The following is a 134,213-nucleotide window of genomic DNA, read 5'->3' on the forward strand; positions in this document are numbered from 1 at the left end:
CGTGTGCTTTTTTTTTTTTTCTTTTTTTAAATTCATATCAGACTATTTTTGGACGCCAGAAGCTGGTGCTTTTGAGGTAAGCACAGTTAAGGCACAACACACACACCACACAATGTGGTGGTGATTTATTATAAAATAGAATAGTACAAATGATCTCTTTCTAGATGAGAGAGAATAATAGTATACATTTAATGATTGGTTAAAATGGATTTATTTATTTCTCGTCTAATTTCATTTAGAGACTATAGCATCTCTACAGCTCATTGTCACTTTATTTGTCTGCAGCGGGACAACCTTGCTCGACCTTCCGACTCCAAATCCTTACAGACGACCTACTGCTGCACCACAGATGAGCTATTGCCACACTGGTAAATCTAAAATATAGCAGCCTATAAATGTGAATAAAGTATATTAAACAATCGATCCATCCATCCATCCATAGTGTCCAGCAAGTAGCCTCACAGTGGAGACGATCTGGTTTCGAATGCCCAACCTTCTGTGTGGACTGACTCTGACCACAGTACTGCCAGAGGGTACGGCTGCACAGTAGAATGAAATTAATAGTGCCCACAAGATGGCACCGTTAGTTATATTCAATACAGAGTAGTGATTCAAGTTATTTTTGGAGCACAGTGTTCCCTCCTCATCTTGCTCTTGAGTCAGTAAATTGCGGATTTTTGTTTTTTCATTTTCATATCACACATTCGCCATATTGTGGGATTTTGAGTGCATGTTTTATTTTTTATTTTTAAATCCTAAATGCCTCCTAGCCTAAAACATTTAAACTGTCAATAAAGCAAAAAATAAAATAAAAATAAAACCCCTTGCAAGGAGTGAAGTACACATGCATTACTGTATGTTTAAGAGTTTAAAAGGTGTATTACAGTTAAAGGTTAAAAGGAGTGTGAGGAAGATTACCAAGTGTCTGGGGAGGTTCATAAAGCTTTAAAATATGTATAAACAAAAATATATGTGGCCGATACATCATGGATTGCATCTATTGCGGGGGCGGTCCGGAACCTAAACCGCGGTGAAAAACAAAAAGATTACTGTAATTTCCTTGGTGTTTGTACGACTTACTGGTCCTGCTTGCAGGGGCCACAGTAGTGTCAATAGTAAGTCACCGGTGAAGTGAGAGTGACTGGCATATTTCAACCTTAAAATGCTGGCTTATGGTGCAATTTTGTGTCAAAGAAATTCTGGAAAACAAGAGGCTGTTTAAGTCTGAATTGTATTTTAGTTTTATAATGAAACTCAAATAGTTTCGGTCTGTATGACTCCATAATATTACTGGTGGTGATGAAGGTAAAGAAACTCAAATTACAGACAGCACCTCAAACAGTAAAAATATTTTTTTTAAACATAAAAATAAGTGATTTTGGTTTCCTGTTTGGCTTCACAATAACCTGTCAGTATGACAATCGAAAGTGAGACGTACTTGCTTAAATTCAGATTTTGGGTGTGAACGCATCCAAAATCTCAGGTTAGTTAATGGAAGAATTGAAATGAATTTTTGCTCTTGCTTTGAAATGCTAGTCGTTGTGTGGTCAAGGCATTTGACATTCTAACCATTGGCAGGAGGTAGCCTACACAGCAGGTCGGTGAGTGACATACCCCTGCAAAATTCATTTCTGATAATCCTCCAACTATAACTGTTCATGTTTTAGATACACTCACCGGCCACTCCATTAGGTTAACTATACAACACGCTACAATAAGAGTTGAATTTAAAAAACCAAACAAACAAAAACATGTTTTTACAAGTAATGCTCAGACACCTAAAGATCATTATTAATTTAACATTTAGTTTATTAATACTACATTAATATACTAAGTGTTGTAATATTTGGTCTCTTAACTACATAAAGGGTAGACTAATCACCAGTAGCAACAAACCACAATAATAAACACGGTTACAGGACCAACTCTGAACGTGCCAATCAAAAATAAGCATTATTAAATTTGTAAAGGCAGATGGCTGTTAAAGTGCTGCTATGCTGCACAGTGTGTTTGGAAAAGCAATCCTATTTGTAGGTGGGATATAATCAAAGAAACGGGGAAGTTAATCAATATTTAAGAATGTTTACTGAATGAATAAATAAATGAACAAACAAATGAATTCAGTAAATCCTGAAGGTATGCCAGTAGAGGGAAAAATATCACTCATGAAAAAACAAATGTTGGTTCACCGACAATTTTATTAGTTCCATATTAACAAGCTGTTCAATGTAAATGGGGGCAATTTTACAGCAGGAGGGATTGGTCAGCAAGATATCAAAACTAATGAGCTGACTCTGCAAAAAGAGAGAAATATTCATGACAAATCGATTAAGTAGACGAAAACAGAATAGAGTATACCAAAGTAACTTGATTAGCTTTTGTGACAATGACATCTAGAGGAGAACCCAGATAACAGCATAATATTTGACAGACTGCTAGGAAAAGATTCCACAGTGCTTGCTTATCTAATCAACAACTGCAAAATAAAATATTTTTAAAGTACAGATAGCAGCACTCACCAAAATAAACCAGTCTTTTTAAAAAAAAAAAAAAAAAATTTACAAATAAATTACATTTACATAGTGCCTTACAAATGTGGAATCAGAATCATCTTTATTTTGTCAAAAACACAAGGAATGTCTCCGGTAGCTGGAGCCGCTCTAGTACGACAATAGACAGCCATTGTGACAAAATATAATTTTACATAGCATATACTTATAAATAAGGATACTTACTGTCCTTCACTGCTTTCTTGCCTAAAATGGTATAAAATAAAACATGTCACTAAATCACACCACTAATACACGTTTCATCACAGTGATCTACAGTTCTCAAATAGTCTTTTTCCTCAATAGCAAAACCTTGACTCACCTCCATAGGAGATTTTGTAGTAGAGGTACGTCATGATGCCAACACCCACCCACATCTCTTGATACGCCTTGGTGTAGTATGGGCTCATCTTGGCCCACCAATTTGCAAACATGCGCCCAGCCATCTGTGGGGGGAAGCAACGTCAGAAACATAACATTTTCACTGGCTTTTATACCATATTTTTTCATTTTCTGGTGAGCGAGATTAAATAACTGAGGGCAAACATTTAAAATGTTCAGTTAAAATGCAATAAGGGTTGCGTTTCAAGGGCCACTTTCTCAAAGTTGTGAATGTCATTGTTATATGCATTTTCTTTTATTGAAGTGGGACGAGGGAGGGATTTTATTTGAAGGCCATATCCCCCAGCCCTAATGCCAAGTTATCAAAATAGGTATTATACATAATTAACAGTAACAAATAATTTTTACTAAGACTCAAGAGTGTGATTACTTGTCAACGCAGGACAACTTGATAGCTGCACATTGTGTCATCACTGTCAGCTCTTACTAACAACTTGGGATATGACGGGACACATGGGTAAAACAATTACTAAAAGGTAGCAAAGCTTTTTCATTTCACTGAACACGATTTCTGTCATTTGTAAGTTGCCGAGTTTTCTGTGCAAGATTCTGAATGTGCTTCGTCGGCAAACAATTCCAATTGTTCATCTATCCAGCTTCCATACCGCTTAGCCACGCATTATTTTTTAAACGTAGCACACCTTGTTACAAAAAAACGTTTGACTTATTAGATTTATATCTGTTCTGTGAGCCGTCGCTAAAGCTAAATGAGCCTTACTATCTTTAGCCTAGCAAGACGAGCTAACTAAGCACGCTCATTAATGTCGCACGCACTATATTTACAGGTATTTCATTTTATAATGACTGCTAAGCACTAACTAAGTGCATGATGACACGGGCTACAGCATTCAGGTAGTACCTTTCTGTTTGTCACGTAGCAGAAGGAAGGTCAAGAGAGAACACCAGTCGCCCGACGTCAAAGTCGTGGTGGTAAAGCTTCTTCTACTCAAATTTACGCAGTTTACCTCATGGGTTTGTATACAGCGCGCCTCCCAATGGCGAGCTACGCACTAACATTTAAACTCTGACTAAACTCTACAAAATTATTATTTTTTAAATGTCTGGCTTGGCTGTGTCTATTTTCTGTTCTACCCAGCCTTTCCAGAACAAGTTTATTCATGATATCTATTATTATTATTATTATTATTATTATTATTTTCTAAATTATTTGTTGTTATTAGTGATAAAAAAAAGAAATAGTTTGTTCTCCAATATCCACCGTGAAGACTGAATTATGAGTGCCGCACTTATTAACCAATTAATTGAAAAGTAAATTTTGCAATGAAAAAAAAATGAAACCATGGAAAACATTTAACCATGCCTGGTGTCATATCAAGTTATACTGTATTTAACTCAATAACAACCCTATAGAAGACTCCCTCCAATTTGCTAGGAATTATTTAGTGGCTCAATATCACTATAAAGTGCCTTCGGCATACTCATCAGAATGACTCATTATGAAACTCATTACATTATGAAACAGTATAATGAAACTCTCATCTGCTGCTCTGCTAACTACGACACGTGTAGTAAGTGGTTAAATGACACTAAATCAATGCTTACAAGGTTTTACTGTGCACAACATGTTTTTTTTGATAAAACGAGTCAGTTTCAGCATGTATATATATAATTTATATTCATCATCATATTGAATATTTAGCATGTGTCTCTGAATTTGCTGTCCACCTTGTCATTATAGGATAACTGATATTTTTTTTTTTTTCTACAACCAGAATTTTCTTCAGAGGCTGGAGTGGATAGCTGCAGAATAGATATTTACACTTGTTTTCTAATTTTTAAATGATGTGTGTCATTGGATGTTTTGAAGCTTAATTGCCCACTCTTTCAGAAATGTGAAATACATTTGGCAAACAGCACACAGTCAGCTTGCTAAAATAATCATGTTGCTAAGTGAAGGACCACCACGTGCTCATTAAGTGGTAACATTAGCCAAAAATGTCCTCCCTGTCAGCAAGCTCACATATTTTGCTGTTTGCATGTACATTGTTTGATTGCAGTTATTTAGTGAAAGAAGTGTAGGATCTTAACCAATATGCATTTCTAACAGCATAACATCCACTTTGCATAATTAATATGAAGTTTAATGAAAAATCTCAGCTTTTTGGGTGAAATGAGACACCTAATGGCGATATTGTCTGTAGTCAGTGCTTTATATTTAATATTTTTTTAAATCTCAAATTCATAGAATGAGAAGCATAAGCATTCACATAGCACTGGAGTTTTTATTTTCTTAGTGTTAGCTCGTTTTATATGTGCAACAAAACCATATTATGTTAAAGTGTAGAGGACAAGTGTTGCAGTAATTATGCCCATATTGTCTTGTTTGAGGTGACACGGTAGACAACTGGTTAGCACAGCTGTCTCACAGTTCGGGGGACAAATCTGGCCTCGCCTGTGTGGAGTTTGCATGTTCTCCCTGTGGCTGCATGGGTTTTCTCCAGGTGCTCCGGTTTCCTCCCACATCCCCAAAACGTGTATGGTAGGTTAATTGGTGACTATAAATTGACCGTAGGTGTGAATGTGAGTGCGAATGGTTGTTTGTTTATATGTGCCCTGCGATTGGCTGGCGACCAGTTTAGGGTGTATCCCGCCTCTCACCTGAAGATAACTGGGATGGGCTCCAGCATGCCCGTGACCCTTGTGAGGATAAGCGGTATGGAAAATGAATGAATGTCTTGTTTGAAAAGAGCAGATCAACATCGTCAGACTATGACTAATTTAATAGCACAACTGCTCCACCCATACCTGTATGAGAAAACTTTCTGAAAAATTACAGGAGTCGGCATAAACAAACAAATCATCGCTAAAATTTCACCAGTATTACTGTATCTTCGGTATGAATTTCTTAACAATGGTCATGATTACTTCTGTTTTTCTACTAATGTACCAATGTTTTGAACTCCAGACCCAGCGCCTGCAGTCAAAAAGTTATATCCAAATTGTGTTCAGAACTCCAACAGAGTCTGTTTTGAAAGGAGGGCCACCTTCAGGTGAGAGTCCAGAAAACAGAACCGACGGGGGCAACTGAGTAGATTATTGATGTTCTCCACAGGTAACATCATGTCATGCAGTTCAAAATGATTGTAGGTGTAATTATACTTTATTATTATTATTATTATTATGCTCAGTGAAAAAAATATTTTATCACTCCAATTTATGTTAGGTTTGAGCAAGATTGTCATTTGACTTCAGACTTGCTTATTACCTTGTGTATGAAATGAACTACATGAATAAATTTGCTTTGCTTTGCTTATTAACCAAAGTTACTTGTGACTCGACTTACTCAACTTGCTAAAGATTTAGTGGGGACTTCACTTGACTTGCTTGATTTTTGCCACCATAATTACTTGGTACTTGAAGGTTCAGACTCGGGACTTACTTCCTTGATTTGCACATACAGGTTACTTATACCTTCTGACAGCTAATGGAAGCACATTCAAATGTTTTTACTTTCATGATACATTGCTGGCATAGATAGATGCATTTAATTTTTTTATTTATTTTTAGAATTTTTGGACATATTAAGTGGGATTGGATATTTTCCCGCAGGCAGCACCCCTGATGATCTCTCACGGCACACTTGTGTGCCACAGCATTCTGGTTGGGAGTCACTGCTGTAGATAATAGATTTTGAATTACTGTTTGTGCTACATCAAATTAAAGGGCGACAGTTTCACTATTTACAGTGTTAGAGCTAAGTTTATAAAACCATGTTTTATGATAAATGGTTGAAAAGGTTGAGACTAAAAGAGAGAGCAGTGGGACAAGTTCAACTTGTTTGCTGAAGTTGTGTCTGTGCAGGTCACTAAAAGTGTGTGTGTGTGTGTGTGTGTGTGTGTTTGCGTGTGCGTGTGTGAACACGCTCATGCCTGCATTCAAGTGTTGTTTCAGGCTGCAGAAATCAAGTGAGGTTTTGGAACAATGTTTGCATGAGTCTGTGCTCAATGCAATAAAGGACGAGAGAATGAAAGAGGAAACATACCAGCAAAGGTATTTAAAAATATATATCTAATATAATGTGTATAGCTTTGCTAGTTAAATTATATTTGTGTGTTAGATACTGTAATTGCAAGCCAACTAAATATGGGTGAGAAACAAGCCTACCATCAGCTTTTGTCAGTTCTCCAGCTCAGTTCATCAGTTCACCCTGGCGGAAGAGACTCGCCAATTGTTGGAGAGACACCGACACCACAACTTCCAAAGCAACATATCATATGGAAGCTTTGTGGCGACACAAAACACTGTAAGCAAGAGGAAGTGTCTGCGTGGGGCAAGCTAGAGTAGGCTGTTATTGTTGTTTGTGTGTCAAATAGAGGTGTGTTCACACTGATCTCTCATTTCTTTTTCCCCCCGTATTTGTTTCCACTTGCTCACTAAGGAGTGTCCATTTGTTGCTTTTGAATATTTTGGAAAAGCTAGATTTGCTACGCAAGTGTGTACGCACAGTGAATTTTATTAGTGTATTCACGTGTTTACTCATTTGCACTGATATATTCAAGGGCAAAGCACAACTTTAGGAGCTGAGATTTATTGGAAATACTGTGATCCAGCAAGTGTGTGATAGTGACGAGCTGAAACAGGAAATTCAAGACTCCTGTCAGAAAACAAAGGAGAGGTGGAAGACAGCAGTCAGTCTAACCTTGTCTCAGGTGAGTGAACTGAAACAGATTAATATCATAAACTAGGAAAATGGCACTCAGTATTATGCAGACCTCCTCCAAGGCCAAACAGCCCTAATTGGGATCAGGTCCAAAATGTACATTTTATCCACATTATGTCAGAATTTAAATGATCTATATTCTGTCAGAAAGACCGTTCTGTGTGGTGTTTGCATGTTCTCCCTATGATTAAGTGCTTTCTTTCCGGGAGCTTTGACTTTCTCAGACATTTCAAAAACGTGTGTTATGTTAATTAAAGAAACCAAGCGTTCATCGACAAGACAACATCCAACTACGCGAGTTCTGTGTAACATTGGCAAATTTATCCCTGTTAACAATGACCTGATACATTGGGTAAAATAAAAAAATTGAAAAAGAAATCACGGAAATTTAATTTAAAAAAAAAAAAAAAAAGTTTTATTTAAATCTGTTAAAAATCCTTTGGGAAATTTGTGTAATCCTAATTACCAACATAAAATGAGACAGTACACATTTTTTTCCTACAATTTAAAATAGTTTTTGTATCTCAGTAAAAGGTCTCTGACACAGTGATAACCACAGATGGAGCTAGGCCGGCGACTTGTTCTCAAACTGCCCAGGGTCTGAAGAGAAACGTGAGCCTAGTGTAGACCAAGTTAAAGCATCATTTGTGTTTTCACTCATGGAGTTAAACACAAATACCACCTCCCCCGGCCCCATGACAACTTTGTGGAACATTCTAGTTTATGCTGTTTATCAAAAAGCTAGTACTGTAACACTGTTAGCAAACTCTAATATCTACTAACACCGCAGCTCTGCTTACCCTTTGGCTTTGACATGATAGTGCTTCCGGACTTTAAATGGTTGAATTTGAACTTCGGAAACTTAACCCAAGCTGATTGTTCAGCATATCATGAGCTCAGGCAGAACTCCCCTAATCACATGAGGAGAGGACAGAACTACCTGGTCCAACTCAAAGTGAACTAAAATTGACGGAAACATCCTGTGATGTCCATTTCTTTACTGTGAATGATCATATAGAGTAGCTAGCAATGAGTAGTGTGGTCACACTGTGATTGTGCCTTGGTGTGATTTAACTGTCCTCAGCGTGTGTGTTCTTGCCTTGACAAATGTAACATGGAGGATTTTGGCCAGTTGCAGCAAAACGGCATGTCATGTCAGATGACACCCTCACACGTCACCAATGTTGCAGCTCTGGAGATGATATGCATTAAACTGCTAGTTATACAACCCTGAACAACTTTTGTTTTTTTTAGGACCATAACAATCATCTTTACTGAGGTACTCCTCCTCTCTGCTTCAGCAGACTTTGCTACAACAGACAATTAATTGCAAACATAGACAACATAGAAAAAGATCACGTGGAGCTTGCCACATTCAATGACACACCACCATTTGCAAATCTGAAACAAGTCTGGGCTCCACCAGGCAGTACTTCCGCTGGAAAACCACAAGATGTCGCTGGATGTTAGCTTCCAGTTCGCACAATGCAGTTATTAGTTAAAAATGCTTTATTACATAACACACACACACACACACACACACACACACATATATATATATATATATATATATATATATATGTATAAAATTTTAAACAATTATTTTAATTAATCTTCATTTTTTTTTTAAGAAAAGCATAAATCTGAATAAGCAGAACAAATTCTTCTAGCAGATATAACCCTCACTCTCCACACAATTAATGAAGACCTTGGGGTACCTTGAGGTCTAGAACCAAAGCAACCAGTTCTCATAAGAATTTAGGTGGATTGCATTTCCTGCATTGAAGCATGTAAGTGAAATGAGTCAAAATGAATATACAGTACATTGAGCATGTTTGTTGAAGCGACAGTAGTGTTATATTGAGATTGTTAAAACCCTAACAGCTTTGAAATCATGGGAAAATATTGCAGGATAGCCACCATGTTTTAGGAGTGTGTCGCCATTTTTTTGGTTTGATGCTGCTCAACTTTCTCTTCACCAATACTGCATCTTTGTGCCAGTCTGAGGAATTGAACCTGGGGGACCTGTCAGTCACAGAGCATAAACTCCAAACATACACTGCTGCTCCTTCATGAATATAGCACTCAATCTTTTGTTTGAATTTCTACTGCAATTCCTATAAAAACATACCAACTATTGACAATAACTTTAGGTTGATGGGACATTCACAATTAAATCACTTGGTGGTTTGCACACCTGCCTCACAGTTTGGAGGTTCAGGTTTCGGATTTCAACTCTGCCCTTCGCGTCTCGAGTTTGCATGTTCTCCCCGTGCTTGCGTTGGTTTTCTCCGGGTACTCCAGGTTTCTCTGACATCTCAAACAATGGATTTTCGGTTATTTGAAAAGTCTAAATTGTCCATAGGTGTGAATGTGAGTGTGAATGGTTGTTTCTCTATACCTGCTCTGCGATTGCCTGGCGACCAGTCAGGGGTGCACCAGTTCTTGGCCAATGTCAGCTGGGCTGGGCTCCGGCTCATCTGTGAGCATAATGAAAATGAGCGTTATTGAAAATGGATGGATGGAATTGTACATGTATTTTTACTTAGATTGATAATCAAGATAGCGGTCTTAGGGAATACACAAGTTTTAAATAATGTCTTGATTAAGTGATACTAGCTTTCCACTCTCTTGTTCTATCTGTAGATTGAGGTCCATTTCTAAATGAGAAAAACAGAAATGTATTGACAACTTGACAACATGACTGATGGGGTGAAACAGATCTTCAGCCAGCTGCAATTTGGGAGCCAAACAGTTCAAGCAGAACCATCCCAACCAGGCCAGGTAATAGGACAACAAAAAAGGCAATTTTGTACTGATTTCATGTCATGTGTTTAAACAAAAACAATCATCATCCATTCCTGAACATGAACAGTTTATGAAGAGAATGGCTCGATTTCAAGAGCTTCAAACTGACTGAACGATCCATAAGGTTGCAATTGAGTGTTTTTTGTTAAATTTTGTAGGCTTCAAACTTGAGCCAGGTTCAAAGAGAAGTGGCCTCAAACGTTGTGCCAAGTACACCTGACAATAACATGGAAATCAAACACATCTTCAGCTCAAACAGCAAGACTTCAAGACATCATGCTTCCACAGAGTCCACGATGCACAGTTTAGATGCTCTCAATGCTGAACAAGCTTGTAAATCAGTCCAACAACAGGCTGAAATCTGTGTAAAGTGTACTTCAGATCGTTTCATGCAAATAGCCAATGAAGACTGCTTTCATCCCATACAATTCCCGTGTCCTGATATTCCCCAATCTATAACCACAAAACAATCACAAGCGTTAAGAGAGAGAAATATGTTGCAGTCTTTTGGGCCAAGCGATGACATCAGCACCATTTATCATCCTCTGAGAAATGAACATGGAATTATTTTTTCAACTCAATGTCCATCTTCAGAGATGTGTAATGAGGCAAGACGGGACTGTGGGCATCCAGCAAAATATCCCGAAACTTTTAAGTTAATAACTGATAAAGAGAAACCCCATAAGGATATTAGAGGTACCCCAACGACTATGTTTACAACTGTGATGGACATGCAGAATATTGAAGAAGCTGGAGACAGTGGTTCAGATGCAGCTCTGTGTTGTAAGGGAGCAGAGAGCAAGAATGACAATATGGTCACAAGTCTCCAGAGAAAACATGAGATGTCAACATCAGAACAGCCTGAATCAGATGTGTCTCGTGTGTCCAGTTCAGATCCACAACCCTCAACAAGATGTGGAAACACTAAAATGTGTAAATCCAAATCTACGAGTGGCAAATCACAATTCTCAACATACCAAGAAGTCTGGAAACAAATGCCAGAGTCAAGTGGACTCACTCAATTGAATCTTGCCGATTCAGATGCAAAAGACACATTTCCGCATGCCAAAAGCGGAGAGATTACAGATAACAGTCACCCTGAGGAACAAACAACCCGATATAAATATTTGATCCCCCAAAGATGCTGCAATTCTTCAATGGCTGAAGTGGAAAGTGAGTTACTGTTATCTTTGGAGGCCAGAGAGATGGCAGAAGTAAGTTTTGTCTTTGTTTCTTTTTCAGCTTGCTTTTCTATTCTAAAAGGATATACAATTAAGTAGTCAAGTAATATATAAATCATCTTAGTTCATTTGGAGAGATTGTCTCAATGAGTCCCCTTGACTTGCTATGCGTATAGTTTTTGCCTACAATTGTGTGGGCTGCTCTTTACAGAAAAACATCGTCATAATTGTTCTTAGTTACTTCAAAACGTCTAAATAATGTCACTTTTTTCCTTTGCCTAGATGAGATATTTTTAATAGTCTCACAGTAGGCAAATTCATCTTATAGAAGGAAGTACGAACACAAGAATTGGCAATATAATAAAATATAAATGAGTATATTCCTAACTAAGCACAAATAAGGCATGCATTTAGTGCAACCATTGGAATGTGGTAAGCAAATATGTTACATGCTGAATATTGCACAAATCCCAGACATTAACTTCATGCATTAGTTTAACAGTTTGTTTACTGTTAAGCAGCTTTCAGCAAGCAGAGGTTGGGCACCCTTGCTCATATAACTGTGAATGTCAAAAGGGTTCCTCTTTGACATTTCCAAAACATTCTAATCAATATTTCTATATTTATCTATGGGGTTCTTCAGCATAATCAGGATATGTTCATTCTGCCTACTCATGTTATAGCAGTTCAATGTTAAACTAGTTCATTTTTAAGTCTTGATAAAGTCTCTACTTGTAATCTCGTAACAGTCCCTCAGCCCTGAGGCGTATTGTTCCACACTTTGTAAATTCTTGTGTTCACTGTACTGACTCGCCTGGTCGCTGTCAACACAGTAACATTTAACAGGAAGCTCTGTTATTATCTGAGCCCAATCAGGCACAGAAGGAGGCTATTTTGCAGCACTGCACATGCTTTTATTTGTATTGTTTAGGTCGGAACAGAGATGTCTTCCATTATGAATTTGGAAGAGCTGGCGTCCGACCAGGAGAAGACTTGTGAATCACCTGGACAGTCCTCATGCAATCACAGCTCCACCATGCAGGAACTTTTGTCTGAGGTCCAGGGCACGGTAGAAGGAAACAGCATTATAAAGGTGAGTATTCACTTGTTTCTAGCACGATCTTAAATAACATCATTATTTTCTCAACTCCTCTCAGAACTGTTTTTTTTAAATTTTGAGACTGTTGTGATACTCAGATGATCACAGTGTAACTGTGCATAACCCACTGAAAGAAGTGCAACAGCTTAATTAAAGTCATGGAACAGCGAGCAGATATGAAGGTTTGATGGTTGTTTATTTCCATCATGCCTCTTACAGGAAGATACAGCAATTTCCTGCTTCTTCCCAAGACTGTACAACTGGGGCTTTGTTGCTGCAATACAGTAGAACCCCAAAAGGCATTGATCAAGCTCTGATTTGTTCAGATTTCAAAATTATTTTGCCATAAAATATAATAGGAATATAAATCATTTGAAATAATCACTGTCACTATAGAAAATGTATAAGTTCAATTTTTTTTTTAAAGTAACATTTAACAGTTATACTTAATATAATTACGTTGTATAATATACTGTCGATAAGTTAAAGGTTAATCCAATACCAAAAGAAAACATCCAGTCTTAACACTAATGACCTCTGAGAGATATGCTGTAAATATGCCTCATGTGTCTCATATTTTAACATTCCTAACTATCACGAACGTGTGACAATAAGTTTTCAGTATAAAACTTGAAAACAAAACAATTTAACTTTGATCGCAAAAGTGTTGATGCAGAATGGTGATGCTGGAATCTTACAGCTTTGAATGTGCATCCTTTTGCTGTACTGTATTGTATTCTTCCCCAGTGTTAATATTGTACTTTAATGCTCATTGAACTAAGGTCTTGTCCTGTGTGATCTGATGTCTTGTATGATATCATGAGTGAAGGTGGTTTGAACATTTTTTTGTAACTAAAGTAGCATATTTTCTTCCAAAAAAAACTAAATTAAATTATTAGTAATTGTACAATACAATAATAACACAACCTCAGCAGAATTTAACTTTTGAGATTCCCTTGTACATTTCACTTCAAAATATGTAACTGATTATAATATGTAAATCACTCATTTAAACATCCACTTTCATCAAAATGATTGAAACATTTTGTAATCATCTTTGATGTCCTTTGGGTTTGCTAGATAATTTGGGTTGAAAATGCCCAGAATGTCCGTTTTCTAGTTATTCTAGTTGGTCTTTTTTGCCAGGCAGTTGAGATGGCCAGATTTCTGATTAATATACAACATGTAAATAATCTTTGCTCATCATCTCAATGTGCTGTTAATTGTCTTTTGCATTCAATTAACAAACCACATAGATGTCAATACTAAAACAGGTCACAGAGTCATTTTGAACTATGTTATGCATAAAACAATAGAAAAAAGTGGATTCTTATGGAATGGCACCTTTAACTGTAAAACAGTATTGTACAGTATTGAATTCCCCCCCCCCCTTATATTGCTGTGTGTATATTATGTTTCTTTCTCCTTCACAGTCATGAGGTGTAGAAGCTGTAGTTGTAGCAAGTTGCATTTTAATGTAGTTTATGTTGTAGCGGACAACGCGCATGGATTTAAACTGGTACCTTCAATCTTCTCCGAGTGAAGCAGAGATCAGATTGGTCAGAGCAGTCCAAAATGTGCTGGTATGTCGATATCTGCCAGCACGGCTGAATGTCGCTGCCATGGCCAAACAACTAGAGAAGGCAGAGGTATGTCGTAGTGCTTACTCAGTTGTCTTACAATACAAATTAATCTTGCTGTATTGTTTTATGTGTATAGTGTATGTATAAAATGTAGGTTTTTACATATGTTTTTCTGTTTTGGATGCCACCAATTATAAATCTAAAGTCTGTTTTTTCTGGATGCTGCAGGATTATAAGATTTGTGTGCTGGACCAGGTTGCTATGATGAAAAGTACCAGTTCATTTCAACTTGGTGGTCCAAACGTCTTGAAAAGTCTGGAAGCCCAGTGGAGTACAGCGCTGCTGGATGCCTCAGCCACAGTGCAAGTCAAAACGGCACAGCTGGGTGAAGTCAAACAGTATCACAAAAAGCTGGATGAAATCAAAGCTTTCCTGGATGTGGTACATGCTGAGAAGAAAAAATTGAACTTGTGAGTAATACATCTCAGGAGCTCCCACAAAGGGGATGTGAGAGATTTAGGAGTTAGGATGTCATCCTTGTCTTCTCTACCAGTTGTATGACATGGTAGTTGTGAGTAAAAAAATATTTTACTGTAAACACATTTTAAGGATAACCCTTTCCTGGCCTTGTCGGTGGAAGTGTACAATGTTATTGCAACTCCAGTTTGATTGAAAAGTAACTCCCTATTTTTAAGTACTAATTGTTACAGGAAATGAACATGAGAATACAGTGTATTGCATGTAGTTTTTAAAAAGTTTTAAAAATTTGATATGGGCGGCAGCATTAGCCACCAGTTTCTCAAGCCGCCTGGTAACCGCATGAACTGATTTTACAAGGATTTTTAAAATTTTTACAAGGAACTCTTGTGGGATGGAAGACATAACTTCTCGTATTCGTCCTCCAAAGTCGTTGGTTTGGTAGAATAGACTTGCTCCTTTAATCATGGAACATACACAAATAAATTGTGAAAAATATTACAACGTATGAATAAATGATAAGTATTTTGTAAAAAGGAGTTACTTTTCAGGCGGCACGGTGGACGACTGGTTAAACCGTCAGCCTCACAGTTCTGAGGAGTGGGGTTCAATCCCCGGCCCCGCCTGTGTTCTCCCCGTGCCAGCGTGGGTTTTCTCCGGGCACTCCGGTTTCCCCCCACATCCCAAAAACATGCATTAATTGGGGACTCTAAATTGCCCGTAAGTGTGAATGTGAGTGCGAATGGTTGTGTGTTTGTATGTGCCCTGCGATTGGCTGGCAACCAGTTCAGGGTGTACCCCGCCTCCTGCCCGCTGATAGCTGGGATAGGCTCCAGCACGCCTGCGACCCTGGTGAGGAAAAGCGGCTCAGAAAAAGGATGGATGGATGGATGGAGTTACTTTTCAATCACCCTGTAGTTATCATTTTTTCATTTGCTTTTTACATCTTGTAACCCATCACAGCAGAAGCGACCAACCCTCTGCATCCCCTATATTTTTTTGTGTAAGTTTGTTTGATATAAGTTTGCTAAATGATAATCTTTTATTTTTGCTTATTTTAGACTTGCCTTGGGAAGCAGTGCTCTACAAGCTGAAAAACTCCACTCCCTGCTACAAACCTTAAAACAAAGCGAGGAAATGTGGCAAGAGCTCCTCGTATTGAGTAGCCAGTTGGCTGTCCACTTGAGTGATGCAGAGAGCTCAGGTGCTCTTCTCGCTCAGCTTGGAGATGTCCAAGATGAGTGGAGACTTTTGAGTGGAAGTATCAAAAGAGCCTTGTGGCAGGCTGCTAACTCTTCCTGTCAATCATCTGTCATTATGAAAGATGCAAGACAGCTTAAAGAGAAGATTGAAGCTATCCAGGAATCCATGAAGTCCCATGGGATATGTCATGACACCAAAAGCACTTTAGAACAGTTTTGTTTGAGCGAAGACTTAGAAATGTGTAACCAGCTGCATGTGAATCTACAGTCTTTCTCAGATGCTCTTTTTCAGTTTTCTATAGGTCAGAAAGAGAAGGACAGCATTAAACATGATCTTGAAGAATTGGGGACCTTACTGGGAACTACCAAAAACAAAGCTGACACCTCCCTATGTGGTGCTGATGTTAATAAGCGGTTCCAAGAATGGATAACATGGGCAAAACATATGGAATACCAAATTACCATCGGCAAAAAGTTGTCTCTCTTTCCAGAAGAAGCTCGTATTCAGATTGTTGAGATGAGGAAATTTCAGACAGATATCATGATCAGAAAGTCAAAGAGGAAACTAGAAGAAATGAGAGGGGAAACGCCTGACATGGACAATGAGGAATATGGCCAAGGGTTGAAAGTAGTAGAACACCTGTATGGAACTATCACTGAAAGCTTAGATAATGTTCTTGACACAATGAAGAAGAATCTACTTGACCGGGAGAAACTGTCAGACCACCTTGATAGCATTGATACATGGCTAGTAGAAACAAAAGGAAACAGAGACAGCTGTGCTTATGTTGAGAATGTTTCAAGAGTTGACATTAGCTCACTTGAGAGGAAGCTAAAACGTCACCGAGATGTTGCTGATGATATAGAAAGACATCTAAGTCTGGTAGATGCTTTGGAAACAAGGTCCAAGGAAGTAGCAGAAGACCTGAACCCTGGAGAAAGCCGTTACCTTGTTAACAGGCTCTCGGGCATCTGGACAGAATTTGATGGGTTGCGGGCACAAGAGAGTTCAACCAGCTGGCATTTGGAGGAGCTGATTCACGAACGTACCTCTTCTGGTGAGGAGCTGTCTACCATCGAGGATAGTCTAAAGAACATATCCTCTTCTTTGGATCAACATCATTTCCCAATGACGCAGGAAACAGTTTTAACAATTGCACTTCTGAAGCACATGCTAATGGAACATCAGTGTCAAGTACAAGAGATTCAACACTGCCAGGAGGTAGAACGGAGCTCTCTGCTGTGCACCATAGGGGAACTGCAAGACAGGTGCAAAGTTCTTAGTTTTCAAGCTTTTGAGCAAGACAAATATCTGCAACTGAAGAAGCAAATGGAGGATTCAAGGGACATTTCTGAAGAGAAAATACAGCAGGCTAAAGATGGAACATTAAGTTTGGGTGAGAGGTTCAAACTTTGCCAGGCACTCTTAGTTGACCTCCCGATGATGAAGACACAGTGTCAAGAAGCGGCGGACCAACTGGAGGTGATTGCTCAAGAGTTAAAACCAACAGAAATGAACTTAGAGAGGCAGAGCATTCACTGCACTGTGGAGATGTTTGTTTCTTGGGAGCACACGGCCTCAAATGAGATTAAACATTTAGAGGGCACGCTTCTCCTGGGACTGCGCTTTTCCTCTGAGCTTCCTGCCTTGATGGAGTTCTTCCAAAGAACAGCACAAGAGCTACAGGGTATGGAACCGGTCAGTCCAGATGAAAGAGCCCTAGATTTTGCTCTGCAAAGGCGTTGGGTGATATGGAGAAACATGGAATCTGGGATGCGAGTGTTGCACGCACTGGCTTGGAAGGGGAAAATTAACTTAAAGAGCCACAGTGATCTGCATTTACTTAGAGATGCTGCCATGCAGGAATGCCATTTACAGATGGTAAGTCATGACATTATGATTGCACTGGAACCTTCAATTCATTTGGGGACACTACTCCACCTCCAAAATGTTCAGATTTAACAAAAAGATTTTCCATAGGAAGTAGAATAGAAATATTTATAATTATTATTTTATTTTAAAGTACAACTTACAGTATTCTTGTCCTTCCACCTTCTTCTGTCAGTAGTCCCTATTACCAAAGAAAAAGCAGTCATGCCTTTCAAACTCTTGAATCGTATGACTTTCAAAATATCTTTTTTTCCCGAAAATTACTGGGTGGTTAATTACAAAATGAACCACCATGGTAAATAAAATTACTGGATGGTTAATTCCGTTGTATGACCTCCAGGGTGGTTCCACTGTAATGGAGGTTTAAAGTTTTAGTGAGTTCTGTCCCTCTGTCTGTCCTTTAAAACCCTTTTCTGTCCAGCTGCATTTTCAATAAACATCAGAATAGGTAAAAAATTATAAAATAAACAGAGGGAGTATTTTAAACTCCCATGTTTCACAGCAAAACTGTTCCAGCACAAAAAGGCATACAGCGGCTCCATTCTGCATGGCCATGCAGCTGAACAGGACAGATTAAAAAAAATAAAAAATAAATAAATGTTTGTGTGAGTTTCACCCAATTGTTCTTGAATTCGTATTCAACAGGAATGTTTATCCAAGACTCGAGAATCCCTGAAAGATTACCAATGGGCTGCTCAAGGAGCTATTTACTTCCTTCATAATGCTGAAATGACATTTTTATCAGCTCCTGGTGGGTTTCTTGACTGTACGGAGGAACAAACTCAGACCCAACAGGCCCTCGAGGCTCTCAAAGAAGGATTTGTTGCCCATATCAAGCACCTTGTTGAACTGGTGCCCCAACAAGTCTGCCTCTCCTGCTCAAAGACTCAAGATCTGCACATTGGCATCCTCAGCCAGTTGTTAGTGGGAAGAGCCATACTAGAGGTTCAGGCTCAACTCAGACTGGAGTCCTTGCAGAGGTGCTGAGTCTGTTATTATGCCTTGTTTTCCTGTTTGTGATTTAAAAACAAAATAAGAAACAAAAACTTTGTTTCAGATGTGCACTTTGGCAACAAAGCCACAGGGTTTGTCACGAAGACATACAACAGCATCTTACTGAATTTGAAGCAAAGCTTTCAGCATGTGAAGCAGAAGAAGTGACATCATATGATAAATGTGTTTTGCAACACAAACGATCTAAGGTTGGCTCTATAAGCGTTTTATTCTGTATGTGTAGCGTAACTCCAATGAAACCTTGAGCATGAGTTTAAATGTTACCCTGATAACTGTTTAGAACTCTCCTTGGACATTCAAAGTTTTACTGAAGATGATAATAATAAAATTCCATCAAACTCATATAGCACTTTTCAAGACAATCAAAGATATTTTGTTCTCTCCATTAAGGGCTTGATGGAGGGTGTCTGTGACCTTGCTAGGAAAACTGAAGAACTCAGAGCAAGATGCCCCATGCAGGGATGTGGCGTTGGAAAGGACGGTGAGCTTAGCGCTCTCTGGAGGCGCTGGGTATCACTGCGGCGAGGTGTTGCTCTGCTGATGACAAAAGCAGATCAGAGAGTAGAGGAATGGAAGGACATTACAACTACGGTAAGTCCTAGCTTCCACAGATATCATGCAAAAGATGTCCATCCATTACAGGACTGACATTTGACAAGGATCCTAATTTGTATACATGCATCCACAAAACCTTCTTCTTGCATGCATTCTTGTGCTATCACTGCTCAATAAGTGAAGCGAGTGAACTCACGAGATTTGCGTTGATGCATTTTGGCTGAATTAGATTTTTTTTTTTAACACCTGAAAATGAAAAATTGTCCAAGTTTACAAAGCAAAGTAACATATCGGGGTGAATGCATACTTTGATAAATCCCTTCTACTGAAAATGTTGATAAGTAACCAATAATATATATTGTCTTATATTAATACAATATTACATATACATTCATATCCATTTAGTAGAAACAACAAGCAGCTTTGAGGAGGGATGAAGAAAAGTAATAAGTATAAATATAGAGTAGTTATGCTCCAGTCATATTTGTAAAATGAGTGCAATAAGTGGGAAGCACAGTATAATATTGACAGTGATATATGTCTGATATGATATAATGAGGTTTTATAACACACCCAACATGTACAGTCAGTGTATGAAACAGCTATTGATATGCATAATATGTATGCATAATATGAGTATGTACCTTCACCTTGATTTGTGTCAAAATGAAATGGTTTCTTATTTGGCCAATGCACCACCTCTTCACAAATTGTCATTTAAAACATCACCTTTGTGGGGAATTAATAAAATGAGGAATGAAGGAGATGTTTTTTTGCATGAATGTCAATTGAAAAAATGTATATTTTCCTTTAGGTGGAGCAGTGCTGCAACTCATTGTCTAGACTTCAGGCCAAAGTTCCTGATTCCTCCACTGCAAACTTCACACAAGGTGAGCTCCAGAAGCTTCTGGCCCAGGCAGAGATGCAGCAGGTCGGTCTGGAACACGAGCAACAGACTTTAGCCTCCCTGGAACACCGACTGGAGCATGCCTTGAGCTTGACTACTTCCAAAGATCCGAGCAGTCAGCCAGGACCTTTTGGCGTAATGCTTGTGAAGATTCAAGAAAATATCAAACGGTTTGTTAGGTTCAGAAACACCTTGATATTACATTCTTAGCAAACATACTTAAAAAACACTTCTCTCCAGTTTGAAGGAAAGAAATCTTCATGTGATAGCTGTTGCCCAGATAGAGGAGAGGGAAAGACAGCAGTTTGAAGAGAGGATAGGAGAGGTGGAGAAGAGCATATTCACTATTCTTCCCATGCTGGATAACAACATGAGTCCCGCGCAACATCAGGTAAACAAAAGAAAAGAAAACATACATAAACCAGCACAATCTAGTGAGCTATTACACAAGAGCTGCATTGAAAATGTTCCTTTACAAATATAATTGCTAGTTTATGATTGCTGTCATAGTTTGCAGTGGTATAGAACTACCTTGTGCAACACAAAAAGTTGTTTCTAATACAGTGTTTTAAGTATTTTGCTACATGGGAAAATAGCATATTACGCACGTCTTGCAGCTTAATGCAATTTAATAAACACAATGTTTCATTGGTATATGTGAATCAACATTGATTATTTCATACATTTGGAGTGGATTTCATGAGGTTTTCCAGGTGTACTTAATGAGTTCTTCTTTCCTCAGCACATTCACTCTTCCATTATGAGGTCAAAATTGCTTTCAGGAATTCAATTTGGACCACTATCTTTTCATGTCTTTTTTTTTTCCTGGCCTCCATTTTTTCTCCTTTATCTTCACTCTGAAAGGAGCTCACACAGGATCTATCTAATCAGAGAGTTAAGCTAAAGTGTATCCTGGACATTGTGTTGGCGCAATATGCTGAGATTCCAGATGATATTGGCAAGCGAATGCAAACTCTTCAAGAGTCTGTGGAGGAAGCTGAAAAGAAGGTAGGAGATGATAATGAAGAACATCCTCAATCAAATGTCACAATTTCTTAACCAAACAGTATTAATGTTTGCACTGACATTTGGTCTTTCTGCAGGTAATAGAGCAGAGTGTGACAGTCCGGAAACTTGCTTGTCAAGTGACAGAGTTGATTTCTGGCCTGGAGCAAGTAAAAATATCTCTGGAGCAAAAGAGCGCCACGGTCACAGAGGCACAACATGCTCTCAAGGTGAGTGAGTGAGGTGTCATGAAATTTCATGCCTTTGCCTCATTGAGTGAACCGGAACTACAATGCAAGAAACTCGACAGTTCGGTCAAATGTTCCTCTGTTCTCCAGCATGTGTGGGACAAGTTGGACTCATGTCACAGTCGCTTGATGCTTCTGGAGAGTGAGGTGCAGGATCTTGTAGAGGAACAATCAGATAGAGCTCACCTATTCATGGACCAACTGACACGTCCACTGCAGCTTTACCAAGATGCAGTGCAGATGGCCGAGCACCGCACTGCTTTTCTGAGCAAGGTAAAATAAACACTACAGTATCTGGACAAAGTTATTTGGATATCACAGCTTCCACTCCTCTGGGAAGACTTTGGACAGGATTTCAGAATGTCTCTGTGGGAATTTGCATCCATTTTCGAGGTGTACCGCAAGCCTTGATTGATGTACAGTAGATGTAGAGGATGTAAGAAAGGCACATAAGTTATTGTGTCGTGGTTTAAAGCAGAACGTTTCAATTTTAAGTACTGTAATTTTTGCTCATCTATGCTATAGATCCCTGCCTCGCTGCAAGAGTTTGAAGACCTGCTGTGCAGCGCCACCTGTTGGTTTGATGAAGCCACAGCATGGCTGAATACTCCCTGCTCTTTCCCCACATCCAAAGGCCTCCAGAATCATGCGAAGTCCCTGAAGGTTAGTGACTACAAACACTTAGAATATCACAAACTTTCTTGTGCTTGCTGTCCCTCTGCATACAAAAAATGAAATGAAACTTACACTGACTTGGCTACCAGCTAGGCAAGAATTTTCCACTTGATTCTCCAGCAAAAATACATTGATTTCTTCCATTCATGTCTCCAGCTGGTCCTGGATGACTCGGCGAGAATAACGACCATGCTGAAAGATTTCAGACCGGTGTTAGCTGAAATTTCGGCTGTGTGTGATGTCAGTGCACAGGAGGAGAGGATGGACAGCACAGACCAAAAGGTTGAAAAGATGCAAAAGAACATTCTGGAGCCGATGGAGCAGCTCAATCAGGCTGTTGAGGTACTTTATGCTTTTAAGATATAACACATTGTCAGACACATTTTCTTGGGTGATGGCCCAATGCACAATCCAGACTGTGGACAGAGAATTTAATCAATTTTAATGCACATGTACGTAATTTTCAGTAGTTAATCTATCTGATATGCTCAGTTTCCAATGCACATACAATCAACTCTTGACATAAAAATCAAAGCATTTAAAATGTTTGCCACCACCTTTTCCAGCTCGTGGAGGCCTTGGAAGATGAGCTAAGGACATTTGAGGAGAATGTCCCAAAAATCAGAACTATTTTATCTTCTATAGACAACTCCAGCATCACAGTGAAAGAGCATCTTCAAAACCAACAGGTGAAGTGAGGTTATTAATATTAGAATTAAGAAATATTACAGAGGCAGTTAAACAGAGAGGTATGCTGTAACACACAAATATGAATAATCCGATATATACTCTTGTGTGTTTAACAGACTTAGTATGACATGCTTTTTTCCGCTTTTCCTTCACTTCGACTGTACAGGTGATCTTGGACAATGTCCACTCAATGCAGAAGACATTAGAGGAAATGGAGCGCTACAAAGGAGATTTACGCCTCCCACAGGAAACAACAGAGAGTCTAGTGGTGTTCTCTGGAATAAAGGTTCTCCTGCAGGTGCTGAAAGACTTGGAACATCTCACCCAGGAACAAGCCATTCTTCTGGAGGTAAAGCATGGATGCGACATTTCATTGAAATACTGGCTTATACAGTACCATTCACAGCTGTAAATAATTGGACCATGAGTATCAAAGAAGTGCTGACCTCTCCTAAGTTCAAACATCCCTAAATTTGACCAGCACCAAATTGTACAGCTTCACATCATGCTAGTTTTCTGAAAATCCATCCATTTTCTGTGCCGCTTCTCCTCACAAGGGTCGCGGGAGTGCTGGAGCCTGTCCCAGCTATCATCGGGCAGGAGGCGGGGTACACCGTGAACTGGTTGCCAGCCAATCGCAGGGCACATACAAACAAACAACCATTCGCACTCACATTCACACCTACGGGCAATTTAGAGTCTTCAATTAACCTACCACGCATGTTTTTGGGATGTGGGAGGAAACCGGAGTGCCCGGAGAAAACCCACGCAGGCACGGGGAGAACATGCAAACTCCACACAGGTGGGGCCGGGGATTGAACCCCGGTCCTTAGAACTGTGAGGCAGACGCTCTAACCAGTCGGACACCGTGCCGCAGTTTTCTGAAAATCTAAAATGTTTTTGTTTGATACTTAGCACCAATAAATGGTGAGGAATACATATCACAAACCACTTTGTGACTGTGATGGATTATTGCAAGTGTATTTCCAATAATGTTACAGTTTTCCAATTTTTTTCCATCTCAATAAAATTTTTTCGTCAAAGAATAAGCATGCCAAACCCTGTGCTGAAGTATCACACTTGAATGGAGCTAAGCACACATTCTCAGTCCAGGTAACAATAATTAAGCATACTGTAACTCTCCAGTAATTACCAGCTAAAACTAAACCACTTGTGTACTTTGTTGCTTCTCTTTGATATAAATTAAGTGCATTGATCTGTTGTTTATTGTGGCTGCACGGTTACTCTGGTTTCCTCCTACTATCCAAAAACATGTTTCTTCGGATAATTGAAGACTGTAAATTGTCTGTAGGTGTGAATGTGAGTTTGAATGGTTGATTGACACATTCCCGCTTCACACAAATTTAGGATGTCTGTAGACAACAACGTAATCAAAAATATTTTAGGAAATGTTATGGAAATCCAGCACTTTAGACAATATTAAGCAAATATTAATTTGTAAGGAAGCTCAATTTACTTTGCCCTTATCACTTAAACCAGGATGCTTTTGAGGAGTCTAATTCAGAAGACGATCTAGACGAAGACGAGAGCTGTCACTCGTCGTCCTCTGACACACTAACATGCAGTATTCCTGAGGTAAACCTGTAACATATATTTTCATTTGGGTTTAATTCCAAAATATCTTTAAAGTAGTCATATAGCTAAAAAACTGAATATGTTTACTATATTTTGAAAAGAAACTCAAAAATCTTTCTAATACCTTCTCATAATTCTTCCTCTCCTTTATTGACATTTTATTCACATACTGTCATTTTTTTCCTCTTCTAATTTGGTAAATTCAACTTACAGTACATGTCAATATCAAGCTTTGTGAGATGAGCAGTCCAGTTCCTTTATGGCGCTGTCACAAACAGATGCTTTAAACATGTTGCTTGTCCGAAACTACACGCACGTGCGCACGCATGCACACACACACACACACAAATTTACAAGACATACAGTAAGCATGTAAGCATTTCCATTTGAAGATTGACATGGTTGGTGTGTTAGGACCCAGAGGACACACTGTGTGCTTCAGAAGTGAAAAGAAATGAAATGACTGATAAGGAGGCACTGTCTGACGCTAAGGTAAATAATCCTTTAATTGCAAAGACAATGTTCGTTATGACATATTACACTTAACTATTATGTTTTATTGCAAAATGCATTACCACATTTTGCATGGTTTAATATTATGGTAAATGCACTTATCGCCTCAAAGCGGCAAATCTTTTACCCTTTTTAAAAGCTGGATATTTTTACATCGTGTTCAAAAAGATTCAGTACAATTCGATAGTACAGTGACTTGTAATAAAAAATAGTATCTGTCATTGCCATAGCGACCCAATATCTCCTATTTTAGTTGTCTATCATATTTGTGGCAGAGCCTAACATACTGTATCCTTAATATGGATTCAACTGACTTGTTTTGTTGTTGTTTTGTTAGGCCTTGGCGAATGTGTGTGCCCAATTTTCTGAACCAGATTCTGAGATGGAGGCAATGTCAAATAGTAATGAATCCTCTGTGCTTCATACCAAGATGTTGGAGCAAGAAAATGCTCAAAGTGGATTAATAACACCAGAAACCAGAGTGGACACTGAAGTTGACAGTGGCGAAGTACTCAAAATTGTGTCACCTGAGTCTCTAATCACTTCCACCATTTCTACTGCTGTGGTGACAGAAGACGATTCTACACTTCCAGATTTTGACATATTTGTCCCCACCACCAATGTACTGTCCAATCAGGCTGCAGTGCAACACATTAGCCCTGTTTCTCTGTTTTCAGCCACAAGGAAATCCACGGCTACACATCCAAATCGAGTAAGTCGCTGAAAAGAAATTATATTACTTGACTAACACATCATGTTCTAAATGTTTCTACAGTAACATGCACATCTAATTTTACTTTACATGCTTCTGTGAGTTAAAAGAGCGCAGTGAACTCACAATCAGTGCTTGTCAAGTGGAAGTAGATCAACATGACTACAAGCCTTCAGCGGCGTCTATCATGTAAAATCTCATTTAAATTGTATGAGCACGGTGCATTCCAAAGTACAGCAAATGTTGCAAACAACATTAATCCGTCGTCTCCACTTAAGATTGGCCGGGCCCTGCAAAGATGACACAGAGCAGCAACAGTGGAGCCTGCTTAACATCCAAGTCTCTCAGAAACTGGAAACCCTACAAAAACTTAAGGAGGATCACAAGAATCTGATTAACTATAGAAATTTTACAATGGTGAGCAAGTAAAAAAAAACACACACTAAATCGTTTTATTTTAAAGGAAGCAGCTGATATCGACATTTCTGTTTAGGTTCCAGAAGGAGAACTGCTGTCTCCTGGGTCAGCTTCAGCTGTTCTCCAGCATGCAAATGAGTCCATTGCCGTGCTGAGAAAAATAGTATGTTCATTAGCATCCAAGTCAAATTCTACAATGGGTGTTCCCAGAGTGACTAGTTTTGAATAACAATGTACATTTGTTAATAATTTTTTGAGTCATTACACACTCACTGACCACAAATGTCGGTAGAGCCACACAATATATCTAAATACAATAAAATACTTCATCATTACAACACTAAAAACCAAACTTTTGCAGTGCCTTTATAAACTACAAACAAAAAAAATAAATAACATGGGTAACTTGCACTTATGTGAAGGCACCATTAACGCTGAAAGTTACATACAGGTTTTGGAGAAACTTATGGTGCCATCCAAGCAACGTCTTTTTCATGGAGGCCCCTGCTTATTTCAGCAAGACAATGCCAAACCACATTCTGCACGTGTTACAACAGCGTGACTTTGTAGAAAAAGAGTGAGGGTACTAGACTGGCCTGCCTGCAGTCCAGACCTGTCTCCCATTGAAAATGTGTGGCGCATTATGAAGCATAAAATACGACAACGGAGACCCCGGACTGTTGAACAGCTAAAGCTGTACATCAAGCAAGAATGGGAAAGAATTCCACCTACAAAGCTTCAACAATTAGTGTCATCAGTTCCCAAAAGTTTATTGAATGTTGTTAAAAGAAAAGGTGATGCAAGACAGTGGTAAACATGACCCTGTCCCAGCTTTTTTGGAACATGTTGCAGCCATAAAATTATAAGTTAATGATTATTGTCTAAAAACAATAAAGTTTATCAGTTTGAACATTAAATATCTTGTCGTTGTAGTGTATTCAATTAAATACAGGTTGAACATGATTTGCAAATCATTGTATTCTGTTTTTATTTATGATTAACACAAAGTCCCAACTTCATTGGAATTGGTGTTGTACTTTATCTAAATTTGCAAGCTTTCCAAAGTCAGATTATGGGATTTTTTCTTTTGTTTTCTTTAATAATGTTGTATTTGTCAAGAGAGATGACAATGTGTTATTTCTTAGGTGAGCTCTGCAGATGCTCCAGGTGTTAAGGATCACTTATACTTGGCTACACGGCGAGTTCTTCAATGCCTGGATGCTTTGACAGACCTTTTGTTAACTCCTGGAGGTGTTGGGGATCAAGAGACCCAACTAAGGATATTGCAGCATGAAGTGAATAACATATTTTATCTCAATAATTTCTTCAGTCTCAAACACAGCTGGCCTTAATGGACTCCATCTTCAATTCCTGTGTAGTGCGTATCAAACGAGCTGATGACTTTGGCTGGCCTGCTGAATGAGGTGGCGTCAAAGATCAGTCCTGTACTTCAGAGTGATGGATCAGATGCTCTGAGCTGTTTAACATCCCTGCAGAAATGTCTGAAAAATGTCCCGTTAGTCATCACCTCTTTCAACGATCTCTCCTTGGACTCTCTGGTTCTTAAAAGCCAACATCAGGTACGAAATACTTCACAGAGTTTGATTTGTTTGGATATGTTTTAAATGATCATGACTTTTAACAGATAATTACCAACTGTGTGGCCAAAAATTGAATTTTTTTAAGATGTACTTTGTGGTTGTTGGTTTAAAATGTCAAATGAGTTCAGATTGACAAAAGATTAATAAATGCCTTATACCGTATTAAGTTAAATTTGTGCCCTTGATGAGTATCTCATTGAACTGTTAGTGCAGTCAGTTGAAATACAGTAATTGAAAATTAATCTTTTTAAACATAGGCAATTATTTGTGTATATTCCATGTTGAAGTTTTTTTTATTATTCTTATTAATATTTATATACTATATGCACAATAAACACTTTCCGCTCTTCTCCAACCAGTTGTGTTTTATGGAGGAGATTCAGCTGGGGCATCATGAAATATTCCCAAGTCAAAAAGAAATTGCCATTCTGGAGGTAATGTTAATTGATTTTGTATTGTTCTACATTGGTGTTAATGATGAATAATTGTAATAATAATTTTACAATATATTTAACAATCTTGAAGAATGGATTTTGTGATATGGTGCAACTACTATCGCACTACAAATGCATGTAACAGGAAAGCAATCTACAATTACCCATCCATCCATCCATTTTCTGAGCCGCTTCTCCTCACTAGGGTCGCGGGCGTGCTGGAGCCTATCCCAGCTGTCATTGGGCAGGAGGCGGGGTACACCCTGAACTGGTTGCCAGCCAATCGCAGGGCACATACAAACAAACAACCATTCGCACTCACAGTCACACCTACGGGCAATTTAGAGTTGTCAATTAATGCATGTTTTTGGGATGTGGGAGAAAACCGGAGTGCCCGGAGAAAACCCACGCAGGCACAGGGAGAACATGCAAACTCCACACAGGTGGGGCGGGGGATTGAACCAGGGTCCTCAGAACTGTGAGGCTGACGCGCTAACCAGTTGTCCACCGTGCCGCTTCTACAATTACCATAATCACAAAAATTCATGTCTTTTCAAAATAAAGTGTATTCTTTGTCTCTCAGCAGTGTGCACTGAGCAGACATGTGCGAGAGAGTTCAGAAGAAAAGACCATGATACAGAAAGTTTCGCAGTCCTTACTTCATGGGATAAGTAGCCTACTGGATCTTGGTGAAGGATGCATAGCTGAGGAGCAGTTGAGACCTGTTCAAAATATTAGTCAACTACACATTTGTCTCCATAAAAATAAGGTTCGTGTCCTTCATTACGTATACTGTATTACATTGTGTCACAGTTGACTAGTTAAGTTATATTAACTGAATTCCATTAAATTCTGTTTAATCTAGAAGTTCCAGCAGGTTCTTGGAGCTCAGTTGACTTTTATGCAACATCTATCCAATCGAAATGCGGAAGTACTACGGGGGAAAGAGGATGAGCAAGCACAGCTAGCAGTTCGGGGCAAAGCTTTGCTGCAGCAGGCACTACAACAGGAAGTGGCATCTCAATTGAGGCTCCAGGTCTATTATTCTCAAAGGATATACACCATACAATGCCCTATATACTGAAGAAGCTAGCCTTTAAAAAATGTTGGTTAATTTTTTCCCTTTAAGAATACAAATTAAGTTCAAGTGTAGTTATCGAAGGATGTCCTTGAATTTAATGTAACATGAATATCAGTCTTTTGACCACATGCTCTGTTAACTATTACCATTTATCCAACATGTCATTATGTTTCCAATTTCAATCATCATTTTAACTGTTTATGTTTGTTCAGTCTGTACAAGTCCCGAAATAAATGTTTATGGTTGAACCTGCCGCAGGAGTGGATCCGCTGGGAGGATAATTGCGGTCGTCTGGGGAGACTGCTAGACAAGCTTGACGTCTGCATCAGCAGTGCAGAAGCAGAGGGAACGGATGATGAGGAGTCCCATATCAAACACCGTCTACATGCCTGCCAGGTAAGTAAGCAACCATAATGTTGAAACCACTATGACCATACTGTTTTGTCATTAGGAATTGGTCAGTGGGCCCATGTATTTGATGGGGTGATGAGATCAGGACTTTGAAGTTTTTCATTTAACCATGTCTTTTGTACTCTGGGGCACAGGACAGAAAAGGTTTCCCCAAAAGCTGGAAGTATAGACTTGTTCAAAATATCTTGATACCAGGGAAACGTCAGGTGTCTCTTTTTTTATGTATTAAAAAAAATATATATAATAATTTTTTTTTTTTTTTTTTGTCCTGTTTGGCTGTTAGGTCAAGAAGAATGGAAAATCTGTATCCCTTTTATGCCGGAACAGTTTACTGTGTCACAGTGGAGTTTTTAAGCTTCCCCTGTGGTTTCTTACTATTATAATTGAGGTTTATTGCGAATCAGAGTCGATCAGTCGAACAGAACAAAGTTTCTAGAGGGGAGAGAGAAACCAAGACAAAAGACAAAGCACTAATTATAAACAGGATGAGAGAAGTAAATCATTACATTATCTACAACAATGAAACATTAAATATGAGTGTTGCATGGGGCTGTAGTGCTACACCCTGTGAGGGAAGGACAGGACAAGATGGAACAGGACAAGGACAGGAGAAGAAGCATGCAGGACAAGGGTCGTGAACCCGCTGTACAACTGAAGTGTGGTTAATTATGTAAATTATAAAAGTCTACATGATGAGAGTATAAGTGAGGGGATACACAAGTGATTTGCATATTAATGAGTTATTTGTCGCAGTAAGTGCGTGACCTCACACCCAGTGAAAGAGTCCTAGGGGTGTGTGCCTGCGGATACATGCAAGTAAATTGACACCGTTTTACATGCACAAAGATTGTCCTGTAATTGCTGTGGCCGCACCGCGGAGGCTGACGAACCCACCCAATCAATCGAGGGGCGGGATTGGGCCCAGGGGTCCACCCGAGAGCAGCCTGGTGGATGGGACACGTCCCACACCGAGTGACCCAGGGCGGTCCGCCGGCCCCACCGAGGCGCCCCGACAACTGGCCACCTGGTGGGGGCCGCAGGGACCCAATGCCACACCCACCCCACCCACCGACCAACACGCCACGCCCTAGGTCCCCAACTGGCGGTCATTGGCCCTACCCTATGTATCAGTACTTCAGGTGTCTCGAGTGCCAACCGATTATCTTCTTGAGGTATTTTGTCCGCATACTGTAGTTAAATTGGATAGCGCTGTTATATCTATTTTTTTCCCACACTCAGTTTCCCTTTTTTCTAATGTTTTACAATTAATTCCGTTCTTACCATTAGCTTCCACTGCTGCCCTGTGGTCCTGCAGTTTCACGATTATTTAAACATGTTCACAGTTGGAGTCGGCCCTTAGAATCAATTTGAGTGCTGGAGTAGAAGTTGATGGCTATGAGTACTGTTGATTCTCATTTTCACCCAGCAAACCTTGGTCCAATTGGAAGCGAACACAGCTGCTCTGGGACTTCTCCTGGATCAGAGATGTGAGCTGCAGACAGATCCTTCGTTTGCACCCTCGATCAGCCATGCAGGTGGTGCTCTGGAGCTGCGATGGCGAAGCATCTGCAGCCGCACGGAGCAGGAGGTTCGGCGCTGCAGTGACATCTGGGACAGCTGGGTCAGGTGGGCTACCTTGCAATACAGGGTTACCTCGCTATATTGCATTTTTTTCAAGTGACAATAACAAAATACAATAAAACATAATCAAATAGAATGTAAAGAAATAAACTGATTTATAGAGTGTAAATATTGTTCATTTGGGCAACTGGGTATGTGCCCCTTTAAGGGGTGTGGCCTAATGAGTGACATAAGGAATTTGGATGGATAATTTGTGGCCTGCTGTAGCTCCTTGCAAGTGTTTTTTGTATTTCTGTGTTTGACTGTCCTTTTCAATAAATGGCTAAAAGATTGGATTTGATCATGTAATTCCGCGGGAACATGCCACATTTCTATTTAAGTACGATACTGTAATTTGAACTGTATTTGTTTCTCAGTTTTACTTTTCTTTGCTGTTGACTACAATTATACTGTATCTGGTAGATTTATGTGGAACATGTACAATATCACAAAAAGTTAAAAGAAGGTTCTCTTATCAGTATTGGACCAAAGCCTCTGTCCTCTCCTCCCACTGAAGAGAGAAGAATCATGTTCTGCTTCACTAAGTAAGATGTCTTTGTGTTACATTTGTTCTCCCCACAGATTTCAGACAGACTTTGCCTCTGTCAGTAAATGGCTCCTTGATGCCAACAAAGACCTGACTATTTGGTCGGAACTCACTGATACCTCTAATGTGAGCCAGGAGAGTGTTTACAGGGGTCTGATTCAGCTGCTGGTAAGACTCTATGTATAGCAACTAATGTCTGACTACACGCTAGTAAATCGGAAAACATCTGAGCACCTATAATTTGTGAATACCTGTATTGTCATAGAATTACAATAATAACATTGTTATACTGAAAAAAATAAAGTCACAATTCATTCGTTCATTCATCTTCCGTTCCGGTTACCCTTACCCTAGGGGAAATTTGTATTTTTAAGAAGTGAATGTCAAAATTCCTATATAAACACAATGCTGTCTCTCTAAACACCTACTATAAATTCAACATTTATTCTCATGAAGCATTTGCCTGAATTATTGCTTATTTGACTGAAGTTGGTGTGTTTTTATCAAGAACAATACAGTACAGTACATACTTCATAACAGAAATATATTGTAAATGTAAAATTACAGATTTATTTCACTGGTAGCCTATTTCTAGAGTTATTGTTCTATTCTGACTTCATTTTTGTATTGTTGCAGTATTTTTGTATTGTGAAATGAGGGCTTTCGCGACTTGTTTTACAATTTCCCCCACCGTTGCTATTAAATGACCTACCACACATCCTCTCTACTGTCTCCTGCACCAATGGCAGCAGCAGATGATAAGCAGTATGTAAATGGCTAGATGGATGAGTCCATATGGTTGTTGTACAACTTATTAAAGTGAAGAAAAATCTGAAGTAATACTGATTGCATAAAATTGCATAAAACAATATAGCTCCTATAGTTAATGCATCATTCATGTTAGAGATATGGGATCTAAACACGTACAGGTGCAATGTTTTCTGACAAAGGTTAAACGCTTTCTGTAGGACTTCTCTATAGAGATGGAAACCATGTCTGCTCACAAGCAATCTGCCACCAGAGAAGCCACTCGACTGCTCCGTCTGAGGGAAACGGAATGTCCTGGCCTGAGAGGGCGCCTCACAAAGATGGAGATCACCTGGTGCAAGCTCACCTCTGACCTGAGAAATATACAGGACCAGCTGCAACAGGTCTAAATGACTGCATGTAAACATATTCTTACAGTGCATATGCTTTTCTCCAATAAATGAACCAACCGTATTGATTTTCATCTTCTCTCTCACACAAGTGGCATCAGCGGATTTTCTTTTGTACCTCTTGAACTTTATTAACATGACTACGGTGACTTCAGTTTTTCTTTATTAAATTAAGGAGATTTTAAGGAGGCAGTTTATCAAAAATAATGAGGGTTTTGGTGATCTGTTCCATCCCAGGGAGTGAAAATTCCTTCAGTTCTATAACGATTGAGAGTAAAGTCCAAAGAAATGGGAGGACACCTTTAATTTTTAACGATCATTAATCACCACTGACTACAAATGCAGCTTTTCACCACTTGATTGCATGCCAGTTTATATCAGACGATGAGTCGATTTTAATACAGTACCTGAATGTGTGCTACTCGCGTTATCAGAAGCTGCTCCTGATGTGGCCACCGATGAAGCTGCTGTCTGACTTGAAGGACTGGCTCAAGAAGCTGGACGTCCAACTGGAGAAGGAGAGAGAGCAAGTCCACAAGGCCACAGACGCTGCTCACATCAGAAGGACGCTGCAGTGCTACCAGGTACACATAACACCTCAAGACCCCCATCTGTCTCTTTTGAGTTGATCGAGTGAGGAATTTATTCAAAAATCGCCAATAGCTTTATCTTTGTAGATACTATTGTGTGCTGCCATCACCTCCCCACAATCCTTAGTTATCATTACTGTCTGAAAATCACTTCCCACGCAAACCAGTGTGCAAAAACACTTAACCAACTGCTGCTGGGCCAAAAAGTACATATTGCATAAACAATGCTGACAAAATCTTTTTACAGGTCTTTTCTAATTTTATAGAAGCTGTGAAAAAATACTAAAACACGCATACTAAATAATATAGAGAAAAGGGTTTGCAGGTAGGCAAACACTGTGATGTAGTCGTTAGCTTGTCTGCCTCGCAGGTTCTTGAGTCCAGCTTTCCTGTGTGGAGTTTGCATGTTCACCCAAAAAGATGTGTGTTAGGTTCATCGAAGACTCTAAATTGTCCATAGGTGTGACTGTGACTTTGGATGGTTGTTTGTCTATACATTATGTACCCTGCGATTGGCTGGAAACCAGTCCAGACTGTACCTCGCCTCTTGCCCCACAGCCAAGTGGGATAGGATCCAGCTCACTCGCGACCCGAATGAGGACAAGCGCTATAGAACATAGATGAATGGACGGAGAATGCAAAGTTTTGTTTGATACTGTCCGATATATTTTCCCCCTGTAATATAACTAAATAAGGCAACATTAGACAATATGACATACCAATATCATTATAAACATATACTGTTGTTTAATAAATTTGATTGTCCGAGTCTCATTGACTGCCTTGAAATGTCTCTTGTATGTGAATGCTATATTGATTTATTGACATATTCTTTTCCCTGTAGGCATTAAAGATGTCTTTGGTCAATGGGCAGCCTCTTCTGGAATTCCTCTCCCAAACTCGTCCTCAGGTGATGGGAGTTGATGTCCAGGCTCTTCTTTGTGAACAAACAATGTACGGGGAGCAACTCGGTGACCTCAGACAGCGGTGGCTTCACCTGCAGGGGGCGCTGGACAACCAGGTCTCTTTTTTGTATTCTTCTTCAATATTTATATATGCTGTTGAACAAAGAGCAGCATTTACTGTGCAAGTAATCTGTTGGGTCTTTATAATGTGCTGTATGAGCAACTTGCCATATACCTATTCTGTGTGGAAAGTGCCTTTAAATAAATGATGTGATTTGGCACAATCTACATTGAATTGATATTAATGTAAGAGGTGTCAGAAAGGTTCCAGGACCGGTGTCACAAAAGATATATCCAACCATTACCCGAGCCGCTTAGCCTCACAAGGGTCGTGGGAGTGCTGGAGCCTATCCCAGCTATCTTCGAGCGAGAGGCGGGGTACACCCTGAACTGGTCGCCAGCCACAGGGCACAAATAAACAAACAACCATTCGCGCACACATTCACACCCAAGGGCAATTTAGAGTCTTAAATCAACAAACCATGTATGTTTTTGGGATGTGGGAGGAAACCGGCGTGGCCGCAAACTCCACACAGGCCGGGCCAAGATTTCAACCCCAGTCCTCAGAACTGTGAGGCAGATGTGCTAACCAGTCATCCACCGTGCCGCTTCAAAAGATATATTTCAAATCTAAACTACAAACTTCAAGTTTTCCCCTTCAAAGTAATCCCCCTGGAGTCTAACACACTTTCCAGACTTCTCTGCCATGACTTCTTGCACTCCTGGAAGGATTCTTCTGGGATCTTCCACAGCTCCATTGCCACAGCCATCTCGATGTTATCGCTGTCTTCTAAATGGGTACACTTGATGACACCCTTGAGCTAGGGAAAGGAATAAATCACATGGAGCCAGATCAGGTGAGTAGAGCGGTTTCTCCAGCACGGCGACATTCTTCTCAGCCAGGAACTGTCGGATGCTCAGGGCATTGTGAGCAAGCGCGTTGTCATGGTGAAAGCCACGACTTGTCTTGCCACCACTCTTGCCTCTTCTCGCGCACTGAATGAAGCAAATGCCGCGGGATGTCTTTGTAGACGTGACGTGACGTTTTTAGTTTGGATTGGAAAAAATACCTTTTGTGACTCAAGTCCTGTTACCTTTCTGACACATCTTGTTTAAGCATTGCAGTTAATAAATTACAATGGCTCAAACAAGGAGCGTGATTTAGGTTAGATAATACGTAAACATCAATTAAGTCATTTTGAAGCTTTTTAAGGTTAAGATGCTGGGTTTTACTGTATACTTCACTGTTTAAGTGATTCAATATTGGTTAAAGTTTTTTTTTTTTTTTTTTTAATCATTTCCATGATTTGCATGCTTGATTTCTTGTGCAGATTCACAGAGATCAAGAGCTCCATTACACTTGTACTGCCAGAGAAAGACAGTTGCAGCATCTCTGTCGCTCACTTGAACAGCAGAAAAAGCATCTGAATCATTGCAAACATCCTGTTAGTCAAGCACAGACTCAAAAGGTTCTGCAGGAGTCGGAGGTATGCAAACAAGATGCAAATTACAGGTTATTTACACCGTGCTTTCTGCCACTCTAATCTGATCTGATATTATTGGATTTTTCCTCCAGGCTGTTGTTGGAAGAATAAAGGAAGTGGTTGCAGCTTTGCAGGGGGTGAAAAACACGTGTGTGCTTGACGAAAAGGGACATCCGTGTGATGTCGCTTTTTGTAACCAGGCTGAGACTGTCAGTCTTGCTTGTGAGGATCTCAGTCAGCAGGTAGAAATAGAACATAAAAGTTAATGATGAATTTGAAGGTGTTTAGAAGAGTTAGTATGACACAATATAAGAAGTAATGCACTGCATTATATCAGGGGCGCACCCCAAAAGATGTCTTGGCTATAGATGGTAGATAACGGACTTGATATACTCTCTGTCTTTATATTAACGATACATTGTGTGCAAGATGCTACCAAATTCTCTTTAGAACAAGTAAGATAAACGAAAACATCATTAATGAATAATTAGCCTTTCTTTTTTCAATTGTTATTAAAATCGCAATTACCCCGCCTCTCGCCCAAAGTCAGCTGGGATAGACTCCAGCTCACTCGTGAGGATAAGCGGTATAGAAGATGGGTGGATGGATGAATACATCACATCAATTGCTGTTTATGTATGTTAATGAATTAACAAATACTGAGATAAAGTAAAATGATTTGTATGACTTTTCCAAAATATTACCATGGACAAAACAAAACCAAAACAAAAACAAATGACTTAATTCATAATTACGTTTTACTATTAATCCCACTGAATCATTGTTTGAGGAACTGATTGTTGCACTCAAAGACCAAAAACACATCCATCCATCCATCCATCCATTGTCTACCGCTTATCTGAGGTCGGGTCGTGGGGGCAGTAGCTTTAGCAGGGACGCCCAGACTTCCCTCTCCCCAGCCACTTCATCCAGCTTTTCCAGGGGGATTCCGAGGCGTTCCCAGGCCATCTGAAAGACGTAGTCTCTCCAGCGTGTCCTGGGTCGTCCCCAGGGTGTCCTCCCGGTGGGACGTGCCCGGAACACCTCAAACATCTAAAAACACACACTTGAGAAAATGTAGTTTGATTAAAATTATTAAGAGAAATATATTAATTGAAGGAAAAAACTAAATCCAACAATTTTGCTTCATGCGGATTCACAGATTCAAGCTTTGACACCAGCGTTACAGAAAATCGTCAAGGAATGGGTCTGTCTGGACAGAAATCTGCGTGAGGTTTCTCTGCACATCAGCAGGGTGCACTGTACAATGCAGCTTTACAGAGCACCTTTGTTTTCACTGAAGCAGACAGAAGGTTATCTGGAGCTTCTGCAGGTGAGCATCAATGTGTATTACCCAATGTACATGTGAAAGATTTAATGACTCACTTATTCACAGCCATCATTTTTTGATGCATAACATTCAAAACTCTTGGAGATACATCCGGAATTATGATATGAAACGTTTTCTGTGCACAGCAACTCCAGGAGATGGGCGTGCAAGGGAAGAAGCTTTGGGCAGACATCAACAAATCCCTTCAGATTCTTTTGAAGACTCTTGATGGTGCAACAACTCAGTTACTGAATGATCAAATAGAACAAGAAAGAAAGCGGTCAGTAACATGGACTCACTGATTCTTAATCATCCATCCAGCCTTCCTTACATCCATCCATCCATTTTCTGTAGCGCTTATTCTCACTCGGTCCGTGGGCGAGTAGGAGCCAACTGACTTCGGTTGATAGGTGGGGTTGACCCTGGACTGGTCACCAGCCAATCACATGGCACATATAAACAAACAACCATTTACATTCATCTTTACACCTAAGGATAATTTAAAGAATGAAATCAACTTAACCTTTTAGAATGTTGGGAGGAAACCGGCATAGCTGGAGAAAACCCAGACAAGCAAGGGGACAACATGCAAACTCCATACAGGAAGGCCAGAGTCGGGATTAGGACTGTGAGGTGGATGTGCTTTTTCCACCGTGCCACCATTGTAGTATTAAATATTAAATATTATTTATATTATATAGTTTTTTAATTATTACAATAAATGGCTAAAAACAAAACATTAGACTTGACTGAAAATCCCTGATCTAAATGCTGTGGAAAGATTCAGTCTGGAGAATGCACCTTGGCTTCAAACCTGACACAACTGGAGGAATGAGGAGCTGACTACCTGCTAACAGGCGCACAAGTCTCATTGAGAGTTACAGAAGTCATTGAAAGAAACACCTGTTTTTCATGAGTTAATTTTCAGTAATTAAAAAAAATCTACTACTAATTTTGTCTGTTTGAAGTGTGACCATTGTGGGGGTTTCTTTCTTCATCAGAAGGTTATCAACGCTAATTTTAACACGTGCAAGACGTAGGAGTTGACGATAAGTTATAAATTCATACTGACTTCATCTCATTCCAGGTGGGAGGACATGTTGGAAAAGTTGAAGGAGGAACACCAGAAGACTGACGAGACTCTAACCGTCTGGCAGCAGTATAATCACGCCTTTGATAACGCCTCCCGTCAGCTGGAACACCTTCGGTGTCAGTTCTCCTCTGTTTCACCCCAACAGGAATCACAGGTCACAGTCCACTCAGTGGAGCTTAGTTCAAGCACTTCAAATTGATTGGGGAATTTGTTTTGGGGGGGACCTTCAACCCAGAACTAACAAACTATTTTGATTATTTCTATTACCAAACAGGTGGATGGTCACTAAGCGCAATCAATTTATTTTAATTCTTAGAACCTTTCTTCTTAAAAAGAATGATTGAATAACCTGCTTGACTCATCGCGTACTTACGCTGATTCAGAAACTAATTCATGGCTGTTATGTCTCGTTTTACTGTGCTAAATTGATTCCCCTCATCTTGTACAGTCCACATGCTGCATTAGAGGTTGTTTTGAAAAACAAGCTTGAGGGACATGGGGTTCAACCTTTCACATTTTCCACATCTCTCCTCAAATACTGGATGGCAGTCAGAACATGCAATGTTTTCTATTTTACAAATGTAGGAATTAAAACAAACATGAGCATTTATTTTGTAATTGCTTTTACAATTACGTTATTAAATCTAACCTAATCAAATGTTCCCCGTCACCAGTGTCACCAAGGTTTTTAACTCTTCTTCTACTGCTGTTGATAGATTCCTCTTTCTGTAACCGATGATAATATCTGTTGTGATTTTGTTTTTCCATCAATGCAAAGAAATTGCAGAATTTTGCTATGGACCTTCAAAACAGCGTTGTAGACATGCTGGCCTTGTCAAAGCCTCTCGTTGGATGTCTCAACCCGCCGGTCCAAAATTTGGTCCAATCAGAGAGCATGGGGCTGTCACTTGAGGTCCTTCTGCTGAACCAGGGGCTGTCCGACACAAAGAAAAGTCGTCAGGTATTGTCAGTAATACAGGGTAGCTTAACTGAAGCAGAAAGGCACAGGAGAAATTAATCACTCAACTGGATTCTCACAAGTCATACAAGTAGGATTTTAGTTAACATTTTTGAGGGAAATAGACTTTAGGAAGAGGCAGGGTACACCATGAACAAACAACTATTCACACCCGCATTGACACCTATGGACAAGTTAGACTCTTTAGTTAAGCTAATTGCACATTTTCTGAAATGCGGGAGGAAGCTGGAGCACCGGGACAAAACCGACGCAAGCACGGGGGAAAACATTCAAACTCCACACAGGAGCTCCCTAGCCGAGATTTGAACACAGAACCTCTTGACTGTGAGATAGATGTGCTAAATGTCCCATTTCTTTCTACAGGAAGATTTAGACAACCACAAACTATTTCACACGCAGCTGGAAGCCCTTGAGCAGCAGACACAAAACATACTGCATGGAGAGAAATCTAACATGAATGAAAAAGACATTGTGAAGGTTGGTTTGAGTACTTGCCAACAGACAAGAGCAATCGTTGTTTTTTTAAAGTTTTACTCAACAAGACTTTTTCATCATGGGCTCTTAAAACCTTTTATTTCTTGGCTGTATAGCAGGAGCTATTGAAACTTATTGAATTGCTTCCATCACTGGTTGATGTCAGTGAGATGAGCAGCTACATGACTCTCAACAAGCTGGAGAAAGACACACTGCACATGCTCAGCAAAAAATGGAACCACGGAGTGAATCACATGTCTTCTTTGTACAGGTGAGAAAGTTTAATCATTGTGACAGTGAAATGAGACTGCGGTTGTGTAGAATGAGCCAATAGGGCAGAACAGGAAGGTAGGGGGTGTAATTCAATTCTCTAAAAGAGCTTTTGGCACAAAATTATATTCCTTTTTTATTTGTATGAATGTCGTTTTGTCAGAATTTTGCAACGTGAACATCAGCAGTCCCAAGACTTTCATCAGAAGTGTCAAGAGCTAATATTTATCCTGGAGGAGCTGGAGTCAGAACTTCCAAGAGGCTTCAACCTCCAAGAGATACTTGCTGTCCATCAGGTACAATGTTACTATAAGGTTGTCTAGTGTTAGATTGAGTGTCTTATTGTGCATTGAGGACATTTTCGAGTGCAGCAGAAGCAAAACAGAAAACCCGTCAATAATCAGTAAACAAGTCATCACATAAAACTCCTGTAAGTGTTGTAGGTGAGGGAACCAGGTATAGTATGCGATATAGTCTCATAAGTACGTTACATTGCATTTTTCTATCCAAGCAAATATCACTATAAGGCAAATGTTCCAAGAGGTGAAATAGAAAGTACTCGCAGAAAACTCACAAAAGCATGGGGAGAACAAAGAAATGCCACGTAGAAAGGGTCGAGCAAAAATGATGTTCCTTTTGACTGGGAGGCAGACTAACCACAAATACCACTCTGCTGCCCCCCGAGATATTCAGACTAAACTAAGAAAAAAAGGCCCCCTGTCAAACATAATTTGTGCATGCTGGACACACATTGACAAACACATGTGACATGGTCAGACCATACCATAGCCGGTAATCAAGTGTGATCGCAACTATAGGGCTGCATTCTGTTGGATTGATCAACAGGGCACTTAATTGCTTGATTTACCTCATGGCTGTAAAAAGAATTTTGGCAAAATACTCCATTATAAAAATCAAAGTTGTGACAGTTTTATTATAAAATTAAGAATGGTGTGCCAACAGGTCCGTTTTATTCTGCTTTTGCTGTGATGATTGTTTAGCTGACAGAGTAGTCTAAATTTCTTATAACTCGCTATGCAATAAATAGGGAGCCATAAAAAATGCCATATGTGAGTGCAGGCTAGAGTGGGAGATATTGATGTTGTTTCGTAGGAGTGGGACTGTGCTTTACATCCAACCTGACTAAAATCTCTCATTACAGGCCACGCAGTTCTCGCAGTTGTCATTTCTCAACAATGACAAAGTTTAAGCTATAAATGAATCTCTTCTTTACCTCACCTTTCTTATATATAAATATATACTGTATACAGAATGAATAGAATTAATCTTCATCAGCAGACAATTGCTGTATTCTAAAGAGATTTGGTAGTTTGTAACCTACACAATCATGTACTGTAATACCTTTCTTATTATTGTGTTGTCTCTCACTCATGAAGAGGCGTCAGATCGAAACGATTACTGGACAAGAGATTCTCCAAAGTCTACTTTGTAATGCAGTAAAATCCATGGAAAAGCAAACATGGGAGAAAAAGTAAGTGATAGAACATTTAAGTGTTTTTCAGCTTAAGCGTGTACAGTTCCTCAGTTATAGTAATGTTTCCCCTTCAGGTCACTAGTTTAAGCAGCAGCAAGGAATTATCTCATTTTACTCCGGATAGTAACATTTATGCTATGACAATGATGGAGAGACCATCTTGCTTTTTAAAAGTCATCCAAATGAATTTGAAGTGTAATTCTTTTAAGGTAATTGCTACATAGTGGCAGTTTATTTTCATATATTCTCAAAATATCCGGGCAAATCTTTTGTCTTAGTATCATGCCTTTGTATTGGGTGTGTTTGAACCATATTATTGTCTTTGAATTTGTACTGTATTACGATTTATTTTGATAGGTCTTGACGAGCTGCCAGTATAACCAATTTTACGAGTGAAATTCTTAAAAAAATAAAAATTAAATGCATATCAGGTGCATTGTTGTAACAGAAACCTTAAAAAATGGGCCAAGAAAGAACCCATTCAATTTTGGCGAGGATCTGGATGAAGGTGTTTTATATCTTTTTTCAACATGTGATTCACTGGCATCAGTGGAAAAATTCAACTCACAATGGCACCACACCGCCACTCGTCCACCTTGAACTCAGGAAGCAAACTGAGAGTTCATTAAACACACACACACACACGCACACACACGCACGCACGCACACACACACACACACACACACACACACACGCACACACGCATTTTTAATATAGATATAAAACAACAGTTTGGCAGAGGTCTCCCTCTATGAAGTGAAATTCTGTATGTATACTGTATAAGGTCATTATAGCATTGCAAAAGCAACCTAAAACCTTCTCTATGCTTTCGCCATCAGAGGCCATTACAGTTTTATTCAAGGAACCCTCCATGCTCTTGTCAGTCAGAGAAGCTTGTCTTTGTGGGGTCAGACACCGTCAACAATAAAAATGAAATGATCTCGGGTTCCCAGCTGCATTTGATTTTTTGCTTGTTGGGCATATGACACTGGATACACACCAATGCGACAAAATGTAGTAATTTGCAGATGTTTCCGGTCTTGGAAGAGCTAAATGTCCTTCTCCTTGTTCCTTCCATAAATCCTGTTTGTGGTCTCTTGATACTTGGACAGCCCAAAGATTATCAGCCAGGTCTAAAGGAAAGTTTTTTTCTCCTCTGCATGTTGGAAGTGCCAAAGGCTGTTAACAGTCGTAAAATCCCACTGGTTTTATGCTGATTGGGCAATTGGTCAAAGGAACTATGACTGACATGTATTTTGTGTGCTGCTGTTTTATTACTACTTTTATGTGTTCCTTTTTAACAAGAAAAGTCACAATGTTGAACTTTTGATAAAACCTTGATATATCCATCCATTTTCCGTACCGCTTATCCTCACTAGGGTTGCGGGTGTGCTGGAGCCTATCCCAGCTATGTTCGGGCGAGATACACCCTAAACTGGTTGCCAGCCAATTGCAGGGCCCATAGAAACAAGCAACCATTCGCACTCACATTCACACCTACGGGCAATTTAGAGTCTTCAATTAATCTACTGTGCATATTTTGGAGATGTGGGAGGAAACCCGAGTACCCAGAGAAAACCCACACAGGCACGGGGAAAACATGCAAACTCCACATAGGTGAGGCTGGATTTGAACCCAGGTCCTCACAACTGAGGCAGATGTGCTATATATATGATATATATATATATATATATATATATATATATATATATATATATATATAATATAAATCAGCAAATCCAGACTACGCCTGTGTGGAGTTTGTATGTTCTCCCCGTGCCTGCGTGGGTTTTCTTCGGGCACTCTGGTTTCCTTCCACATCCCAAAGACATGCATGCTAGGTTAATTAAAGACTCTAAATAGTCCATAGGTATGAACGTGAGTGCGAATGGTTGTTTGTTTCTATGTGCCCTGCGATTGGCTAGCAACCAGTTCAGGATGTACCCTGCCTCCCGCCCGAAGATAGCTGGGATAGGCTCCAGCGACCCTTGTGAGGATAAGCGGCTCAGAAAATGGATGGATGGATGGATGTTCCGGACCAAATGAAAGTTTTGCTTCTGCCACAGATCTGAGTTCCTGACGCAAGTGTTCCATCTGCGTGAGAGGTGGTTCAGGTGTTTGTTGCTGGCTGGCCAGCATCAGGCCATGACTAGAGAACAAATATACCAGTGGAGGATCTATAAAGGTGGCATGAAGCTTCTGAGGAAGACACTGAGAACTGTTGGAACTCTGTTGTCCTCTACTTGCTCTTCAATCACTTTATTCCCTGTCACATCACAACAGCTTTCAGATCACTGCCAGGTTAGTTTTTTTAGGAAGTGTGAATTCTGTTTTCACAGTTTATTAACCATAACACCATTGCACAGATCTTGTAAAGTGCTGTTTTTCAAATAAAGCTAGACTGTTTTGGTCAAAATACACTTTTCTTAAGTGATTTATAAAGTCAACATTTAACATTTCTCTCTAAATCTGCTCAAGTGTCTTGAAAAAGCTCTGGAGCTCCACTCCTCCATGCTCACAGAGACTTTGGGGGCTGGCAGACATTTGTGTGAGACCATGTCAGACTCAGACAGTCGGAGTCAACTGGAGTCGGATATCCAGGCCATAGAAGAGGCATGGAAACACACTAACTCACTGGTCCTAAAAAGGAGAGCCCTGATCAGCACCACTGTTCAGGTAATAGCAATATTAACCCAATCCTTCAATGGTATTATTTACATTCAGTGCAACATTCCTTATTGTTTGGGACTTAATGATATTACATTTAGGTGGCAGACAAATAAACAATAACAATATACAATAAATAGAAGATTTTCCATAAACAATAAACAAAAACAACAACAAAATATTTCTACAACAGACCACAAATATATGGACAATATTGCTGTAGTCATGAAAAATGAGATGATTGTTCACAGCTAAAAATAACACAAGGTTCACAGAGACCCTTCATATGGGATGATGGAGAACATCCAACCACATCAAGCAAAACATAACATTATCCAGCTATCCATTAATCCGTTTTCTCTACCGCTTATACACATTAAGGTCGCTGGTGAGCTGGAGTCTGAATGGGGCTGACTTGGACTGAATGCTAGCCAATCATAGGGCACATTGAGACAAACAAACATTCACACTCACATACACATTTAAGAATAATTTTAAGTGTTCACTTAACCTTACACAACCAGTTCAGGGTGTACCCCGCCTCCTGTCCGATGACAGCTGGGATAGGCCCCAGCACGCCTGCGACCCTAGTGAGGAGAAGAGGCTCAGAAAATGGATGGATGGATGAACCTTACATTGTTTTTTTGGAATCTGGGAGGAAGCTGGAATACCCAGAGAAAACCCTCACAATCATGGGAAGAACATGCCAACTCCACACAGGAAGGCCAGATTCAGAACTGTGAAGCGGATGTGCTAACCACTCTTCCATTTGTTACTCTTCTACTCTTTGCAGTCAGTGTGCAGTCCGTGTGGTTAGACATCTGACAGTGGTTGACAGGGCACACACAGAGAGACATTATCATCTTATCAAATCTTTTATAAGAGAGGATGCAGGCTTTGGACTGACGGAATCCACATACTGTAAAGAGTGTGGGTTTAAGCAAAGCAAAGCCAATTTATTTATATAGCGCATTTCATACAGAAGGTAACTCAATTTGCTTTACATGATTAAAAGCAGGCGGCACGGTGAACGACTGGCTAGAGTGTCTGCCTCACAGTTCTGAGGACTAGGGTTCAATCCCCGGCCCCGCTTGTGTGGAGTTTGCATGTTCTCCCCGTGCCTGCGTGGGTTTTCTCCGGGTTTCATCCTACATCCCAAAAACATGCATGGTAGGTTAATTCAGAACTCTAAATTGCCCGTAGGTGTGAATGTGAGTGCGAATGGTATGTGCCCTGCGATTGGCTGGCGACCAGTTCAGGGTGTACCCCGCCTCCTGCCCGATGATAGTTGGAATAGGCTCCAGCACGCCCGCGACCCTTGTGAGGAGAAGCGGCTCAGAAAATGGATGGATGGATGATTAAAAGCATTTAAAAGCAAAAAAAAAAAAAGCTTATAAACATTTATAACAAAGAGAAAACAATTACAATTAAAGCATCATACAGTGCAAGAAATATCATTTAAAAGTGGAAATACTCTAAAAAGCATGGGAGAAAAGAAGAGTTTTTAACCTGGACTTAAAAACATGCACACTTGGGGCTGATGTCACTTCTGTTGGCAACTTATTCCATTTGTGTGCAGCATAATAGCTAAATGCTGCTTCACCATGTTAGCTTTGGACTCTGTGCTGCACTATTTGACCTGAGTCTGTCGATCAGAGAGCCTTACTGGGTTTATATGCCATTAGCATTACATTCATGTATTCAGGACTTAAACTGTTGAGTGATTTATAGACCAGTACCAGAACTTTAAAATCTAATTTAAAGCTGACTGGAAGCCAGTGTAAAGACTTTAAAATTGGAGTAATATGCCCTGACCTCTTTGTTCTAGTCAGAACCCGAGCCACAGCATTCTGAATGAGCTGAATGAGCAATGAGTGTTGAAAGTCAGGTCGGAATCTATCAGAACACCAAGGTTTTGGACTTGGTCTTTGGGTTTAAGGAGAGTGACTCCAGGTATTTACTAACAGCAATTCTCTTTTCTTTATTGCCAAAAACAATTATCTCAGTTTTGTTGTGGTTTAATTGAAGACATTTTTGGCTCATCCAGATATTTATCTGTTTCAGACAGTGACACAACACCTCAATTGAACTGTAGTCATCTGGAGACACTGCTAGATATAACTGTGTGTCATCTGCATAACTATGATAGTCAAGATTAAAGTTCTGAAGAATTTGACCTAAGGGTAGCATATACAGGCTGAACAGGAGGGGTCCAAGAACTGACCCATGAGGGACCCCATAGGTCATTGCCATTCGTTGAAATTGAGCACTTTCATCCATCCATCCATTTTCTGAGCTGCTTCTCCTCACTAGGCTCGCGGGCGTGCTGGAGCCTATCCCAGCTATCATCGGGCAGGAGGCGGGGTACACCCTGAACTGGTTGCCAGCCAATCGTAAGGCACATACAAACAAACAACCATTCGCACTCACATTCGCACCTACGGGCAATTTAGAGTCTCCAATTCATGCATGTTTTTGGGATGTGGGAGGAAACCGGAGTGCCCGGAGAAAACCCACGCAGGCACGGGGAGAACATGCAAACTCCACACAGGCGGGGCCGGGGATTTAACCCCAGACCTCAGAACTGTGAGGCTGACGCTCTAACCAGTCGTCCACCGTGCCGCCTGAGCACTTTCAATGGTTACAAAATAACTCCTTTCCTCCAGATAGGACCTGAAGTATTTAAGGACTGTTCCATTTAGTCCTACCCACGTCTCCAACCTGTTCAGCAGTATATTATGATCTACCATATCAAAACCCGCACCGAGGTCCAACAAGACCAGAATTGACACCTTTCCAGAGTCAGTAGTCAACCTTATATCATTTAGCACATTGATAAGAGCAGATTCTGTACTGTGATGAGTTCGGAACCCTGATTGAAATTTCTCAAAAAGTCCATTTAAGTTCAAAAAATTTCTGAGTTGATTAAAAATAACTTTCTCAACAATTTTGCCTATGAAAGGGAGATTTGAGATGGGTCTATATCTTGCTAAAATGGAAGCGTCCAGCGCTCTATTTTTTCAGGAGAGGCTTAATGGCATACTTTAAGAGCTTTAGGAAACTTGCGTGACTGAAGTGAGCAATTGATTATTTGCTACAAATAAAGCTAGCATAGACTTCGCAATATCTTTGAAAAAGTCAGGTGGTATTGAGTCAAGACAGCTCGTTGATGGTTTCAGCTGCTGAACCATTTTCTGTACAGCTTTTTGGTCATCCATCCATTTTCTGAGCCGCTTCTCCTCACAAGGGTCGCGGGCGTGCTGGAGCCTATCCCAGCTGTCATCGGGCAGGAGGCGGGGTACACCCTGAACTGGTTGGTTTTTTGGTCAATTGTATCAAATTCTGACATGTAAACAGAGTTTTTCCTGGGTGGCTTCGGATGTAATATCATTTTATCATTTTGCTGATTTGTGCTAATATTTAACCTGATGGATTGTATTTTTTCACTAAAATAACAAGCAAATTCATTGCATTTATCTGCTGTTAGGAGTTGGAGCTATCTGATTCGGCGGGGTGTTGTGAGCTTGTCAACCACAGCAAACAGAGTCTGAGTATTGTTGAAGTTCTTACGGATGATTTCAGAAAAGTGTTGCTGTCTAGCTCTGACTAACGCTTGGTTAAAATTACAAAGTCTTTGTCTGGAAAGGTCATAGTCAATTTGGAGTTGTTTTTTTTTTGTCCACTTACGTTCTGCATTCTTACACTTTGATTTAGGTCTTTACCATCTTTGTGCTCCTCCACGGTGTTCTAGGTGGCCTCAAGATTGACCTAGTTTTAATAGGAGCGACGGCATGACATTTGAGATTTTACAGATGAAATTATCGAAACGTTCATCAACTGTCTCAGCAGTCACAGTTTGTGGCACAGCAACGGTCTCCATAAACTTAGTGGTGGTGCTCTCATTTATGTACCTTTTCTTAATAGACATAGAGGTTGTCTAAACTTTTGGAAGAATCTGTTATTCAAAGAATGATGGAATGGAATTTCAACATACTTAGAGATGACCAGGTCTAAGATGTGTCAAATGTGTCTAGTATAGAAGAGAGTTCTTAAGATTTTTTTCTTCCATGTTATTGTCAACATGAATGTTAAAGTCTCCCGTTATGAAAAAATTGTTGTAGTCAGTACAAATAACTGACAGCAGTTCTGAGAAGTCCACCGTAAATTTTCTGTTGTATCTTGGAGGCCTATAAATTATTAAAACAATAACCTTTGAGTCACCTTTAAAAAACAGAGATATTCAAAATAGCTAAACTCACCCAGTATAAATTCTTTACACTGAAATAATAACTTAAAAATAACAGCAATACCACCGCCGTTTTTCCCTCTTCGACACGTGTTCATAAAATAAAAATTTGCTGGTGTTGCCTCATTTAAAATGGTATTAGAGTTACTTTCTGTTAACCACGTTTCATTTAGTAACAAGGTTAGTGTCAATGTAATAGGAGGAGGCTGGGTCAGCTTTACATGACCCATATCCAGGCCCTGATCCCACCGTAAACACTCACATGCACGCACACACATACACACACACACACACAAACTCTCACATTCAGGCACGGCGTTAGCGCTTGCACAAAGCTCCTGCCAAGAGGGATCAAAGTACAGCTCAAATCTATCTCTGATCCCCATCCAGAGATAGCTGGGTACCACTGACCGTCTTCATCCCATCACACTAGCTCCTGAAAAGTCTGAAACATATCACAAAAAACAAAAAAGACATGAACTTGAACAAACATTTAAAAGCAGCAAACTATAGTCCTGTTGCTCTGTGATGTCCTCGCTGTGACCTTGAGATTGAACAATATGGACTAGCCATATTCATATAAAAATATCAATCAAGAATATTTTGTCATATGACAGTAATGAAAAGTTATGTTAAGTTTTTACCTTTTGAAACTCCCTGTATGTCACAGATTACAGTACAGAGAGTAACATTAACACCCAGAATTTAATTGACAAGATATTTTGTTCAAATATGTAAATAATTATGTTGAAGATGAAAATCTGTAGCTAATAATGGAAATTCCCTTTGTAATAATTAAAAATCTGCATTTTTATATATTTTTTAAATGCTTACAAATTCAGATTCCTTCATTACAAACAGTGCTTCATTACAAACAGTGCTTATTTTTTAAATGCTTACAAATTCTGATTCCTTCATTACAAACAGTGCTTAGTGTTTATATTTAGACCTCTCCAGACCTTCATTAACGTTGCAATCTGATCCTGCATCTTTATTAACTTAATAGAACTGGTCACGATGTCAGGATGAGATAAACACCATAACATGTGAACTGGATGAGCTGAGGACCCAGATGAAGAGGAAGGTGCCCATGACAATGGAGGAGTCTGAGGAAGAGGAGCTCCTTCAGGTGATTACAATACCAACATGCACTTGTTGAGGTATTTATTGTGGAGTATATTTACACTCGCACTCATCCAAATGGAATGCGAATGGATGGATTCTGCCTCACTTAGTTTTGCGAAGGCGCTTTGATATTTGTTGGCAATAAAACACCGCCTATCCCTGACAACACTTTTGATAATACGAGTTGATTGATGTGAAAGCAGCAAACCAAAATATTTGGCTTTTTTTCAATGGATCCCCCTAAATTTGTCAAGAGTAAATAAATTAATTTGAGCAGCAGTAGCTCATCTGTAAGGACTTGGGCTCTGGAACCGAAGAGTCAGGCATTGAGCCCTACTGAGGATAAAAAATGTGATGTGAATCTCCTTCATGCCAATTGTCGAGGTGCCCTTGAGCAAGGCATCATCCACCCCAGTCACTTATATAATGTGAAAGTTTTTTTCCATTTGCCCCTATACCTATGTATAATGCGCTCTATTGACTTTTGAAAAAATTTTTGGGAAATAAATGTGCATTATATACGAGAAATTACAGTAGTTTGATTGACTCCCTGCTCGATCTGGAACACAGACGAGCTGAGGACCGCCGTAAAGGAGGGAGAACACCAAGCTAGCACAGAGATCAACAAAAAAATATGTAGAAACTCACCGGGAACGAGCAGACTCACCATCACTAGCCGGCATTACTGAATGCATCTCCGTGTCTACTCCGACAGACGTTTGGCGATGATACTGGCAGATAATTCACTGCAGACCTAGCTGCTTTGTTCCACACCAGCTGTCAGCCCTGCATATCCTCAGATCCCAGGTTTGCGGCAGGGGCGTAAGCCCTGTGCCTCCATGGCCGGCGTCTCGCCATGTCGCATAGCTAACGTGTCATTGGCTACGTTATCAGAACACTGTAAACACAAGGATCCAATAACTAGCTGCTCTGGGCCAGGAAGCACAGAAATTGTGGCGTGTATTTCAGCCTACTTTGGCCCCTACAAAGATATATTACCATACCCAGTGATAACATTTGTAATGCTCATTCTCTGACAAGCAAGGCCAGCTTAATACTAGATCATATCCTCGAAAAGGGTCTTGACCTCATGTGTTTAACAGAAACTTGTCACAAACCAGGGTCATACATGGTCCTAAATTAGGCCTGCCCTACTGAATACACCTACCTTGAGAAGGCCAGGTCTATGGAACGGAGGGGAGACTTAGCCGTCATTTACCATGCATACCTCGAGATAACTTCTCTTCCTCTTCCTGAGTCATCTACATTTGAATGTGTCTCATTCAAACGCTGGTTAAAAACTTACAAGCCTAATATTTAAGTGTGTCTGATCATAAGGCTATCTTCGTGGAGCTCCCTACAAAAGGTCCACACTCTAAAACTAAGCACCCTATTCAGTTCTGAAACCTGAAATAAATAAATCCCTCCTCCATGAACCTGGCCATTCAAAAACTCTCAGCCATTTGTGCTGCACAATCAATGACAGTTGAACTCTACGACTCTGGCCTTCAACGGCATTCTTGAGTCCCATGCCCCATTGAAGACCAGAGCAGTCTCCTTCTCCAGAATGTCTACTGGTTCACTGAAGAGCTATGGTGTTTCCAGAGAGTTGGTCGGGCCCTTGAGCGGAGATTTGTTGCTTCTGGCTTGGTAGTCCACAAGCAGACCTATTCTGACCACCAAAAATCCTTCTCGATGGAAATAGCCACAGCCAGATCAAAATCTTACTCGAATAAAATTATAACTACTCTGGGAACACAAAACAGTTTACCATCGTAAATTCAAACCCCATATCTACACAACCAACAGTGACCACACTGATGATCAGTGTAATAGGCTCATGGACTTCTTTTTCAACAAATTGGAATCTATCCGCTCCGCCTTTTCTGCACCTTCCTTCTCATGCACTAGTACACACCGTTCCTCTGCCCCTTGCCAAACTTTCACAATCAATTGAGATAATGCAGCAGGATGTAGAGGGCATCTTCAAGGAAATGAGAGGCTCTACTTGTCCCCAGGCCCCTCTCCTGATGTCATTGCTTAAGGCAAATACCACAGCCAGAAACTCCCTCATCACTGCCATAATAAACAATTCTTTTCATAGTGGTCATGTCCCTCAGCTCTAAAAAATTACCTTATTCACCCCCACCTCAAAAAACTCTCATTAGATTCCTGAAATCTGGCAAACTATTGACCCTTCTCCAATCTGCCATTCCTTTCCAAGGTTTTAAAAAAGGTTTTTGCTGCTCAACTTCACTCTGACATCCGTACACATAAACTGTTTGATACATTCCAATCCGGCCTCCGTACGGCACCAATGATCTGCGGATGACCGTTGACCATGACCTACTCTCGTCACCTCTCCACTGCCTTTGACACGGCGGACCATAATATCCTCATGAACACACTGCAGTCTGTTGTTGGAATCTCTGGCACCATCCGCAAGTGGTTCCAGTCACACCTCACAGGTAGAACTGAGTGCCTCCATGGGGAGCTCAAGATCCCTGCCACACACAGTCACCTGTGGGGTGCCACAGGGGTCAGTCGTCGGGCCAGTCGTCTTCACCCTCTATTTGCTTCCCCTGGATCATCTCATCAGAAAACACAGTGTCTACTACCACAGTTACGCTGATGACACTCAGCTGTACCTGAAAATGGACCTGTCATCTCCCTCAACCACAACAGCTTTTGACAGTATGCCTGCGTGGAGGAGATGTAGACACGGATGACAACCAACTTCCTCCAGTTAAACAGCACCAAACCAAAACCATCCAAATTGGTCCCTCACGTAAAACCCCACACAACTATTTTTGGCCACAACATTTCCCTCACCCCCTCTGCCATAAATCTGAATGTGAAGTTTGACTCTCATCTTTCCTTTGACACCGAGATCTGCCATCTCACCAAAGTTTTCTTTCTCCATCTAAAAAATATTGCCAAGCTCCGCACTTCCCTGTCCCTATCTCACGCTAAGAGACTGGTCCATGCCTTCATCTACTCCAGGTTGCAACTTGCTTCTTGTCGAAGTCTCAGGCAGGGGCGTACAGAAACTCCAGCACATCCAGAACTACGCTGCCGGGGTACTCGCAAATACCACCACATTGCACCCATTCTCCAGATCCTCCACTGGCTGCCTCTCTGCTACCAAATCCCCGATAAACCTACCTACCCACTCCCTCCACCACATTTCTGGAACACACCCCCACCCCGAATGCTTCACAGTATACTGAACAGCAGTGGGCAAGTACAATTTTCTCTTGAGAGATTATACAATAAATTGAAAAAATAAACAATTACAGACAACTAAGCAGATAAACTAAACCTGGATGGTCCTCCAATATTAAAGACCATTTGGCAGGTGATTTGCAGTTACCTAGTTACAAATCAGTGTGCTGTCACTAAAATAGCAAAGCTATTTAAGACAAGATTACTGGAAATCTTTTTGGTCATTTTCAAATTGTTGTTGAGACTTATGGGTCATGAGTTTATTAGCACAGTTACAGTAATGAAGAAAACTAAAAGTGAATTGTAATTTCTGCAAAATTGTTTTGAACTTTAATTGCGATAAGAAAATAAACAACTTCAGTTTTGGTATACCAATGCAATCACACATAATGTCTTTGTGCTGCAGTTTGTCCCCCAGCACTCAAATTCCCTCCTATTGTACTGTCCATTCCATCAGAGTACTTTTGAGTTTACCCCCCTTTCCCTTATTAAATGCCCTCATGGCTTTGCTCCCCTCCCCCTTTTAGCCCTCGACCCCCTTTATACTCCCCTTGTTCCATCCACAGTCTGGACAGTCAGAGCGACCAGGAGCAAGAAAGTGTGTACACACTACATACAGCTTGTTTATGGGTTCCTGACGGTTTTTGGTGTGTATGTCGTGTTTGTGCGATGCAGAAGACGGACCTCTCCCTGCGCCATCTAGCCGGTGGACTGAAGGACCTGGCCTCCAAGAAGACTGACCTGTGCCAGTACGTGGCGGTGGCTGATTCTGCTCTGCTGGAGCAGCAGCTGGAACAACTTCACATCCAGTGGGAAGAACTATGTACCAAGGTAAGGAAAAAATGAAATATGATACACACCAAGTGTAAAATAGCACAGTAGACATGAGGGATCATTATAATGTTGGTGCAGGTGGAGTGAGAGGAGGAGGGGAAAGTTTATTCCAGTGGTGTCTTGGCAGTTTACAGCAGCACAGTGCCTCTGCATCACACACCCTTGGTTGTGTGGTATGAGCAAATAATGTGTCTGACGAGGGAAAACTATGTGTTCTTTTCAGCTCATTTACTCTGAACTTAAATAAATTTTTCTGAATATATCCACTGCACTGCACTTCACATTTTAGTTCAAACAAAAGGTTTGCTCCAAAGTTTTTAGTCCAAACACAGCTAACTAACAACATTAGGCAAAAAAATTAAGACTTTATAAACACAATTACCTGGTTCAATCAAATATTTGATAACAAGTTACCTGGTAGTTTTCATTTTAAAACTTTAAACTACTTTTCTGAACAATCAGATGTAAAAATGTTGACTGACAGATCTCAACATAAAAATTAAAACATGTCCTATCTTTTTATTTTTGCCTAGTGGCTTTCAGTATTAAAGTCGCAACTTGTTTTGGGGTTCAGTTAAAACTTTTAAAACGTTGCTTGGCAATTAGATCTAGTCATTGGCATGATCAGCATGAACATTTAAATGATGTCTTTTTCCCCCCACATTTCTAAAGTGCTTGCCTGGGAGCTTTTCACAATAAAAATGCAGACTATTTTTCAGTCCTATCCAAATTTTTACAAACAGCTTTCTGCATTTAACAAGCTCAATCTGCTTGCTGACTATTCACATGAAGCATAGCTGATTCTGTGCATGCAATCTCAGTGAAACTTGCTCTACTGCAGTATGAACACCGGGTCAAATTCCGACAGTTAAGTAGTTTGGCTCAAACGCACAAAAACACTCTTGTTCATGAAAAAAACAACAACGGTTATGTCATCCCATCGCTGAACAAAGATCATTGCATGATGACTTACATTGGTACTAATTGGGTCTCCACTTGAAATGGATGGTGTCACCTGCTCCACCTTGGCAGCAGTTAACGGGACTCACAGGTTCAACAATAGCGGTGGCAAGACTATGTCCAATTATCAGATTTTGTTTCAATGATTGGTGCTCTCTAGGCAGCACTAGTAGAACAACAAAGGTTGCAGTGTGCTTTTTGCAGTGTTCCAAGTCTGTCTTCCAACTATCTGAAGGACTTTTTTCAATTAAAAATGAGCTCACAAACTACATGTATTGTTCATAAGAAAAAAGCTTGTTTTAAAAAAGGTTTTGCTGCTACTTTGCAATGTTTAGGGCAAAACATTCACTTTACATTTCTCTATGTGGAATTGAACTTGTGCATACTATAAATGAATCATGTATATCAATTCCACGCCATGTCCAGGAGGTTTCGTTCCGAGCCACACCAGGCTCTCTCGTCAAGTTAACAGGTTGTAAGTTGGGGGAAGCCGCTGGAATGGCTGACAGATGGCCTGGCTGGGTTAAAAGGATTCGGAGGGCAGCGTTCATTGTTTCCAGGGGGAAGCTCTAAGTCTAAACAGGACTGAAAGCAGTTCTGAATGCCTCCTTAATACTCAAGGGTCCAAGAGACTCACAAATCGTGTGGTAAAACAGAACCAGGCATTGTTTAAATCAAATAAATGCAACCGAACAGTAAAATATAGCCACTTCTAACGAACCACTTTTGACCTAAAAAAAAAAAAGATCATCCCTGCCTCTGCTGTGCAATATGTGATGTTTTCTGGACCTTAAGCTGTCATTAGGAAAATTGACCCTGTTAATCAGCCAGACACTACTGAAGATTGCCCCCCCCCTCCCCTCCCCCCACCGATCTAATTACTAAAATTACTGAGAGATTAAAATATTCTAGTGATTTAATATAGCACGGGGGGAATGTTCAGTTATAGAGTTTATACCCAAAAACAATATTTGACCACACGCATTTTCAGTAATTTACCACAAAACAAGAGGGCAGAGTCTGGATGATACCTCAAATGTATTTCAGGAACTACAAGGACAAATTGCATTTACTCAACCTTGATTGCCTTAATTGTACTGAAACTGTTATCCAAATAAGTTGTGTTTCTTTGTTTCTCTTTTATGTCTATTAATTATCAGGCAAAATCACGTCCTGAGTTTCAATGGACCTATTCGATGTAGAAATGCAAGGGCAGGTCTGATACAAGTATGGCGCTTGTGTAAATGCTAAGAGACAAGCAATAACATTATTCAACAATTTGTTTTAGTCTTTTTAATCAAGCTGAGTGGTAGTCCCATTGACCAACAGATTTAAATTCCATCAAAGATCAAAATGCTTTTTCATATGATGTCATCTTTTAATTTTCTTATCCCAACTAGTTACAGATTCCAAAATGCAGCATAATGCAAGAACATCAAAGATCATCGACAAAAAAAGCAATGACACCAGCGATGATACCGTTGCATCGCTATAAAACACCAGCTATACATCCAATCACTTTATCATGATGTCATCCCTATTCTACTCACAGTCCCTAGGGGGCATAATTTCATAGTATGTTGAGATTGCTGTTAGTGTTTATTTATAGTCCTCAAAATATTGGTTTGACATTTTTGGTTTGGCGACATCATCACTCATCATTCACGCACAATTTTTGAGTTGTTATGTTTATGCCATGTAATCCTGTAATCATTTTCAGGGTTGAGCAATATTTGTTCAGGAGGTGTAAAACTGCTCATGCCTTTTAACATTGTACATCCTAATTGACAAACTCCTTCATCTGTCATTTTGAGGTTTATATCTTCTAAAATGAAATATTTGACAGAAAAGTGTCTACTCAGCTACGTATGTATGCCATGTACTTGACACTCACCATCACATTTCACTCTTCCCAGGTGTCCTTGCGCAGGCAAGAAATTGCCGACCGCCTTAACGCCTGGACTATATTTAATGACAAAAACAAAGAGTTCTGCGACTGGCTCACCCAGATTGAGAACAAGGTGTGCCACAGCGCAGATCTCAGCATTGAAGAAATGGTGGAGAAACTGAAAAAGGTAAATATAGTGATAGGTACATTTTCCCTTCTAGTTTTCATGTGGAAAATCACAACAGGCCTTTTTTGAGAGCTTTCTGTTTGTCATCTTTTATGAAGTGTGTTTAACTGTGTCATAGAATAGCACAAAGGTATGGTCCCACTGTAAATCAGGGTATGCACATTGCTGGTGTATACTTTATTAAGATCCATACATATATATATGCAACATGCTCGAGGCTGTTTGTAACAGATGGTGGCCTGGAATGGAATGGAATGGCTTTGTTCATAAACAACAGTTGTCCTTTCAGTGGCTCACAGAGCCTTTTGTACCTTCGTGTCTCATCAAGAGTCGTGTTCATTCAGTTCCCAAAATAATTGCTTTGAAAATTGAAGGGTTGTTTTCCTCCCACATCCCAAAAACATGCGTCGTAGGTTGATTGAAGACTCTAAATTGCCCGTAGGTGTGAATGTGAGTGCGGATGGTTGTTTGTTTGTATGTGCCCTGCGATTGGCTGATGACCAGTTCAGGGTGTACCCCGACTCCCGCCACGAAGATAGGCTCCAGCACGCCCGCGACCCTAGTGAGGATAAACGGTAAGGAAAATGGATGGATGGATGGAAGTCATAGTAAAAAAAAAAAAAAAAAAGTTGTTAATAATTTGCATACAAAGAATACTGTATGTATATGCACAGGTTTAAGGCCATGGTATTGCCACAAATGTATGAAGTATGCTTGTCATTTTTCGTTCAGGACAAAATGCATGAAACAACATAACCTTTTTAAAATGTTTCTGTAGGATTGCATGGAGGAAATCAATTTGTTCAGTGAGAATAAAAGCCACTTGAAGCACCTGGGAGAGCAGCTGCTGTTAGCCAGTGACGAGGCCAAGCAGACCCAAGTGCGCGGGTCCCTGCAAGAGGTTAACCAGAGATGGCATAACCTCTTCAGCCACATCGAGGCCAGGTGAGTACGCAACCCAAATGTTTGAGTTCAAGATTTACTGTAGCTCAACTCCACTGACACAAGCAGCAGCAAAAAAAAAATAAAGAAAAAAAAAGGGATGCAGTCACACATTGACAGAAACAAGACAATTATCTTAAAATAGAAATCTTCAAAGTGCTACCTCCTCATGTAAAAATACAACCGATGCTTTTACTATCTGTATAGGGGCTTAGACTTGTGTATTTTTAGACTCTGAGCACAACAAGTTGCTCCAATCCTAGTCGTCATGGTAACAAGAGCTTACTCTCCATTGACCCTGCTGTAGAGGGAGGTGGGTGAACCAGTGGCCTGTTTCCCTGCAACAGAACCCCCCCCCCCAAAACAGGCTAATTACAACAAGGCTACAAAAAGTATTGGAAAAATGCCTGTCTCCTTTAAAAAGCACAACAGCTCTAATTGCTCTGTGAGTCCATCCACCTGCTGTTGCTCGCTGTGCTCGGCAGCTGTCAGGAAAACATGATTTCTAATGTACACAAAGCAGGTTAAGCCCCCCTAATCAAGGAGACCCCGCTAGTCAGTGTTGTGCAGGAGCAGCTGCTTGATTCCCCTGGTAGCTCTGCACACTCAGCCAAACCACAGCAACAAGAAGAAAAAAACTTTGCTAGAATCTCAGACAGGACCATATGTCCTTATGTCCACACACCCTCCATCTCTGCTCTGTCAGGGGTCGGTGGGCTAGGAGAAGGGGCGTGGTCTGTCAGCATCAATTATATCAGTTATTCTGAAAGCACGATTCAAAAAGAGCATTCTAGGGGGACACCCTTGGCAAGATAGGGACCTCAACAATGGTGCATTGTTTGGAATTTGATCACACATGAACAGAAAATATCCGAAACATTTCTTGGCATTGTCTCATAAAGTATTTAGAGCCAACATATAAGCAGAAACTCAATGGCTAGTAGACAGAGAACAACTAACTATAAATGCTACTTAATCTCTTTTTAGGATGCCAAATGTCCATTTGTTTTTGTTTGACATTTTGTGAAACACAGACAGCCAACTGCTGCCTTTTTTTACAAGAAACAGCAATGACTTTGCACACAATGATTCATCTAACAGGATGCCCTGACCAATGATATTATTTTATAGTATAATACATTTTAAATATTGTGTAGTTGATTTAATCGTTGTATAAAATGTGTCAATTGTAATTGTAGAAAAAAATTAATGCGTGTAAAATCAAGTTATGGCTTTCCGTTAAGCTTCCCGAACAAGTTCACAAAAATCTATTGGGGTTTTTGTATAAAAATATTGCTGTGTAATGAGGCACTGTTAGTATCTTGAGATTTATTGAGTTACATGAGAGATATATATTTTTTATAATTACTTCTTAATGTCATATGTTACCCCGAATGCTAGTTTTTTTTGTGACAATATTTTTAAATGCAGTGATCAGCCGTTTTTCTGAGCTGTATGTTTTGGACTGGGATTTTTTTGTGCATGAATATGGTGCATTGCAGGTGCAATTATGCTCATGTTGCTGGAAAATTGGTAATGACAATGAGGCATTATTTTTTATCAGGTGGTGATAATATATAGTGCATCTACTGTATACAGTAGCAAAATATCCTCAATAGCTGTAGGTTCAAGCCCTCCTGCAACTTGTTGCACTTTGTCCTCCAACCAAATATCCTTGCTGATCCTGCAGCTTTTCCCTTCACCCATTCTGCTCTTGTCCTTCTCAGAATGGACCCCTCACCGGGTTTTGTGTCTTTGTTCAGTCTCCACATTAAGCATCTGGCTTTTGTTGAGCTGTCAAAGGTTAGATAGGGAGAATGAAAGAAAGAAAACATGTAGTAGACTGTGATGGTGCTGCAGTGGGGAATTTACACCTACCATACTGCCTTTATTTCACCACCATAAAACCTGAAATGTCAACTAGAAGGAGCGACTTGTGTCACACCGAGGTTCACATTCAAGTTCAGGTTTAAAGAGCAAAACATTGCTTTTGTCTATGTTACCACACCAAGAGCGTCTGAAAAACATCCATCTCCAAAATGTAAAAAAAAATATTTCAACCGAAAGGCAAGAAACATGACTTTATTTCAGATTTTTAAAAAACAGAGAAAAAACATGACTTTTTTCATAAAATAAAAAATGCAAATGCTGGAGCTACAGTATATTTACATCGAGATTTTGATGTGGATCCTTTTTTTCCGCAAAGATGATCATTTTCTCTTGACCAAATTATGGTATACAAAATAATATAAAACTGAAGGGGATTGGTTGAGCATATAGCAAGCAGCTTCAAACTCTTCTTTTTCAAAAACCCAAACATGGTCACCCTAATGTTTCTTGGAAGAAATCTTGTTTGAATCTTTTAAGTTTGTGGATGACGTCTTACAAAATTATTTTGATTTATCGACTTTGCTTTAGCGGCACGGTGGCCGACTGGTTAGAGCGTCCGCCTCACAGTTTTGCGGACTCGGGTTCGATCCCCGGCCCCGACTGTGTGGAGTTTGCATGTTCTCCCCGTGCCTGCGTGGGTTTTCTCCGGGCACTCCGGTTTCCTCCCACATCCCAAACACATGCATGAATTGGAGACTCTAAATTGCCCGTAGGCATGACTGTGAGTGCGAATGGTTGTCTGTTTGTATGTGCCCTGCGATTGGCTGGCAATCAGTTCAGGGTGTACCCCGCCTCCTGCCCGATGACAGCTGGGATAGGCTCCAGCACGCCCGCGACCCTAGTGAGGATAAGCGGCTCAGAAAATGGATGGATGGATGGACTTTGCTTTATAAATTGGAAGATTAAAGTATATTTTTAGGTTCAAAACCATCTTCTTTTCAAGTTTCGGTTCCCTTGGATTACATAGAAGGTGCCATAATTTGTTTAGTGTATTATTATGACAACTCTGTCTGTTTAACTGACTCCTGAAGAAGTTGAAATGACACATGATGGCGATCCTGGAGAGAGAGAGACAGAGAGTGCGAGAAGATTAAAAAGATGCTCACTCATCTATCCATAACCATCCATAATATCTGTTATGGTCAAAGTTTGTGGGTTTGCTCCCCCGTGACCGTGTCTTAAGTATCCTAGAGCAAGATACTGAACCCCCATTTGCACACTTCATTTCATTAATCATTATGTGACTGGGTGAATGAAGGGAAAGGAGCTCTGAGCACTGTGAAGTTATAAGCACCGATACAAGTAAAGCCCATTTAGCATTTACTGTTTGGTTAGGTTTTCATGCTCAAACCCTGGCATCTGTTAGGACCTTGACAACCATTCTCTAGCCACCCATTTATACTCAGATTTGTTTTTAGTGCTCATTGTTTGGGCTAAGAACATCTCCCTCTCCACACTGACCAGCCTCGATGGACCTCAACATGAGAGAAAGGATCAAATGGGGCAATTAACTCCCGATGAGACACACTTCAAGCTTTTTTAGTCTCGAGGGAGAGCTTCTATTGTCCTCAGCGTTACTATGACTATGACTATGACCATGGTGACTGTGGGGCTTCTAATGGAAAATACCTGCGATTTAAAATGAAAGCCCTTTCAAATGTTTCCTCTTGCTTTTTTATCTTTTTCTCATGGTATGTAAAATAAAGGCTTGGAGGGTCTCGTGCTTTGCATGGTAAAATGAATCTTGGCAAACGCCAGACAATTGGTTCCTCAGAGCATTTTGAGAAATGTCCCCACCATGACAGACAAGAGAAGGCATGCAGGTATTTTATACACTTTATGACATGGGCTTTTAAAATTTGGGACAGTGAGCTTCTCACCCATGATTATTGTTGCTTTGCTGTTGTAGCCACTGTATTATACTCAATGTAACATTTTCTAAAATTCAAACTTTCACCAAATTGTGTCGTCATTCTTAGTTAACATTTAAAGGGAAATGTAAAATACCTCTATTAAAATAATCTAATTTCAAAAAAAAATTAACAACTCATTGAAATTTGCAGTCAAAGGATACATTTCTGCTGCTCTCTGACAGTCCGAACATTTTATGCAAATATTTTAAATAGGCGCCCTTGTTCCTAAACTCTTTTACTGGAGCCTATTGATTATGTAGCAGGTTGAAAAATATTTGCCATATATGCCAGATAAATAGGGAAAGCTGAAGTGTTGTGCGTGCGTGTGTCTGTGTGCGCACACCTGCGTGTGTGTTTCTGTTTGTTTAGAGTGACGAAGTTGAAGGAGACTTTGTTGAGAGTGCAACAGCTGGACAAAAACATGAGTAACCTCCGATCTTGGCTTTCACGCGTGGAGGCCGAACTGTCCAGACCCATCACTTACAGTGTGTGTCATCACCAGGAAATCCAGAGGAGGCTCGCTGAGCAGCAGGTAACACACACACACACACACACACACACACACACACACACACGCATTTTTAATATAGATATAAAACAACAGTTTGTCTTTTTTTATTTGAGTATCTTTCTCTACATTTCTTAGTGTAATTCTGCTTTGGTGACATCCCCCATGTTATTATTTGCATCCATCCATCCATCCATCCATTTCCTGAGCCGCTTATCCTCACAAGGGTCGCGGGAGTGCTGGAGCCAATCCCAGCTATCATAGGACAGGAGGCGGGGTACACCCTGAACTGGTTGCCAGCCAATCGCAGGGCACATATTAACAAACAACCATTTGCACTCACATTCACACCTACGGGCAATTTAGAGTTGTCAATTAACCTACCATGCATGTTTTTGGGGGATGTGGGAGGAAACCGGAGTACCCGGAGAAAACCCACGCAGGCACGGGGAGAACATGCAAACTCCACACAGGCGGGGCCGGGGATTGAACCCCGGTCCTCAGAACTGTGAGGCAGACGCTCTAACCAGTCGTCCACCATGCTGCCTTATTATTTGCAATCATTTTTAATTTATAATTAATTGTGAACAGACCATTGTTTCATTTTTGGAGGGGTTGAGTCATGCAGCCTTCCAAGTCTTTCTTCTGCGTGTGTGTTTGTGGTCATAAAGCAATGCATGGTGTCCATCATGTGTCTGTTCAGGAGCTGCAGCGGGACATCGAGCAGCATACAGAAGGCGTAACTTCTGTCCTGAACCTGTGCGACCTTTTGCTGAGGGACGAAGATGCCGTTGGCGCCACTGAGGTGGAAAGTGACTCCCTGCAGGAAACCAGTCATAGCCTTGACCAGCGCTGGAGGACCATCTGTGCCATGGCTCTAGACAGGCGACTCAGGTTGGAACTCAAACATCACCTTAGAATAGTCAGGTATTTAAAAGAATAAAATAATCGGAAAAAATAACTTTTTCATACATATAGTATAATGTCTACCTGGAGTAAACAAAATGTTTCAGATTATGGTCATTAGCAGTTCTTCTATTGATCGTGAGTGTTGCATGTCATTAGATTCTACTATTTCTTACTATTTCTTCTGCTTTTATGTGGTTTCATCCTTTCTTTCCACATAGCTTTACCAGTTGAGGCAGATAGCTGCCCACACTCGTCTTTGTTCCATTTCATTATATTAAGGGAGAGTTTTTTTTTTCTTTGTAAATCTAATCAAAATTCACCTGAAGCTCTGATATGTTTGTAACTTAGGTTGTGATCTGGTGGTATACAAATACAACCGAATATTTGTAATATGTCAAGACAGCTGTTAGTAGTAGTAAATTACTCCTTTTTTAAAATGGCTATGATTCAACTAGTTTCACAAAAGAACCCCCAGAACGTCTGTCTTCTGCCTCCTTGTAGAATTGAGGAAACATGGAGACAGTGGTGCAAGTTTCTAAAGGATTATTCACACTTTGAGGATTGGCTCAAGGTGGCTGAGAAGACTGCTGCCAACCCTAACTCGGGAGATGTTCTTTACGCAGTCGCCAAGGAGGAACTGAAGAAGTTTGAGGCAAGTTGAGAGGCCTGGCTAACAGTATTTGATACTGCGTTTACATTGCATCTTATGCAGGTCTACTTGATACTTGTATATTATGCAGGTCTACTTGAGTTTGACAGTTCAGCATAAAACTTAATCATCATTGACTAACTGTAAAATTGGATCAGGACAATCATTCAACAAGAAAAAAGTAAATAACTGTGACTTTGTATTTAAGATTGGCTATGTATGTCCTTTTTAGACTTTTCAAAGGCAGGTACATGAGCGGCTGACCCAGTTAGAACTCGTCAACAACCAGTACCGCCGTCTTGCCAGGGAGAACCGTACGGACCGCGCCAACCAGCTCAAAGTAATGGTCCACGAGGGAAACCGGCGCTGGGACGTCCTCCACCGAAGGGTGGCTGCTATCCTCCGCAGGCTCAAGGTGCAGTCTGGGAACAGGGAGAGGACGCACTCCTGCCTTTTAAAATGTGCCGTGCTGCACAATACTGCATTATTATACCCTTACTTTACATTAGTAACAGGTTCTGCCCATGGAGACCATTAGTAACAGCTACGGTGTGTAAGTAGGGGTGGTAGGAAATAAAATGGAATGACAACTAAAATAAACATGACAAACACACACACAACACAACTTCAGATGCATCCTAAGCATTGAGGTAGTCATTTAATACTACCATGATGACCCCGCGAGACCCCTCAAGTGCCAATGACATCTTAATAAGGTCGCCAGCTCGTCTTTCTTTTTGCTTTTCTTGTTTATATGTGGTTTATGACAATACTATAATGAATTAATTAATACAACATAGATTTTTTTGTTTTGCAATATACACAATTAAAATTGAATTAAAAAATAGTGAGTGTGGTAACTTAACCTGCCCTCTCTGAAGCGCAACAACAACATCAGAAATAAATAAAATAAGCATAAATAATAATTAAACACAGCACTTTTCATTCTTTGAAGCCATAAAAGGTGTGATACACCGTATGTGAAGCAAGACAGGCAAAGACAGGCAAAAAAAGGAATCCTCTTCCATCTCAAAATCTGCGAGTGGTGGAGTTATGGCCACAAACACATATGCAGCAGCAATTCTGGGCCTGACCAGCACTGAAGATTGGGTCACAGTGGTTGCTGGTATATTGGGATAAGAATGCAGACAACCTCTCACCAGTGCAGAATCAGTTGGATGGCTAGTAATGTTTGGAAACTCAGATGGTTCTGCCCATGGAGACCAAAGCAGAATGTTACAGTTTGAAGGGATTTTTCAACTGAAAGCTTGGATCTTGTTGATTCCTCATCTATCTCATCCTTCCTTTTCGTCAATTCTTCCTACAGCATTTTACCAGTCAGAGAGAAGAATTTGAAGGCACTCGGGAGAGCATGTTGGTGTGGCTGACAGAACTGGACCTACAGCTTACCAACGTTGAACACTTTTCTGAGAGTGACGTCCATCATAAGATAAAACAGCTTAGTGTGAGTATTTTCATTTGACTCCTTTTAGTCTACCTTTTAATTATTACATGCAAATGAAGTGTTGAGCCTTGGATGTCACTTGGTGTGGGTTTTTTTTTTTTTCCCTTCTTAGTTTTTACATAGCACATCTGCCTCATAGTTCTGAGAACCGGGGTTCAAATCCCGGCCTCGCCTGTGTGGAGTTTGCATGTTCTCCCCGTGCCTGTGTGGGTTTTCTCCGGGCACTCCGGTTTCCTCCCACAGCCCAAAAACATGTGAGGTAGGTTAATTGAAGACTTTAAATTGCCCGTAGGTGTGAATGTGAGTGCGAATGGTTGTTTGTTTCTATGTGCCCTGCGATTGGCTGGCGACCAGTTCAGGGTGTACCCCGCCTCACGTCCGACGATAGCCGGGATAGGCTGCAGCACGCCCGCCACCCTAGTGAGGAAAAGCGGTAGAGAAAATGGATGGATGGATAGTTTTTATATTGTCACTTTGTTATTACCTTTTACTTTCTTTGTCCAGAGTTTCCAGAAGGAGATCATCCTCAACACAGAGCGGATCGACGGACTGATCGTGTTTGGGGAAAGTCTCATCCAGAGGAGTTCACCTCAGGATGCTGCGCTGATAGAGGAAGAGCTGGAGGAGCTTCACTCTTACTGTCAGGAGGTTTTCAGCCGACTGGTTCGCTTCCATCAACGTCTCAGCCAACCCCCGGTGAGGTCAATTTTCATTATTTGTAAAATTGTAATTACTGTATTAATTATTATTATAAATGATTAAGGTTTAGGTTGTTAGACTGCATAATAAGAAGGACAAAAAATAACTTTTTCACCTTAGATGATCACAGAAGAACCAGAGTTCTCTGGCACCTCCATTTCGTTGGAGTCAAGTTTGGAACTGATTGGACGACCTTGGCTCGGGCGGAGCCAAGGAAGCCTCCCAACCACACCCTCACACCTGCTCGCCCTTCCGATGGAGCATTCAGGGCGAGAGACACCTGTGAGCGTGGACTCGCTGCCATTAGAGTGGGACCACACCGGGGATGTAGGAGGGTCATCGTCCCATGAGGATGATGAGGATGACGAAGGACACGACGAAGAGGGAATTTACTTCAGTGCATTGTCAGGTACAGATATATGCAAATACTGGGCTCTTCATGAAGTATGCCTCCACAGTCTAAATAGATGCAATAGAAGAGATGTGTGCAATTATAAAGTATATGATGCTGATCTTAAATAGACACTGACAAATAGGCTGTATTAATTTACTGATACATTTATTAGACCATATAAAATAATTGACAATTTAAAAATGCTAGATTTTAAAATGTTTTAATAAATCGAAGTGACACATACACAATGTATTCCGAAGAAATGTGCCAAAAATCTTTACAAATGGATTTTGGCAAGTGAAGGCATCTTTATTTCCAAGGGGAACCACCTTCACTTTTGGGCTCATCCAAAGGGATCATCGTGTACTTAATACTGCCATAAATTACACAGATGCACTTCTTGACCTTGTTTCTGTTATTTTATTTTAGTGTTTCCGCAGGGAGTCAAAGCAGTGCATATGTTCTCTTCCTTCTACGAGACAAGATCATTTGCTTCATTTACAAAATTCCAGGCTGCAAAAGAGATTAAAAACAGAACTGGATTAGGATTGAGTATTCTGCATATCTGCAGCAGGCTGTTTTCCTCAAGATGTTCACTGTTTATTGGACAGATCATGAATAGGTCCATTACTTTTTCCCAACAAACACCTTCCAACATTTCCTGTCTCACTTGCGTCTAATGTCCCTTTGCTTCACGTGAGCTGCTTTTCGAAAAAACGTTCAAAGCCAAGCTAAATTTATTTTGTTTGATATTCTTGATTGAAGAAAGTTACACAAACTGGGTTAACTCGATGCTTTCACATCCTGCCACTACAAGGTTGACCTTACTAGTTCCTGAAAAGTTCCCCTTCATGTTCCTCCACAATAAAACCTCCCAATTATTATTATTTTCCTTTCTCCTCCCACTTCCATGCCAATACTTGTTAGCTTTTATACCTCAGAGCCTCCCGCTCTGTTAACCAACAGAATGACATTAATGAGGAGCATTAGGCTCAATTTACTGTCCCCTTCTGTTGTCTTTAACCACAATCTAATGTGGCCACTTTAGTTTTTCAAATGCCTCTGAAGTCATTTGTCTGTTTTTATACTCATTTTAAAGTTTCCAGCTGCAACTTCACACGACACATTTGTTACACTATCCTATCCAATCCGATTAGAGCTGTAACAAAAATGCAAATCAGGTTTGTGTGACAGAAAGGTATTGATTCAACAATACATGTATAGTTGCAGTGGTATCAGACTGTACTTCTGAATATTGTTTGGTATTTCTAATATTTTGTCCCTTTCAAACAAAATCAGGAGCGCCTCTCAAAATGTGTTTAGTTATACACGACTGCCAACTAAAACCGCAACAATAAATACATTTCATACAAACAAATGCATATTTTTGTGTCAGTCAAAATTGTTTTCGTACAGGTTGAATTTGTAATACAGTTAAAGTGTCCACTGAGTGTGTATCACACAGTGAGTTTGTAAGAAAGCTTTTTATGATGTTTTAATGTTAAAAAGGGTTATATATGGCCTGTATCTATTTATGTGTCATTTTATTAGTCCACAAAGATTTGAAAGGGGACTCTACAAACATGTTTTTTGGAAGGAAATAAGGACATGTTAGGTGAATGAACTCTGCTAGATCTCAAGTTAAGTGTTGTCTGTGCGTTCAACCTAAGTTTTTGTGTTTCAGAATCAGAGAGGTCAAAGGCTGCTTATGAGTCTCCAAGATGGCGATCACCAGGAGATGAAGAAACAGCTGTATGCGACATTGAGGCTCCACCCACCCTCACCAGCACCCCTGTAAAGCAGGGCTATGTACGTTTCACAAATATCTTCTCACGAGAGCCAAGCAAACTAGCTACTTTATAATTGTCACTGCAATTGTGTGTCATTGTAATATATGGGCTTTTTTTTTTCTTCAGTTGCATCAAATGTCCCAGTGCAGTGACAACATTGAAGACATTAAAAGAGTTTCCCTCATCCTGGATGATGAGGAGCAGCCAGAGATTGGTTTGACCAACTTGGCTGCCTCAGACAAACAGTCAGGTGAGCAATGCCCACGAAGGAAAACAAAATGTTCAATTTTAGGTTGTGTTGAACATTTGTTTGCATGAGAGGCTGCTTCAGTAGATGTGTCTGCTCTCTCAGGTGTGATTGAACGCTGGGAGCTGCTCCAGGCTCAGTGCAGGAACGAGCAAGACGCTGCCCGCCAGGATCCACAAAATGTCACATCTGAAATTGATGATGTTATTTCCTGGCTAGACAATATTCATCTGGAACTAGACCGCCACCAGCAGTCTCACCCCAGCAACAGGATTGTTGACATGGCAACAAGAGCTAAAGAGATGAAGGTAACAGTGTGGTCCCGAATAAAATAATTACAAGCACAGCATCATGAAAAGTACACTAATATTGAATTGTTAATTTGCCGTGTTTTAGTTTGTTCAACCAGATTGTAGAGGCTTGTGGTTCCTGCAATCATCAATATGTGTTCCTCTGGCAACAAGGCGGAGATTGCAAAATCCCCCCCAAAACAGACTTTTCTGCCCTGCTAACTATCATGTGGCATGGAATGATTCCATGTATGATTCTGCACCAAACTGCAGTGGATTGTAATTTGTGTTTTTGACCAGTCCTGCTAACTAACAAAAAGGAAAACAAACAAAAAACTGCAATCAAAATAGGGCAAAATTGAGGGATATGCTGTCAGACCTAGTGAAGGTAATCATAATGTTAAGCATTGGTGATTATTGAAAAGTATCTTGAATATGCTTTTTTAGGAGATGCAGAAGATGTTCACACGCTACAAGCCTATCATGCTGTCCGTCAACCTGCGTGCTCTGGAAGTCCCAGAGCAGCAGGAGAGGCTCATTGATTTAAACCGAGCCTGGAGCCGAGCGTCTACACTTCTTCACCAGTGGGACACCAGTTTGAGAAGGACTCTGATGCGCTGCCAGGTGAGAAAAAGTATAAATTATTATTAAATAAATATATTATTTTAATAGAAGATCAGTCACAGTCAAACTACTCCTTTTTAGTGGGGCTTTGCAATGATTTGGATGTGTGTGAAGTGTTTCCAGCAAAAAAGTATAAGGTTTTCATAGGATGCAGTCTGCATAATTTTCATTTTTATTAACAGTGCCACATGTAACACAATATTATGTATTAGTTATTTATGCAATCCTGCAGACAGAAAAACAAACCAACAGGTGTGTCCAAGAGCACACCCTCCTCGGAGGCACTAACTTTAAACCGTCCATCACACACAGGAGTTCCAAGAGAGTCTCCATTCTCTGCTGCTGTGGTTGGCACACACCGAGAACAGACGCTACGCAGTGGACATCAGGGATGCAGAGACACCTGTCCCAATTCTTAAACAGCACCATCACTCCCTTACTGTAAGCATATCTGTTACTCTGTGAAAATTGTACATGTATTGATACACTGCCTCGCCAATCAGGTCATTCCTGGATTTATCCATCCATTTTCTGTACCGCTTTATCCTCACAAGGGTCGTGGGCGTGCTGCATCCCAGCCATCTTTGGGCGAGAGGCGGGGTACACCCTGAACTGGTCGCCAGCCAATCGCAGGGCACATAGAAACAAACAACCATTCGCACACACATTCATACCTAAGAGCCTACCATGCATGTTTTTGGGATGTGGGAGGAAACCGGAGTGCCTGGAGAAAACCCACACAGGCACAGGGAGAACATGCAAACTCCACACAGGGGGGGCCGGGATTTGAACCCCGGTCCTCAGAACTGTGTGGCAGATGTGCTAACCAGTACTTCACCGTGCCGCCTTCCTGGATTTAACTGAGCAAATATGTTGGATAATTACTATGGTGTATACTACATACCTTATACTGTGCAACCAAAACATTCTGACAATCTGTAGACACTCAGGAGATCATGCAATAAAAAAAAAAAACATTTAATTGTATATATATTTTAAAAAAATCTTATTATCTTTAAAAGGTAATAATGCTTGGAAATAGTCTGTATGAGTAACTACAGATCACCTCTGTAAACTACTACAGCACTGCTGACTGTATCAATCAAAATTGAGCATTTTTACTTTTACAGCTACCTTAAAAGTATACTTTTTCATGCAGCTCTTCTATTCAATTTCATTTGATGTGCAGGTGGTCATTTTGTTGTGGCTGCTCCGCATATGTTCAGACTTTGAATTGAATTGAATCCTACTAAATGCATTGAGTGGCTCCTCTTTGCTGGGAACACTTTCCAGGGTAATTGAAATGATGCTACTCTGTTTCATAAACCAAATTATTGGACTATGAAATAAGGTCAAAAACTGTGAAGAAGGAAATACAATATATTGCTCGTTTGAAGTTTGCTTTGAACCATAATATGAAATGTGGGGCTGTTTGTTGGCAGGATGCTTGGCAGCATAGTCAAAGTGTTCCTGAAGGAACCAAACTCAGGCAAACTGTCCAATCACGTTGACATCGCTCCCTTGTTGCTGTGCCAGCGTATGTCTGAATGGCCACTCTTTATTGTAACCCATCTAACATAAAATACAACAGAACAATATTTGGGGATTAACACAATGTCATTTTGCGGAACTACAATAGTATTCAGTAGCACTGCCCCTTTTGCCCTGGACGAAAAAAAATGCCCTTCTTTGATGCAGCCCATATATTCCCCGAGCCCACGGGAAAATCTGTCAGGTCCCAGAAAGATCGTCAGCACCTGCCCCGTCAACGAAACACTGACCCCCCCTCCCCCCACACACACACACCAGGTGATGAATAGTTTCCCATTGCTGCCTTTTTTGGGGGGGGGGAGGGACTTGAGCACCTGCCCTCTACAATCTCTGTGCACAACGGTGAATAAAAATCAAGAATCACCGTACTGTACCATATTTGTTTGTTTGTCTGACAGACAGATCCATTTGCACTCCAGGTTTGGGGGAACAGTTTCATCCTGAGAAAACAAATGCATTAATCCCCATTTTGAAAAGGTTATATGTACATGTTACCCCTCCAAAAAGTCCTGGATGTACCCCTTGTATTTCCCAAAGTCTGCTGGGAACTTCTCTCTGTCTGCCTGTCTGTCTGTCTGTCTATCCATCCGTCCGTCCATCCATCCTTGGCCTATATTTTAGTCAAATGTTTTGTGAACACTTGTGGTATGTATAGGCCCTGCTGGAGGAGCTACTGGAAAGGCAGACCCAGCAGGCCTCGCTCCAGACTCTGTGGTGTCAACTCCAACCTGAGGAAGGGGACGAGGGGAGCGACGAGGCCCAGGAGAAGATCCACGTGACGGGCACCAAACTGAAGTTACTCCTGAAGGACGTAACACAGGACTTGAGCATCCTGCAACAGCGTCTGGTAACCTCTCAAAACCCACATTTAACAAGAAAAAAATATTTCTCTTTGGTTATTTCTTGTGCAACCTGAAAATAATACTTTCCTTGTCTTTTTAAAAGCAGGATTGGGACACCTGCAGAGGTCAAAATATCCCTGCAGATTCTTCTCAGGAGCTCACACAAACAAAGAAATCTCCATCCACTACAAGGTACAACAGTATCTACTCAATAATAATAAGAGTTTAATTTTTGTCACTGGACATCTTTACATGGTCCAAAAATTGCATCCTATTGTTCAACTTTGATGAATATGAAAGACAAAGGTAAAAGAGTTATTGGAACGGTAATTTACGAACTTCTTCGGTTCGGGTTTGAGTTATTAGTAACTTAAACTTGGACTTGGACCACCTGTGCAGTAGGGTGGGGAGTGGTTAGCATGTCCGCCTCAACGTTCTGAGGTTCTGCTTTGAATCTCTTAGTTTGCATGTTCTTCCCTTTCTCTGTGTATTCCATTCAATTTAAAAAAAAAAAAAAAAAAAAACATCCATCTATCCATTCATTATCTGTACCGCTTATCCTCACATGGGTCGCGGGTGTGCTGGAGCCTATCCCATCTATCTTTGGGCGAGAGGTGGGGTACACCCTGAACTGGTCGCCAGCCAATCGCAGGGCACATAGAAACAGGGCTCCGGCTGGGCCATTCAAAAACAGTCACGGAGTTGTTCTCAAGCCACTCCTTCGTTATTTTAGCTGTGTGCTTAGGGTCATTGTTTTGTTGGAAGGTGAACTTTTGGCCCAGTCTGATATATGTATGTATGTATATATATATATATATATATATATGTATATATATATGTATATATATGTATATATATATATGTATATGTATGTATATATATATATATATATATATATATATATATATATATATATATATATATATGTATGTATATATATATATGTATATATATATATATATATATATGTATGTATATATATATATGTATATGTATGTATATATATATATGTATATATATATATATATATATATGTATGTATATATATATATGTATATGTATGTATATATATATATATATATATATATATATATATATATATGTATGTATATATATATATGTAATTGTATGTATATATATATATATATATATATATATATGTATGTATATATATATATATGTATGTATATATATATATATATGTATGTATATATATATATGTATGTATATATATATATATATATGTATGTATATATATATATGTATGTATATATATATATGTATATATATATATATATATATATATATATATATATATACATATATATATATATATATATACATATATATATATATATATATACATATATATATATATATATATATATATATATGTATATATATATTTGAATGAAATTTGCCTCCCATCAGTCCTAGCAATGCTGTTTCATCCTGTTCCTCTATTTTCGTAGCCGAGCTTTGACCTGTACGTCAGTGTTATTGGTGTACCAGGAAATCATGACGAAGGTCGTTTTGAATACAAAATGCAATTGAAATGTAGATTTATTGAACTAATTTATTTGTTTGTAATTAATGAATTGTGATGAATGCGTTTAAGTCCCACCCCTATTTTTTATATTTTATAAATCATTCCAGCCAGCACAGCTATGGTGGGGAGGGCACACACCTACGATCAGGGGTGGGGATAGATACATCAAGTCCGCAGACATATTTAAGTCATCAGCGATTATCAGCAGCTCATTCTGTATTTAATTAGGGGACCCGCTAACGTTGCCTGTTGCCACACCGGCCTAGAGCAGTGACAATGCTTCAGTCACGCACGGATCCAGTCTGCGTCCTCTTCTGTACAGAGATGTCTCCATGCGAGAAATTCATTTTGCCACATTTAAAAGGAATGAGCGGAGCTGCTTCACTCAGCCTCTGCGCCGGATTGAACGAAAATAGAGCCTAAAGTGTTTTAATGTAGTCACTGATGGTGTAGTGGTACACTCGCCTGACTTTGGTGCAGGCAACGTGGGTTCAGTTCCCACTCAGTGATGGTGAGCATGTGGGTATGAATGGTTGTCTGTGTCTATATGTACACTGCGACTGACTGGCGACAAGTTCAGGGTGTAGTCCGCCTTTCGCCCGAAGTCAGCTGGGATAGGCTCCAGCACCCCGCGACCCTAACCAGGATAAGCGGTGTTGAAAATGGATGGATGGCTGTTTTAATGTGGAATCTTGCAATTTCATTTACCATTTTGAACAGGGATATGGAATTTCGTATGGAATGTACATATTTATACTCAAATGTATGTGGCTCACTGAACTCCTCTGAGAAGTCATAAATATTCAAGAGAATGTCCACAGGAATGTTATCATCTCCAACCACATATTTTGCAGTTCTTTATTGTGTTTCAACACAATCCCATATTGTTTGAGTAGATTTTCATATACCTGAATGGAAGTTTCTAAATTAGTGTTTGTGTGTGCCACCCAGAGAGAAGAACGACTCATCCCCACCTCGGTCCTTCTTCTGCCGGGTCCTGCGAGCTGCTGTCCCATTTCATCTCCTTCTGCTGTTCCTGCTGCTGCTCCCATGTTTGCTCCCCCAGTCAGAGAGAGACTCGAGCTGCACTGTTGCCAACAACTTTGCCCGATCTTTTCATCCCATGTTACACTACACAAATGGACCCCCACCCACCTGATTAAGAGATGTGCATGGGGGGGGGGGGGGGGGGTGTAGACTATTGACACGTTCTAGAGTGAACTAACTTAACCCACCTTTTACTAACACTGACACCTGTAATTTAAATGACATCATAGTGATGAAGTCATACATTTACAAAAAAAAACAAAAAACATCCAAAGTCTACAAATATTATTTTTATGTATTTATTCAACAAAGACCCATGAATGAAACGCATCCTCATACACAACAAGGGCCAACAGATTGTGGCATCTGCCATGTTTTCAGAAACTGGGAAAAAAAAAAAAAAAAAATCAATTTTCGACACCCTGGGCTGAGTACAGAGAAGTCAGGCAAGTGAACCACTACACCCTGACTACTGGAAACAAAATATTGACTTGAATCATTTTTCAATTATATTTAAGATGCAGAGGTGTGGCTCGATACATTTGTCCATATAGTATATAGTCACCAACATCATTTATGTCGAAAAGGTAGTTCATCAGGTTGTAATTGTATTTTTAAAATACTAAACATTTCATTCTCTCTACTCAAGAAAAAAAACACTCAAGATTTCGCAAATTTTTTAATGTACAGAAATACAAACCCAATTCAAATGAACTTGAGATGTTGTCCATCCATCCATTTTCAACACCGCTTATCCTGGTTAGGGTCGCGGAGCGCTGGAGCCTATCCCAGCTGACTTTGGGCAAAAGGCAGACTACACCCTGAACTGGTCGCCAGTCAGTCGCAGGGCACGTTGGGATGTTGTCTTTAAATTTAAATAAAAACAGAATACAATGATTTGCTAATCATGTTCAACCTATATTTAATTGAATACAATACAAAGACAAGATATGTAATGTTCAAACTGATAAACATAATTGTTTTTAGCAAATAATCATTCACTTTGAATTTTATGGCTGCAACATGTTCCAAAAAAGCTGGGACAGGGTCATGTTTACCACTGTGTTACAGCACCTTTTCTTTTAACAACATTCAATAAACGTTTTGGGAACTGACGACACTAATTGTTGAAGCTTTGTAGGTGGAATTCTTTCCCATTCTTGCTTGATGTACAGCTTGAGTCCAGGGTCTCAGTTGTTGTATTTTACGCTTCATAATGCGCCACACATTTTCAATGGGAGACAGGTCTGGACTGCAGGCAGGCCAATCTAGTACCCTCACTCTCTTACTACGAAGCCACGCTGTTGTAACACATGCAGAATGCGTCCATGAAAAAGACGTTGCTTGGATGGCAGCATATGTTTCTCCCAAACCTGTATGTACCTTTCAGCATTAATGGTGCCTTCACAGATGTGCAAGTTACCCATGCCATTGGCACTAACACAGCTCCATACCATCACAGATGATGACTTTTTAACTTTGCGGACCACAGAACACTTTGCATCAGTCCATCTTAGATGTGCTCGGGCCCAGAGAAGCCGGCGGCATTTTCTGGGTGTTGTTGGTAAATGGCTTTGCAAAGTAGAGTTTCAAGTTGCACTTACGGATGTGGCGCCCGAACTGACATTTACTGACATTGGTTTTCGGCCTTGCCGCTTACATGCAATGATTTCTTCAGATTCTCTGAACCTTTTGATGATATTATGGACCGTAGATGATGAAATCCCTTGCAATTGTACGTTGAGGAACATTGTCCTTAAACTGTTCGACTATTTTCACACGCACTTGTTCACAAAGAGGGGAACCCCGCCCCATCTTTGCTTGTGAATGACTGAGCAATTCAGGAAAGCTCCTTTTACACCCAATCATGGCACCAACCTGTTCCCAATTCGGCTGTTCACCTGTGGGATGTTCCAAACAGGTGTTTCATGAGCATTCCTCAACTTTCTCAGTCTTTTTTGCCACCTGTCCCAGTTTTTTTAGAATGTGTTGCAGCCATAAAATTCTAAGTTAATGATTATTTGCTTTTTGTAATAAACTTTATCAGTTTGAACATTAAATATCTTGTCTTTGTAGTGTATTCAATTAAATATAGGTTGAACATGATTTGCAAATCATTGTATTCTGTTTTTATTTATGTTCAACACAACGTCCCAGCTTCATTGGAATTGGGGTTGTAATATAATAATTTATAACCACTACTGCTGGATCTTGGTCTTGCATTTCTAATAATCACTCTATTAGCTATGTCTATATTTTTGGTATATTAAAGAGCTTTACATTTTGGACATTGTCAAAGATTCATTAATTTAACTACAGTATATGTTTATTATTGTGATTGTAGTTGGCATTGCAAAGTAGAATTACTCAAAATATAATACCACATTATAACTACCTACAGTATGTGATGGTTAAACAACAAAATGCAAACTCCAACCACAATCAAGCATACTGGTATACTCCACTGGACCCCCACAAATCTGCGAATAATTGACGCTCATTATAATTGCATTGAATTTTTTTAAAAAATAAAATAAAAAACATTTCAGCCCCCCAAAAATTTAATAAGCGAGGAGATACAAACATAACAATTTCCCACGAAAAATAGGGCTTGGTTAAACAAATTTAAATAAAATAAAATAATACAACTAATCTGCAAATAGGAGAAGCCGAAATTAAAAAATATATATTCAAATAGGTGAATCCACAGGTTCCATACCGTGGGTATGTGTGGGTCCAGTGTAATATCTCCTTGCCACATTGTTGTCTTTGTATAGGCAAGACTATAAGGTGTTGAATTGGTCTCGGGTGTACCTAATAATTCTGCATGGTGTCAATACAACAATTTTTCTGCATGAAGAAGCAGACGCTCTGTTAAAATGTCAAAACAAAATTGGAGGCTTACAACTTAAATCATGTTTTCCCAATGACACAATCATTTATTGTATAAGTGTACTATGTGCATTTTAAAACATACGTTTACATTTATAAACATGATTAAGCATGGCTAGTATCTGTGTAACATTTAGCTTATTTTATGACAAATAAGCCAATCATAGTGAAAAGAACAACTCTCCTTGGTACTTCCAGGTGTACTGTACAAAAAGAGTGTTTACGAGATGATTCACGATTAACACGTTGCCCAGCAGTCTTTTCACTTCAAATGTTATGTTTACACATGGCGGTCAAGTAAGTGAACACCAGATATGAAGCAGTGATATTTCATGTTAAAATAGCACAAAGCAAACAGGCCGAACTGGTACAAGCTTGATTTTTTTTTTTTTTTTCACACAAGAAAATTCAGTGAACATTTCAATATTTTTAACAATGCGTACAACAGCGCTAGCCACAAGAAAATACAAAAATAGTTGGTTTTTTTCCCCCTCAATTTAAAATTCCAACAGGTAAGTGCAACTTTGTCCGAAGTACAATAATGGTTACAAACCTGACAAAAGATTTTGCAGTGAAAGATGTTAGGTGCCAGTAGGAGATATAAATTGCACTTGAGTGCAGGGGTGCCCCATGAATGTTTGAAAATGATGATTTATTAATTACACTTTTTTTTATCTATCTATCTATACCAGCTACATATAGTGACAGGCAGAACAATTAAATGTTCTTCCATTAGATGGCAGAAGGTACAATAAACCTGTTGCCATTCATACAACAGAATATGTCATTGCTTCATGCGAGTATATCACCTTTAAATTTGTCAGTCATTATTTCATACTTTTTGTGCCATTTTTGTTTTGTGGTATGTCATGGGATTTTTCAAATGTAAACTATGTGCCTTGGCTCAATAAAAGTTTGGAAATACTGCTCTGGTGAGCTCACTGAAATAACATTGACACACAATCTCTCCCTGGTCAGTGAAAAGCATGCACCTCCAAATCGCCCCCCCCCCCCCTTTTTTTTTTTTTTTTATCCAAAACAGGTTATAGAATTTATTTTTGCACCATGTGCTTTTTCATTGGACACCAAGAAATTGGGGAAAGTATTGTCAAGGTAAAGGTTTTGATGGAAAATACTTTGAAATACTTTCTTGCGGTTTTGTTTTCCTTTGGTCATCTAATAAAAGCTGGTAAGTAGTGGTCGAAGGGCTGAGCTTTCTGCTCCCATAAACAACTGGGAATGTGATTGTAGACACTGAATGGTGGACTCCTGCTTGGCATCTTTGCAACTGACTGTAAAAATACAGTATGGCTCACTTTGTTCTATTTTTTGGTTTATTCAAAATCATTCCACGATTAATAAGATCTGTGTTTTAACCAGGAAAATGTCGACGAACATAATCGAATGAGTAGTAATTTGTACCCATAAATCCCTACTTCAATTAATGAGGTCGCCCTCTGCTGGCCAATCCTACAGGTTTAAGGCACTTTTCATCTACTTCCTAAACTTGTCTAAAGTATTAGTGAAGGCTAATGCTGGGTTTATTCATTGTACTTTTATTCCATTTATCTAAATAACAAGATTAAGGCACTATCTCCAGTTGACGTTTTCAATATAAGGGGGTTCTTTTCGTGTGTTCTTCAACAGTGAACACAAGAGAGCACAGCAACAGGAAAGCTCAATAACCAGGATGACAACATGCTCAGAATAAAAGGATCTCCAAGATGGCACCAGCATGGATCAATTGTTTAAGTAAACAGTATGTTGTTTTTGTCACTATGTTTGTCTAGCACGGTGTGTCTGCGTGTCATTACTGAAAGGAGATTATCTTTTCAAAATAGAACTAGTGGCCATCAAGTAAGAACGAGTGGTACTTATGGGCCTTGATGTGGTAAGGCAAGAAATACAGTACTGCATGAGTTATGTTTAGGATGATGTGAAACGTTTGTGCAAAGAAAATCATGAGCGTCTACATTCAAAAGACTGAATTAAAAAACACCTCATCACAGTCTTTTTTTTTTTTTTTTTTTTTTTTTTTTTTTTTTTAAACCAACGTTTAGGCAAAGTGATACAAATCATTACGAGTGAATGCGTTCGAAAGCCAAGAGGTGACTGGATGGCTACTGGGCATCACCTCAGTTGTCGGTAGTGCAGCTGTTAGAGGAGGTGCTACTGGAACCCTCCTGCTTGGCAGGAACCTCCTTCTGCTCCGAGGCCTCCTGTTGCAGACCCTTAGAGGGCAGCCGGGTGCTGTGCATGATGTGGGCATCCAACATCTCCAGCAGCAGGTCATACAAAGGCACCATGTTCTTCATTTTCATGCAGTGGAGATGGTCCATGCCCTTGTTGCTGCACATTGAAGAGGTAAGACACAAAATATTGTTGTTTTTGTTGTTATGTACAGTGTCTTCCTGCTATGTCATGGCTCATTGTTTGCACCACAGCTATATCGCTGATTAATAAGCAATCGTTTTTTTTAATGTTGTTTTTTTTTTTACCAGGGATTATTCCGTCACCAGGCGAGCAGATTCATTTTGCGGAATATAATTTGCAGTCTGCTTCAATGTTGACATCTGTGTTTCGCTTCAAGTCTAATGTCCACACGGCTGATAGTGCTCCCGCTATACCCGTCTGGAATGTATGTCGTATGTCGGGCTGGTGAAGTGGTATCTGTGCCGTAGTATCAGAACATTTTTACGATAACAAGTACGAGTACAGACAAGTGATGTTTCTACGATTGTCTCCCATTTCTTGACAGCAAGAACATTAGAAAAGACACTAGGGAATACTTTTAAAAAGGTGGGGGTTTTTTTATAACAAATTTAAGTGTGTTTTAATAGGTTTAAAAGTGTATAAAGTGCGTGGGAGGTTTAAAAGTATTTTTTTAAAGTTTGAGATGGTCTATATCGCACATTTTCATCCATTCTAAGGTAGGTTTATAGTTTAGTGACTATATCTCAGGTGTCTAATCCCTCACCTGACATGGCGGATATGTGAGAGCAGCATGAGCAGGTGTGCCAGGCGGGTGTACTGCTGGCGGAACGTGAGGCCGGTTTTGGCGATGGCCCACACGAGGGCGTCGGTCACCGTGTCGAGAAGACTCAGCAGCTTGGAGCGACTCTGCAGATCATCGCTGCCCTCAGGTGAGGCGAGGCACATGTCTGGAACAAAAAACTGCATGTGAGGGGAAAGATCTTTTTCAATGGATGCTTTCTCCATTTGCAAGATCATTCCTAAAGGTATGACACAGCTGCTGGCTACATCTCATGTTGGACCACAACAGGTGACTATGTAGACTCCCACTACAACATCACTGATAAGATGGGAGGAATGCTTGTTAAATATAGAGAACTGAAAACGGATATGGACAATTTGACCTTGATCACTGAAGCGCTGATAAGTAACAAGTACTGATAGGACATTTAACAGCAACACCCACAGCCATCTTGTGGTGGTTGTGTAAAAAAGCACACAAAAGGTTGTTCCAAACAAATAAAGATCAGATGACAAATGTAACAAACAGAAGACTGAAAAGAAACCCATAACCTTGTTTTTGTCTTCTTTTTTTTTTCCATTCACAAGTATTAGGGTTATTGCTCCAAAAGAGCGAGAAGGTAAAAGCTACAGAAGCCCTGAAAAAAGAGCGTGTCCTAATTTGACCATTAGCCTAACGTCAATCAAATTTAACACGATTATTGGTGGGGGGAAAAAACAGGCAAAAGCATCCAAAGCGAGTATGCCGAAAATGACGACTGGGAGCGCTCTGAAAAACAACGTCTCCTGATAGCGTTTAGCTCAGACAGATTGGTTGATCATCTTGATGATGTTATGATTAACAAATAAATAATATTCTCACTCTTAAAAGGTCCCGGATTTTGAAAAGATAAAAATCCTAAAGTGTCTGCATGCTTTTGATCAGTGGTGTCAAACATATGGCCCACGGGCCAAAACCAGCCTGCTAGGGGGCAGAATCCAGCCGCAGGATAAATTTAAAAGTGAAAAATACAAGACATTGTGGTGGTGGAGATTAAGGATAATTTGATAGTTATTATACTCCTGTAAAAATGGAATGGTAATAATTCCTACATCTTTATAAGTTGATTCAATTTTAAAGTGCAGTACTCTATATTTCAGTTCCTTAGTTTTGCGCCTTAAAATACAATCACTGTGATCAGTTATTATTCAAACATTGCAGATGACAAACTGAAGCAAAATATTGTCAAGAAATTTGAGGTTGCTTTGTAAAATTATTTTGTTTGAATTATTTCGATTTTCCTGATGTATTAAATTTGTTTTGCATTCAAACAAAGGGAAACACATTATTTTTTATTATATAAGGCATGGTAAGATATTAGTGGTCTTGCCCCTTTGACATCAAATTAGACTTTATGTGGCTCAAGAACTACAATGAGTTTGATAACGCTGTTTTAGATGCTATTCGAAATGACGAGTGTTATTGTTAAAAAGACAAAAATGTCTTTTTTATGTTTGGACTGGAGAAAAATAGAAAGAAAATAGAAAGAGAAAATATTTTCACCTGATTTATACCTGAAAAATGAAGGTTAAACGTTGTCTCGGCAGGTTCAAATCACAGTTTGTTTTTATGTGCACATGGAGATTTTTTTTTTTTTTTTAAGTCCAGCATCTGTTATTGATCTCCATCAAGTCCTGAGGTAACACTTCTGTTCTTTCAGCAGCTAAAAACATCACAGGGTCTTCCAGCCAGTGATGAGCTTTTTACACTGTCCACTGCTCCAAATATTAAAATCAAGTTGAAGAGACAGTGCAAAATTTCTAACACTTTTTATCAAAGAGTGTTCATGTCAAATAATGTTTATGATCATTCACAACCTGAGGGGAACTGGAGTTACAACCCCAATTCCAATGAAGTTGGGACGTTGTGTTAAAGATAAATAAAATACAAATAAAGTTTATCAGTTTGAACATTAAATATCTTGTCTTTGTAGCGTATTCAATTAAATATAGGTTGAACGTGATTTGCAAATCATTGTAACCTGTTTTTATTTATGTTTAACACAACGTCCCGACCCGACTTCATTGGAATTGGGCTTGTACTTTTTTTTTTTCAAATACTGCAAAATAGCAGCACTGAAACACATTAAACAGTAACTGCAAAGTGAAAATGGCCCGTTTAATGACTTCTCTGGGCCTGTAAAATAAGATGTTGAAACCTCGACTCAAATAAAATGTGACATTTGATATATTGTTTTCCATAAAAAGTCTTCACTGAAAACTCCTTTTCATTCAGAAGTCCTATAAATGTCTGCCCCTTCAAGAGCTGGATTTCAAATGATAGAAAATAGACTTTTTATTGTTTGTATACAAATAGTTGGGTCTCTGGTGTGCCTCCCAACCCATCAAGTTAAATTAAACAACCACATAAATCTTTCATGTGCCTATTTCTGAAGATTTGCCTCTGCGCGAGCTGTTCTGTACCTCTGTCCCACTGTGACAAAACGGGCTAATTCACAAAATTAACCCCCCGCCCCAGTTTCTTTGCCCCTGACATGATCAGCTAGGCTGGGCAAAGATCCAGGGCCACTTTCAAGCAACTGAAACATTATCGCACAAAGGGCGTTATTATGCAGAAACACTCACATACCCTAAGGGTGCGACACCCCTGCTATCATGTCAAAGCCAAGAGCTAAGCAGCCCTGCAGTGAGGTTTGCAGGATGCACAGATTGGTGTTAGCTAGCTAACAGCGTTAGCTTCGGATAAGCAGTAGTTAGCTGCCGAGCAGCCGGCTGGACGCACACTCGCAAGATGCGCGATGACGAGACTCGCCGTTGACCCAGCAGTATACTGTATCGGGCGGAATAAGGACTCACTCGCATAAGACAAGCCCTCCCCCTAAAAACGGGCTGATTTAAGCAAGACGTGTAAGAATGCTAAGTAGGTGTGTTATAATTGTCGATGTATTATATTGAACGATTGACATTATTTCGGTATTTTGACAAAAGCATGTCACAGCTATGTTATCAAGACACTTTTTTAAATTGTGGGGGGAAATGCATAATATGTCCCCTTTAAAGTGTTCATTTAATGCATATTATTATTATCCATCCATCCATTTCCGACACTGCCTATACTTATTAAAGATGCAGGTGAGCTGGAGTCGATTCTAGCTGACTCTGGGCGGAAACAGGGGTACTTAGACTCCCCATGCAGTCAATCGCAGAGCACACAGACCAAAAACTAATCAGATTCACACCTATGGGTGATACAGAGTTTTCACCGACGTGCTAACCAATCATCCAACATGCTTCCCTCTTATTATTATTATAAGAAGTGGTAGTAGTGCAATGTTACTTTGAGATACGAGTGACTCGACTTTTTCAAGATATGAGCTGTCGTTTGGCCCGTTTGTCGCTTTGACTTGCAAGTGCAGACTTCAGATATGAGGACTGCATGACGGCAGTGAACTCAACTCAGCTCACTTCATAATAAGCAACACTTTGGCAAAGAGTGAACAATTCATCATCAAAAAAGAAAAAAAAAAAGAGGCTTCAAAAGCTGTTTATTGCCACTTCCAGTTGAAGTTTACTCTCAAACTAAACATAAAACAAAGAATTCAACCTTGTGTAATTAAAACAACCATATAGCTTAGCCTTTCAGTCCGCTAGCTTAATGTTAATGCTGAATAGCATCTATGTTGCGACGCTATAATCCTTTAAGCAACGGAGTTAACATCATCAGCACCACATGCCAACAGGCAATAGAACAATACTCAGTCATATATTCTTTATCCTCTACGAAGAACGACTAATATTAGTGCCATACTGATGAGCTGAGAGAGGAGTTATACATCTCAATTTAACAGTACATTGTTCCCCCCCTATATCCAATTCACCTATTGCGGATTGGGTAAAATCATATTAACATTGCTGATAATTCACCATATCACGTGATTTCTTTCCATGTTTTTTGAATTGTGGTGGTAAACTAAGCATATTCTAGCTAAATCATGTAAAAAAAAAAAACAATTGACAATTTATTGAAACACAGATTACAACAGATAAAATACCTGTATAGTACAGTACAAAGGCTCAGTTGTGCTAAGCGCTGCTATTTCCGAGTGTCTCTGAACGCATCCCTTCTCTGTGTCTGTGGGCAAGCCGAGAGAGCGTTTGTTGACGGTGTACGTTTCACAGTAACCGTGGTTCGTCACGTTATCAATAAATGTGAGATAAATAGAAAAACGTCACGTGTCGGTGTCTATCACTGGAGGACGTTACAATACATTTATGTCAAGCCCTACGATGCCGCCCAAACAAGGTACCCGCTGGCTGGCAGTTAGCGCCGGAGGAAGATGATAGCAGTAGCAGCTATGTCGCAGTAAAGATGGAACTTCTCGACCCGTTGAAGGAAGGCAGACCGCCACAAGGTTTGTGCCTATCTGTATGTAGGCATTATTGCAGAAATGAATCTTCGGTCCACTTCATAAAGAAGGATGAAAATAATATCAGGGAGACAGCTGCAATGCTCTTGCCGCAGTACAATCGGCATCAACATTAATGGTGAGTACCCATCCATCCATTTTCCGAACCGCTTCTCCTCACTAGTACTTTCATTTTAAATGTTGTTAATATTATGTATGTTTAAGAGTATAAAAAGTGTTTAAGGGTCAAATAAATGTTTATGAGTACAGTAGAGATTAATAATAGTATGGAAAACATGAATTAAGTGTGGGACTGGGGAGATTCATACAGATTAAAAATCTGTAAAAGAAAAAAACTACATCGCGGAATTCACTTATTACAATCTTGCAGCTTGGTTGGTTTTAAGCCCGCGATAAACGAGGGAGCACTGTATATCCATATGTATGTCTTATACTGCACCCAGGTGGCCAAGGTGGGCACACCAGAAAGAGCAGCACAATAGCTATCAACTGATGCAGTGTTTTTTAAAATTCTATTTAATTAGATCATATTTGCATGTTTCTATAAAGTATAATAATATGGAGTGCTATTTTTCATCATTATTATTAGTAGTAGTATTTTTTTGTATAAAATGAAAAATTTGAGGGAAGGCTGGCATTTCCATTCATTTCAAGAGGAAAATTTGATTTTGATACGAGCATGGTAACGAAACGAATTCATCTTCAATCTCAAGGCATCGCTTTATTACCCCATCAACAACCACCATAAGCATGAACACTCCCAATGCAAGAAGCTCCCGGTGGGCCCTGCAATGGTCTTCGGGCCTTTCTTCTTTCTAACAGGGTTTCTTTTTTATCTCACTAGCTTATCTGTCCGCTGTGTGAACATTTTAAAAGCAATCTCTAAACTTTTTTTTTTTTTTTTTTGTATCTGGTCCAAGAAGACCTACATTGTCTGCTAGGCTGATTTTCCAAGAGCTCTGTCAAAGGGCCACTGCAAAGAGCCATTAAAATTGGCCCAGGTATATTTATTAAATCCTGTTTTTTGGGCATAGTGCTACATGTGCTCTGCAGAGCTCCGGTAACACGAATTCATTTTATTTTCTGACTCACAGCTATTATACAAATGATGAGACATGATGAAAGCTGTGCCGGAGAAGACGGCGCAAAAACACGAGCGTGGTGGGGCCAGCTCAAAGGTAGACAGCTCAGCAGCAATGCTCGAACCGTTCTCCCCCCCCCCCCCTATAGCAGGTATCGCCTGATTGCCACAGACATGAACGTACACACTTGTGTGTTCTGTTGGAGCTGGACAACATCACACACAAAAACATTCACCAAGGGCATGGCTGGACACACATGGAGCAGCAGTGTGCATGTGTGCGTGTGTGTGTGTGTGTTTGTCTGTCTGTGTGTCGACTCACTGGAGTTAAGGAGGATCATGGCCTTGAGGCAGACATACTCCTCCCTCTGCAGCTTGAGTTCTCTCACCCGGGATGTGGCGGCTATGAGCATGTCAAAGATCTCCACAAAGCCCTGGACGCAGCTGCCCTCTTCTCTGCCGCACAAACACAACCATTATTATTTCCTCTCAATATGGATACAAAAGTAACACGGAAAGGAAAATAGTTAAGTGAATGCAAAGCAAGTCGTGCATTCATGTTATTCTGCAACTAAATGGTTAGCTCTGTTTTCAATAAGGCTCCAAAATATTGGTTAGCGATTTTTATGACTGAACAATTACTGTATATGCTAAAAGAAAGAGATGTAATAGGACAAATCCACACACGTGTACAGTGGAGTACCGTATACTCGCGGCACCAATTCATCTATTCACAGATTTTTTAAAAAGTTCCCTTTTTTTCTTTGTTTTTCTTCTTTTTTTTTTTTACTTTTTTCCCATTTTTTTCCATTTTTCCCCCACTTTTTTTTCTTTTTGTTTTTTCTTTTTTGGGTGGGAACCAACTCCAAAAAACACATTGGCATTTTCACTACTGTACTTTCCCACATATGAGGCCAATACGGTAAGTATACTGCAAAAACGCTGAAAAAAAGAAATAAAAAAGATCGCTACAAACCACACATTATATTTTCGTGCTAAATAGATTCGTTCCACAAAACAATGTGCGCTGTTTCAGGGCCACGGTTGGTGAAAACCACATATAGCGAGAGAACACTGTACTGACTGCAATTTAGGCATCTGTGCATAAGGATTGTTTGTGTGAACATAGCCATATTGGGTATGTGCCACTTAAATTGTAAATGGCAAAAAATAGAGGGTAAGAAAAAGATATAGGCATTAAATGGAATTTGGATTTCTGAGTGTAAATCCAGCCTCGAGGCATTATGATGGTGTCATGTGCCCCTGTGGAAGTGTGAAATCCAGAGACAGGAGATGATGTAGTAATATGCTGAAAAAATCAGGACAGTACACGTTATCTTGATTAATTTTGACCTCAAATGTACAAACATCTGCAGAGGAAAATTAAACCCATGCTATAATGGGCGAAAATATCTCTATATGGTGTTTTCAAATAGGAACTTTCCTGTTTTTACCTGTAAACAGCAATCTTACCTTATTTATATCATCTCTAATCTATAATCCGTGGTAACCAGCGTCATCACCCTGCATCCCATACTTTCTTTTCCACTTGACTTGCTCCATTTCTCACAGAATTGCTATTTTTCTATTCTAGATTTCAACTCGTAAGACATCTTGAGACTGTGGACGTTGCACGGTAAAATATCTTTCGAGCTACAAAATGACCTCAAAATCTGTGATGCCAAAAAGGATGTTATTGCTTCTGGAATGAGTTGAAGCCAGTCACAGCATCTCATATCAGTCCCCAGATAAACAACAACCCCTAGTGAACAGGGGACAGCATCAGAGCAATGTGTCAAGACATACTATATCTTCAACATTATTGGTTTTCTGTCCAAAACCCTTTCATTGATGAAGGTTGGAACCTGAACCAACTATTTTGTTCTTTTAATGAATCCCTTGAGAAATGACAATGTATAATATGATGTGTTCAAATCATGATTAAAAAAAAAAAAATACCTGCTCAGACTGAGGTCAGGTGAGAAGATGAGTTTCCCTGGGTGGTTGACCGACCTCCACATCAGTCCTATCATTAGCACCTCCAGCCAGCAGCACTCCAACAGGTGCACCTGGTCCAGAAGACTGAGCTCCACAAAACCTGAAGAGGTCACAGTGTAGCATGTGTGTAATGCTGAGCACTGACAATGTCAAACATCTTATGCAGGCAACTTTTCTTTTCTTTTTCTTTTTCTTTTTTTTAACCTGTCCTGTTTGCCTGCTTGGTCATGCAGTGTGGTGGATTTGTCTGCCATTGTATTCCAGGACAGTTTTGGTGTGCAACAGGAGCGTTTGACATTCAGTACTTCCTCTGTGGTTATTTGTATTGTGCCGGACATTTATTGGAAATGCAGTTGGACAGACACGGTTTATAACATATATAGAGAAAAGCAAGAATAGAGCAAAAAAAAAACAACAGAACAATAACAGTATAACAGTATATGACATACTGTATGAGTGCCCCAATCGAAAGTTAATCATAGACGTGGAGGGGTGCGGGGTGCCCTGTCTCCCACGCTGCATAAAAAGTTGTTGGTTTTTTTCAAGCTTTCTGCACGGCCTGGTACCAAATGGTGGTCCACGGCCTGGTGGTTAGGGACCACTGGTATAAGAGACTGATGTGGGTGCTTGAACCCGACCATTTAAAATACAGTGGAACCGCGACAGAACGGACAAATAGAGGCGAGGGGTCGTCCTATATTGCCGATTGTCCGTTACATTGAAGCACTTTTTTTTGAGCACCCATATTACTGTACCGTACAAAATTATTGTTTTGTAGGTTTTTTCGTGGCCTAAAACGCCAAGGACAATAAAGTTATTGTTAATAAATATTTTAAAAAGCTTCGAAATTTTTCAATGTTTTTTTTCACATTTTATCTAAACTTACCACGATGGTGTTCTTGGTCATGGTGAGATTGTTGATGTACAGTACTTATCATTGGCGAGTCACTTTCATGAGTCGCGAGGAATTAGTGTGCTTCCTTGTTTAAAATCTTTTGCCAAAGGCTAACGGCTTGACAACAAATATTTTACTGTAACAAAAATAGCATGTTCCAGACTCCAAAGACTTGTGTTTTGTATTCGTCAGCGTTAACACGCCGCCACACCGCTCTCTCTCACCGCTGCACTCTACGGCACAAGAGACAATAGCTATAACCGTCATGATATGGCCGCCACGTCAATGCCCCATGGCCACTACGTAGGCACGTGAGGCACGTCTTTTGGAATTGGATCCAGTCATATCGTATATCTGTGATCTGGAAATACATCAGTCCCATCCTCTGCCTGCATTGTGCCACAGCACCAGTAAACAAAAGCGCCCAATTCTGGAACTAACAGACTCTGTCAACGGCAGTTTAAGTGACAAATGGAAACAATTTTTAGACATATTGTTCAGCCCCAACTGTCCGTTCATCTGATACCCGTTATATCGGGTTCCGTTTTATCAAGGTTCTACTGTACTTTTTTAATTACTGACAGATCCAAAACACACCCACCTGGGATCTTTTTAGCCCAGCTGATCATGTGAACCAGCTCTTTATCAGCGAGGTTGGTCAGAGACATCATGACGTTCGCTTCGGTGAAGGGTCTCTTCAGATCCTTCATCAGGTAGATCTCAGGCGGCTCCGCCTCCATTATCCGCTTTATCAGCTGCTCCGGGGTCAGCACAGGCGGGTGGAGCTCGGCAAACGCCACTGGTTCAGTTAACGCCTTCGCTCCGTGAGCCTTGCTATGTGAGGACAAACCGCTCACTCGCCTCCTCTGCTGGTTCCTGTAGCTTCCACGCTCCTTACGCATGCCTGCATCAGCAAACAAAAAATGACAAAAATAAATGAAAAAAACATGACATTGCACAATACAGGGAGTGAGTCCACGGTTTTAGACGGAGTTACGTTACTATGGAAGGGACATCATTTAAATCTGTACTTCAGTCGGAACGCGCCATTGTCAATCAGTAAGCTATGCTAACACAGTAGCAAACTCATAATTACACTACAGTGAACCCCCGCTATATTGCGGTTTGACGTTTGCCAGTTCATTGTGTGCCGTTTGAAACCTCGGAACTATAAAACATGGCTCACCACATTTGGTCATGCCAGCTTCATAGCACTTGCGAAGACGGCACGCCTGACAACTCTTACGGCGGTTCTTGTCTATGGTGCACTGATTGGTTGCCGGGCAGATGTAGTCATTGTGGCCTGAATTAAAGATGACAGGACAGATGAAAGTCAGGATAAAGCTAAGCAAGGACAAAGTCAAACCAACACAATTCAATCAGAATCTGCATATATTTGCACTGCGAAAGATTAAAATCCCAGGGCAAATTCACAAAACTCCTTCGGTGACATTTACTGACAAATGTTTGTTTGCCTCACCTTGAATGCTCCTCTTGAAGAAAGCCTTACACCCTTCACAAGACCAGACACCATAATGGTAGCCAGAGGCGTAGTCCTGGCAAACAGCACAGAAGTGGAGGTCTGCTTTCCCACCCGATGACACCACAACTTCCTCGCTTTCCTGGGAACGCCTGTGCTTGCTAACAAACACGTGTGTCAATAAAGGTTTATACCGGGCTACACTAGACATGCATGTGTTTGATCATTTGGTTGAAGTTGGAAACTAGTAATGTCCTGACAAAAAACATTTGACTTGATTTGACTTTTGACCATACTGTAGCTCACTGGCGCTGTGGAGCATCTTGGATGGAACAACACTGAAAATCAATAAGGTCCTTGCTCAGATGCGTTGGAATAACATAAAACAAATAGTAGAGAGGAGACCATAAACATGCAATGATTTGAATTTGGACCACAGCATCTTAGATCAGATCACTGTTTAAAATCAATATTCTTCATGGTCTGATATGGTGCAATAAACTTGAAGCGCACCGGATGAAACTGTGACCAATAAAAAGCTGATCATGAACATGTATTCATGGGTGCTTGTTTTGACATGGTGCAATTCTCTTAAAGATTGGTAAGAAATTGTGAGGAGTAGCGAGATGAAGAGGAATCTGTTGACTTATAACCCCATCAAAAGGTTGAAAAACATAACCAGAAGTAGTGATAATGAACAATGATTTTTAGTTCAACATCAATAGGGATCCTACTCGGAAATGAAATAATCTTAACAATGACTGGGTGAGAATTATGACTTGTAGACAGGGAACTGGTACTGATTCGAACTATGACGTCAGGCATATAGGTAAGTGTGCTGTGAGAGATCATCAGGTGTGCCACAGAAAATGATCTAATTTCACTTCATTGTTGTGAAATCTTATTTATTTCAAACAAATGCATCTGTTCAGCTACTGTATCTATGCCAGTAGCATACAGTGAAAGGCACAATTCCACTAGAAGCTCCTCATTTAATTGCTCTTGCTGAACTATACTGGACTCTTTAGATCAATTAAAAACTGTGGTCCAAACTAAAACCTGAGTCCTGGTTCAGTGAGAGAACTCGCACAGCTAGACAGGAGTGCTGCAAAGCCGAATGCTGGTGGAGCTGCAGGTTTCCTACCAAATTCTAAAAGAATGTTAACGCAACTACCAATCCACTTTTAAAGAGGGCAAAAGAGAACACCTGTCAAACCTTAATTCAGTCTAATTGTCACAATTTATGTGTGTTATTTTAAACCATTGACTGTTCTTAGTCCCCCTTAGCCTGTTTGCACAGAGTCAACCTCTGAAAGGTACAATAGATTCCTGTACTTTTGCATTGGTAAGGTTGTTACTGCTAGAGATGTCCTTCCAAACACTACATTTGACCCAACTGACCCAATTTCATGTGTTTGATTCATTTGAGTCTGTGTCTTTAATGTTTATAGACGATGTGGTTGGCCAGATTAAGCCATCATGTTCCCCTTGTGAATCTGTCGCTCCTCATTTTTTTGAAGACTTTTTACCTGGATATAGAGCAGTCGGTTCTGGCCATTATTAACAGCAGTCGGGCTTCTGGTGTTAAACATGCTGTTGTGCAACCACTCCTGAAGACACCTTGCCAAGATCGTAGTGTGCTAGCCAATTTTAAACCCATCTTTAAACTACTTTCATTCCAAAAATCCTGTACAACGTTGACCATGATTTCTTCTAATCTGGGTTTTAAAATTCTGCATAGCACAGAGTCATCTTTATTAAGAGTTATTAATGACATCCTCCTGGTAAATGACTCTGAGGACTGTGTGTGTCTTGTCCTGCTGGACATAACTTGATGCTGTGGACCAAAATGTCTTCATGGTTCGGTTGCAGCACTTTGCAGGCATTAATGGTAGTGCTCTGGCTTGTATTAGATTCTATTTGTGCCTTGGTAGTTCTGAGTCACACACTGTTTTCTGGGGTTCCACAGGGTTCAATTTTAGGGCCCCTGCTTTTCTCCTTGTATTTGCTGCCCCTGGGTTCATACATTACTATGCTGATGACATTCAGATTTACTGCAGCAGCTTTCTCTTTAAAACCTATGTTATTATGCCTTGAAGACATTAGAACCTGGGTGATCCTGAGCTTTTTAAAATGTAATGAAAACAAAACAGGAATTATGGTATTTTGTCCCAGTGGTCCTTGTGATTACCCCACCCTAACGCCCACCATCGTTGGCTTGGGCCCCTTGCTTCACTATGTAAAGCCAACAGTCTCAAACTTGGATTTTAAGTTGCACAGTGATTTTAAATTAGCAAGGAATGCCATCTCCAAATTGGTTGTGTTAACCCCAGCTTTATTTATTTCTTTATTTTAACCCTAGGCAGTTGGCAAAGGTTAAGCCCTTTCTTGCACAACAGCATTTTGAAACAGTAATCCATACCTTCATCACATCTCACCTGAAATAATGTAATGCACTTCACTTTGGAGTCAGCCAGTCCTCCCTCAAACATCTTCAGTTACTTCAAAATTCTGCTGCCTCTGAACTGGAACTCTCACATTGCTCCTATTCTGGCCTCACTCCACTGGCTGCCTATGCGCTTACAGTTCGTTTTAAGAATTTTTTCATTTGTTTTTAAATTTCTACATGGTATCACCCCGCCTTACCTCTGTGAGCTGCTCAATCCCTACGCTCCTGCCCGTTGCCTCGGGTCAGCTGACCAGTGGCCTCTGGAGGTACCAAGGTCAAACAGGAAGCTCAGAGGGGATAGAGCTTTTTCTGTTGCTGGTCCCACACTTTGGAATGACCTCCCTGTGCATATCAGAAAGCCCCCTCACGATCCATTTTTAAAACCTGTCTTAAAACCCATTTTTATTGTTTGGCTTTCAACTCAGCATGAAACTGCTCTTGTTTTAGTGTTTTATTGTTTTAACTATGTTACTGTTTTATTCTTTGTAATCATTTAATATTCTATTGTTATATTTTTATGTACGGCACTTTGCTTCAACTTTGGCTGTTTTTTTAATATGGTCAAAAAAAGTTGAGTAGAAGGCAGGATATATATATATATATATATATATATATATATATATATATATATATATATATATATATATATATATATATATATATATATATACGTTGTGAGATTTTTCTAATATAAACAACGGCAGACAACAAGTGATGTAGTGTCCTACCCGGCAGTCAACTCACTGTCCCCTGGTGACAGCTCCACCCATGGACTCTGGACTGGCTGGCTCTGCTGTGGGCGTACCTGGGATGGGTGCAGTGGTCCCGGCGGGCCCATGTGGCCGTGGTTGGGCCAGAATAAGGAAGGTCTTAGGGACTGGTGCACAGGCGAGCAGTCTGAAAGTCCTGGCCCGGCGTAGAAAATGGTTGGACTGTAGAAAGGGATGGTGGTAAAGTCATGGCTGAGGTCGGTGTAAGGGGAGGGGATACAGATGGGTTGGCTGGTTTCGAGGGACAGACCCGGGGAGGAAGCGTTGAGGGTGGGGGAGAGGACACGACAGCCCACTCGACTGGAGTCTACCTCCTGGAGCTGAAGGAGGGGCTGACCCTGGTCTGTGGCCATCACAGCTACAAGGTTGTCTCTCTATGGCTGGAATTCCTACATTATCCATGTAGGATAACACCGTCTGAGATATAATACCACTTCTCCACTCCACAAGTGCAAATATCCTTAATTTGTTACCAATGAATCTACTGACAGCTTCCAGTATATTACAACTGAGCTCTGATTGTCCTGTGACTTGGTTTGGCTTAACTACACTCACTGTGAATTTCCAGTGTTAGGATGCATTCTGTATCTCCATCAATGGAGAGGTAGAGAAGCTTGGGTTGATATTCCAAAATATCCCAGAATTAAGAGAAGATTGAGCCGGTCTAAACCAAGGACAGGACAATGTTCAGTCCTTTGGCCAGCCATGAGCATTAGGGGTCAACTGAGGCAGACAGGACATCCCTGCAAAGCAAACAATTGGGCTTGTTAAAAAAGCCATGACAGTGTTGTGGCAGAACATGATGATCTCACACCAATGTTGACCTTTTAGAGATGTCCCAAGAGACAACCTAACAAATTTTAACCATGTGAATCATTGTTCTCTCAGCACCCTCATGGACTAAAAACAATATATGCACAATTTTCTCATTGCTTTATTTATTGTAAACAATATTTACACATGCTGTCAAATATAAACTGCACATTTCTCAATGTCTTACCACTGCAAGCGTACATACAAAACTGCACCTTATTTGTTTAACTCCACTCCAACTTTTGTTTTATACATTGACTTGCTCCTTTTAAATCCTACACTTAGCTCTATGTGAGTGGAAACTTGAAAGTAAGAAAATTGATTCCTTGGTGTACTTTGTTTCTTTACAGTGCTTGATACAATAAACCACCATTCCAATGTCCATTAAATACACCCAACACATTGACCTTTCTCATTGAAAAAGGATACGCTCTCCAGACCAAATTTAATGGGATCCTCCTTAGCCTCCTTTACAACATTTTATGGAAATCAGTTGTTTTTCCAAACAGACTGTACATACAACCCAACGCCCAAAACTTCTTCTGCTGTACTTTGTGCAGAGGGAATACAGCCTTTAAAAGAAAAGCTTTTTAGTATTTTCTCCCATCCATTAATTTTCTATAGCACCGGTCGTCATTAGAGTCACGGGTGAGCTGGAGCCTATCCCAGCTGACTGTGGGCAGGAGTCTTTAGGCGGGCGACTTGAAAGTCTTCCATCCGTCCACTACACAATCAGTGACCACAATTTAGAGTCATCAATGAACCTAACATGTATGTTTTTGGAATGGGGGAGGAAGCCAGAATACCCAAAGAAACCCCACAAAGAGCCAATATTCAAACCCAAAACCTCAGAACTCTGAGGCAGAGCTGCTAACTACTAGTTTGCCGTGCTGCCCTAGTTTCTCCCATTACAATGTCAGACAAAAACAAAAAGAGGCAGCATGTGACTCTACAGGACTCTAGTGTTACTCTTACTAAGGTTGTTACCATTACGATTTGTAAAATTCACTTGTCAGATTTTTATATTTAAAACCCTTTTTCAATAGAACTCTTCTATGTGTATTCTAATCAGACAAATCAATTTCTTAACTACAGGCAAGCTTGGCAAAGTTACTGTTGTTAAAGGTCAAAAATCAGTGAAGCCACCCTGCGTGGCATTACGTCACTGCAAAGCTTCAATTTGCCTGCTCTATTTTGGATATTTTACAAGCAGCATGTACAAGTTAGCGAGATCAGGAAATATGATTAATAATGTACTTTAAACAGGCACCTGTTAGATCAATACGCAACACAAACACACCAGTTCCCAGGAAAGGAAAGTTTACTTTTACAACATCTGATACAGTATACCCAGCAGAGTTAATCATTCCTGGGTGGCAGCAGTCTCGTCTTCAATCCCAGTTGGAGAACCTTCTTTGCTCCTTTTTGGCATTGCGTTCATTTATTGTCAGCTTATTTCTACACGAGTGAAAATTAACCATGTACCAGGGAGTGATCTATCTGGTCGAACTTCACACTTTAGTTGGGATCATAATTTGGTGAAATGTTCATATCTATTATACATTGACGATGGAATTAAACTAGAGAACGTTCCCAGATCACAATGACCGTGTGAGGCGATCACAGATTAGTAGTAAGGAACACTCATTCAAAGTTGCAATAACTAAAGAGAACAATGGGAAAAACATTTTACCTCACTCAGGTTTTCAAATTGTTGTTTTGTTTAAATTTTGAACAAAAATCCCCAAGGTTTGGATAGAACAGCGCTTGAGAAGGACCTTATGTACCCGTTCTTTTCTACCTTTGATTGCCCTTTCTCTACAAAACTGATCTTCATCACCATCGATAGCAATGTTCCTGCACAAATCCTGAAGGGTTTGGAAAAAAAAATTCAATCAATTAAGAAATAGTGGCTGGCAGTACCAAGCAGTGTAAACCCACACCGCAAACCATGCAACACGGCAACAGAAGTGGACCATCATGAAAACATTTCAGTTGGCAAGTGGCACCTTCGTCACACACAAAGCGATTGAGCACCACACGTGTACAGACTGCAACAGAAAAACTGCCGCCAATACATATCACAATTAAAGCGCTATGATCATTTATTAATTCAATAAAAATGTTTTTTTTTGGTTTGTTATTTTTGTTCAGTTTTTTTGTCCAGGCACGCGTGGCGGTTGGGGATCCCTGTTATATATTATTGATATCATTATCATAAGCACTGGTCAGGGGTTGATTGCTCTGGTAAGTGTATGCCAATGTTGGCATAATGCATCAGACAGCAGTCCAACTAAAAGAAAGAAAAGAAAAAGAAAAAAAACTTCATGGCAGGGGCAGTTTAAATACATTTGATAGCTTTCTCCAAGACTCTTTTACAATATTATTAGTACATGGGTCATATATTGTAATTGTATTAAAAATTTCAAGTCCAATAGGATGTTTCACCTCCCAGGCATGCTTGACTTACTAAAGCACCTGACTCACATAAGAGGAAAAGTGCCTAAATCGATGGGAGAATGCACGCAATACCAGGGAACGCCCACATTTTAGGGTTGCGCCACCCACAGCGCGTATCTGGCACCAAGGTGCGTAAATGACACACTTGATGGGAGAATCCGCGCAGCCACAAAAGTGCACAACTGTGCACCTTTTCCCTCAACGCACTTGGGAAAATATGGCCCGAGATAAGTTTGGAAAAAATTGCAGACACTTCTTTTTTTTATAACATACTAATATTTATTCATAACAGTGACACAAACCTTTCTATTTTGGATTTTGATGTGTGATAGAATGTGCAGTATTCACAATACATTAATAGCGCTGATTATTTTCTTATGCAACACAATTGTTTGACTGTAACCTCAATCATTTTTCACCATCCTAAACTTCACTGTTGTATCAATATTTATTGTATATTATCAGTCTTTTCAAATATGAAATAAATAACTGAGAAAGCAGAGGAGTGCGTTTCACAAACCACCATCAAGCTTCCATTGTATTTTGTATTGCATTAAAGTTATTTAGGTTTTTATTTTTCATGATTCTACGTCTAATGTATCTGTGTTGTCACTTCCATTTCTGAAATGGTGTGAAGTTGTTTCCCTGGGTTTTAGATGTGTGTACTGTATATACATGTAAACAGTGATATCTGATACGGGTCACGTGAAAGTAAAAGTACAATGTAATATCATTATACAGTCCAATAAATGAGAGCCAACTAAGGTTACAAGCAGGCACACAGCAGAGTCCTCCACAGGCCTGACAGTCCACACTACTGCATGTAACCTTATAACCATTGATTTTCCATTTCCTATTGAATCATTCGCTGGAAATGACAGTGAGCACACCAAATGCCTCCAAAAAAGGAAAGGACAATGGTACAAAATAGTAGATTGTGAATGACTGTCTCTGAGATTCGCATATATTATATTCAAAAATACGGGTAGAACAACTTTTTGGGGATGTTTCTCAAATAGTCTCACAATTAGTTGACCAGTGTTTGAAAGGGGACTCAACACTTTCCAAGATGTATTCCCCCAGCATTATTATAATTATTATTATTATTACTTTGCCTTTTGTCTTCTAAATTTGTGTCCCTAAGTTTTCCTCTGCAAAGCGAGTAGAGAAGGCAATTTGAGGTTGAGACAATAATGTTTGTCCAAGTGGAGTTGCCGTACAACTTCTTGTCCATCTTTAGCAGCACATTGGGTAACCACAAAGTCAATGAAATATTAATGCTTAGACAGCCGTACGTTTTGGGCATATGGTTTACCTAATATAATTTGGGGAGAAAAACTGTCCAACATTGGATGCATATTAATTTTTTTTTTTAATCTATTTTTTGACTTTCTATTTGCGATCCATCAGTTGTGATTCACTGGTTAACATTAGACTTTTTTTTTTTTTTTTAAATAAAACAAATATAAAATGTGGCATTTCTTTACATGTCAATGTAATTTTGGAGTCTGAAAATGGAAACATTTGAAAACAACATTGGTTATTTATGTATAGTTTACGCTGTTGTCTGACATGGCATGCACACGTCGGCATGCACAAATCACAGCCAATACACCAACTATGGAATGCTATTGTATAGTTTTTGTTTATAACACTTCTCCAGTCAAGTACTTTTGTTTTTTGTTTGTTTTTGTTTTTAACTTCACTACCACTGTGACCAGAAGGGTCGTATTACTGACTAACGTCAAATTCTGAAATGATAGCCCCACTGATAAATGGTGTTCACAAGATGATTTTGGGGGAGACGTGAGCAGCTGGTGCGCATAGGCAAAGTCTTTCTTGACAAGTTGACTGTTGTTTTGACTATATCGTCGATACGTGAAATGTTTCAAAAGTGCAAAGAAAAAGCTTTTTCACTTGATCATTCAAATGCACCCTTCAAATGATCATTAGACATGACGGTGATTGACTGGTAGCGTTAGCCAGACATCTAAAGTCAAGAAACACCAGCAAGTTAAAGACTTTTAGAGATCTACGCGAGGTTTGAAGTTTAATGACGCCGACTGATAGCTCACTAGTTGAACCGGTGTGGGTATACTTCAACAGGGACTCCATCTCTGAAGCAATTAAAGTAATTCAAGACCAATGCTTTTCACTTTGATTGACTAAAGTATACTATGCACAAACAATACAATACAAAAACGACACTGTCTTCAACCGTTAAGCTTCCAATAAACTTGCGACTGTATCCAACCAAGTGACTACTAAATCAGATGAGTCACACTAGGGGAACAACAACTCCCCCCCCAAAAAAAACATGGCGAGAGTGTGCCTCTTAAATTGCCATTTGGGGGTAAACGCAGATGCAGAGGATTTGGCCGCCCCCATTGGAAGCGTTGACCTTGACTTTAAAGCTGCCTCCCCTCTTGTAATACATGTATTGTGTGTGTGTGTGTGTGTGTGTGTGTGTGTGTGTGAGGGAGAGGGGTACAGGCACTCCCCACTAATCATCCCGCTTCCAATAAACAATGTGAAAGTCATAAACAATTGTGCAGAATTGAGCAGCGTGACATTTGATGTACATCTAATGCATTGCTATGTGGTACTACAGTAGTTAATACACGGGTAATGGTAAATATTGAAAAGCTAAAGTGGCTAAAATGGCAAGTTTAGTCCTCTACTGTTCACCATGCAAAGCGCTAACTGCGCACTCGTATCAAAATGAGGTTCATACAAAAGTTTTTTTTTTTTCCATGAATATATAATTAATCAAGCTTGAACACCTGTTATGATACATTCATTACATTTGCAAATATTTTACATGCGCACACACTCCCACCACGCGCACAAAAGGTCAGAGCCAAATAAAGCCAAACTATAAATGACACAACTCTTTCCCAGCCATTAAAGACAAGTCCATGCTTTGAACACAAAAGCTCAAGGCCGACGCCGTTTCCCATCCATCCATTCCTCCCAAATAAAACCTCCCCGCCGCCTCCTTAATATCACGGATATGAAACGGCTGCGCACCAAGAAGCTGCAACCTTCCTCAGTTAAGGAGTGTGTGGTGGGCCGTGGCAGCCAGTGGGAGTCAATAGTGGGAATTTTAATGAAGAAAATAACTGCCCTGTTGATAACCGACACAGAAAGTAAAGTAGAGCATGACTTTGATTCACCCAAAAGGCTACTAAAAAGGGGAGCACATTTCATTTTTTTAAATCAAAATTGTTTTATGTTTTTGAAATGTTTTCAAAAGTAAAAAAAAAGAAAAGAAAAAATGGAGATGTGGGATTTCAAACATTTTCATTTTACTGTACATTCTATCACGATGGTCCGCCTCCAATTCAGTTCTTGAGAAAAATGCACTTTAAATCTGTTGTGTTAAATCCGCAGCAGGAAATATGCATTTATGAACAACAAAAACCCATTCAAAAGTTACAAAGCTAAGATAATGAATACACTGTGTGTACTAACCAAACAAAAAAAACGTGTTTTTATAAAGTGGGCCTACTGTATCTCTGCACATGAATGTTCACGAGATGTGTACCGGCTGGTCCACCAATAACATAGAAGCAGTTAATCTGGGGGCCATGGTAATGGAAAAGATGCTTCTTTATTACTAGCGATCGACGGAATATTAGTTTGAGCTCTGATTATTAGAGATGGTTGCTCTAAAAATAAATTCATGACATTTATGATTTGTTGTACTCAGGTACACTAGGAATGGTAGAAAGGTTGATCATCATTTATAAAACTGCAGCGCACTCAAAGTTTAGAAGGTGCTTCGAAACTGTCAGTCGCAAATAATTGTAATCTTGCCAAACTGTTAGAATTTATGATCAAACATTTGCATTTGCAAGGCATCACATTGCGCCGTGCGTGACTGTGAGAGCCAAATCTGAATCAAATGAACCTTGCAATCAATCAGGAGGGAGCAGCAAGTTCACTCTCGCATAACATTCACTGATCAATACATTTTGCAAAAGCCAAAAGACAAAGGACCAATGAAGCAGTATACAGTTCCGAGCGGGGGGGGGGGGGGGGGATAATTATCTCCTCCGGGCGCTTGAGTGATAGCAGACTGTTGTTTGCACAGTGATAAGAGCTTGTTGAAATGTTCTCATAAGGCTTGTTTCAATTCATACCGATGGCCCCGTGCACACTCCTCCCTCCTCAATTGTCCTCACACTCCAACTAAACCACCTCGAAACTGGTACTACCGTGACGTCCGACGGAGATTCTGCTCACAGTACTCGTGATCTCTTGCAGGAATATTCTGTCACCTGTTTAACCGACCAGTGAATCCAGTGGCGTTCAAGTGTAATCGGATTAAGCACGCACACACAGAGCCGCGGGGTCTTCCACTTGTTGCTTGAGCAGAAAACGATTTGACATCCAGCGGCTGTAGATCCCAATTTGAAGCGAACAATACCGTTTATTAAAATAACAAAACAACAACGCTCACCTCCGCTGCCAGATGTGGCCGCACAAAGTTGTCACAGCTCTGCGCGGCCACGACAAATCACTCCGCGATGTCTCGACACACTCAAGTGTGGGATGAAGTCACCGCTGGACGGAGTTCGCCCAAAGGTTGCGTTCAAAACGCGCAACTGCTGAATCCGGCTCCGGACCAGGGGGACCAACTGGAACCTGGTCAAGTGCGCGATTGTGAATTGCGCAAGATCCGGTTAGTCCCTTCAAAATAAAGCGATCCCAGTGCTTTTGTTTTGTCGAGAGTCTGCACCGAAGTAGTCAGCTAGGAGGGGGGGGGGGGGGGGGGGGGAATATAATGATCCTGATATACTTTGGTATACCTTTTTTCTAATGATCTTAATAATTTGTTTTGAATATTTGCCCTGAAAAGTTAAAAAAAATAAAATAAATTTGAATATGGTAAAATACTGGTTAGAATAAAAAACATAAAAAAAAAACATGCATGTTAAGTAATTGAAGACTTGAAATAAGTGTGAATGTGTGTTAATGCTTGTTTGTCGATATGTGCCCTGTGATTGGCCTCTTGCACAATGTCAGCTGCGATGGATATTTACATAATAATAAAATAGCATTTACTTGCCAGGTGCTGTGTGTTGCTGTAAACATATAAACTGGTGCAAAAGGTCAGCCTCGCTGCTGCGTATGATGACTGATGTGTAGAGAGTGCATGAAGACGGACTGTGAAATTGTTATTGCACAATGGAAGAAAAACATGCGGACTGAGGTAATGAGATACAGAAAAGTCGGGCACGGTGGCCCGGTGGCCCGGTGGCCCGGTGGCGAGCACGTCTCCCTGACAGTTCTCGGGCTCAGAGTTCCTTTGTTGAGTTTGCATGTTCTCCCCGCCTTTGTGGTGCCCCTTTGCCCCTTTTACCGTGTGGGTTTTGGCAAACCCTTATTTATTGCGCTGGGTGGTGCCTACGCTGCCTATCAGTTGCATCATTTCATGTAGCAACCCCATCAAAGCGCAACATGAACAACAGTATGCATTTGAGCATGGCTGACCACATTGTTGGAGCTGCTGTGATTTATTAACCGGCGTTATAATCCTCCATTTCTTTCGAAGACATTTCAGACATGACATCATCTCTCCATTCACGTGTAATTTTGCAAGGAATTGCATCTTCTTATTAGTCGACTGAATGAACAAACCAACTGAGTGGAAGTGTGCCTGCAAGAAAACAATATGTTATATCAAGAAGGAAGTTTGATGAGCAATAAGCATAAGCAGGCTAAGAGTGGAACTTTATGTTGTCATATATGCATAACTTGTAAAATCAAAAACAAACGCGCATTGAGTGCTCGGTTGATATTTCACATTTTCTCTGTTGCGGAAATAAACACCGACTGTTGTGCTGCAATTCATTGCAGCAATTTAGTTTTTCTGATTAGCCGCTGTTCTAATTATGCGGCTTCTACTGTCGAAGTGGCAAGCTTTGATATAGCCATTTCGTCAATCAGCAAGCTCGTGTTTTTTTTTTTTTTTTTTTTTTTACAGAAGAAGAAAAAAAAGCCCGAAGGAAAATAATAAGTTCAGAGGTCATAAAGACAAAATGGATCATTTCTAAGCCCTAGTAATACTTTCTTTCTCGCTTCAGTTCCCCTCTCCAGACTTGCTCACTTCCACAAGTCATGATGTGTGTCTAAATGAGCATTTTCATCCTTGTAATTTTCCCCCCCCGAACATGGACCACCACCTCACCTGCGAAGATAATCTTTCCAAATTACGATGCACTCATTTCTCACCACTCCAAAGCCAATTTTGGTGATTACGTTTTGTGGTTGCACAATCTGCCGCTGCTTCAGAAGCTCATCTGACGTGGCCAGGTAATGGACTCCCGGCTTTACGTTTGGAGCCACTAACACAGCACGCAGCGAGGTGCAAATTGTGCTATAAATCACTCCGGCGACGACTTTTTCATCCGTCATCTGGCTCACAGCGCTCTGATGGGTAATTTTCTTCTAAAGTTGGGATTTTGACATTTGGCTTTGCGTTATGATACAAAATTAATTAACAGTTTGAGCTTTTGTTCCATTTTTTCACATACTCTTTCGTTGTTTTATTTACAAATTCCATGACTCAGTCTTTCTTTAATTTGCTGACTGTGGTACACTGGATGCAACATTTCATGGCAGTCATAAAGGTAAGGTTAGTAAGGTAATTATAAGGTAATTGCTATATAATAATTGTAGGCCATAATTCTGCGTGTAGACTAATCGACACCTCACCTGCTGTCCACGATGGCCATAGTGGCTTTGCGGGCTTCGAATTGTTAATATATATGATATGTTTTAAACCGGGAAACTTTTTTTTTTTTTTTTAAATTCTTAAAAGGCCTTCAATTGGTAAACAATAAGATTAGACTGCATATTCTTTGTTGTCTTTTCATCAGTTAGTTCTTGCTGAAGACGTGATAGTGTGGGTTCAGTTCCCACTCAGTCAGTGATGGTGTGAAAGTCATTGTGAATTGTTTTTTTTTGGGATGTGCCCTGTGATTGGCTCACAAAGTATGTCATAAAGGTTCCCGGACTGGTCTCACAAACGACATATGTTACTGTATTTCAATTCAAACTACAAAGTTGTCCTCTTCAAAGTAACCCCATAGACGCTAATGCACTTTCCCAGGCTTTTCTGCTATACCGTCTTGCACTCCGAGAAGAATTCTTCCAGGATCCCCTGCAACGGCGTCATCACGGCCGTCTCGATGTCGTCCATGTCTTCCGAACGGATCCCTTCATGAGCCCTTTGAGCTCGGGAAAGATGAAAAAAAAAAATCACACACAGCCAGGTCAGGTGCGTAGAGTGTTTGCTGCAGCGTTGCGATGTTCTTCTCGGCCAGGAAGTGTCGGATGCACAGGGCTTTGTGAGCAGATGCGTTGTCACGGTGTTGCCTCATCTCGCGCACTGAACGAAGCAAATGCCGCAGGACGTCTTTGTAGAAATTGAAATGGACAAAAACTCGCAGTTTAGGCATGAAATATGTTTTTCGTGACACCGGTTCTGGGACTTTTCTGACACACCTTGGATTACAAAAATGAACAACTCTCATTGGCCCAGTTATTTACAATTTGTATATTTAAAAACACCACTGTCATCCAAGATAAATTTAAGTTTTAAAACAGACACGTAGGCCCGAAAAAAAAGTTTATCTTTCATCGTTAAATCTGTAAAAAAATAAATAAATATTTTATTCATAAAATAATTAGATTATTTTAATTACCATAAAGTAACCACATTTGAATCAAGTACAAAATGCTTTGATGTAAAATTCAAAATTTTATGCATATTTGTGTGTTCATTTATTTAGACTGAATAAATTGACAAATTAATTAAACACAAATAAATAATGAATAAATTCACGTAAAAGAGTTTATTTTAACAATAAAATCATTTGGTTTTTTATGTTATTTATATTACCTTTATTATAATTATTCAAATAAACGTGTAGTAAAATAAAGCAGTTTATTTCACCAGTGCCTTTTAATTTTATGATTTGCAAATCAATTAAGCACTTATTTCTTAGATCAATCACTGAACAGGAATCTGTAAATGCAACCAGTTATCGGGACAAAAACATCAAAATGAATGCAAACAAAATGACACAACGGTCGATGCTCAGTGGGCCAAAATAACAAATTTGTCCGCCCTAAAAGATGGATGACGAAGGCAATATGACGGATCCTTCCATCATAACTGAATAAATCTCAATAGTTTGTCCGATAAATGGTGGGACCTTATCAATTTTGTTACTCAGAGTAAAATGATTGGTGGTATTTATAAAATATAATATGATATTGGCTTTATTTCATAGATAAACATAATATACTGTATAGAGCGTTTCACATTCTGTCTTACTTTCTTTGGAAGCAAAATAAAATGTCTTCTATTGTAAGTCTGGACTCTCCCCATGATTGCTATTATTATAATGCAATCATATCAACAGTGTTGTTGTGTGTGGTTGTTTATCACCATTTTTTTTTGTGTTTTTCTTTTCGAGCGGAAACAGCTGGCAGAGAGAAAGGAGAAGTCCTGTGTGCCCATAGCGAGAGATGGAGCCATCAGTAAGAGGAAGACAGATGATTTCAAATTCATTATCCCAAAGAATTGTCCTCTGCTGCTCCTATCTTTGCAGCTCTGCGCTTGTTTACAGCAAGATGTTACATAAACTTGCCTCGTAAACACTTTTGTTGAGCTGACTCACTGTTACGCTTCCAGTTCCACGATCCGCATTGTGAAGCTCGCGTGTTCTGAAAGGATCATCGGAGTTGTCTCTTTCTAATAAAACGCATCTTTCCATGGACACGGCAGCGTTAAGATGTTTTCAAAAATTGTAAGTGTCAAAAGTAGGAATCAAAACTGCTTGACCTCAAGGCTGGCAAGGTCTGGCTAAGGTCAGAGGTTCATGTTGACCTCTGAGGCTTGGGACAGGGCAGCATCACATGCTGCCAGCTTTGTAGAAGTGAGAGTGGGAAGTTATTGCTCATATTGAGGCGATGTGGCACACGAGGTGACGCCGAGGGCACAGCTTTGCTTTTTTGGGTAGCTGGCCTCACACACTGAGCGCTGGTGGGAAAACATTCATTTTCCACGCGCTAATCGAATGCAGTGATTCCCAGCCAGGGTGGCCTGAGAGATCATCAGGTGTGCCGTGGGAAATGATTCAATTTCACTTCACTGGTCCAAAATATATTGATTTACAACAAATAATTTATCTTTGTTCACCTATCAATATATATAGTGACAGGAAGAGCAAATAAACCCTCTTCCACTAGATTCCAGGAGGGTGACATTTTTGTTTGATGGTGTTTTGGAAATTTGAAATATGTGCCTTGGCTCAATAAAAGTTGGCAAAGCCGGCTCTAAAGAATAACATTGATTTTGAATTGTATTTTTGTTGATGGAATGTTCCCAGGCGGATAGGGATGAAATGTGATATTTATACACGTGTGTTTGTATCGAACAACAAGTCTTTGGGAGCAAAAATATGAAGCTCTCAAATCACCTTTCGAAAATGAATGTTTTGGGGATCAGCTTATATCAGTTTTGATTGGCAGCCAGATGATGAAGTGCTCCACCTCAGAAAGTGTCATTATTATCTTTTGATCTTTTATAACCAAGCATGGGGACGAGAGGTATTGCTTTGAGAGCCCCTTTGTTGGTTTGTGTAATTGTTCGTTAGCAGAATGATCTACAAACTATGCAACTGATTTTTTTATGACATTTTGCGGCAGGTTATGATAAGCAAGAACCCATTCGATTTTGCCGAAGAAGAGCATTAAGGTGTGGCCTCATCTTTTTCATTTATTCATTTATTTATTTATTTTTACATTATTTATTCTTGCATCGGGGCCAAGTGTTGTAGTGACCAACCAGATGCAGTAGGTGAGTGGCACCTCGAGGTTTCCAACAGTATTGCGTTGCATCACATGATTTCGCAATCAAACAAATCAGACGGACATGTTCAGAATTGGCGGCTGAATAATCTCAGCAACAGGATTCTTAAAATTGTATTAGAGGGCCGTTGGTGGCAAGTATCAACATAGATACTTCATTACTGCACTGAAGTAGATCTTTTTTTTTTTTTTTTTTTTTTTTTTTTTAGGTATCTGTTTTTTACTTGAATAATATTTTTCTGACGTTTTACTTTTACTCCGTGCATTTGGAAAATTAGATCTATACTTTCCACTCCTTACTTTGCCAAAATAGGCTTGTCACTTTTTCAAGCTCCACAAATGACCGCACCACGTGAAATAGAAATATAGACTAGGGAGAAGGAAAGTCAGCCGTGGTTTAGATTTTGATTGATTGAGATCTCAGGCTCTTATAATACTGAAAAATAGCCTTGACATGGAGAAGCGTAAACCAGGGTGCATTAACGAGGATGGCAACAGATATGTTATTCCCCATCAGTGACTTTATTTATTTATTTTTTTTTTTTTTTTTTCATGTTGTCTGCTGCAAAAAGAACTAAATTTCAGAGCCTGTACTTTTTTTTTTTTTTTTTTTTACTTAAATAAAGTAGATGAACCAATAGGCTACTTCTTCTTTTACCAGTCTTTTTCTTTTGCAACTTCTGATGGAAGGGTGGCACATGGACCAAGATCTATCCAATAATTGTGGGGAAACTTGAATGCAGGATACAAGAATTGCTTTGCAGTTTATTTGCCTTTACAGCCCACTTGCATTGGATTCATAATTACTTTTCACAAAACCTTTTTGTGACTGTAGGGCCAAGAACACAATGCCCTTAGGCGCAAAATTGTGTAAAAGTGCATTTTCTTAATTTCTCAGTGAATAATGCTCATTGACACAATTAAGGTCATATGGAGAAGTTGGGCTTCTTCTCTGTTTTTTTGAAGTAAATGTTTTTATTTTTTTGCGCATTTTGGGTTTTATTGCCTTGCCACCTACTATGAGTGCCATCCTCTTCCTGTTATCCTCTTATCTTATCCTCCTGTTAGTAATGTTCCGCCTGATAGATGCTGAGTGCTTCTTTGTGTGCACCAGCTCGATGCTCACTTTGCCTGCCGTGCGCAAGCATGAGTTTAAATGTCAGATGTGCCCAGTGAGTAATGGAAGACCAAGTTCTTGAAAGAAATATGAAGCTTCACGAGAGCTGAGGACAAATGCAATTTATTATGTTACGGTCTACATTTCACTTTGCGTGCAGTTACAGGACTATCACAGGCAATAAAAATATGTAATTTATGCCCCACAGATTTGGCACTAAAAGGTTTTCTCAAGATTCAAGTCTCACTCTATTGGCATTGTGAAAGCTGAACCAAATTTCAATGTGGATCATGAAAACAAGAAGAAAAAAAATAATGATGATTTTTTTTTTTTAAATAAAGAAAATATTTGGAGTTGTAAGTAAAACAAACAATCTCCATAATGGAGGCGTATTAGGTCCTTATTGAAAAGAGCAAAAAGTAACAATGTGAGAATGATAGAGTCAAAATACTACAAGCTCGCAAGCTTGAGCAAGGGAATAGTGAATCAATTTGCCACTATTTCAGGACACAGAGTAAAATATTGCTAAAGAATAAAGGTGGTAAAACAATTACACATGCAAAAGGTATCGCACCCAGACGAAACAAATTAAAAGTGCTGTTGTTCAGTGCAGTCGATTTCAGTAAGTAGGCTACTGTATTGCACTTGGCACGACCAACATAGGTCGTCATCCTGAAGAGCAGGGGAATGAGCACACATGCCCTGCGCGGTATCAGTGCTCAGTGGGATGACGCTAGAGTAGAGATGTTTTTTTTTTGTCAGCAATAATTGGCACTGGGATATGGTTGATTGAGCAGTCTATTAAAAATGAAAATCGCATCGTAACGTATCGTGGCATAGTTTTCTGAGGTTCAAAGAACATGCTTGAATGAGTCCAGTTACCATTCTACTTATTAGTAGGTCAGATCTCAGAGCGCATCAGTCTGCTGAAGCTAAACTAAAAGAAACACCAAAGGGGGGAAGAATTCTTTTGATCACACGAGTCAAGGCCAGACCAGACTGCGATCTTGAGATTTATGTCTCTGCACTTATAAGGCTGGACCATGATTCATGGTCATCTTTTTTCTTTTTCTCTAAACCCGCCGTTTTGCACATCAGGTAGAAACAAAGGATGTATTCATAAAATGTTGACGGTTTCAAATTCTATTTCTTCACAAAAGTCAAAACTCAATATTGACCGTGATATTTTATATTGTTTGGATTCAAATTGTGTAATTGATTTACATGACGGCTATCAATGACGGTTTTTACATTGAGGACTGAAAATATAATTGTGTCTCATTAATAAAGGACAAGATCGATCAATTTTACTTAATTAGTAAAACTGGGCAATGAAATTACACATTTGGTATTATTGGCACGTGAGTCTGCTTTGGAATATGTAATTTGCAGTTCTCATGATCCAGATGGCAGACCTGCAAGTGTTTTGTATAAACCCGTGAGGTTGAGTCGTACAGAAAATGGAAAAATCCATGGTTCAAATCCAGCCTCGACTGTGTGGAGTTTGCATGTTCTCCCCGTCCGTCCCTGCGTGGATTTCCTCCGGGTACTCCGGTTTCCACCCACATCCCAAAAACATGCGTGCTAGGTTCATTGAAGACTCTAAATTGCCCGTAGGTGTGAATGGTTGTTTGTTTCTATGTGCCCTGCGATTGGCTGGCAACCAGTTCAGGGTGTACCCCGCCTCCTGCCCGCAGTTAATTGGGATCGGCTCCAGCATACCCGCGACCCTTGTGAGGATTAGCGGTTTTGCAGACCACTTCAGAGGAAAGATTGAGACTTTTTTATTTTATCTAGCCACACATCTGAGTGCGTCTGTCTTTAACTGATTAAACTCGAGACAGTTTTGTCCTGTTTGATCTGAGATGCTTGATAAAGGCATTCTATTGATTATTAAGAAACGTGCTTCGAAACATGATAAATTGTTCTCTCCAGAGGGACACTTTCCATTTCTGAAGAAGAGCAATTTCTATTTTTGTGATTGGAACAATTACTGACCAGTATCTAATTTACTATTTTAAAGCACCATTTCAGATTTGCTTGTTTTTTTTCTTCAACTTAATGACTTTTTAGCAAATTGCAATAGTCGTGAATTCTTATAATCTTATATCAGTCTTCGTATCAGTCTGGTTTGCCCTCCTCAAGATTGACCTTGATAGTCATAAATTTACAGTGTCGGTTCTGCTGGACCGCACCATCCTATTCTTTGAAATAGACTAAAACACCTGGTCGGCCTCTCTGGTGCTGTCCACACGTGTTTTTTATCCTAGCTCACTGACCGAACTTTTATGCTCAAGATGTGTCAGAAAACGTAGCACATGGATAATTGGCTTGCGGCGGCCGAGCAGTCATAGCGACGTCGCTTTTTGATCCTTCGATGTCAGTTCTTGCTATCATTGTGAAGCAGAATTCACCAAATGTTGTTCTCCCACTAATAGGCAACTTGGGTGAGGTTTTGTACCATCGATGAGATAAGTTAGTTCTGTATATGCTCCTTGAAGTCTATGGAATAACGGGGGGTGCGTCAGAGGGATATAGTAAATGTTGGGCCCTGTACTGTTTCATTTGTATTTGCTCCCTCTTGGCCGTGTCTTTGGGAGGCATGGAATGGACCGCCACAGTTTCGCTGACGATACGCAGCTATATGTCTCCATGTCTCCTGATGACACCAGTCCAATAGATACTCTTTTAAACTGCATTTTAGACTTCACATCCTGGAATAGCAGAGGTCTTCCTTGAGCTTAACCAGGAAAAAAACAAAACCAAAAAAAACTGAAGTTTTAGGCATTGTTCGGCCCAGAGAGAGAAACATTTAAGCAAAAGTCGCTTCTGAATTCTTTCAACTACGTGATGTCCCTTCGCTTTTCTGCTTTTGATTGTTAGTCTTTCCCAACTGTTAGCAAACATGGGATCGGCATTTTTTTTTTTTTTAGGTGGATATTCCCAAGTAGTTTCAGCAAAGCTCCTGAAACTCAAGCTAACAAGCGAGCGCAAGGCCCCAAGCGTGTGCCTGAGGGCGCATGGCAAATGATTGACACCTCGTCGGCCACGCCTTCTCTCTGGTTGTGGTTTCAACAACCTACGAACTCTCCCTTTAAAGTAGCAGGGAAAAAATGACATTTTGTGAGGTTCTGCATAACCACCACTTGGTTCTTTTTTTTGTTTTTTTTTTGAAACTGAAACCGAAAATGATTTTCATCATTCAAACCAAATTCAATATCTATGTAGTCCCTGATGTCACAAGTCCAGTGCGTGAAATTTGGGTTTAAGATGTCAGTGTCCAATTTTAATGTCCCAATCCATTAATAATTGGCCAGCATTCTGATCTCAAAGAAGGAAAAGTTCACAGAGTGTGTGGGAGAGGTCCAATGTGTGTGTGTGTGTGTGTGTGTGTGTGTGTGTGTGTGTGTGTGTGTGTGTGTGTTTTGTGAGCGAGAGAGAGAGAGTGCAGAGAGATTTGCATGTCATTTTTGGGGATTTTTGCTGCTGGTTTCCTGCAATAAACTGAAGACATTATTTATTGCCGCAGAGCGGCGTGTCTCGCATTCTCGTTTGGTACACGTTGTGATGTGGGAGTCATGCAGCTCCACTGAAAAGCAATTAAAACCATCCAGACTATTTAAAAAAAAAAAAAAAAAGTATATAACCGCACAGCCCACGCAATTATTCCACGTTTAATTTCTGAGAAATGATATTCAGCTTTTTGTATTTCACAGGTCGAAGACTGTTATTTTAGTGGGTTACGCGTTTTATGGCGCTTTCTTTAAATAAAGCCAATGAGAATAAATCAAAATCATCTATTCCACAGAAAACACAAATTCCTCCGCATCTGTCATTCATTCCAGATCTCCTCTTGGGAAATCATTTTCATTGGTTCTTTCAGGAGGTAGCTACCCTCTACATTTGAAAACATTCCATTTATATTACATTGCGTTTATATTTAAGCTTTGTTAAGAATTGTCTTGGACAAATCTCAAGCTTGCTTCAATAGGCCGAGACCTCGACCATCGTTAACTCCAACTCAATGCCTTCACATACGAAAAGGATCAAACTTTAGTGCATCTTCTAAAGTCCAGTACCTCTGAAGCAGGGTATGCACATATGGATATTTTAACATCATGAGCATTTTTTTTTTATTTAAGAGACCCCACATATGACAAGGAAAATGTAGTAGTAGAAGACGAAGAAGAAGTGGCTAAGCTAACCGTTCGCTTTTCAGGTATCGACTGTACATTGCGTTTGTAAACTCTTCTCCTTGTCGTTTTTAATGTGGTGAATCAAAAACACTCAACGTGACCAGTTGCTCATCTACGTATTGGTGTCCGGCAACAGCACGAGCTTCGCGGCGCTTCCTAATTGGCTCTCGTTCGGTGTCACATCACAAAGGAGTCCGCCGGCTCGTTAACCACACACATAAAGATTTGTGATCAGAAACATTGAACGGGTTTAACAGCCGCAATTGTCAGCCCCGATCGTTTTCCGGTCTCTGTGGAACCTACTCAAAGGAATTACAAGTGCAGAGACCTCAGTACATCACTGACAAGCTCAGTAAAGCAAACTGCACATCATGGTTGTGTGAGTTTAGCATCCAAACCAGATACTATAGTAACACAACATAAAGTAAAATTACAGCTGGGTTACATCAGCATGCATGTCGCTTGTCATCAAAGTTAAGGTAGAGTGTTATTTCTTTGTTTGCGTAGTTGTTAACTGTTTTTTTTTTTTGGGGGGCGGGGGGGGGTTGTCAGTTGCTTACTTGCTTATAGCAGTCCATCAATGTTGATGACAACGTTGTCTCTTTTTTTTTTTTTTGTTGGGCTGTGAGATTACGAGTCACCCCAGCGCATGAGAGAAACACGTTGGGACATAGATGGGAAGTTCCCCGGGTCGGTGCATGAAAAGTGCCGCATGCCAAGCTTCTCATCTCGGTACTCCGTTGCGTAAAACACAACCCAACTTGCGGTCTTGAGCAAGATCCTCAAAATGTCGAGGAGGAATGTTACAGAAGATAAGGGCTTTCTTCAGGTGGTCACAGAGCCGCTTCTTAGGTCCGCCTCGAGGGTGGACTCCAGTTTCCAGTTCTCCAAAAAGAACAATCTTGGGCGTGTGGTACCCCGGCAGGCCGGCATACAAATGACACGGCCTATCCAGCGCAGCAGTCGCCTAAAGATGATGGACTCCGCACGAGTGGTTCCCACTTGCTGTAGGGTTTTCGCACGGGGAATTTTGTCCTTCCGGCAGCGGTCGAGGATCAGTTGAAGGCAGTGAATGTGAAAGGCCTCCAGCTTCTTGATATGACGCCGATACAGTGTCCAGCATCCAGAGCGGTATAGAAGAGTGGAGATGACGATCACTCAGTATACCGCCATCTTGGTTCGCAAGTAAATGTTGGAGCTTCTTAAGCATCCAAAGTACGAAGCAGCAGCATCAATGCGGCTGCTGCCGTCATCTTCGATTTGCCCATCTGAACAAATGATGCTACCCGGGTAGGAGAAGGTGTCAGAATGCTTCAAAGGTTCATTGCCTGGGTGGAGTTGGGCGGATGGAGCATTGGTTAGGAATAATGTCTTCGGTATCTCTTTCTTCTTCACGTTGACAAGAAGACCTAAACAGTTACAGTCTAGTTGTCGTTCATTATGTCAATCGTTGACTGGACTTGATGTTCAGCAGTCCATGGTAAAACACATTGTCAGGATCGCAGGTGAGCTGGACCTTATCCAGATGACTTTGGACAAAAGGTAGTTTACACCTCGTACTGATCGCCAGTCAATTACAGCATTCATACTGTCCCCGAGAGACAACAGAACTCACGTTGATTCTACGGAAGTCAACCCTGTCATTGACTCTATGGAAAATATTCATGTATGTTTCTTTGACTCAGAGAGGAGAGGCACTAATGGTTTGAAGAAATGTTGAAAATGACCAAACTATGCACCCATAGGACCTTTGACCACAGTTAACTCCAACATCTTGATTGGAAATCACATTAAAACAACGTATTGCTTTCCTAAAAGCTCGTAGAAGTTTACAACTCGGCCCTGAAGAGAGCGGACAAGAACATTGTGCAGATGCAGCAATTTGAAGCCAGATCGTACTTTTGTATTTCATCCCTTCTCAGAGATAGCAATGACTCTGTTGATGGACCAAGGCGGACTGCCACACAATGTCAGTTTTATGTAGTTTGCTTCAAAGACGTTCTCCTCACCATTGCTGTCAAGGTAGGATTGTTTGTGTCAAGATGGACAAAGAAGATCTCTCGATGGAAACTTCTGGAACAGTATACTGAAAATAAGATTGAAATACAGTAGAATCAAAAAGCAAAACAACATATAATGTTCCTCAACTCCAAAATTCTGTGGATTTTCTGCATGAGGAATTCATAAAATCTTGTGATCGTGTTTCTTCCCGACCGAACTTAAAAGCCATTTAATGACTTGGCCGAGTGTCTTTTTGCAAATGAATCACGCCGTCGGCGAGGAGACGCAAGACGGGTTTACGGGCTTTTGTTTTGGACGCGATCTGACAGATTTAAAGTATACTGGTCACAGTTGAGTTTCAGACGCAGATTAACACGAGACTGTGAGTCACTAATAAACACACAACATTATGTGTGTCATGATGAATTACAATGATCCAGGAAAACACAGCCAGAGATGCTTCCAGGCTGTGCACTTTCTATTGTTTTATTGCTCTCAACCTTGTGCGAATCGTTTTGTGCCTAGAATGCTTTTATCAATTTTATTTGCAAATGTGTCTTCAATCAGAACTGGTCGGAACTTTTGAAGATTAAAGAAAGCCATTTCTTTATTTACCATACTTGGCAAATAAAGATGATTCAGATTCTGATTGCAATTCATTTTTAAATTAGGATGCACGCCTGCCTCACAGTTTGGTGAGGTCCGGGGTTTGAAGACTATCAAATCCTGATGCCCCATCATGGTGCGTTACCATAAAAGATCCACTTAGTGCTTATCATAATCAGTGAAGCATTAAATCAACTGCTTGTCAAAACAAAAAAAAACAAAAAAACTGAAAGACGTGGAAAAAGAAAGCACAATCAGTGTTAGATCGCCCTCCAGTGGTACATCTCGTCACCTACAGGACGACACGGTAATGGTGACGTCATGGGGCTGCTCGAGGCAGACTGGACTACTCGATCAATATGTTGTGTATGTGGAAGTATGGACACATCCCGTATCGTCTAGCGAAGTGTTTATTGAGCCAAGGTACTTATTTTACATTATGTCAGATCAACAAAGACATAGTCCGAAAGTATAAATGTCAGTGAAAGCACATGTTCAACACTAACAAGCTTCGTCTGTGTTATAAAGTCACATTCTGGGGGGGGGGGAAATGATTTATTGTTTTATCAGCACACTGCACGCACACATGAACAGTAACATTAGCATTGATGCAAAGTTGCTTTAAAAAATAATAATAATAATTAAAAAAAAAAAAAAAGAAAAACACCATTAAAGATGTACTGATAAGTCTACCCTGTAATTATTTTTGCAGCTGTTATATTTTGGCTCACAATATTACATACAGTCTTACTGCTTTGATAATGCCAATGAACTATACAATAGCGCAAATGAAATTTCATATTGTGGAAAATAGCTGTCAAAATTATTGGTTACGATTAGGGATGTTTGAGACCCCTTTTTTTTTCACTCTTGAGTACTCACCGATACCGAGTACTGATAGCACTAGTACCTTAGATACATAGAATTAAAATGGACACAATGATATGTAATTGTGAGAAAAAACCCAAAATAAATTATTGGTGAGGAGGACTGACTTGATGTCACATTTTTTCTTTTTTTAAGTATTGGTGGCTGCTATTGGGAGCCTTCACAAGTACCCTCTCGCGATCAACTTCTTCAACACCTAACCTATAATTCCATTACAATAAGCTGGCAATTTTTTGACTTGAGTTCGTTGTCACATTTCTGTGGGGCCAATTATGGATGACTCGTGCACTCGCTGTAGTTGTCTCGCCATGCTGCACTATTTGCATATACTGGCCACTCATGCCAGAGTAGCATCTGCTCCATTTGCACACTGGTTGAGGAGTATCTGTAACATTTGCACAACCGACATTGTCCCAGATGATCGCACTACTCGTCACTTTAAACCGCATACACTCCTTGAAGTCTCGGCGCCCTTTGCACAATGGTCATTGCACCGGACTATTGCAATATTAGTCGTTCGAACTGCTCTAAGTGGACTCTGCATCTTTTTGCACAATTGTTTTTTGACAATGTCTTTATGTCCCCAAAGTGTTCTGTAAATTGACTGTCTGTTGTACTAGAGCGGCTCCAACTACCGGAGACAAATTCCTTGTGTGTTTTGGACATACTTGGCAAATAAAGATGATTCTGATTCAGATTCTGATTCTGATTCTGATACCTTGAAATAAGGCTGGGATTGGCCTGACACTGGTACTCACCTATCCCTACTTACTGGATGGTACAACCGCAAGAAAATAATAACACCTAAATGTTGCACAGACACCTACACTTACACCCACACAAACACACACACACATATGCCCTGAGTAGATGTTGATACAAAGGGAGGAGTTCAGTGAACTGTAAGACACTAATGGGATCTCTGACAATATAATTAACTAATGAGGCCGATGGAAACGACAGCACTCCATCACCAGACAACCACCACACTCCCCTTCCCCAAATTGAGCCCCCCTCCCCACGAGTAGATGCACTGCTCTCCCATCTGCTGCTGTTTTCCTCTATTATAGTCCTTATGTGCACCTTCATTATTTGATGGATCACTTACAGCCTCTGTGTTTTGTTTCCACACTCATTAGCTCCAATAAGTGGAAGTCAGACGCTTTCATTTGGAAGTTAAAGGGTTGCCATACTAGCTCATTGATTATTTTGATTATTTCTTTTGTGTATGTCCTACATTTACAGACTTAATTGTAATATTTGTTCCATGAAATTGTATTATTTCTTTTCCTTACTGTCTATTCTCTTCATTTCGTCACATTTCTCTTGGCTGCACTGCTGGCAGTTCGCAATATGGGACTGTTTCTTCAACCAGTCAATTTTTTAATTCTACCCTCTGATCGGGCGGTCAGAGCAAAACTTGCTCCAGTCAGCTTTGACAAGCAAGCGACGTCTACAGCGATCTGAACAAATTAATACACAACATTTCATTATTAGCATCCCAGTAGTTTATTAAAAAAAATTATATTTTTTGTCACATTAGAGAAATTCTGAGCAGCTTCAGATGACAAAAACTTATGATATTTATAAAAGCTTTTTGACAGCTCATATTGGATGTTATTACATTTTGCATCTGACCAGCATGATGCTCTGTAAACCTTTGTGCTCAAGGGCCCTATTCGATTTATTTATTTAGATTCCCCCCCCCCCCCCCCCCAAACAAACAGATGGTCGAGGGCAATTGTAGATGAGGTTAAAAAACATTACAATATGTGTGTAAAACAGTTAGTTTTAATAATAACAAACTAAGCCATTCTCATTTCAAAATTATAATCTTCACAATGGACTTCATTATAATTATTTAAGCAATTATTTAATCAAATAAAACATTTTTCATGTATCTATAATATTTGTAATTTTACCAATACATTTTATTTGATTATTTACAATCAACCATTTATGTAATGAGATAATATTGTTACATGAATAAAAAAAAATAAGAATAATACAAATAAATGTATTTTAACCAACACATTTTAGGCTGAAAAAAAACAGCTAAATTAATTTAACAAATATTAGAGGACACTTGATAATGTAAATGCTCGGTGGGCTGGATGACAGAACATGGGCCACACTTTGCCCACCCCTGTTGTAGCGAGTCGGTGCATTATTAGTTATAATAATTGAAAATGATCTATTATTCAACGCATTCCTTTCATGAATTCTAACTTCGGCATGAGCCCCAATCTCTCGCAATCTGACGATTGCGTCAGGAGGTTTTATCCAATATGATTTGCCTTTATTGAGTAAGCTGTGTGTGCTGCCTCCCAGTGTGAGCCTGACACCAGCTGGGCCATAAATCCTCCTGTGTGATGTGTGTGAGTAGCTGCGTTTACCACCTGCCCGTTGTGATTACAACTTGCGCTCAGTGGGATGACACATTTGGCCCAAAGACAAGGCCCCTGTGAGCGCGTGCATGTGTGAGTTGATAACCTTCGGAGTCTTAACGGCAGGCGCGAGTTAATTGCATTCTGATTAAATTTCACTTCTGTTCAGTTTAAAATAAAGAGTTCAACTTGGAATCATTTGGCCTCACACGCTTGCAGCTGTGACGTGAGTTTAGCAATCCAGAATGCAAAAAGAAGCCTGCATGAGTGCTAGTTAACGGTTAACCTCTGTTCATGCTTAATTTGACAGTTAACACTCCAGGGTAACCTAGAAGATTCTGCACTCGGGAGGTCACCGATGTGCGATGCTGAAGTCGCCGGCGCGGCTGTGGCTCGCGACACGATCGTCACTTACGTTAATTGTACTCCGCTGTCACCGGCTTGACGGTGGTCGCTGATTTATAGCCGAGCCGCGAAAAAAAGGTTCCCTTTGTGTGGCGGAATAAAAGGCAGGAATGTTGAACACTCCATTGATCGGGTAGTGTGTTGTGCTTTAACATAGGAGCATGCTAATCATTAAGCCATCCTGCTGCTCTCATTACATGCAATCATTTTAATGAGTGTGTTTAAAGTTTGTGTTGAGGGTATATTACAGCACGCGCACACAGGCAGATTTCTAATTCAGAGCTCATTTAATTGTCCTCCACTTTGATTTTTTTCCGTTTTTGGCTTCCTCCCCCAAAAAGCCAGTCCAAATGTTTTGACCTCTGACCCCGCCTCGGAACGCGTTAGGGCTATATTCAAACAGTAGGGGGCAGTATTGTCTAGTGTAGCACAAAGCCACGCATGTGATCTCAATCTGGTGCTCGAGAGGAGCCTACATACTCAAAATGCACTCATGGCAAACAATCTATTGTACATGCATTCGGGTATGATAAAGAGGAGGGAGCCTAGCAGGACGGACCACCGCCATTTTGCAAGTGTCTATCGAGTGATTTCCAGGGCAGCAAGGTTGCCTAGTGGTGAGCAGGTCTGCCTCACAGTTGTGTGGGTCCGTTTGAATCTTGGCTCTGACAGTCTTGTGTGTAGCGTTTGCATGTTCTCTCTGTGCTTGCGTGGACTTTGTCTGTGTACTCTGGCTTCCTCCCGCATCCAAACACACCTGCATGGTAGGTTCACGTGCTGTGGGGTTTGTCAATGGGGCAATTTGCAGTTTTTAAAAAGAAAAAAGAAAAAAAAAAGCGTTTTGTCATATATATTTTAACTGTTTCTATGACCTGACAGTAGAATATTATTAAAATGTTCTTTTGAAAAATAACCCCTCTCTGGCCCCATCTAATGCCTCGAATTTAATTTTAAATATTATAACTGGGCACGGTGGGACAAGAATAGCCAACCAGAGAGTGTAGTGACAGAAGGCGTGACCGAATAGTCAGTCTTTTGCTCACGAGCCTCGCGGAGGGACACAGCAGCCTTGTGCAAAAGAAGACTATTGTAGTGTCTTGGCCTGATTATTTAAATCTAGTTAGCAACAAAAGTTATAAGAAGGAATTGGACACCTCTCTACTTCAAATCAAGGGTAAAAAATATGTAACGCTGGTGGGTGTCCGATATGCAGACGGCTGCATGGCTGTGCATGGAAAACCACCGCGTACGTCACGTCGCCGTTCTCACCGAGTCGTCAGGTAAATTGATCACCGCATGTTTTTAAGTGACTATACATTTAAAAAAAAAAAAAACAACAACATTAAACCGGTAATATTTTGTGTAACGTTGCGCGCTTGGGCAGCAGCAGGGGCGGGGACTGAAATTAGGCTACATTCAAATGTTGAAAACTTGCACATTTAACCCTCAAGAGTGATTTATTATTATTATTTCTTCTCTCTCCCCTCCGCTCCCTGATCTGCTCAGAAACCAGTCATAGCCAACAATCATGTATGTTTTACTTGTTCAATATTTAGGATCGTAAAATATGTGTGTGGTCAATACTCAGATTGGCCAAGCAATGGAGTCCTTGATTATGATGTGAAACGCACCGATCGTGACTTGAAGCTCGCACGACACAACTAGAGGAACAACTACAGTAGTTGTGTTGGGTGTTTGTGTAACATGTTTCACTCGTATTTTACCAAAATAAAAACGACAAGAAGAGTTTGAAACGGAAATTAAGTTGCTAGAAAAGCTAACCATTTGCCTAGTTTCTGCTATTACTACAACTCTTTCTATTTCTTTATATTTTTCTACCGTCTGGATGCGCTGTGGCACCGTGCTGACTCTCACAGGTGAGTCTTGGTATTACAGGAGACTTCTGCTTTGGGATGTAGACTCAAGATTGTTGCCAATGTCTCAGAAACCTATAAAATGAGTCCCGAATGCACAAATGAGCAAAACCTGGCACAATGACCCATTGTATGCTTATATTAACATGGGGCAAATAAATGTTTGTCATTTTATTGTGTTGACATTAGCGCAGTATGCAGTCATAGAGGTTACAAATGTCAACTCACTAATAATATAATGTTATAACGAAGATGCCTGTTCAGTCATAGTTGATACATGTGACAGGCACATGTGAAATCCAATTCATCTCAACACCAAAACTCAAAAACGCATGTCTATGAACATATTTGAAATGTCATCTGCTCTTTCTTCATGTCTCATGTCTGTAGTCGAAACCCTGCCCTCATTTGGCTGTAAACCTACTGACCCTCTTTGCTACAGCACTCAAGCACATTGTTGCATTGACTCCTTCTGTGGAGAAAACAGTACATGTAAAACCATAAAACCTATACAGAGAATGTATTACCTCAGCCAAGGGTGTTGGTTTGTGTTTGTTTGTGTGGCAGAGCAGGATGATGCTGAATATATTTCCTCATTTTCGCACAGAATTTTGTGAAGGGTGGGGCACGGGATGAAGAACACCCTCTAAGATTTTGCTGCAGGACTGCATTAACACATGACAAAACAAGCGTTTGCACGAGGTGGCACTTAATGGCGTACCATTTGGGTGCTGGTCCAAATTACGCTTGTTAGGCCACGGCGGAGGCCTGCTCTTCTAGTCAACCTCGCCAAGCGCAAAAAGGTGTTGTTTTGATCACAGTTTCTTAGTTGGATTAGTTGTGTGTTGATTTGGTAGTTTGCCATACTGGCCACAAACAACCCAGCTAATTTCTGATGTGTTGACAAAAAGGCAGTTGGGGGAAATCTCGATCGATCGATCGATCGATCGTTCTTTTCGCCATTGGCGTAGTGAGGAAACTATTCAAATTGTAGGCTTTTGTCCTTCTATTCCAAAGGTGAAACATCATTCCTCGTGTACTAGGAAGTACCCAGGTAATGCTGAACAACTCATGAACAGACAATCCGCTGCCCCATAATAATAATAATAAATATTACAGTCTCGGTCGTCATCTTTCGTCAGCCTACATAATGTGAGCTGCTCAGCATACGGCTGGACAAAGAGCAGTTTGAGTCTCAGAAGCTCAGTGGACAACTGATTCGTACGTCCGCCTCACCGTTACGAGGTCAGGGATTCGCATCGCTGGAGTTTGCATGTTCTCCTTCTTGCTTGCGTGGGTTTTCTTCAGGGACTCCGGCTTCCTCCCACATTCCAAACAAATGCATCTTAGGTTAGCTGGGATAGCCTAGCTGCAGCTTACAGCACCCACTGCCCTAATGAGGATAAATGCTACAGAAAATGGATAAAGGGACAGTTTGAGAGTACGGTGGAACCTTAGCAAGGCCAACACTAATGCAAACGGTTGAGTCCCGTCTGTCTAGCTGTAACATCTTGGGTCCATCTCCATGAACCACAAAGTATAGTCTGGTAGCCACAATGGCGTCTCTTCAGTTAGAGGAATTTATTTTGTCTTCTTTGAGTCCCGATGGAACTGTTCCCCCCCCCCCACAGAATGAAAATGCCAATTCATCTTGTAGTAACATCTCATCCCATTCTCTCAGAAATAGCCTGCCAGTAATTATACACACCACATGACCGAAAGAGAGAAAAATAAGAAATAAAAATAAAAAGTGTTCCACAATTTGTTATTTTTTTAGGAATTTATTTCATCTTTTTTTTCAGTCATAATTGAGCCCCCAAAATCGAAATAGTACAGTGCCATCTTCTTCCCTTTTATAAGTGTTCTGCTAACAAACAGACGAACACTTTTGTTCCACCTTGTCGTCAAATATTAGAATTATATATATAAACAAAAAAAGAACGCTTAGTCTATATATAGCCTAATTAACAGGTTTCCAGTTCGTTACTGTATGCATCCTGGAGAGCCAGGAAGTTGAGGGACACAGGAAGTCTCTGATGGGCCTTGTTGGAAGATTCGAGTCGTTCTCCTTTCTACACATGCTTCCCACCTCTCAGCACGCTCAGCCCTCGCTGTGAATGTGCCGCCGTGGATTTATCTTTGGCTCCACGCCTGCTGGTGTCCGTGCTGCGCTCAAGCTCTTTATCAGGTGTCAGCTGCGGGTTCGGCGTCACCGAAGTCGTGTTTGTTTCCGTTCGCGCCTTGCTTTTGAAAGTGAGGCAGTAGGCAAATGGAAGCGTCCACAACACTTTCGAGTAAGCTCTGAAGAAGTGTGAAGAATAGTTTGTATACAATACACCACGTCTAACCAAATAAGAATTCGCTTTTGCCCAATTTCTATCCTTCAATTTGATCTCTATTTAGTCTACATAGCGACAGATTATTGCAGTATTTTTGATGCACATCAGTATTTCCAATAGCACTGTGTTACAACAATATTATTAGAAATATTAAATGTTCAGCGCGGTGTACGACTGGTTAGCACATCTGCCCCACAGTTCTGAGGACCGGGGTTCAATCCCCGGCCCCGCCTGTGTGGAGTTTGCATGTTCTCCCCGTGCCTGCGTGGGTTTTCTCCGGGCACTCCGGTTTCCTCCCGCATCCCAAAATCATGCATGGTAGGTTAATTGAAGACTCTAAATTGCCCGTAGGTGTGAACGTGAGTGCGGATGGTTGTTTCTATGTGCCCTCCGATTGGTTAGCGACCAGTTCAGGGTGTACCCCGCCTCTCGCCCCGAAAATAGCTGGGATAGGATCCGGCGCGCCCGCCACCCGCATGAGGGGAAGCGGAACGGAAGATGAATGAATGGATATGAAATGTTTACAAGGCAGCATTTTGTTATCTGGGATAAGTTGCAGCCCACCCGCGACCCTATTGAGGACATTAATTATCGTCCCTTCTTTTATTTCAAATGTGTTTTTATCCTGCACGTTCGTTCTCTGTTGGTAGCGGAGAATAAGTGGTATAAGTAGAAGGATGTTCTGAAAAAAAATGCTACCTTCATAATGTTTTTTTTTTTTCTTTCCATTTGTTTTTTTAAGTCAAACATGACAAATGCTGGCTCCTGTACAACAGAGTTTCCGGTCATTGGTCTGCAGCGTAAATTCTCATTCTAAGGCTAAATGCTAGTGTATTTTAGTTAACAATGCACAAATCTGAACTGTCTGCAGGGTTAGGAAAGTCCCACGGCAGGCCGTGGGAATAAAGGAACATAAAAGGATAAGTGAATGGACGGTTGAAATGCAATGTCGTCTCATCCACGTTATTGCATTTAGCGGCTGATCAGACAGCAGGAAAGGCAGCAGAGGGTGTGGGAATGTCACAACAGAGCTCAGACACCACAGTCGTCTCAGAGCTTCCCTAATATGCTGCGAGAGAAGCGGTAAAGTCATCCCAAACCAGTCAATCTGTGAAAGAGTCTTTGAAGGTGCTCGTTGGCCTGATTAGTGGCTACGAAGGAAGCTGCGGTTCTGAAGCGGAATTTACTTTAACCCACAGTACCTCATACGTGTCAATGTCAGTCACCTTGCATCTTTCAACAAATAGACAAAGATTGACCTAAGTACTGTATACCGGTATATTGTCTATAGGACACAGATATTCCAGCCTACTGTATATAACTCAAATAAATGGCCTGTGACTTATTGGCTCTTACTGCCCAACAAGGGCACAGCCATTTATATTTTCTATTACAGTGCTGTGGAAAAAGTATTGGCCCCCTTCTCCAATTCTTATTTTTTTGCATAGTTTCCCTACTTTAGGGAAATTGAAATCATCAAACACATGTTAAAATCAGACAAAGTAAACACAAATTTCAGTTTTTAAAGGGTGATTTTAATTCATTAAGGGAAAAAAAAACCTATTCAAAACCACCACTCTGTGTGGTTGCCGACTAAACCTAACAACTGGTTAGGCCAACCTCAGCAGCAACACCTGAAATCAAGCATTTTCTCGAACTGGCAGTGAGTCTTTCACATCTCTGTGGAGATATTTTGGCCAACTCTTCCTTGCAGAATTGTTTGAATTCATCAACAATGGAGGGTTTTAGAGAAGAGAGAGAAGAGAGAGAGAGAGACAACGTTTTTAAGGTCACGCAACAGCATTTCAATCGGATTGTCCAGGCTTTGACAAGGCCACTCAAAAACCTTCATTCATCTTCCGTTCCGCTTATCCTCACTAAAGGCGCGGGCGTGCTGGAGCCTATCCCAGCTATCTCCGGGCGAGACGCGGAGTACACGCTGAACTGGTCGCCAGCCAATCGCAGGGCGCACATAAACAACCAACCATTCGCGCACACATTCACACCTTCGGACAATTTAGAGTCTTCAATTAACCTACCCTGCATGTTTTTGGGATGTGGGAGGAAACCGGAGTACCCGGAGAAAACCCACGCAGGCACGGGGAGAACATGCAAACTCCACACAGGCGGGGCTGGGATTTGAACCCCGGTCCTCAGAACTGTGAGGTAGATGTCCTAACCAGTCGTCCACCGTGCCGCCCTTAAAAAACCTTTATTATGTTTTTTGAAGTCATTCAAAAATTGACTTGCTGCTGTGTTTTGGCTCACTGTCCTGCTGCAGAACCCAAGGACACTTCAGTTCTAGGTAATGAACTGATGGCCGAGCATTCTCCTTCAGGATTTTCTGGTAAAGAGCAGAATGTATTCAAATTGGGTTGTTGTTTGTTTGTTTTTTGCAAAGGTAATATGACCCTTTATGTTCTTTTTGTCAGCAGTGGTTTTTGCCTTGGAACTCTGTCATGGATGCCATTTTTGCCGAGTCTCGTTCTTATTGTTGAGTCATGAACACTGACCTTAACTGGAGCGAGGGAGGCCTGCAGTTCTTCAGATGTTGTCATGTGTTCCTTTGTGACCTCCTGGATGAGTCGTTGTTGTGCTCTGTGGGTAATTTTTATAGGCCGGCCACCCCTGGGAAGGTTCACCACTCGTCCACGTTTTCTCCATTTGAGGTTAATGGCTCTTACTATGTTTCGCTGGAATCCTATGCTTTTTAGAAATGGCTTTCTAACCCTTTCGGGCTGGTATATGTCAATTACTTTATTTCTTGTTTGTTCTAGAATTTCTTTGGATCGTTGCATTTTGTTGCAGTTTTTTTAGACCTTTTGGTCAACTTCATTTTGTCAAACAGATTCTATTTCTTGATTTCTTGATTGAACAGGAGGTAATCAGGCTTGGGTGTGGTCAGTGAAAATGAACCAAAACATGTAATTAGCCATAGTTAATTAATGATTTTGTGGGCCATGACTTTTTCACACATGACCAGCTTTGAATATTTTTTTCGCCCTGATAAATAAAAACACAATTTAAAAATTGCATTTTATATTTACTTGGGTTGTCTTTGTCTGATATTTACATTTGTTTGATGATCGTAAACATTAAAGTGGGGAACCTATTCCAAAATATAAGCATTTGAGAAGGGGCTCAGTACTTTTTCACCGCACCGTACATTGCTTCATAATTCACTTAAAAATTAACATTAGTTGAATATCCACTACAATATCTACAAAACATCTCTGAACAATAAGATGATGCTAAAGTTAGAGTAGGTGGTCCATGGTCACCATTGAGTCAATAATGGAAATTGTTCTGAGGCTGTTCTTTGAAGTTCACATCATGTACTGGGAAGTCACTGTTCAATAAAGCATAATCGATAACACTGTACTCAGTATTGTACAGTACAGTATAGAGCATAGTACAGTTTGTTGGAGAGAAATATGTTGAACATAAATTGCATTTGGCTGCAGATTGCATTTTGAACAACATGTTTGAAGTAAACAGTGCACATACATCAGCTTAATTCGGACTGGGAATTGGGCTGGAATTTTGTCCCTCCCTTTGATGTTTCTCCAAGGGTAACTATTTTTACAGTACAGTCACCACTTGTTGTCTGGAAAGTGCGAGCCTGTGTTGCTCTGTAGGCCCTCACTATACACTCGCCTATAAACACAGTCAGGCTCAGAATGCTGCCCTCTTATCAACAGGAACCCAAAGTTCCTCCAGTGGAAATGTCTTTGTTCCCCCTCGACTGCCACACAATGAGCGCGACTCTCTGGAGTCGTCTACAGGCCGAGCACCACAAGACTTCGCTCATTCCACACATAGCGCAGTCAAGGCGCTGACCTTGGCGAGAAGCTATTAAGATTGTTTTCAACGGAACACAAACTTCTTGGTACACATAATAAGAATAAGATTGTTTGGAGTGATGAATCCATGATAATCTGTTATCAGAATGATGGCCAGAAAAAAACCTATGAAGAGGGAAAGCAACAGCCCATCATCCAAAGCATATCATATCACGTGTCAAACAGAACAGAGGTAGTGTCATGGTGTGAGCATGTATGGCTACTATTAGAACATGTTCACTCGTGTTTATTGAGCTCACTGCTGACATACGTAAGTAACCAGATGAGTAGTGAGGTGTATATCGTAGGACTAATCTCTGCGCACATTCAGCCTAATGCTACGATGACTGACCCTAAACATACAGTGATAAGACAATTTGAAGGCAAATAAATTGAATATTCTTCACTGGTCAAGTCAGTGGTCTGATCTCGACCCAATAGAGCAGGTTTTCTACTTATTGAAGACAACAGTAAAGGAAGCAAGACCCACAAACAAGCAGCTAATGAAGGTGACTCCAGTGACTGCATTGAAGCTCAGAATTTGGACACATCCGTGGGCAGCAAGTCATTTTGAGTCAAATCCTGGAAACTGAATACCTATGGACCTAACTACATTATCAGCAATGAGACATACAAATGTTGACACACATGAGACCCACATGCAAACATACAAGCATGGATTTCCCCATAATGACTGGCATCACGGCAGCAGTCAGTCGAAGCTCCATGGAGGACAAAATGCTGTTACAGCTGCTTTTATCATGATGTCTTTAACCGCATTACATTCCCCCTCTCAAGTCCAGATCCAATTTCCGCTATCCGACGAGTCTGCGCTGTGACGAGGCCGTGTTTTCTATTCTCTGAATCTTCAGCCACTGCACTCTCTTGGGTAGATGGGAACAGGAACTCAGTCAGACAGTTGAGTTTAGGAGGGGGTTGCCCTGGATCTAATCTTATCAACCTTTGTTTATTTAGTGGTTTTATGGGAAACGGTTTGGCAAGGTGAAACTGAACTACGACAAACAATGGTGAAAATAATAGGGGGGGGGGGGAATGACATTATACCATAGGTAGGGTCATTTGAATAATTAATAGTACATGACTGATTGTGATGATCAGGACCAAAAACACCAAAGTCAACTATACTATGTTTTATATTGTCACCCATAAGCTAAAATGTGATTAAGGATCTTAATGGCATTAATAATGCAAATTAGTAAAGTGCGATGTGCCTTAGTGGAAGCATATACAGATTGAATGGCAGAAGCTCTAGAATGGTGCCTTGGGGACTCCCACATGTGATAGGTGCTGCTTGAAAACAGAGTACAGTGCTGATGGAATTAGCAAGGTTAAAATACCAATGGGTGCAATTGACTTTACATTGCTCTTATAATTAATACCGATGTGAACTGACTGAACACAATATTACAACATCCCAATGAAACAGTTAAAGCAAAGATGCAAATCACAAACTTGTCATAAATTAACATATGTATCCAGCCAATGACATTGACTGCTTTTTATTACACCCCCATGCCATAATAAAGACCTGATAAGATCATATTGGCATTAGTTATACATTATATTCCAGATCCACTTCTGTATTCAAGTTTAACTGGCATGGCAATAAAATACGGTGGGTCCAATCAAGTCTTTGCAACCTTCCCTTTTTAATCCATGAAGCAGGTAGACGTGCATGCATGGTAGGTTAATTAATTAAATGCCGTCTTAATTAAATGAATGAATTAAAATAAATATGTTTACCACAGCGGCACGGTGGACGACTGGTTAGAGCGTCAGCCTCACAGTTCTGAGGCCCCGGGTTCAATCCCCGTCCCCGCCTGTGTGGAGTTTGCATGTTTTCCCCGTGCCTGCGTGGGTTTTCTCCGGGCACTCCGGTTTCCTCCCACATCCCAAAAACATGCATTAATTGGGGACTCTAAATTGCCCGTTGGCGTGACTGTGAGTGCGAATGGTTGTTTGTTTGTATGTGCCCTGCGATTGGCTGGCAACCAGTTCGGGGTGTACCCCGCCTCCTGCCCGATGACAGCTGGGATAGGCTCCGGCACGCCCGCGACCCTAGTGAGGAGAAGCGGCTCAGAAAATGGATGGATGGATGTTTACCACATGGCACAGGTAGCATTCAAGTACATGAGAGCCAGATTGAACTTTACTGGCCAACATCTGAAAAAAAAACCAAAAAAACCCCTCCCATCTTCTGGAATGAGACTCTTTGGACAGATTAAACCACCGTCATGTGTCTCACACAACTCTCATTTAAAGCTTCTACAATAAATAATCAAAATATGAATTTGATATATGACAATGTGAAGACAAATAGTTGAGAATCTGCCTTTCGGGGCTTTACATTTGACCCAAAAAATGATCAACATTGACAAATGGTATCACCTTAATGTTGCTCTATCTTGGTGTCTTTCCATTATCCTCTCATTTCATTTGTTGTAATTTGAATGGAGAGAGCACAGATGGCATTGGTGCCCAATCACTTTTGGAAGGTCATTCCTGTCAAGTGTCAAATTGGGCCAATTGATTAAAGGATCAAATGGGATTCTGATTTATTGACGTATTCACTCCTCCCCCACTCTGTGTCACCACAGATAGGAGACATCTACAAAATGTTGTACTCCCTACTTGATGTGCAAAGTCATATTTGCTGCATTGTATTTTTGTGCCTTATTAATTTGGTAGAATGTTGAATTCAGTATGACAACCAGGTGATTGTCGTTTAATTAGTAGATCCACGCAAAATACAGTGGGTACGGAAAGTATTCAAACCCCCTGAAAATTGTCACTCTTTGTTATATTGCAGCCATTTGCTAAAATCATTTAAGTTCATGTTTTTCCTCATTAATGTACACACAGCACCCCATATTGACAGAAAAAAACAGAATTTTTAAAATCTTTGTAGATTTATTTAAAAAGAACAACTGAAATAACACAGCCGGCACGGCGGACGACTGGTTAGCGCATCTGCCTCACAGTTCCCCGCCTGTGTGGAGTTTGCATCAGAATCAGAATCTTTATTTGCCAAGTATGTCCAAATAACACACTGACCAATAAAGGGTTGCTAGTTATCTGGTAATGCCGGTACATTTATTTATTTTTTTGACAATTGTGCAAAAAGATGCAGAGTCCTCGAGCACTTAGAGCAGCTCGAAAGACTAATATTGCAATAGTCCGGTGTAATGACCATTGTGCAAAAAACGGCGAGACGTCAAGGAGTGAATGCAGTTTAAAGTGACGAGGAGTGCATGTTCTCCCCGTGCCTGAGTGCGTTTTCTCCGGGCACTCCGGTTTCCTCCTACATCCCAAAAACATGCACGGTAGGTTGATTGAAGACTCTAAATTCCCCGTAGGCGTGTATGTGAGCGCGAATGGTTGTTTGTTTCTATGTGCCCTGCGATTGGCTGGCGACCAGTTCAGGGTGTAACCCCACCGTGCCACCTGCAATATAACAAAGAGTGAAAAATTTAAAGGGGTCTGAATAGTTTCCGCACTGCATATACTTTGTTATGAGTAGATTATCAATATACCAACTTTTTGATAAGCTTGATAATTACGCCTTCCCAGTATTGTACATTTTTATTTTGGAATGCAGCTGTGAATGTTACTTACAGTATGTTACATCTCTAAGAGTATTTTAAGTACCTTGGGTTAAAATATCCGGTATGTTTGAAATTAGTGGGCCAAGAGACAAATGATTTTACGTTGAGGTTTACTGGGTTTTTTTTTTTCTTTAATTATTATTATTATGTGGCACAACGCTAAGCTATGAAATACAAATAAGTGCTGTAATTAAAATACCAAATTGAGTAAGCCCTAATTCTTAAAATGAATCTTTAAATTGGGGGTAAAAGTGTTGCCGTAGGATATGACTTTTTTCGCCACACCCTTTTGTGCAAACACAGTCTCAGTAAATCGGTGCTAAGCAATAGTGTGACTTATTTGGTGATGATGAGTTAAACATATTGTAATCCCTCACATAGCGCAATGTGACATGTCCCCACAAGCACAGGAATGTGTGATGTTGCAAAATCATTCCTCTATTATTTCATAATTCACAATGAATGCAGTGAGTCAAAGCTTTCTTTAACGCAGAGGTGTGGTTGAGTGTTTTCTTATGACAGATGTTTATGGAAATGTATTTATTTATGAGCATAAAAAAAAGATATAGATATATTCAGGGAAAGACTACTGCTGAGAAATATATTTATATAGCACATTTCATACAGAAGGTAACTCAATGTGCTTTACATGATTAAAAGCATTTAAAAACAAAGAAAACAAAAAGAGAAAAAGAAAACGAGAAAAAAATAAAAGGACAATTAAAACAGTGCAAATATCATTTAAAAGTGGAAATGCTCTAAAAAGGATGAGAAACAAGAAGAGATCTTAATCTGGATTTTAAAACATGCACACTTGGGGCTGACGTGACTTCTGTTGGCAACTTATTCCATTCGTCTGCAGCATAATAGCTAAATGCTGCTTCACCACGTTTGCTTTGGACTCTGTGCTCCACTATTTGACCTGATTCTGTCGATCTCAGTGCCCGACTGGGTTTATATTCCATAGGCATTTCTTGCATGTATTCAGGACCTAAACTGTTTCGTGATTTATAGACCAGTAGCAGAACGTTAAAATCTATTCTAAAGCTGACTGCAAGCCAGTGTAAAGACTTTAGAATTGGAGTAATATGCTCTGACCTCTTTGTTCTGGTCAGAACCCGAGCTGCAGCATTTTGAATGAGCTGCGGCTGTTTAATGCTCTTTTTGGGGAGTCCAGTCCGAAGACCATTACAATAGTCAAGTCTAATTGAGATAAAAGCATGGATGAGCTTCTCCTGGTCTGCTTGACACATGCAAGCCTTCACTCTGGATATGTTCTTCAGATAGGAGAAGGCAGTTTTCGTAATTGATTTGATATGACTGTTTAAAGTCAGGTCGGCATCTATAAGAACACCAAGGTTTCGTACTTGGTCTTTGGTTTTTAAAGAGAGTGACTCCAGGTATTTATTAAAAGCAATCCTCTTTTCTTTATTGCCAAAAACAATTATCTCAGAAAATTTTGGCTCATCCAGTTATTTATCTGTTTTAGACAGTGACACAACACCTCAATTGGACTGTAGTCTTCTGGGGTCACTGCTAGATATAACTGGGTGTCATCTGCATAGCTATGATTGTCAAAATTAACGTTCTGAAGAATTTGACCCAAGGGTAACTATTTTAATGAAACTAATGAGAATAACGTGTCCACCACCAATGTTTTCACTTTCAAAACAATTTCGTGAAACTGACGAGTGGTTAGTTAGTGGTCTGCCTCACAGTTCTGAGGACCGGGGTTCAATCCCCGGCCCCGCCTGTGTGGAGTTTGCATGTTCTCCCTGTGCCTGCGTGGGTTTTCTCCGGGCACTCCGGTTTCCTCCCACATCCCAAAAACATGCGTGGTAGGTTAATTGACAACTCCATGCTTTAAGTCCTATTCCCAAAAGTTTTTGATGATTTAAAATTTTCAGCATTCATAGTAAAGGCAATCCTTATTGACAGAGCAAATGGTGGTGACCCAGTGAAATACCTTTCTTTCTATAACGCTCAAGATAAAAGTGCATAATGGTAAAGACAAAAACAGGTTCATAAAAATGGTGTGCGTTGCACAATTTACGTGTTGCCCTTCAATTGGTGCGGATACAAGTGCATAAATGATCCTAACTACTCATTAAACCCATTACAGTTGCCTTGATACAATCGTAATAATGGTAAAGACATGCAATTGTTGTGACACTCACAAATTCATACATTTACTGTCCGCCATTGTGTGAATGCAAAATGGTTGCCTCATCCTCTGGTGTATTGCAACAACATAGTGATGCTCTCTCCAGTGGCATTAACGGTGAAGACAGTTTGAGTGACAAAGAAGGACCGTTTGTGAAAGAACCAAAAAAAAAAAAAAAGGAACTCTGAAGACACTCAGATACATTTGTGTTAGTTTTCTTGGAAAAGGCATATTAAACAATAGGAGAAAAATCCTATACATCCAAAAATCTTGGGAAAACATTTTGGACATTTAACGGTAAAGACATTGAATGTAATTTAATTACATTTTTTTTTTAATTTCCACTCCTGATATATTAGGTTTTGACTCATGTCTTCTTTTATTCAGTTATTTATTTTAGGTCATGTCAAGAGGGAAATCAATTTTAATTGATTTGTATTTGAGTACCCCTGTGCTGCACTATCTAGCAATGCAGAAATTAGTCCCTTCCAATGTTGAGTCACAAATAAGCCGAGAACAGAATGAACAATACGCTGTAGCTGTCCTGCCTACGTTCAGTCGTCTTAAATGAATGCTCGTCTTGTAGAAGAGGCAACTTATCTCTTTTAAAGTCCGGAGAGCATTTTATACTCTGTAATGTCAGTCAAGCTCAGGAGGTGCAAATTGACCTTGCATATCACTGTACAGGGGATTGAGTTGCACTGCACACTGACATTTGAGCAAGCACAAACAGACATGCAGAGTACATAGCAACAAACACTGTAAAGAGAAATGAGTGTGTGTGTGTGTGTGTGTGTGTGTGCGTGTGTGTGCGTGCATGCGTGTGTGTTTGTATTTATGACTAAAATAGATGATATGATCTGTAGCTCTGCTTTTTTTCCCCCAGACTAAATCCTCCCCAGTCATTATTCAACTGAACAACACAAGGACGCACGTGTGTGCGTGTGTGTGTGCGTGCACATGCGTGCGTGCGTGTGGACATGGACTACTAGCAGAAGATAGAAAGTGGTTGCAAATTCACAATTTCTTTCCCCTCCTTTGCCCTTTGCCCCTTTTTGCTGTCAGTGCAACAAAATCTGACATGTGAGTATGAAATGACTCCCATGGCTAACATGTACTGTAAAGTAGCCGTGTCACAACAAACAGCAACAAGACCAAGTTATTAAATGTACACACACTGGACACTTTATTAGGTACACTTGCACAATCTACATTTAAGGAGATCCGACACAAGAGCGGTACCGACGTGTCGGCGTATTCGATCAACAGAATGTTAATTATTGTAGTTGACGTTTGCAGTGGTGTAGAACTTCACTGCCTCATACTGAACGGTATTGCTACTTACCAGTCACGTGTATACATAGACCCCAAGTGGTGCTCGAGCACCTGCCTTTTTGCCTGGATGAAAAATTAGCCCTTTTTTTCTGGAGCCCATTTTCCCCCCTTGATTTATCAATATTTAAAAAATAAAAAATATCCTCTGTGTCATCAATTCCACCCAAAGTGTTTCGATATCTAAAGAAGTTTGTATGAGTCCTTGGGAGAATTATACATATGAATACATATGATATATGACATTAACGCTTTAGGGTTTTGTTATCTCAGTTGTTTATTTTTACTTCCCCTCTCTAAAATAGTGTATATTTTCAATTTGGTTGCAGAGGATATAGGTTAACTAATGGTGGAAAACGGGTTTCAAAATTATTCATCTTGGTCTCATTTTTTATGTATTACAAAAACCACAGGGGTGTGTAGACTTTTTATATCAACTGTTAATAATTATATTATTGACTGTGTTGATTGTGTTAACAGAAATAAAAACATAATACATATACTCCTGTTTTTTTTCCCAATTGTCTGAATAATATTGGCAATGGGTGCACTTTATTTGGCTTGAGCACCTGCCTCCAAAACCGCCTGTACACGTGCCTGCTACTTACTTAATTTCTTACATATACATGATGATGATGTTGTGTGTGTGTCTGTGTTTTCTGCTTTGAAAAACCAAATGTTTGGTTGTTGTAGCTCTCCATGAGCATACTCAGTGTACGACTACAGGTTTACTAGCGAGCATACAGCATGCAGTGAGTCCTTGGCAACCTCTCAAGTGTGGTGTCAGTTTACTGATGCAGTCTGGGATCAGTGCGGTGTATTGATGCACACAGGATGTACAGGAGTTAGAACTACTTTGTACTAGGAAATCACAGTAAATAAACATGATGTTATGTTTTTTTTTAAGATGTCAAGGGGCTAAGGTTATTACTGTGACAGTAATACTCCATCCACAGTAATAAACAGTGTGAACAGTGTCAATAAAACCTGAAAGGATGCTTAAATCATTTTTTGTCATCTACATACATACAGTATATTTCCATAAACATTATCCTCGTCTGTGTAAGTCGATCCGATCTTACCGACCAGGGAACGTCTCATTAACGTGGGC

At 40.2% G+C, this 134,213-nt stretch overlaps 3 protein-coding genes across 11 annotated transcripts; 1 reads left to right on the forward strand and 2 right to left on the reverse strand.

Annotated features, from left to right (window-relative positions):
* Positions 1-2,180: 2,180 nt before the first annotated feature.
* Positions 2,181-3,902, reverse strand: atp5mj (ATP synthase membrane subunit j). The gene is made up of 4 exons (XM_061704639.1): positions 3,811-3,902; positions 2,872-2,995; positions 2,736-2,756; positions 2,181-2,294 (listed from the first exon to the last, which is right to left on the reverse strand). The coding sequence occupies exons 2-4, from the start codon at positions 2,993-2,995 to the stop codon at positions 2,281-2,283; spliced, it is 159 nt and encodes a 52-aa protein (XP_061560623.1). The 5' UTR covers positions 3,811-3,902; the 3' UTR covers positions 2,181-2,280.
* A 2,934-nt stretch (positions 3,903-6,836) lies between these two features.
* Positions 6,837-77,995, forward strand: LOC133416762 (nesprin-2). 8 transcript variants are annotated; one of them, XM_061703912.1, is made up of 68 exons: positions 6,837-6,962; positions 7,093-7,621; positions 10,279-10,416; positions 10,599-11,654; positions 12,553-12,714; positions 14,214-14,369; positions 14,532-14,773; positions 15,842-17,864; positions 18,519-18,853; positions 18,931-19,075; positions 19,278-19,478; positions 20,257-20,519; positions 20,590-20,740; positions 21,214-21,357; positions 21,453-21,584; positions 21,693-21,875; positions 22,128-22,265; positions 22,434-22,619; positions 22,844-22,966; positions 23,134-23,316; positions 24,468-24,563; positions 24,978-25,055; positions 25,414-25,788; positions 25,892-25,977; positions 26,067-26,205; positions 26,282-26,368; positions 27,351-27,500; positions 27,585-27,785; positions 28,166-28,240; positions 28,824-29,009; positions 29,106-29,276; positions 29,580-29,717; positions 31,159-31,358; positions 31,935-32,067; positions 32,868-33,050; positions 33,491-33,640; positions 34,491-34,667; positions 35,943-36,098; positions 36,188-36,337; positions 37,258-37,428; positions 37,572-37,705; positions 38,513-38,672; positions 39,297-39,479; positions 39,861-39,974; positions 40,088-40,242; positions 40,405-40,537; positions 41,639-41,733; positions 43,804-44,038; positions 44,216-44,413; positions 49,657-49,779; positions 53,676-53,831; positions 56,711-56,869; positions 57,648-57,814; positions 61,984-62,146; positions 62,826-63,016; positions 63,533-63,683; positions 63,913-64,095; positions 65,008-65,145; positions 65,650-65,841; positions 65,965-66,253; positions 67,923-68,047; positions 68,155-68,278; positions 68,381-68,583; positions 69,013-69,189; positions 69,502-69,630; positions 71,396-71,587; positions 71,686-71,774; positions 74,083-77,995. In XM_061703912.1, the coding sequence occupies exons 3-68, from the start codon at positions 10,333-10,335 to the stop codon at positions 74,288-74,290; spliced, it is 13,575 nt and encodes a 4,524-aa protein (XP_061559896.1). In that variant the 5' UTR covers positions 6,837-6,962; positions 7,093-7,621; positions 10,279-10,332; the 3' UTR covers positions 74,291-77,995. The 8 variants fall into 8 exon arrangements, with proteins under 8 accessions (XP_061559896.1, XP_061559895.1, XP_061559897.1 ...); XM_061703911.1 differs by having other exon boundaries at positions 7,472-7,621; XM_061703913.1 differs by having other exon boundaries at positions 7,472-7,621; positions 71,689-71,774.
* Positions 77,506-101,055, reverse strand: esr2a (estrogen receptor 2a). 2 transcript variants are annotated; one of them, XM_061703919.1, is made up of 9 exons: positions 100,903-101,055; positions 93,123-93,907; positions 89,946-90,106; positions 89,652-89,768; positions 89,067-89,369; positions 87,532-87,670; positions 85,895-86,028; positions 80,048-80,231; positions 77,506-79,419 (listed from the first exon to the last, which is right to left on the reverse strand). In XM_061703919.1, exons 2-9 carry the CDS (start codon positions 93,515-93,517, stop codon positions 79,206-79,208), a joined length of 1,647 nt encoding a protein of 548 aa, XP_061559903.1. In that variant the 5' UTR covers positions 93,518-93,907; positions 100,903-101,055; the 3' UTR covers positions 77,506-79,205. The 2 variants fall into 2 exon arrangements, with proteins under 2 accessions (XP_061559903.1, XP_061559904.1); XM_061703920.1 differs by lacking the exon at positions 100,903-101,055 and having other exon boundaries at positions 93,139-93,246.
* Positions 101,056-134,213: the final 33,158 nt, after the last annotated feature.

The sequence above is a fragment of the Phycodurus eques genome, chromosome 18 (genome assembly GCF_024500275.1).
Source record: "Phycodurus eques isolate BA_2022a chromosome 18, UOR_Pequ_1.1, whole genome shotgun sequence".
In the NCBI taxonomy this organism is placed as follows: Eukaryota; Metazoa; Chordata; class Actinopteri; order Syngnathiformes; family Syngnathidae; genus Phycodurus; species Phycodurus eques.

Coding starts and splice junctions, on each gene's coding strand:
- esr2a (XM_061703919.1), bottom strand. CDS start 93,517: ATGGCCACAGACCAGGGTCAGCCCCTCCTTCAGCTCCAGGAGGTAGAC. Junction 87,671..89,066: donor CTGGGCTAAAAAGATCCCAG/GTGGGTGTGTTT, acceptor TGACCTCTTCAG/GTTTTGTGGAGCTCAGTCTT. Junction 80,232..85,894: donor CATGATCCTCCTTAACTCCA/GTGAGTCGACAC, acceptor TTTTTGTTCCAG/ACATGTGCCTCGCCTCACCT.
- atp5mj (XM_061704639.1), bottom strand. CDS start 2,995: ATGGCTGGGCGCATGTTTGCAAATTGGTGGGCCAAGATGAGCCCATAC. Junction 2,757..2,871: donor CTACAAAATCTCCTATGGAG/GTGAGTCAAGGT, acceptor ATACCATTTTAG/GCAAGAAAGCAGTGAAGGAC.
- LOC133416762 (XM_061703912.1), top strand. CDS start 10,333: ATGACTGATGGGGTGAAACAGATCTTCAGCCAGCTGCAATTTGGGAGC. Junction 20,741..21,213: donor TGAGTCCCGCGCAACATCAG/GTAAACAAAAGA, acceptor TCACTCTGAAAG/GAGCTCACACAGGATCTATC. Junction 29,718..31,158: donor ACCGTCTACATGCCTGCCAG/GTAAGTAAGCAA, acceptor ATTTTCACCCAG/CAAACCTTGGTCCAATTGGA.